At 39.1% G+C, this 140,432-nt stretch overlaps 13 protein-coding genes and 2 pseudogenes across 22 annotated transcripts; 10 read left to right on the top strand and 5 right to left on the bottom strand.

Annotated features, from left to right (window-relative positions):
- The first annotated feature begins 8,973 nt into the window (after positions 1–8,973).
- Positions 8,974–13,610, top strand: LOC137746657 (protein unc-13 homolog). Its single transcript, XM_068486659.2, has 5 exons — positions 8,974–9,784; positions 10,138–11,004; positions 11,195–11,647; positions 11,758–11,947; positions 12,039–13,610. Exons 1-5 carry the CDS (start codon positions 9,290–9,292, stop codon positions 12,968–12,970), a joined length of 2,937 nt encoding a protein of 978 aa, XP_068342760.2. The 5' UTR covers positions 8,974–9,289; the 3' UTR covers positions 12,971–13,610.
- Positions 13,611–13,727: 117 nt separating this feature from the next.
- On the bottom strand, positions 13,728–20,567 carry LOC137746658 (dolichyl-diphosphooligosaccharide--protein glycosyltransferase subunit STT3A). The gene is made up of 23 exons (XM_068486660.2): positions 20,317–20,567; positions 19,861–19,923; positions 19,551–19,606; positions 19,366–19,437; positions 19,082–19,187; positions 18,947–18,997; positions 18,758–18,853; positions 18,505–18,564; positions 18,300–18,413; positions 17,749–17,835; positions 17,179–17,282; positions 16,989–17,084; positions 16,336–16,456; positions 16,136–16,216; positions 15,913–16,044; positions 15,586–15,816; positions 15,215–15,358; positions 14,904–15,090; positions 14,728–14,825; positions 14,516–14,595; positions 14,315–14,402; positions 14,097–14,186; positions 13,728–14,000 (listed from the first exon to the last, which is right to left on the bottom strand). The coding sequence occupies exons 1-23, from the start codon at positions 20,431–20,433 to the stop codon at positions 13,941–13,943; spliced, it is 2,334 nt and encodes a 777-aa protein (XP_068342761.2). The 5' UTR covers positions 20,434–20,567; the 3' UTR covers positions 13,728–13,940.
- A 690-nt stretch (positions 20,568–21,257) lies between these two features.
- LOC137746591 (SNW/SKI-interacting protein pseudogene) lies at positions 21,258–22,691 on the top strand (annotated as a pseudogene).
- Positions 22,692–54,848: 32,157 nt separating this feature from the next.
- On the top strand, positions 54,849–61,370 carry LOC137746954 (SNW/SKI-interacting protein A pseudogene; annotated as a pseudogene).
- A 1,710-nt stretch (positions 61,371–63,080) lies between these two features.
- On the top strand, positions 63,081–65,546 carry LOC137747034 (SNW/SKI-interacting protein). 2 transcript variants are annotated; one of them, XM_068487030.2, is made up of 2 exons: positions 63,081–63,171; positions 63,478–65,546. In XM_068487030.2, the coding sequence occupies exon 2, from the start codon at positions 63,510–63,512 to the stop codon at positions 65,337–65,339; it is 1,830 nt and encodes a 609-aa protein (XP_068343131.2). In that variant the 5' UTR covers positions 63,081–63,171; positions 63,478–63,509; the 3' UTR covers positions 65,340–65,546. The 2 variants fall into 2 exon arrangements, with proteins under 2 accessions (XP_068343131.2, XP_068343132.2); XM_068487031.2 differs by having other exon boundaries at positions 63,108–63,246.
- A 355-nt stretch (positions 65,547–65,901) lies between these two features.
- On the bottom strand, positions 65,902–68,454 carry LOC137747035 (protein phosphatase 1 regulatory inhibitor subunit PPP1R7 homolog). 2 transcript variants are annotated; one of them, XM_068487033.2, is made up of 7 exons: positions 68,090–68,454; positions 67,687–67,917; positions 67,436–67,582; positions 67,198–67,340; positions 67,000–67,114; positions 66,262–66,411; positions 65,902–66,162 (listed from the first exon to the last, which is right to left on the bottom strand). In XM_068487033.2, exons 1-6 carry the CDS (start codon positions 68,390–68,392, stop codon positions 66,331–66,333), a joined length of 1,020 nt encoding a protein of 339 aa, XP_068343134.2. In that variant the 5' UTR covers positions 68,393–68,454; the 3' UTR covers positions 65,902–66,162; positions 66,262–66,330. The 2 variants fall into 2 exon arrangements, with proteins under 2 accessions (XP_068343134.2, XP_068343135.2); XM_068487034.2 differs by having other exon boundaries at positions 66,258–66,411; positions 68,090–68,440.
- Positions 68,455–69,120: 666 nt separating this feature from the next.
- On the top strand, positions 69,121–76,621 carry LOC137748373 (cell division cycle protein 27 homolog B). Its single transcript, XM_068488519.2, has 16 exons — positions 69,121–69,567; positions 70,137–70,209; positions 70,335–70,444; positions 70,692–70,738; positions 71,253–71,350; positions 71,631–71,935; positions 72,731–72,883; positions 73,246–73,459; positions 73,765–73,988; positions 74,082–74,147; positions 74,718–74,837; positions 75,020–75,096; positions 75,209–75,328; positions 75,453–75,672; positions 75,784–76,065; positions 76,198–76,621. Exons 1-16 carry the CDS (start codon positions 69,463–69,465, stop codon positions 76,243–76,245), a joined length of 2,262 nt encoding a protein of 753 aa, XP_068344620.2. The 5' UTR covers positions 69,121–69,462; the 3' UTR covers positions 76,246–76,621.
- A 165-nt stretch (positions 76,622–76,786) lies between these two features.
- Positions 76,787–77,503, bottom strand: LOC137748374 (lachrymatory-factor synthase). Its single transcript, XM_068488521.2, has one exon. The coding sequence runs from the start codon at positions 77,443–77,445 to the stop codon at positions 76,939–76,941; it is 507 nt and encodes a 168-aa protein (XP_068344622.2). The 5' UTR covers positions 77,446–77,503; the 3' UTR covers positions 76,787–76,938.
- Positions 77,504–82,095: 4,592 nt separating this feature from the next.
- On the top strand, positions 82,096–88,028 carry LOC148698825 (uncharacterized; the record flags this gene model as incomplete). The annotated part of the gene is made up of 7 exons (XM_088679121.1): positions 82,096–82,200; positions 82,335–82,402; positions 82,508–82,632; positions 83,176–83,257; positions 83,370–83,502; positions 83,629–83,781; positions 87,951–88,028. Coding segments are annotated over 7 exons (744 nt in total), but the record flags the coding sequence as incomplete, so codon positions are not given.
- A 1,212-nt stretch (positions 88,029–89,240) lies between these two features.
- Positions 89,241–89,806, bottom strand: LOC148698824 (uncharacterized). The gene has a single exon (XM_088679119.1). It carries the CDS (start codon positions 89,721–89,723, stop codon positions 89,241–89,243), a length of 483 nt encoding a protein of 160 aa, XP_088535245.1. The 5' UTR covers positions 89,724–89,806.
- Positions 89,807–93,982: 4,176 nt separating this feature from the next.
- On the top strand, positions 93,983–97,378 carry LOC137746955 (uncharacterized). The gene is made up of 8 exons (XM_088689628.1): positions 93,983–94,094; positions 94,207–94,620; positions 94,707–94,804; positions 94,930–95,432; positions 95,587–95,625; positions 96,074–96,491; positions 96,602–96,809; positions 96,944–97,378. Exons 2-4 carry the CDS (start codon positions 94,292–94,294, stop codon positions 94,980–94,982), a joined length of 480 nt encoding a protein of 159 aa, XP_088545754.1. The 5' UTR covers positions 93,983–94,094; positions 94,207–94,291; the 3' UTR covers positions 94,983–95,432; positions 95,587–95,625; positions 96,074–96,491; positions 96,602–96,809; positions 96,944–97,378.
- A 756-nt stretch (positions 97,379–98,134) lies between these two features.
- On the bottom strand, positions 98,135–100,416 carry LOC137748484 (uncharacterized). 2 transcript variants are annotated; one of them, XM_068488644.2, is made up of 2 exons: positions 100,127–100,416; positions 98,135–99,492 (listed from the first exon to the last, which is right to left on the bottom strand). In XM_068488644.2, exon 2 carries the CDS (start codon positions 99,475–99,477, stop codon positions 98,431–98,433), a length of 1,047 nt encoding a protein of 348 aa, XP_068344745.2. In that variant the 5' UTR covers positions 99,478–99,492; positions 100,127–100,416; the 3' UTR covers positions 98,135–98,430. The 2 variants fall into 2 exon arrangements, with proteins under 2 accessions (XP_068344745.2, XP_088545749.1); XM_088689623.1 differs by having other exon boundaries at positions 98,135–99,920; positions 100,127–100,260.
- Positions 100,417–117,672: 17,256 nt separating this feature from the next.
- On the top strand, positions 117,673–118,615 carry LOC137747474 (uncharacterized). The gene has a single exon (XM_068487587.2). It carries the CDS (start codon positions 117,765–117,767, stop codon positions 118,395–118,397), a length of 633 nt encoding a protein of 210 aa, XP_068343688.2. The 5' UTR covers positions 117,673–117,764; the 3' UTR covers positions 118,398–118,615.
- Positions 118,616–122,597: 3,982 nt separating this feature from the next.
- Positions 122,598–128,815, top strand: LOC137747241 (golgin candidate 1). 7 transcript variants are annotated; one of them, XR_015958659.1, is made up of 22 exons: positions 122,608–122,958; positions 123,657–123,734; positions 123,998–124,047; positions 124,139–124,783; positions 124,895–124,957; positions 125,143–125,220; positions 125,324–125,527; positions 125,733–125,789; positions 125,871–125,945; positions 126,034–126,105; positions 126,503–126,565; positions 126,670–126,768; positions 126,957–127,034; positions 127,156–127,224; positions 127,329–127,376; positions 127,457–127,552; positions 127,684–127,760; positions 127,892–127,937; positions 128,014–128,112; positions 128,199–128,243; positions 128,345–128,492; positions 128,647–128,815. XR_015958659.1 is itself a non-coding variant. In XM_068487311.2 (21 exons), exons 1-21 carry the CDS (start codon positions 122,931–122,933, stop codon positions 128,414–128,416), a joined length of 2,142 nt encoding a protein of 713 aa, XP_068343412.2. In that variant the 5' UTR covers positions 122,598–122,930; the 3' UTR covers positions 128,417–128,815. The 7 variants fall into 7 exon arrangements, 4 of the variants coding, with proteins under 4 accessions (XP_068343412.2, XP_068343413.2, XP_088545734.1 ...); XR_015958660.1 differs by having other exon boundaries at positions 122,629–122,958; positions 126,963–127,034; XR_015958658.1 differs by having other exon boundaries at positions 122,633–122,958; positions 124,139–124,802; positions 124,884–124,957; positions 126,963–127,034.
- Positions 128,816–131,209: 2,394 nt separating this feature from the next.
- On the top strand, positions 131,210–139,169 carry LOC137746956 (putative RNA-dependent RNA polymerase 5). The gene is made up of 20 exons (XM_068486959.2): positions 131,210–131,943; positions 132,767–132,886; positions 132,983–133,141; positions 133,254–133,344; positions 133,456–133,585; positions 133,824–133,898; positions 134,026–134,206; positions 134,556–134,754; positions 134,853–134,943; positions 135,068–135,205; positions 135,312–135,383; positions 135,578–135,684; positions 135,808–135,956; positions 136,108–136,333; positions 136,847–137,072; positions 137,212–137,360; positions 137,814–137,970; positions 138,243–138,381; positions 138,488–138,657; positions 138,746–139,169. Exons 1-20 carry the CDS (start codon positions 131,421–131,423, stop codon positions 138,977–138,979), a joined length of 3,336 nt encoding a protein of 1,111 aa, XP_068343060.2. The 5' UTR covers positions 131,210–131,420; the 3' UTR covers positions 138,980–139,169.
- Positions 139,170–140,432: the final 1,263 nt, after the last annotated feature.

Genomic DNA, 140,432 nt, shown 5'->3' with positions numbered 1-140,432 from the left:
CAACAATAACTATCACGGAGTGATCAAATGGTTGGATGAATTTCAAACCCGTATTTCATACGGCGTGTCTTAAGTTCGATTTTTAACACTGATGAATTGCATGATGGTGAGGCTGAAATATCTCTGTGAGTCTTTCTTACCTTCGAAAGGATGGAGTCAGTGGACTGTTGTGACAAAGACACCAGCTGATCCCTTAAAAAAAAAAAAAAAAAAAAAAAAAAAAAACCACACAACGACCCAAATCGATTGAAATTAAAAAGAAAAATAATTGAAAGCGGAATCCGGTGCTCCAACATTTTGATTCAAATTCACAAAAAATGATTATCTGTCATACACTGTTTTATTGGTTTCAAATACCATTACAATTTCGATGGGCAAGTTTCTCTTCTCTTGTGGACGCCAAAGCCTCCTGCCGGGCTCTCCTCTTAGGGCTACGAGTACGTGGATATGGGCTCTTGTGCAATCTTACTTTGGGCTTGTAAAGTTAGGACACTTCCTTTCTATGGATTGAGCTTAGATGGATCTATCCCCATAGGCTTCAGTAGAGGGCCTACCAAATGGGATATCCAAGCTGAATCCTTCAATTTCAAATGTTGGTTTTCATCAGCAGTTCTTGCGGGAGTAATTCCCATCATTAAAATCATGAAACCTTTTTGAATCTCTTAAGAGGAAAGCCCTTCCAGTAGCTTGAGACACAAGCTTCATAAACTCATCGCAATCGCTGCAAACACGAACGTTCCTTATAATCCTGAAGGGTATCCTTCCATTAGGTTTTTTTTGTTAAACCAAATTCAAGAGCAAGTTTCTCACTGTGATAACAGATGGACTCAAACTTCTCCTCCCCTACATTGTGAAGAACCACTTTCGTATTGGGAGTAAAACCGGAATCCTGCAGTTTTCTTATCAATTTGTTCAGCTCCTGATAAATTTGTTTGATTTCCAGCGTGAGCAAGTTACATCGACGACCAGAAATAAGACAAGGAAGGAGAATGTTTTCTTGTATCTTTAGATGTTCATACTAACAAGTGATGGTTTGTAACGCTTGTGAACAACGTCTTTCGATTGTTTTCGGATTTTGATTGTTCGTCACGAAAATACTGATGGAATCTAGCACGATTGTCATAGGATCAAACTCTAATGTTATTAGACTATTGATTACTATGTGGTAGTGCCAAGGGAGAAATAGCACATCAAAGAAAAGAAGAGAGAGTCTGTTTCACGTTTGATAATTTGTCTAGAGGAATGAATCCTCCTTTTATAGACTTCATCATACCCCTTCCATAGAGTTGTGAGACTTCTCTAAATGGTCTTATCCTTTCATGATAAGACACATCACTTATAGAAGGGTATAACTATTATGATAAGTCATACCCTTTATCACACCCCTTGGTTAGGTGTATATCAATACACCAATCTTATGGTGCACCTTCAAACATCAAATACACACATAGTAAAACCAACATCATCATGATCATATTCCAACAAAAACTGTAGATGTATATCTTCTTTTTTACATTTTGGATAAACAAGTATATGAATAACATTCACCAAAATGAAACGTAAAAATAATTTTTGAAACTCGGTTCGAGTTATTTTCTGTCGTCCAAGTAACATACACATAAACAATGCTTGTTCTCAATCACTCTCTCGCAGATAAGTGATTTTAGTAACCTCTTAATTAAGTTTATAACTCCACTCCAGATCGATGTTCGTATTCTGACTTCACAATTTGGTACATTGTGTTCAAGTTTTTTCCCTCAAAATATCTTCAAAACAGCTCACATTGTGGCTGCCTATGTTTCTAAAGAACATTGTGTTTTTGGGATAGGTTTGAGCAAGTGTGACTCTTAGATATCTTTGTTTTTTTGGTCAATAACTCTTTGATATCTTAGCTTCTCATAGATAATGATTTACCAAGCTTTTGTCAGGACAACAATTTTCTATTTAATTATAATTAAAAATTAAATTATACATCTCTAATCAAGTTTATGTGAAGCAATTCCATGTGTTGGCATCTCTTATTTGTACGTAGATGATCCGATTTCTTAACCGGTGACATGAACACACTCATTAAGTTAACACACGAAAAAATCAATATGCGTGTTTTCACCCATTAAAAATTATAATTACAGTAAACAAAAGTATATTTTACAAATAAAAAAAATTATATAAACTACGTTTTATCAAACAGGTGAAAAGTAATGTGTTGCTACGTTGGACCTGCATTTGAATCCCGTTCACACATACGCTAAAAATGATAAATATCACTGCAATTGGTGAATTATTCTTATGGTTAGAAATTTTATTTTTCAACCCATTACATCTTTAGTTCAAACCCTCCGCTCTCTTCTCTGGGCACGAAAATAATTAATTATGGATAGAAAGAGACCTAAAAAAAGATTAAAAATAAGTTCAACCCACCGGAAGCAAGACGGTTAAGTTCGTTAATGGTCTGGGAGTCTGAAAGCGAAAAGTTAGTTAATACTGTTAGCAAATAAAACTAACTAATTTCTCGGTACCTATAATCTCTATCTACTTTTAAGCAAATTTGGGCTCCATTTCTTGAAGAAAAATCTCACAAAATCCAAACCCCAAAAACAGTTCTCTTCCAGAATCGATGGCAAACAGAACAACAAGAAAACGGAGTGCCCGGCGGACCCCCAGCAGCTCAGGCACGGCCAATCAGCCCCAGAACCCACCTGAAGCAACTGAGGTCATTGAAGCTCTTCTAGGACTGACTTCCGGGCAGATCCCCAGCGGCTTAGGCACGGCCAATCAACCTCAGAACTCACCTCAAGGAATTCAGTGCGCTCAAATTCTTTATTCATTTAAGCAAGAAGCACTGCAAAACCAAGAAGGAGGAGGAGGAGGAGGAGAAGAAGAAGTAGAACAACGCTCGTTCTATGGAATTGGAAACTACGTCCCTAGTCGTCTGCCGCCGCTCCCGAACCACCTGCTGGGTTTGATTCAAGGACAACAATGCAGCAACCCTTTCGAGAAGCAGATGACAGAGACTGACGTGAACCACCTCTACCAGAGGCTCATCCTCTATAAAAATGATGTGAAAAGATACCTCTCGCCATTGCTCAATGAGAAGGAGGACCTTAAGGAAGGAGTTAACGTCACAGTTTACGACACCGACGGTGTAGATTACGAGATGGAGTTGAGCACTTGGAACAGTGGTACTCGTGTTCTTGCTGGGGAAGGATGGAAAAACTTTCGCAAGGCTCATGGTCTGATGGCGTACCGGGATTTTTTAACCCTTTGGATGTTTCGAAATGCCGATACGACTAAGCTTTGCATGTTCATCAGTTGCAGAAGGTTGCCAGTGGTTCAGACCATCCAAAGACAGGGAAGAAGGTAATCTTTGAATAGAGTTGATTAGCGATAAGATCCATTTTATTGATTTGAAGATTTGGGATGAAGCAAGAACATTAGGAGTATAATTGGCTGTAATTTATTCCTTGGATTGATTAATTCCTGGGTTTTGATCGATCGTTCTTGGGTTGATTAATTCTTGGGTTTTGATCGATCGATTAGGTTCATTTTCTTGATTAGGAGATTTGAGATTAATGCAGGATTGGGACTTAAAGGTTTAATTTCGGAAGAAAACTGAGCTTGTATATTTGGTTTTGGTTTTAGTTTCGTACTAAAGATCATTGCTTATTGCCTCTGAAAGGTTCAATCTTTTTATTGATTTTATTTTATATTTTCTGCTCTTGTCTTGTTTTTTCTAGCAATGCAATTATATCAATATCATATCTGGATGATTTTGCTCAGTTTGTGCCGGGAAGAGAAGGAAGGGGTTCAAATTGATTCTTAGTTTTTTTTTTTATTACACAAGGTGATTTACTACCCGCTTATTGGGGGCGGAGCATACCCTACTAACTTGAGAGCTTCGGGCATGCTTAATTTGACCTCAACATGAGGTGACAATGAATCACTCACCCACTTAACTCTTCCATCATACAGCCAATCATTTTAATGTCGTGCTTAGTTATAACTCCAAGCTACTAGACTTTAAATTTGGTGATAAAAGTTAATTTACTTGTTTAACCATATGACAATGAGTACTGTCACTGAGATGAATAATGTTTTAAAGTTAATTTTGGGTTTAATTTGTTTTGTTACAATCACACCATCACCAGGACATCGATTAATTGGCGAACCTTCATGCAATGTAAATATACCATTTGAAAATCATTTTTGAAAAAAAAAAAAAAAAAAAATCACTGAAAATCGAGATCCTTGAATCATCCATATATATAGAATAAATTAACGGTGATAAATCCCATTGGTCGCCAGAAAATATTCCGATTCCAACCCCACTGTTACTTGTTCATCAAGAAAACAGCATATATACCCTAATTTTCCATTTTTTGGCTCACGACAAGAAAAATATGAGATTATCAGTCTGTTATTAATGAAAAAAAAATTGGAAGGTAAACAGTGTGAATTCTAGGATGATACTGTGCTCGACTTTGCGTCAGGTCTTTTACTAGCTCCATGTATTCCATGTCTCTTCTTAGAGTATCTTTCTAAGTCTTCCTAAGTCTTCATCTACCGGTTTTGCCCTAAGCCTCTATCTCATAATCGCATCTTCTAACTGGGACATTTATTAGTCTTCATTTCACATGTCCAAACCATTAACCGATTTTCTCTCATATTATCTTTAATTGCGAGGCCTCCTTCCTGTCGAAGCAAAGTCCGTTGATTAAGGGTGGAGTAATCCAGAGAGTATGATCCTCCAAAGGGTTTTGGCATTGTGATATAGGATGTGATCTAATGGTTCCGTTCTCTAAGTTGAAGATATCAAGTTCATGCCTTCACGAATGATGTATGTTGAGTTTGGCTGACATCCGGAAAACTTTGAAGCCGAAACAGACATAGATGGATGACAACCCTCGAAATTATCTTCTTCGTCGTTGAACGCCAACTTGTTAACTATGAACTTCCCCTTTGATACACGTATAACCAATAGGTCTCTCTTGGTTGTTCCACTACACGTCGTATCTAATTATTCTCTTTTCCCAGAAGCGCCCCTTGTTTCAAAGAGAGGGGGACTGTGAGGAAGCGGCTGTTGCTCACCCGAAAAGATTGTACGAGGTCACAATTCACCTAACATGATAATCGGGGGAGAACAATAATGGGGATCGGGATGCAGGCCAAACTCCGGCCAATGGCTGAGTTGTTCAGTCGACTCCCTCCCCCATTGTAGGGTCCCTCTATAAAATATAACATCTCTAATAATCACTGTTTCGAAGTTGCGATTCGTCTTACAAGTTTAAAGAAATTAAACTTGTAAGATGAATTGCCAATGAAGAAGACCATAACTGCATAATTGTCTCCATTCATTGTGAGATTAGCGGACAAGATAACCTTCATCTTACAATGATTTTTTCCTCCATTTGTGGAGTAAGATATTCAAAGTATTATGTTTGTTACGAATTTGTACTCGATTTGAACACTTAAAATTATAATCATCATCATACCGCATTGAATGTCACATTTGTCCCTTAAATAATACATGTGGCGGGCCTATTAAGTGGTGTAGAAGTAACACAACTAGAAGGTCTACCAAATCACTTGCTTGGTTTAAATACGTTATTTGATGAGTCATTTATAGATCTTCATGGTGACCAAAATCTGGGATGGAGGCCCTCTTCTTCCGGGGGAGAAAATCTTGGTGAGCTCCAACACAGCTAATAGATTACATGGAACACACGATTGATATACAGCGACGGCAACGTCTTAGCTAATTACGAATTAATTATATATACAATCATACAAATACAAACAATGTGTGTGTGTGTGTAAATGAATCTTTTTGACGTGCAAAAATTTGCCAAATGGAAAATATTGCTCCTCCCAAATTCCCAATATTACTTACAATTTTATAACATTATGCCAAATGCAGGCCTGTGTTTCATCTAGTCCTGCCTGCCTAGTTTGATGGCATCCACTTTCAGAATCACATATGTGATGTCATTTGTGAGATCGGTGGTGTTATTCATAACCTCTTTCTACCTCCCACGTATTCTTCTTAATTTTTAACCGTCAGATCGAAGGAATTGAAGAAGATCAAGGGACATAAATCAACAGAGGATGTGTGAGAGGTACCAAAAAAAAAAAAAAAAAATTTGTGGATAACCCTACTCTTGTGATATTACTAATTTGGTTGGCATGTTTACTTATTTTGGAAAAAAGACGTGTTTACTTATTTTGAAACGAAAAAGTTACAAGTAGAAGAAAGACTGAGTGGATATGGATCAACTATTCATCTCTTTATTTAATCTAATTTATGGTTTTTAGGTTTTGAGTTACGGATTGTGATTTGTTTGTTGGGTAATACTATGGAGACCAAATTTTTAAACTAAAATTTGTACACCAAATGATGTGATGGTTAATGATTGAATTATTACTTAAGTGTTGATTAATATGCTTATTTACTATTAGTGATACATTATTTGGTTTTTCGCATTATCCTTGTTTGATTATGCAGGTATATATTAGTAACGCATGAAAAGTTTTTGGGTAATGTTACGGTGATCAAATTTTTTAAACCAAATTTGCAAACCAAATGATGTGGTTGTAGATGATTGGGTTATTAACTAAGTGTCGATTAACGTGTTTTTTTCTTATTTGTGACACATCATTTGATTACAAATTTGATCTCCTTAGCATTATCTAAAGTTTATTTTATTTTATGAAAACACATAAAAAGTTAAGAATTGCAATAGTTTTAACATACATATAACTATTCCATGTTAATAAAATATAATATAAAAAAATAAATAAATAAATAAACTTTAAGAACCATGAAATTCGGGTCCTTGGTTTCTTTGAAAAAGAGATTTAAGCTCTTGATTTGTGTGAGATGAGTTAGAAAAATAAGGTAATAGGGATCGTGAAATTCAATTTGAATAGTTTAAAATGTCTAATCTTTGAGCTATGGACAGTAAGATCTGAATAGAACCTATGTCGGTGGTTGTGATCATAGTAGCAGAGCAATTCATTTGGCTCGTGACTTCCCAACTAACAAAAGAATTTAAAAAGAAAACAGAATAAAGAGATGTAAATCAATAAGGTTGAAAGGTTGGAGAAGTAAATCGAAAATGGTCTGGTAGGTAATATTTTATTTTCTGTGCTATCATTCACAAGTGGGATTAATATACAAGTGGGTTGGAATTTGGTGTAAATGCACATGGAAGGTGACATTAAAGCGGTCACCTTTGTTGGCTGAACCAACCTAACTACGCAATCAAACATTCCCCTTTTTGCTTTACAATTCTGGCCTACAAGATATGAGAGTTGCTGGCTTCTTCGCCGGAAACTCTTACTCTTGCCATGCTAGAGGAGATAATGCACCCAACGCCAAACCTTCCTCTTCATCTTGCCTCGAATTGGCTAAAACTTAAATAGAAGAGCCGAACGAGGGTTAACGAGGCTTGGGTAAAGCTGAACTCTTGGCAAGAGCAAGAAAAATAGTATTTTGAAGCGTTTGTATCATGCTAGACTTAAAATGACGGATTATACCAAGAAATGACTTGTACATCTTTAAAACGGTGACGTTCAAAAATGTTTTATCATTACCACATAACATGTATTATTGGTTTGAAATGTTTAAATAATGCGTCAAATGCTACTAGTAAGACTTTGCAAGGACAAAAGCCTAATGCAAAACTACCTTAAAAGTTTGGAAGCTGTTAGATTTAGGACCAAAATCCAGGAAACAACATGGTACCACCCAGACCCAGAGGCATGTTCCCCCTGAATTCCATTGGTGGGCTCACCTTCAAATTTCAAGTACATAAAAAAATCTAGAAAATGTAAATGGTGGTCTTGACTCCCAACTAATTGCTATTATTTATTGTTTTGGCCTTTTTTTGGCTTGGATAAAGACCAAAATTTTTAACCTTACTCTTGGTGCGGCGAGAAAAATTTACTTATCGATAATGCTAATATTTTCATAAGTTAGTCTCACTTACTCTCGTCACGTGCCTTATCTTCTTCACAAAATAAGAATGATTATTTTGAGATACTACTACCATTATTCTTCAGTTAGAAAGAAAATAAAACTTATAAAATGAAAACAAAAAGACAAGAATGTTTAAAATGGATGATGACAAAGAGACCCATCATCATATTTTAATTTACTTTTTTATACTAAGATATAAAAGGTCATTTCTCATGCATCTCAGATTCTCCAAATAAAAACACACAAAAACAAAATCGAAACTACTAAATTCCAATTTCTATACGCGCCTTGACTCTGACTCAATTCTCTCTCTGTCTGTCTCTCTCTCTCTCTCTCTATATATATATATATGTATGTAACTCAGATCCTTTTATATCCTTATCCTTATTTTTTCATAAAAATAGGAAATAGTTGTGGGGTTCATTTAACCTTGAATTTTAATGATTCGAACATTTATTTTGTAAGTCTCGATTTATAAATTATCTTTACAAAAATTAATTCGATTCAAAACCATTTGCTTATAATTCAGATCCTTTTATATCCCTAGTTTTTTCGTAAAAGTAGGAAATAGTTGTGCACATTTAATCTTGAATTTCAACGATTTGAACGTTGATTTTATAAGTTTCGATTCATAAATCATCTTTACAAAAATTCAATTCAATCCAAAACTATTTGCCTATTTAATTATCACTTTAAAATTTTAATGTTCTTTAGAGAACAAAGTGTTCCATCATTAAAGTCAATTAGATGCTTCAAATATTTTCGATTTAACTAATATTTTACAAAAATGATCTATGAGATGCAACTTGAAAAATAAACGATTCGAATCGTTAAAATTCGATGTAATGTAAACCTCACAATTAATCTATATTTTAATAAAAAATAAAATAAAAATCTCTTTCCTTTGAAAACTTCCTATACATATAAATTTCCCTTAATAAACCACCAAATCTAAACTCCCCCTGCTAAATCTTTTTCTGTTTTCAGATAAACTCAATCCCTTTCTTCTTCCCCTTCCTTAAATCCAATCCCATCAAAACTCTCTCTCTCTCTCAAAATTTTCTGATCTGATTTCCTCATTCTGCACCATAAAAGCAAAAAACCCCACATCACTATCTGCAAAACATTCCCACTCTCTCTCTCTCTCCTCTCTCTCCTCTCTCTCCTCTCTCTCCTCTCTCTCTTTCCTTGAAATTCAGTACCTTTTTTAAATCACACTTTACCATCATGGCTTCCTTCAAAGTCAAGCAAGAATAACAGAAACCCCGAAAGCTTCTTCCTTTTTCCTTTTTTTCCTTTTTTCAAGCAAAAATGGCTCAGATTCTCAGAGACAGAGTATTCGGAAGCTCCAGACGACACTCCCAAAACTCCAATCCAATTCCAATCCAACCCGCCATGCCCTTTCACCCAGTTGAAGCCCTCCCCAACCCCTTTGGGGAACTGGGTCCGACACTCTCGGACTCGGAGCTCCGGGAAACTGTCTACGAGATCTTGGTCGGAGCCTGCCGGAGCTCCGGGCCCAAACCGCTCACCTACATCCCACAGTCCGAGAAGACGGACCGGAGTACTCTGACTTCGCTCCCGTCGTCGCTTCAGAGGTCGACGTCGTCGGCGGCGAGCCGGGTCAAGAAGGCGCTGGGTTTGAAGTCGTCGTCTGGCAGGAGACTCAGTGGCGGTGACTCAGTGAGCCAGGGGAGGAGTAAGCGGACCGGGACGGTTTGGGAGCTCGTGAGAGTACAGATGAAGGTTTCGGAGCAGACTGATTCGAGGGTCCGGAGAGCGCTTTTGAGGGTTGCTGCTGGTCAGGTATGTGAATTTTGATTTGAAAGACAATTTTTTTATTTTTTTATAATTGGGATTCTGGGTTGTGTTTGGTTGCCGAGAAAACGATAGAAAAGATAGGAAGATGAATAATGAATGATAGAAAAATCGACAATTGTGGGGAAGGAGAAATCAAAGCTTCAACCTTTTTGATGTCTAGTGCTCAAGGAATCAAAATTTGGTTTTAATTTTTGGCACTTTTGTTTTGATGCACATGGGAGCACATCCGCTCTAGCGAATGTGACGCAAGTGTCTGCAATTTTTTATACTATTTTTGGTTGTTTGTGTTATCTCTAATCCAGCTTAGTGAATTGTTTGTATTTGTTTATATGTTTTAGCTTGGACGGCGAGTAGAATGCATGGTATTGCCCCTTGAGCTATTACAGCAGTTCAAGTCTTCGGATTTTCCTAACCAACAAGAATATGAAGCTTGGCAGAGGAGAAACTTGAGGGTTCTCGAAGCCGGACTTCTTTTGTATCCTTATTTGCCTTTAGATAAGAGAGACACTGCTTCTCAACAACTCCGGAAGATTATTCATGGGGCCTTAGATAAACCCATAGAAACTGGAAAGCACACTGAGTCGATGCAAGTTCTTCGCAATGCTGTTATGTCTCTTGCTAACAGATCAGTTGACGGTTCTGTTTCCGAGACGTGCCACTGGGCAGATGGGTTTCCGTTGAACCTGAGGCTCTACCAAATGCTACTAGAATCGTGTTTTGACCCGAATGAAGAAACATCTGTTATTGAAGAGCTTGATGAGGTTTTCGACCTCATAAAGAAGACCTGGGTAGTTCTCGGAATAAATCAAATGCTGCATGATCTTTGTTTCTCATGGGTTTTATTTCATCGTTATGTTACAACTGGCCAAGTGGATAATGACCTGCTGCTTGCATCCAGTAACCTGTTGGCGGAAGTTGAACAAGATGCCTATGGCACAAAAGATCCATCTTATTCGAAGATCTTAAGTTCGACATTGAGTTCGATATTGGGTTGGGCTGAGAAAAGGCTCCTTGCTTACCGAGATACTTTCCACAGTGGAAATATTGAAGCGATGCAAAACATTCTCTCTCTGGGGTTATTATCAGCAAAAATACTGGTTCAAGATATATCTCATGAGTACCGTCGGAAGAGGAAAGAAACTAATGTGGGTTATGACAGGGTTGATGCTTACATAAGATCATCAATACGCACCGCTTTTGCACAGGCAAGTTCCGATATTATTTTTGGGCTTTGATTAGATAAAGAGGCCGTAAACAATGTATATTATGATAGGAAATATTCTTTTTATGCCTGTTTCTTGTCGATGATCAATTGGAAAATCAGGTTGATAAACTTTAACTATCTAAATTTTGGGTATAAACTGATCCAAGTTTTTGTATGTTGTCTTAAGGCAGAAACTGGAAAAGGTAGGTTCTCGCAAGCGCTACTCGAAGAGCCAAAACAATCTTCCTGCCCTTACCGTCCTCGCACAAGAAGTTAGTGAACTGGCTTTTAGTGAGAAGGGGATATTTGGTCCAGTATTGAAGAGATGGCACCCTCTTGCAACAGGCATTGCTATGGCTACGCTGCATTCTTGCTATGGAAATGAGCTGAAGCAATTTGTGGCGGGTCTCACTGAGTTGACACCGGACACTATACAAGTGCTGAGAGCAGCTGACAAATTGGAAAAAGATCTTGTGCAGATTGCCGTCGAAGATTCAGTGGATAGTGAGGATGGGGGGAAATCGATCATAAGGGAGATGCCCCCTTACGAGACTGAAGCTGTAATTGCCAATCTGGCAAAGACTTGGATAAGGACAAGAGTAGACAGGCTGAGGGAATGGGTTGACAGAAATCTGCATCAAGAGGTATGCATTTTCTGTTTCCACGCACCAAAAAAGTTGACAAACAAGAGATACAAGCCTCGGTGCTTGCTTCCTAACATAAAAGTATATTTTGCTGAAATTTCTTTGGACAGGTATGGAATCCAAAGGCAAACAAAGAGCGGCTTGCTCCTTCTGCTGTCGAAGTTTTACGCATTATAGATGAAACGTTGGAAGCATTCTTTACGTTGCAGATACCCATGCATTCTGTCTTGGTTCCAGAATTGATGACCAGTCTTGACAAATGTATTCAACATTATGTTTTGAAGGCCAAATCTGGATGTGGTATAAATATTTCTTAGCTTGCACTGGTACATTGAATTTTAAGTTTTTGATCTCCATAATGACTGCCAGTTCTCCTCTGTTACTTGTGCAGGGACCCGAAGCACTTCCGTACCTGCTTTACCGGCTTTGACCAGATGCTCAGCAGGATCAAAATATGCTGTGTTCAAGAAAAAGGAAAGGTTGCATATAAGCCAGAGAAGGAAATCTCAGGTTGAAAGTACAAATGGGGACAGCTCATTTGGGATTCCGCAACTTTGTGTGCGCATTAATACTTTGCAGCTTATTCGAATGGAATTGAGAGTTTTTGAGAAGAGGATAATTGCCCATCTTGGGAGCTCAGAAACCCGTCAAGGGGACAATATAGCAAACGGAGTGGGCAAAATGTTTCAGCTTTCCGCATCTGCTTGTGCTGAAGGAATCCAACAACTTTGTGAGGCAACAGCATACAAGGTCGTTTTCCATGACCTAAGTCATGTCCTCTGGGACGGCTTGTATATTTTGGGAGTTTCGTCGTCTAGGATTGAGCCATTTCTTCAGGAACTTGAGCAATACTTGGAGATTATTTCGTCAACTGTGCACGACAGAGTTAGAACACGAGTCATTACTGATGTAATGAGAGCTTCTTTTGATGGGTTCTTGTTGGTTTTGCTAGCTGGAGGACCTTCTCGCACTTTCACGCAGAAAGATTCTGGCTTAATCGAGGAGGATTTTAAGTTTCTGACTGATTTATTCTGGTCAAACGGGGATGGACTGCCGGCTGATTTGATTGATAAGTTATCGACCACTGTTAAAAGTATCCTCCCTCTGTACGGTATTGATACTGACAGCCTTGTTGAACAGTTCAAACGTGCAACTCTGGAGAACTATGGATCTTCAGCGAAATCCCGGCTTCCAATGCCTCCAACTACAGGCGAGTGGAATTCCAACGAGCCAAACACACTTCTACGTGTCTTGTGTTATCGGAATGACGAGACTGCAGCGAAGTTCCTTAAGAAGACTTATAACTTGCCTAAGAAGCTGTAACAACTTGAAAAGATTGATGAAGGGTAAATTCATCGGTTGAGTAAGGATCATTTTCGGCTTGGCTTATTCACGGCATCGCCCACCGAAAACTCTGTGTTCGCGTTTTAGTCGGAAGATCTGTTCCGTTTGGGTGCAGAATATAGAGATACATAGCATATTTATTGGTCCACGTTCTTGCTGTTTAGAGCTTCACCACCGTTGGTCCAGAACTTCAAGCAAGCAGTGGACTTGTTCTTAGTGCATAGGATTAACAAGGGTTTAGCAAATATTTATACTATTCGTTATTCTAATGTGTCGATTACTTTGCCGAATGCAGTGGGGGTGTATGCTTCAGCTTTCCTTCTCCGTCGCGTTGTTCCTACTACACCACCGGCATCACACGACAGAAAAACTGTACGATATGGGGAATGATAATCTGAAATCTAACCGGTTACGAGAATTCGGACACAGAGGCTTGAAGAAAACTGCAGATTTGAGTTGTAACTTTGGATGTGTGGGTAAATAAGTCATGGTCTGTAACATTTATTCTCTTCTTGGCTTGAAGTTCTCTATTTCAGAGTTGTGAACCTACATTTTCCCGATTGTTTTCGTCCTCGGCTTGTTATTCTTCGTGATGAAAATAACGGAATATCTTTCTGTTCGTTTTTACGTGTTGGATACAAAAGTATACGGAAAATGATTCACCGGACTGAACTGGAAAAACAATCCTGTTCGCTTCCAGTTATCGCCGGTGTGAGTAGTCCGATTTTGCCTGTGGTTTTTCGCCTAAACAATCTGTTAAAAACATTAAGCTGTAAAACGAGTATACAAGTCAAGATCCATATCACAAGTGGCTACAAAATCTTTTGATCGATTTGCGTTTTGTAAGAAATGATCAACTAAAACTATGCCTGATCTCAATCACTTTCTCCAGAGGCCCTCTCAGCGTTTCTGTATATATGTCATGAGATTACAGATACGTGACCACAGATTAGTGCCAAGGATTCCTTTTCATTCCGCTCTTCTTTGTGCTACTCGTTGAGCTCGATTTCTGCAAAGGAAACAGATTCAGTTCCTGTTGCATCGATAGAACTGGTAGCCATTACAAATCTACACTACTGAGGAAGAGCGATGATCTAATACATACCGATTTTGACTTCTTTGTCTTTCCTCGGATCCTGTTCTTTGGCGGTTTTAGTTTGTATAACCGAACCATCCAATGGTGTGTTGTGAACACCTACGTTGATTAAGATCCACAGCGTAATCAGAAACTGGCGTGTTTAAGTTTTGAATAATCAATTGAGGGTCACACTACTCAAATATATATTGTTGCAGACAAAAATTCATACTAAAAGATCGTCTGACCTCTTCAAAATGAGTAAGTTTGAAATGTTTCTTTCCGATTTCTGTTTGCCTCACCCTATCAAAGCCTTTACCGTCTGTGTCCACAAACCTAAAGTAAAAGAACAGAAGATGCACTGTATTACTCACAGCCGGAACAAAGAAACAAAGAATTTAAGAAGAAAAACTCTACAAATCAGCAAGCGATGTTGCGAAAATGCAGACCTGTAATAAGAGAGCTTGTACATGAGACAATTTAGCATAGTGGGGGTCGCCTGATTGTCAATGCGATACTGGCCATCCCTCTTTAGAAACGAAGACAATACACGACATGGTTAATGACTCAACAATAACATCACTAATATGTAATATCTCAACGTCTCAAATCATAACCAGTTGGAAAATAAAAAAGAAGATGAAAGAAATGAGGGACTCACTAAGTAATCAGGTTCCTTGATATGAGGGAATACGCCCCCTCCAATTCGGACCATCCACAAGAACTTGTTAATATCATCACTGGGGTAGCCAACAAGACCTGATAGGTAAAGTTTATCTATCAGAATAAGGTTTTACTTTCTTTTTATACTATCACATCATGCCAAAAGGAACAAACCTCCAAAAACAACGAGGACATATTTTACATCCAACGAGTTGAAAATTTCCCAAGCTGCCTTTTCTGGTGAAGACATGGCAATACCCACGGTTGCAATATGCGTGTTGTTCCATGTATTATTGTCAACAATTACCGTGCGATTAGCCATGGCAGTAGTTTGGTACCCATAATCCCACCAAGAGGCAACCTGCAACAAGTTTATAGAAAAAACGAATATTAGTTAATATCTTCATTTGACAAACAGCACAATTTGTCTGTCAAATTAAACTGAGTTGATACAGGGGATAAAAAGAATATGGCGAAGAACTCACTTTATCATCCACCTCAGTGTTGTGGCTTAGCCACGCATAAGCCTCTCTAAAATCATCAAAAACATGAAGACCATCATGTGAATGAGAAGTTAGAACAATAGACGGGGCTGAATAAGCTTCTGCTGCTGCCCAGACACAATGAACCTACAAAATGAATGATGGCTCAACTTCAGAGGAGTCGCATGTCTTTTTCAACTCACTGTTAAGTTGATAAGGAAGATATATTTCCCCCGGAAATTGTCTCAGGTTTGAAGAATGTATAACTTTGAGTGCCATAACATACTACAGCGTACAGTATGCATATGCATCGGAACCAGAACTGATACGTGATTTAAATCACACAAAATGGAGAACGAAGAAAATTTATTTACCACATAGAAGGCTCCAAGCAACACAAGTAGAAATATAGCAAGAATAGATCCCTCAAATGGTAAAACCTGAAGCCTCTTTTCAATTTGAGATTTAATGGAAGGCTTTTCAACTGCTTCCTTTTCCTTCTTCCTGTTCTTTCTCGAGGGTCTCTCCTTTAATGTGTCTGCACTTTTATCTGCTTTCGGCACTTCATTCTGGGATACAGTGTTCTCGGAACTGGTTTCCCCTGCCTTGAAAGTCAAAAAGACAAAATCAATGCTATCCTTGAATAACTTATAAAAACGGCTTGGTGAAGGAACACCAGCAGTGGAAAGCAAGAAGCTTACATCAACTTGGGAAGGCACTAGAAGACCAGGTAACTGAAACTTGATTGATCGTGTGAAAACGTCAAAAGCTTCAGACAGAGCAATCCCAGACATGATGCACGCTGCTGGAGCAAGTACTAGCATAAGTCGCACCTGTAATATTAGTGAACAACAATATTAATATGAAATATCATGAAAATGGGAAGAAAAATTGAACTTAACCATGCCAATAATAATTCCTTACCATGACTCCAGAGAAATATACTGATGTTACAATATAGAGGATCACAAAAGAGCTGGCATCTGATAAGGGTGAAAAGCATGCCTACCAACAGATATAAACCGTAAAAACAGTGGTAAGGAACATGAATATATGAATAAAAATCAAAATATAGTGACTTGAGAAACTAAAAGAAAAGTATGGTTTTCAGATTCGATTCTTACAATAATTCCAGCTGGAACCAAGAAGGCCAACACATTAATGTCCATAAAGTAAGAGGGCCAAGTAGGAGGCTGGTGCTCGCTAACACTAGCAATAATTGGTATGTACTTGCTCGCATAAGTTCTGAAGTGAAAAAAATAAAATACAAACATATAAAAGTTACTTTGTCTCTCAGTTAGGCAGCACAAGTATTCATGACAAGTTATATAATACAAACAGGTCAAATGGTGACTAACATCTCAAGTTGGGACGCCGCTGGCCTCGAGGGACCAGAAGCGGGGTGAATTCTAAAAGGGTCATACTTTAGACACCAAAAAGAATCCAAATTATCCTAGTGATCCACTTACTTTTTCCTGTGAACCCCATTATGTTAGCAAATACGATATTACCAAGTCATTTACTTTGGAATTCCAAATTTGAGATGTATTTTGGTGCTTGCCGTATTATGCATTCTAAAAGAAATAGCTTGCTGCCGCATCAGGCCCTCTGAATAATATATCAGACAATAGCCAGATGTTTGGAAAATTTCGGAACCAGTTACTCCATATTAAATTACGCCCCCAATTGAAATTTCTGCTTCAGTCAAGTCAGTTCGTCCATTAAACCAAAGGCTAACAAACAAAGAACACACATAACTAGCAAATTATGTACTTACGGATCAAGTAGACTTAGACTTCGTCCACTCCATCCCTTTGTTGGGCTGGAAGCTACCAGAGCTACGAGTACTGCTACCACAGCTAAACATACTAGCCTGGAAAAAGTAACGTGAGAGGCATAGAGATCAATTTTGTGTTCAATGTTTGAGAACCTTAACAAATTTTGAGGACAGAACAAGTGAAGCATACAGGCCAATGGATACTACAAGCGTGACAGCCACTTTGAACATTTTCGGAGAGAGAATCCCTTTGATATAGTAGACAAGAGCGACCACATGTAAAATAATAAAAACCTGCAGAAGAAAATATAGCAACAAGAAAACATATTGTCAATAAATACAACTAACATGAAAGGCAGTGATACAAAGTACAAGAAATCTAGTTTATGGACAAAATGAAGAAAACATGTGGATCACACCATATCGTTGACATGTTCATCTCAACTCTTATCTATATTTAACTTCTAATCAGTTCCTTATTAATACAACCTTTTCTTTAACTTCTACTCATTCAAAGCTTGAAACCCTTCAATTGGTATTATCAAATATCAAAGTCCATAAAAGCACAACCTATATTTTACAACTGCTTTATGAAAGTCAAACTTTTATAAGTGGATCAGTCCAAGACAACATACACTCTTATGAGTTCCAAGGTTTATAAAAAAAAGTAGAATAATGGTCATTACAATGCAAATCTAGAAACAGGCAAGCAAGCATAAAATGAGAAGTCAATGAGAAAAGAAAGTTGGGAAATGCTCACCAAGAAGGAAGCAAAATGTTCTGATGTCATGACAGCATTGAATCCAACCACCGGCACCAAAGCCGCTAACAACGTTCCCAAAACAACCTGCATTGAGAAAGCTATAATTAGGAACCAAAAGTGTCATTTTGAAGTAGATAGAACTGACCTAATGTCACGTCCTTAACAATTATCCCAGTGTTTCAAAATTCAGAGACAGGTGTCAGAAAGTTCAAAGGGAAATCAACTATGTACTAAGCTTTTCTCACATCCTAGTAAATGATGACATATTAAAGGAGAGAAAAACATGGCAAATTCTTTTCAAAAAGTTTAAAAAAAAAAAAAAAATTCAACATAGTAAATGAATCTTGACCGAAGTATTTTACAATCAGACAGTATGAATTTAATAATTTTCCTATTAACCATATGAATTTAATATTCACCCTTCTTTTCCATCTAGTATTTCTAGCTCCAAACTGTTGAGAATGTTCATACGCTTCAATTTTAGTGCCAAATGCATGTTCCTCTTGTTTTCAATCATAGTTAGCTTCATTAGTATTGCGGATACTTACAAGAGGAGCGTATGCAATGTATAGACGAGAGGAGTAGCGGCCAGTTGCAATGCAAAGAAGCACATGCATTGGAATAAGGTTAATAATAAATGTGTAGCCTCCCCAAGAGCAAACCTGAAACAAAGAAACAAAATGCAATCAAAATAAATATCAGAGGAATTCATAAAACGACAAAACCAAAAACAACACTAGTACATATACTTACCATGTAAAAGTACGCTATGGCATTAAGAGTTGCATAGAAGAGGGATCCTGTATTCAGAGTCTGCATATGATGTATAAAGTAGTGAGAAAATATTCAAGCATTATTTTTGAAGCACATTATATTATTCCTGTAAAATATGCCAATGATACAAACTCAACAGTTAACAAAATCCGATCATTATTCATAAACCACCACCGTATTTTGATACATTAATAGAACATGAATGAATTAAGTAATCATTTCGAAATCTAACCTTTATATAAAGATAGAAAGTGAAGATCAAAGCAAAAATAGCCACAGCTTCATTGTCATAGCTTCCAGCAACTGACCGAGAAATATATGACGGGACCTGCATACAAAAACATAAAACAAGCACAGCTCAGCATTTGATTTTACCCGTTCCAAATGTTGTAGAGTTAAAATTACCCGCTATGTAATTTACCATGGCTATAAGAGCAGCAGCTGTTAGTCCAGCACCAGCACCCTTAACTTCCTGAAGAAAGAGGCAATTGAAATCATCATAATATTGGAGGACAGTAACCAAAATCTACAAAATAACTAAGGCTTGAATACAAACCCGAGTCAGCAGGTACGTTGCCCACGATGTGAAAGCAGAGAATATAGGGGCAGTAAATACACAGATAGTTTCCACGGAAAGAGGAATGTTCAATGAATTCAAAAACCTGATAGAGAATAAGAGGGCAATGAATCATAAATATTGGCTAAAACAAGAATCACTGTAAAGTAGGTCCTTTCTCTCTTCTCCTTCTTCTCCTTTTGGGTTGTGGGGAACACATACTCAGTAGTTAAGATCCGAATGAAAATAAACTTTTTTTTTCTAGCATTTCTAGTCATGCTCACCACCATAGGGATCCTGCTGTCAAGGTCAATCCAGGGTACACAGTTCCACCAATCACACGACCAAGAGGATACCTAGAATGTAATTTTAAGAAAGTTTAAATTCATATTGCTGAATTACGTAATCTAAGAAATCAAAACAAGAACCCTGCCATGAGGTTTGACAAGCCAGAAAAATTCGAAATTACCAGGTTCGGTCATCAAACCAGTTCCAAAAATCGTATATACCATTCTTCGTCAGAAACTGAAACCAACAAAGAAAGCTGTCATCTTTTATATAGCCTCCCGTCACTACATTATAATAAGATGAATCGACGCATGCACTCATAATAAATTTCAAAACTTTCAAGTACATATAATCCACTAGAAATGCCATCTTATTCAGCTAGAATTATATGTCCAAGTGCAAGACAGGTTAAACTGTATTTAAGCAAAAAAAAAATTAAAAATCGGTATACTTGACGGTAAACCAATCTTAAATCAGATAAAGAACCAAACCTGAGTGACTCTGTAATTGAAGTACGGATCAAACTCGTGAATTACACTCTCGTACTTTATAACCTGTAGATCAATTCACGCCGAAACACGAACATGAGGACCATATGAATACATAGTTACACACTTACACTCCTTTTGATTACTGAGAAATGTAAATGTGAATGACAAATCAAAAGATTCAAAACTACAACAATTAGAACTCAATAATTTACAGATAACACATGTCAAACTAATTTCGAAGCACCACTCGGTTCGGTAATTCACAAGAGTAAATAATCAAGTGCAAAGTGGTATAATTTGTACAATTTAACCATATACATATGTACATCAATAGATATACAATTTCAACATTGATGCATTTTCCTGCATTTTCTTGGCTGTCAAACGAGCAACGCTGGATTTTGATATCTGTAAACGATTAGATCCAGATAATAATATAATGATCGAAGAGCTCACAGAGAAGAGCCGGATCGAAAATGCGAGGACGCCGATCAGGATGAGGATGAAGAAGGAGAGGACATTTCCAAAAGCGTGCCTCAAGGTCGTTCCGTTGGGGGTCTCCGAGGCCGCCATTGACGGCCAAATCAAGCTCTGAGCTTTTGGAATAGCGATGGAGGAGAAGACTGAGGTCTGAGGAGGAGGAATGGTTTTTGCGGGCAGCGACCAAAACAAGTGGGGGAGAAGACTTTGTAACACTATGCAGAGCGAGGGGAGAGAAGGGAGAGGACTAAACTGCCCCTGGTTATTTTGACAGAAGTGTCCTTGTGCACGTGGCTTTTTGTTATAGTCATTGCAAGGAGTAAAAGCTCGTGATTGGTTTCGCGCTACGCAATATGTCATGTGGCGTGATATGATAAGTGGAGTAGGTTGTAATAGTAAGAGATTTTTTTGTGTGGCGAAAATGCAATTTGGTGGACTAAATGTCATAACATAATTGTTTGAAAACTTTAGAAAAAAATATTACAACTAATTTTATTATAACACTTAATGTATCAGATCATATTTTTGACATAATAAGTTTCTCTTTGATGGTAGCGGTGCAATTCATTCCTTACAACGGCTTTGGGCCCAAATTCATCGCGGGTGGTTCGGTTTTATTTGGTTCCATTTTTAAGCTAAAATTGAAAATCAAATTAAATTATTATTTGGTTGGGTTTTTCAATTTTGGATTTTTTTTCCTCTGTTTTTTGTTCGATTTAAAGTTCGGAGAAATTTTTGCTTGTGATCGGAACAATGATATATCATGTGTTTTTATATAAATAGTATACCACTCAATGTTCCGGTTACAATGAAAAATCTCTTTAAAGTTGGGGTTTCATACTTTTGGTCTGCCTAGGATTTTTCAAGTCACGTCCGTTTGCTTTTTGCGATTTAGGGTTTGAAGTAGCTTTATCACCATGTCGGCTTTGACACTGCGTCGGAACATAGACTTCGGCAATGGCGGTGCTTTTCCGGAGATTCACATGCCTCAGAACCCTCTCGGCATGGGGAGGGATAAGATCTCAAAACCCGGGACGAAGATTCTTCCGGCTACGGTTGATGCGAATGGGGACATTGCGTATGACGTTCTTGTAAAGCAGTTCGAGAATTCGAAAAAAATTGTCTACTCCCAACACAAGGATCTCGTGCCAAAAATTTTGAAGGATGAGAAGATGGATGAGGATGAGAAGAATGAGGAGTTGCAAAAGGTGACTAGAGCGGAAACGAATGTGGCAATCGAGAAAACGCTGAACGTAATATTGAGCGCTGCGCAGCCGATTAATGTGCCCAAGCAATCGTCGGAGAAGTCAGCAACGTTTAATTCCAGCGCCAAGGAGAGGATGATAAAGATGGTGGAGAAGCCTGTGGATCCACTTGAGCTGCCAAAGTTCAAGCAAAAGCGTGTTCCTAGGCCTTCTGGTTCCCCGCCCGTGCCAGTCATGCATTCACCTCCCAGGCCTGTGAGTTCGAAGGACCAGGAGGAATGGACCAGGATTCCGCCATGTATTTCAAACTGGAAGAACCCAAAAGGGTATACAATTCCGTTGGACAAACGTCTTGTGGCTGATGGGAGAGGCCTTCATGATGTTCAGATTAATGATAATTTTGCAAAGCTCGCCGAGTCTTTGCATGTAACGGAGGAGAGAGGAAATTGAAGCAATAAATCAAGTTAAGCTAGAACTCAATAAAAAGGAGAAGGAAAAGAAAGAGAGGGAGTTGAGGGAATTAGCTCGGAAAGCTCGTTCTGAAAGAGCTGGAATGGATGCGGATGTGCCAAAGGAGACGACAGAGGAACGACAAGGGAGGTTGGAACGGAATAAGATTAGCGAGGAGAAGGATGGAGAGAGGAAAACGAAGAGAAGGTGGAGGCAAAAGATGGAGCAATGGGGAAGAAAAGTAAAACTACTAGAGATAAAGATCGAGATATTTGCGAGAAAGTTACCCTAAGCATGCCTAATGTTGGAGGAGCGGACGGTGGAGGAGGAGAGGTTATATATGATCATAGACTGTTCAACCAGGAAAAAGGAATGGATTCAGGGTTTGCCACAGATGATCAGTACAATGTTTACGACAAGGGCTTGGTTACGTCTCAGCATACAATTTCAACCCTATACAGGCCTATGAAAGATGCTGATAGCAAAATGTATAGCGGGGCTGATGAGCAGTTGGATAAGATTAGGAAGACGAAACGCTTCAAACCTGACAGAGGGTTTGGAGGAACTGAAGAGAGGGCAGCAGGACGAAGAGATGGACTGTTTGAGTTTGAGAGGGATGTTGCTGAAGACGCCGATCTATTTGGTCTGGACCAATTAATAACAAAGATGAAGAAGGGCAAGAAAGGCACAGACTAGGATGGAACATGAGGGACAATGAGAACAAGTGTTGGTGGGTTGTGGATGCGAAATATTGATCAAACGGGGCTCCAGCAGAAGAAGTCGTATCGGCTTTGAAGTGGGTGGCTAATTAGCTGTTCCGAATCTCTTTATTAATTGTCGTTGTTTTCATGGGCGTTTTTTTTTTCAGTAGGTCTTATCTAACTGCTATATATCTCAACCATGATTGTTTATCAACTAAAACCTTCTTATAACATATTTTGTCTATTTCAGATGGTGGATTCGTGATGCGAGAATTATACGCGCATAAATTAAACCCTCGTTTGACAATTGTAGTAGAATGGATAAGTGAGGGATCGTTCTAGACCGGGGATTAGGAGGGCTTACTAAAACCTTCTAAATTGACTTAAAAACATAAAAACTAAATTAAAACAGATTTAAGACACTTGGGAACAAGGAAAAATAAAAAAGGGGGTTTTAGTTTTGACGAAGTTGAAATAAACAAACAAAATGCAAAAATGGACAGATTGTAAACAAGTGTTGTGAAACAAGATGGTTGGTGAATTAGCTAGAGGTTCTTTCTCCACACATGATATTTATGCATATGAATCAATTTCCAGTTATTCCTTCATTGAATTATGAACGACAATGCCCCAAATTAACCGTGACATCACTAGTTAACCCTCAGATTTTCCTTATATTATTGGATTGGATGGCATCATTCGACAACCCAAAACATTCTCAAAAGTTCCCTACATGTCATCATAATAGAGATACAATCGAAGATCATTAAGAATAATGAAAACCATAAGCATTGACAAAGCATTTGCAACTATGACATCATGTTACTCATGCTAAGAATTAACTTAACGCGATCGTGACAAGCGACCTTCACTACTTTCAAGTATAAGTTAGTAACGATTATGTGAAACCTTCTTAAACTTTAGCCACATATTCATGCATGCTAATTAAGTGTCGACCCTCAATCAACAAACACAAATAAGTTAATCATCAAATAGTTAAGCCAATTGCATTCACAAATCAAGAGTTCATAACCGGAATTCATCAATTCATATCACATAAATAATCATGGTATTGAAATTACCCCTAGCCAAAAAGGGTTTAGTTCCTCATAACTTTGAAATCAAAGAAACACCTAAACATTCCAACAACTCAAACTTGAATTGTATGAACGTTTAGGCACTCTTCTCTTCCATTCCTCATATTACAAAACAAAGAGAATTGAATTTAAACATTGAAATCAAAGAAAACGCGTAAACATTCCAACAACTCAAACGTGAATTGTATGAACGTTTAGGCCCTCTTCTCTTCGTCTTCGTTGTAGCACAAGGACTAAGGGATGTTGTTGGTGTGTTGAATGGATTGGGGGATTATGGAAATGGAAGAAATGGAGGAGAAAGGGAAGGAAATGGTGCAGAAAATGGAGAGACTCACGGCTAGGGAGAAGATGGAAGTGTTTGTGGTATGTTGTGTATGAAAATGAGATGTCTTGAATGAATGAATGCAAGGGTTTTTATAGGGAGAGAAAGGGGTGAATGTGCATGTGAGTGAGATGTGTAGGTGCTGAAAATGCATGTGAATGCATGCTGGAAATGGGAATGAAGGCCACGACAAAGTAGGAATGTTGTGGTGCAATGATGATGTTTTGTAATGAATTGGTGGTGGAATTATGATGGGAATGCTAGATTGGAAAGCATGTGTTTGCTGAAATTGGATTAAAGAATGGGAATGCTAGGTTGGAGAAATGATTATGGATGCATTTGTTGAATGATTTGTGGTGCAATGATGAAGAGAAATTGCTAAAAATCTAAGGGGAAGGCACGGCAATGGTGGGGATTTATTTGGTGATGAGTGCATAGGCCACGGCATGGGTGAAGTTGTTGATGGTTTTTGCATGTGAATTAGAGGGGGAAGGTATGTGCAATGAGTGGTGTTTTGTGATGCATGTGAATATGCTAATAAATAATACATGTAGGGTTAGGAAATAAAATCATAACTTAAAGGGGAATGATTAAAGGGTGTTGAAAGGTTTGAAATGCATGTGTAATGGCTGAAATTGTAAGAGGAATGCATGTGGAAATGTTGGAATGTGAAGGAGTAATGCACGGCTTTGATGTGTTTTGGGTGTGTGTGTGTGAATGTGTGGCTTAATGATTAAGTGAATGAGTATGTGGATGCATGTGGATTAAAGGGGTGTGAGTGGTGATGTAATGATGAAATGAAATGGCTAGAAAGTGGCAAGGGAAATGCACGGCAAAGAAGAATGTTTGCTTGAAATGCATGTGAATGCATGTGAGTGCATATGTGTGTAAATGGGTGAAAATGTGGGTTAAAATGATGCATGGCTAGGAAATGTGAGTGAATGATGTGCATGTGTGTGAATGCATGTGGAATAAAGAAGAGTATGGAAGTGAATAAATCATAATATGGCTAGTTTAAAGGGCTAGGGTTTAAGTACATAGAATGGGCCTAAAATAGGTTGGTTTGCATGGCATAGAATGTTTGATTTGGGCTAGAGGTTTTCCATGGCTCAAAGGATTTGTTTGATTGGGCTAGGCCCTTTGTTTTATGTCCCCAAAGAGCATACAAGGCTTCAATTTCGTCCATCCTCTTTGCTCCATGATTAAGCTATCCAATCCAAGCCCAAAAGTGCCCCAAATAGCCTCAAAATGCACTTTCTTGCTCCCTAAGCCCTTAGAACCTGAAAACACACAAAAGAAGCATAAAGGACTAAAATAACTAAAGAAACATAACGTAAATGCACGAGAACAAGCCATTTAAGTCGCATGAATATGCTCCTATCAAATACCCCCATACTTAGCTTTTGCTAGTCCTCGAGCAAAACAGAAAAACAAAACAAAACAACAAAAGAACACGAAACTAGACAAAACGAACAAAACACCACCTACACCTTCCAACAATCGTCTCACGGATTTCCAATGCACATGACAAGTTAAAAATCATTATTCCCACAGATTTTTAGCCATCTTTACACTTAAGTACATTCTTACTCATAGTCACCACATATTATTTCACAATTAAGCATTTAAAACCATGTTTTGAATGTAGTAACATGCCTTAGAAAATTTGCTCAAATCCTTACAAGATATGCACTCGTTTTTCACACAGATTTTCTGACTACACTCCCTACACTAGGTATATGTGAGAAGATTGATGTAAACATGTAGACGAACACTCACATATGTTATAACAAGGAAAGCATTTTCTGGAATTATTAACATGTATATGATCTCATGAATGGAATGCTACTACTTAGAATGAGAACCAGTGATTCCATAAGCTCATATCAATTCCAAACTCCACATATTGAATATATAACATCAAGATAGAAGTTGAGGGTTGTAACGGGGCTAAGGGTAATGGTTTAACAAAGAAAGGTAAAGTGAAACAAAGGTAATAGAAAGCGAAGTAATGAAATTGACACTTAAACTCACTTTTAATGGCAGAAATCAACTTTTAAACACAAGGGAAGATTCATGCAACAACTAGGGTCAAATTCACTCTTTTGGACCCTAGTTTCAATAACCAATGCTTGTGAGATCATTCTCACTTATTTTTCAACTCTTTTTTTTTTTTTTTTTTTTTTTTTTCTCAACAATTTTTTCTTTATTTCATTCTTTGGCCGTGCCCTATTATCTTCCCCCACACTTATTTTCTGCAGTATATTGATCAAAAGGAGTTCATTCTAAGTCATACTTCACTATCCTTTAAGAACAAGGGGTTAACAAAGAAAATAAACTTGAAAAGGCTCAAAAGGGGTAATCCTACAATACATGTGAAAAGGGATAGGCTTTTTGGCTTTGGCTTGACTAACAACTTCATCTTATTGTATGTTATGCAATCAATATCATGCTTTGAATGAAACGGATATAAGTTCTAGCATTTAGTTCTATCATGATACAATTGCATTCTAAGTAGTAACCAAGCAAGGAATAATGAGATCATGCAACGACTTTAGAAAACAAGAAATCACAGATTATACTCTCCAAAGAACGTTATAGGTTCAAGTCTCTCAGGGTTGTAGCGTTTGTTTGAGTTCCTTCCTTCAAGCATGTTACAAAAACGAATTTTTCTTTTATGATTGCATGTGAAGTCATACATTATAACCATAACCAAGCATATACCAAGAGTAAATCAAACTTTCATCCATGTTTATAACTCTTTTTAACAGTCATGCAATTACAAACCAAATCCTCGTTATTGTGTTGGAAGGTACCCTAAGACACAAACACACAAAAACGACTCAAAACACTCTTTTTAGGCTTTTCAAAACAATTTTTTCAAATTTTTATGGTATTTTCGGAGTTATAAAAACAAAACATACTAAAACACTCTAAAACAACTTAAAAACACCTTAAAACAGTAAGGAACAACATTTGAAGTTATGGGCGATAAAATCCCACGAATTTGCATAAAATCCCACGAATTTGCATTAACAACATTAGTTACCCCCCCCACACTTAAATCAAACATTGTCCTCAATGTTTTAAGCTTAAAATCATACAAAGCATAAGTAAACACACAAAAAGTATTTAAACATACTAAACATGGCAGAATGTAAATAACAAAGAGAAGAGTTTAGAGACGCAAATCTGGTTGTGGAATGTAAATTCCATCTTCTCCTTGTTGATTTCATTGAGGCTTGATGTTGTTGATTCCACAGGGGTTCTCTTGAACTGGTTTCTACCCATCGTTGATTTTCCTTTGTGCTACTTCTTGAACTGGGCAGCAGGATGGTTCTTTTGGTCTCCCCCGGAGGTCTGAGCTTTCCCCTTTTATCTGTTTCTTTGTTCAATCTTTGCAAGAGTGGTCCCTTCTCTGGAAGTGTATCAACCGTTGAAGATGACTACTCGAGAGCAACGCTAGGTAAGCAATCAAGAATAAATTCCAGGCAGTCGGATCCAGATCGGAAGACTGACTCCAAGTGCCGGCTGATTGCTTCTTTCACTTTGCCATGCGAGTAAGAACAAGGACAAAGAAAAAGACAGGGAAAGAGCATGATATGAGATACTTTTGCTTTTGACCTTGATGATATGAGATACCTTTGCTTTTGAAGAAGCGGTGAATGAATCAGCACACTTCAATCCGCCATTTCCTCCTGGGTCATCTGTACTCCAGGCATCTGGTATCATCTTTGGGGAAGAAGAAAGAATTGAGTATTTTGAAAGGCTTTGCTGGGAGTGCACCCTCAGAGGTGAGGGAGAGTTGGGCATTTTCTTCAGGTTTTACCTTGCCAAAAACAAAATGAAGGTCGACATATATAGAGATAATAGCAAGTGGTGGTACTTTTTACCCTTGTCGACAAACGTTTTGATCCCGCAAATCCGTCTTTTTGAAATAGTGGCGCCTCTTCGATCTTTGAATACGTCTCTTCGATTTCTGAATGACACGTGGTAGTTGATGCGAGAATTACTTGACACTCAAATTAAACCCTCGTTTGACAATTGTAGTAGAATGGATAAGTGAGGGATCGTTCTAGACCGGGGATTAGGAGGGCTTGCTAAAACCTTCTAAATTGACTTAAAAACATAAAAACTAATTTAAAATACTCTTAACAAGACTACTATGACTCAGAATGGCTTTGAAAAACTCAAATTGTCTAAAACAATCAAATTGACTCAAATGGAAGCTAGAACTTGATTTAGATGAATTTGCATTTATTTATGACTCCAAAAGCTTAAAGATACAAAAATAAAACATAAACGAATGATTAAGACTTAACAAAATAGGGGGGGGAATTGTGGTTGGACGATATTAAATTAAAAAGACAGAATATAATTAAAGGCAAAATGTAAATATGAATAAAAATATGGATGATGGAATAGCCAAGGGGTTTTTCTCCACACATGTTACACTTGCATACAAAATTGATTCTCAGTTGGTCTTTCGATAAGTTGTGAAACTCAATGCTCCAAGTTAATTAGGTCCGCTTAAATTAACTTCCAGATTTCCCTAGATTCGTTGGATTGAATGGAATACGCATTACAACCAAATTATTCTTAATCAAAGTCCCTAACTATGGAATACGCATGATAGAGACATTCAACAAAGATCATTAAGTTCAACGGAAATCATAAACATTGACGAGGCATTCGTTACTATGGAATACGCATGAAACTTATGCCAAGAATTCGTTTAACGCGATTGTTTATAAGCAACCTCCACTACTTGTGAATATAAGTTCATAACGATTAGATGAAATTCACTTATATTCTAGCGTCATATTCATGCATGAAAATTAAGCGCGCATTCTTAATAAACATTCATAAATAAATTATCAATCAAACGGTTAAACAAATTGAATCCACAACTTATGAAATTCCAACGAAAGTTAATCAATTCATATTGCAAATATAAACATAGTTTTGAATCACCCCCTAGCTAAAGGGGGTTTAGTTCCTCATAAGTTTGAAATCAAAGAAACCCCTAAACATTCCAACAACTCAAACTTGAATTGTATGAACGTTTAGGCACTCTTCTCTTCCACTCTCATACGTACAAAACAAAGAGAATTAAATTTAAACTTTGAAATCAAAGAAACACCTAAACATTCCAACAACTCTAACTTGAATTGTATGAACGTTTAGGCACTCTTCTCTTCCTCGTTGTTGTAGCACAAGGTCTAAGGTGAGCTTTGGGGATTATGTGAAGTGTTTTGGAGGGATGGGAAGTGGTTGGAGATGGAAGAAAAGATGCAAAATGGAAAGAAACTCACGGCTAGGGAAGGAATGGAAGTGTTTGTGGTGTGTTGTGTATGAAATGAGATGCTAATTGAATGGGGAGTGAATGAATGAATGCTAGGGTATTTATAGGGGTGGTGGAGGGAACATATGGCTGTTTGTTTAAGCATTTGTGTGGAGGAATGATGGAAAAACAGCTAGGACACATGTGAAAACTGGAATTGCACAAGGGGAGCAAAGGGAACCCACGGCATGGATGGATTTGCATGTGTTTGGGAAGCTTCTTGCTCATTTTCTGGATGCAATGATGAAGAGTTTAATAATTAATGCATGTAGGTGGTTGAAATGATGAAGAATGAGTGGTGGATGTGTGAATGATTGAATGTGCATGTGGGTGAATGTGAAGGGAATGCATGTGAGGATGCTGGAAATGCAATGGAACTCACGGCACAAAGGTTCTTTGGTGATGAATGTGGTTGATTTAATGGAGGAACAAGTGCATGTGTTGAATTAGTGGTGCATGTGATTAAAGATGGAGAAGGTGGTGTAATGATGAAGTGGAATGGCTGAAAATGCAAGGGGGAGTGAAGGCCACGGCAAAGGTGTTTTGGTGCATGTGTTGGCTGTTTTGTTTGTTGGTTAAAGCTTGTGTTTGCATGTGAATGTTGTTTGTGTTTTAAAGAATGAATGGTGGTGTAATAATGAAGTGTGATGAGTGATAAGTGTATGATATGTTGAGTGATAAGATAAGTGGTTATTGATATGTGGTTATTGATATGTAGATGAATGAATGATATGATAAGTAATAAATATATGATATGTGGTGAGTGATAAGTGAATGGTTTGATAAGTGATAAATGAACTAGTTTAAAGGGCTAGGGTTTAAGTACATAGAATGGGCCTAAAATAGGTTGGTTTGTATGGCATAATGTGTTGTGTCTTCAAGTGCATACAAGGCCTTCAAATTCGTCCATCCTCTTGGCTCCATGGATAAGCTATCCAATCCATGCCCAAAAATGCTCCAAATGGCCTCAAAATGCACTTTCTTGCTCCCTAGGAGCTTAGAACCTGAAAACACACAAAAGAAGCATAAAGGACAAAAATAACGAGAGAAACATAACGTAAATGAACGAGAACAAGCCATTTAAGTCGCATGAATATGCTCCTATCAAATACCCCCACACTTAGCTTTTGCTAGTCCTCGAGCAAAACAGAATAAAAACAAATAAACAAAACGACACTAAACACGTAAAACACAACCTAAACCTTCCAACAACCGTCTTAGGGATTTCCAATGCACATGACAAGTTAAAAATCATCATTCTCACAGATTTTAGTCATCTTCACACTTAAGTACATTCTTAATCATAGTCACCACATACTATTTCACAATTAAGCATTTAAAACCATGTTTTGAATGTAGTAACATGCCTTAGAGAATTTGCTCAAATCCTTACAAGATATGCACTCGATTTTCACTCAGAATTTCTAACTACACACCCTAATCTAGTCATATGTGAGAAGATTGATGTAACATGAAAACGAACATTCACATATAAGTATTACAAAGAACGCAAATTCTGGAGTTAATAATCAAGTTTAGATATGAACTCATGAATGGAATGCTACTACTTAGACGCGAGAACCAGTGACACCATAAGCTCATACCAAGTTCAAACTCCACAAATTGAAATACACAACACTCAAGATAGAAGTCAAGGGTTGTAACGGGGCTTGGGGTATGTGGATAACAAAGAAGGGATATGGAAAACAAAGGTTCTTAAAGAAATAGTGAGCAAAGCATTTGAATCAACTTAGAATTCACTTTTGAATGAAAACTCAACTTTTGAACAAAAAGGGAGAATTTAGACAATTTACGCCCAGAATTGGTGTTTTGGAACCTTTCTTCAATCACTTATTCTTTTCTCCTTTTTTTTTTTTTTTTTTTTTTTTTTTTTTTTTTTTTTTTTTTTTTTGAATCTCAAAACAAAAACACTTAAACATTCTCTCCCCCACACTTATTTTCTTTCATAATGTAACTCAAAAGGAATTCAATTAAGTCATGCTCACTATCTTTTAAGAACAAGGGTAAGGACGGTCATATTCTAGGTTAGGTGAAGATAAAGTGGGTTAACAAAGAACATGGGTTAACATGGCTCAACGGGGGTAAAACTTACAACATATACGAAATATGGGAAGCGAGGCTATTTGGCTATGGTGGCAACTACACAACTTCATCTTGATATATGTTATGCAAATCAATAACATGCTTTGAATGAAATGGGCATGAGTTCTAGCATTTGGAACTATATGATGAAACGCCTTCTAAGCAGTAACCAAGCAAAGAATAATGAGATCATGCAACGATTTTAGAAAACAAGAAATCACAGATTATACTCTCCAAAGAACGTTATAGGCTCAAGTCTCTCAGGGTTGTAGCATTTGTTTGAGTTCCTTCCTTCAGGCATGTTACAAAAACTAAATTTTCTTTTATGATTGCATGTGAAGTCATACATTATAACCATAACCAAGCATATACCAAGAGTAAATCAAACTTTTCTCTATGTTTATAACTCTTTTTAACAGTCATGCAATTACAAACCAAATCCTTATCATTGTGTTGGAAGGTATCCTAAGACACAAACACACACACAAAAACAACTCTTTTTGGGTTTTTCAAAACAATTTTTCAAATTTTTATGGGATTTTCGAATTTTTAAGACAAAACACACTAAAACAGTTTTTAAAACAGTGAGAAACAACATGTGAAGTGATAGGTGATAAAATCCAACGAATTTGTATCAAATATACTTAGTTACCCCCCCACACTTAAATCAAACATTGTCCTCAATGTTTTAAGCATAGATTCACACAAAGCATAAGTAAATACACAAAAAGCACTTAAACATACTAAACATGGCATAATATAATTAACAAAGAGAAGAGTTTAGGGACGCAAATCTGGTTATGGAGTGTAAATTCCATCTTCTCTTTGTTGATTGCAATGAGGCTTGATCTTGATGATTCCACAGGTTTACTCTCGAACTGGTTTCCGCCCATCGTTGATTTTCCTTTGTGCTACTTCTTGAACTGGGCAGCATGATGGTTCTTTTGGTCTTCCCCGAAGGTCTGAGCTTTCCCCCTTTATCTGTTTCTTTGTTCAATCTTTGCAGGAGTGGTCCCTTCTCTGGAAGTGTATCAACCGTTGAAGATGACTACTCGAGAGCAACGCTAGGTAAGCAATCAGGAATAGGTTCCAGGCAGTTGGCTCCAGATCGGAAGACTGACTCCAAGTGCCGGCTGATTGCTTCTTTCACTTTGCCATGCGAGTAAGAACAAGGACAAAGAAAAAGACAGGGAAAGAGCATGATATGAGATACTTTTGCTTTTGACCTTTATGATATGAGATACCTTTGCTTTTGAAGAAGCGGTGCATGAATCAGCACATGCATTTCCTCCTGGGTCATCTTTACTCCAGGCGTCTGGTATCATCTTTGGGGAAGAAGAAAATTTTGAGTAATTCAAAAGGCTTTGCTGGGAGTGCGCCCTCAGAGGTGAGAGAGAGTTGGTGGGCATTTTCTTCAAGTCTGCCTTGCCATAAGAGATGAAGGTCGACAAATATAGGGATTTTCTGAATAGAAAGTGGTGGTACTGCTCTTTTACCCTTTGTCGACAGACGTCTCTTCGATTTCTGAACGAACGGCTCTTCGATTTCTGCATGGCAAAAGTAGTCACGGGTGCGGCTCTTTTGACAAAGCTGCACGCGTTTTCTGAAAAGCAGAGAAAGCGTCGCCGAACTTTGCGCTTGTCGGCTAAAGACGTGTAATTGAGATGATGGCCTCCACGTGTTATCAGCTTTGTCAGATATCTTTTGACAAAGCTGAGCGCGTTTTCTGAAAAGCCGCGAATGCGTCGTCGAAATTTGCGGAGGAAAATCCGGATCTCTGAATCGGTGGACGCGTCGCCATGGCTTTTTATGGAGCTATCGATCACCCCAACAAATACACTCTGAAGAAATCCCATTTTTGAAAAATCGACTCCGGCCCTTTGAGAATTAATTCCATCCACCCCTTGAACACTTTTGAAAAATGGCAAACTCATCGAACCTTAGCTTGGAATTGAGCCTTAGCAGTGATACGGGCGCGCCGCGTCAAGGTAACGTATGGCGCCCTTCTTTCTTTTCTTCTAACGGTCCTCTCACAGGTGAAGACTCCGTGATGCAGGACGCCACAACAGCTACAATAGTAGCTAAGAACCTCCTCACTCCAAAAGATAGTAGGCTGCTGTCAGGACGGTCCGATGAGTTGGTCGTTCAAGAGTCCCTCGCACTTAGTGTTCAGTGTGCGAGCTCTGTGTCCAATATGGGCCAACGCCTGCTTGCCCGCTCCCGTCAGGTGGAATCATTGATGGCAGAGGTGGAAAGTCTCAAGCAAGAGATCAAGCAGCTGAAGTATGAGAATAGAAGTTTGCATGTGCTTGCAAACAACTATTCAACGGGCATGAAGAGGAAGCTTGATGAGCTGCAAGAATCCAATGTTCGAATGCAAAGTGACCGTCAAAGTGACCGTCAAAGGCTTTCGGCTTACTTCCAGAGGCACATTTTTCCTGGCTCGTCCAGCGTTTGGCCAAGTATTGGGGCCTGGAATGCTCCCGCTCCGATGCCTTCCGCTCCGATGCCTTCTGCTCCGATGTCTTCTGCTCCGATGCCTCCTGCTCCGAGAGTTTTGCCCAGTAGTGGGGCTTCAAGTAAACGCCCTTTGTGAAGGCTCCATCTTTCTTTGTTTAGCAGTGCCTATCAATAAACAAAACATTTTCTTAATGTTACAATCATAGACTCACAGAATTAATAAACAAACAAACAATAACAACTAGGGATTTATTTATTTTTTTTTTTAAAATTTTCGGAGTTTTATACCAAGACACTATAAAACACACTAAAACACTCTAAAAATGCTTAAAACAGCAAGAAACAACATTCTAAGTGATAGGTGAATAAATCCCACGAAATTCATGCAAATACAAATTGTTTACCCCCCCACACTTAAATCAAACTTTGTCCTCAATGTTTTAAGCAGAAAGTCACAACAGAGCAAGCAAATAAACAAATACGAGAAAGAAAGCAAAGTAAAGGCCGTAAAGAAAAAGAAAGGAATAAAAATAAGTCTCTTAAAGGGGTTTCCAAGTTCTTCTCTATTCGGATGCATGGGTTGCCTCCCACTAAGCGCTTTCTTTTACGTCTTGCAGCCGGACGGTACCTCCGTTTAAGCTTGACTAGGTTCCACGGCATGGAGGGGTACCTCCTCCACAACATGCTCCTCAAATGTCTCGTAATAGGGCTTCAATCGATGCCCATTCACTTTGAATTCTTGCTGCGTCCTTGAACTTTTGATTTGCACTGCACCATGAGGGAAAACATTAGTAACAACAAACGGGCCAATCCATTTGGAACGCAACTTACCAGGAAACAAACGTAGGCGAGAGTTAAAAAGTAACACTTTCTGCCCAACTGTGAAGGTCTTGGTTCGAATCATTTTATCATGGAATGCTTTGGTCTTGGCTTTGTACATCCGGGCATTCTCATAGGCTTCATTCCGAATCTCCTCAAGTTCATTCAATTGGAGCTTCCTATGAACTCCCGCTGCATCTATGTCCATGTTGAAAATCTTCACGGCCCAATGTGCCTTGTGCTCTAACTCTACAGGCAAATGACATGGCTTACCATAGACGAGCCGAAAAGGTGACATCCCAATGGGTGTTTTGTATGCCGTACGATATGCCCACAGTGCATCATCTAAACGTAAGCTCCAATCCCTCCTTGTTGGTCCAACGGTCTTCTCCAAAATTTGTTTGATTTCTCGGTTAGACACCTCGGCTTGGCCATTTGTTTGAGGATGGTAAGGTGTGGAGACCTTATGGTTGACATGGTACTTTCTTAGCAACGCCTCAATGGTCCGATTGCAAAAGTGAGACCCTCCATCGCTTATGATTACTCTCGGCATTCCAAACCTAGCAAAAATGTTAGTTTTTACGAAATCTGCAACCACCTTAGAATCGTTAGTACGGGTGGCTTTTGCTTCCACCCATTTAGAAACATAATCAACGGCTAACAAGATATAAGTGAAACCATAAGATGGAGGGAAAGGGCCCATGAAATCAATGCCCCAAACATCAAAAATTTCAACATTAAAGACAGGGGTTTGCGGCATTTGGTCCTTGGTACCTATGTTACCCATTCGTTGGCAACGATCACAAGACATACAAAAGGTTCTAGCATCCCTAAATATAGTCGGCCAATAAAAACCACACTCTAGAACCTTAAGGGCAGTGCGTTGTGTGCCAAAATGACCACCACATGCATATGTGTGACAAAAGCTTAGAATTGAGTGAAATTCAGAATCATGCACACATCTACGTACAATTTGATCTGAGCAATACTTCCACAAATAAGGGTCATCCCAAACATAGAAACGTGCATCATTTTTAAGCTTATCACGTTGGTGCTTGTTTAGTTCATTGGGAATTTGTTTAGCCACCAAGTAATTCACTAAATCTGCATACCATGGTTCACTTACCTCAATGGATAGCAGCTGCTCATCGGGAAAAGTTTCAGGGATAGGTACGGCATGTTCATGCTCCTCGTGGATCATTCGGCTTAAATGGTCAGCCACTACATTCTCACTTCCTTTCTTATCCCGGATTTCAATATCAAATTCTTGAAGAAGAAGAATCCAACGGATAAGCCTCGGCTTTGCTTCCTTTTTCGTGAGCAAGTACCTCAAAGCTGCATGATCAGAATAAACGATTACTTTAGTACCAATTAAATATGAACGGAATTTATCTAAAGCAAAAACCACAGCTAGAAGTTCTTTTTCCGTCGTGGAGTAGTTCAATTGGGCATCATTGAGAGTCCGAGAGGCATAGTATATGACATGCGGCCGCTTGTCTCTTCTTTGTCCTAGAACAGCTCCTAATGCATAGTCGGATGCATCGCACATGAGCTCGAACGGAAGGCTCCAATCTGGAGGTACAATAATGGGGGCCGAGACTAGCTTCTCCTTGAGTTGGTTAAATGCCGAATTACACTCTTCATCAAACTTGAATGGCACATCTTTTTGAAGCAATCGGCAAAGAGGGTTGGACATCTTGGAGAAGTCCTTGATAAAACGCCTATAGAACCCTGCATGGCCAAGAAACGAACGTACCTCTCTAACCGAAGTAGGAGAGGGTAAGTGACGTACAAGGTCTATTTTCGATTTATCTACTTCAATTCCTTTTTCTGAAACAATATGTCCTAAAACTATACCTTGTTTCACCATAAAGTGACATTTCTCCCAATTCAAGACAAGGCTAGTTTCGACACATCGTTTCAAAATTAAGGTTAGATTATCCAAGCAATTATCAAATGAACTCCCAAACACACTGAAATCATCCATGAAAACCTCAATGATCTTTTCAACAAAATCGGAAAATATACTTACCATACACCTTTGGAAAGTGGCCGGTGCGTTGCATAAGCCAAATGGCATGCGACGATAAGCAAATGTTCCAAAGGGACATGTGAATGTGGTATTCTCTTGATCATCCGGGGCTATCACAATTTGGTTATATCCAGAGTATCCATCAAGAAAACAGTAAAAGGCATGACCGGCTAACCTTTCGAGCATCTGGTCGATGAATGGCAAAGGAAAGTGATCTTTCCTAGTCATGGCATTTAGCTTCCGGTAATCGATACATACTCGCCATCCAGTCTGAATGCGTGTAGGCACGAGCTCATTCTCATCATTCTTGATAACAGTTACTCCGGACTTCTTGGGAACGACTTGAACTGGAGAGACCCAACGGCTATCGGAGATAGGGTAGATCACTCCGCAATCCAAAAGCTTGATTATTTCCTTCTTCACCACTTCCATCATCAGAGGGTTGAGACGGCGTTGAGCCTCTCGGGATGGCTTAGTCCCCTCCTCAAGAAGTATACGGTGCATGCATGTGGTAGGGCTTATTCCTTTAATGTCGGCCAAAGTCCACCCTATGGCCGTTTTGTGCTCTCGCAGCACCCTCACAAGCTTCTCCTCCTCCATTGCCGTGAGACTTGATGAAATGATGACGGGCAATGTTTCGCCTTCTCCCAAAAACACATACTTCAAATGGTCCGGCAACGGCTTAAGTTCAAGCGATGGTGCCTGAACAACAGAAGGTAGCATCTTAGTGGAAACCGAATTTGAAAGTGAGAGTGGAACCTTACCATATTGTTGTGGCAATGACTCAAGGGCTGCCACAACCTCAATTATTTCTTCACTAGAACCCATGGCAAAGAATTCCTCCTTCTTGTCGTGGCCTTGCATTGGCCCAAATCCTTCATTTTTGCGCTCTATGGCCTTAGTGATGGTTGTTTCCAGGGCGTCCTCGTTCAATTCTTCAAGGTATACCTGCGCCAAAGAATCGATAACATCAATGGAAAAACAAGAATGGTCATCAACGGGATATCTCATAGTTTCAGAAATATTAAAATCAATCACTTCCCCATCGAATTCCATTGTCAAGGTGCCTTTGTATACATCAATCTTCATTCGGGCCGTCTTCATGAATGGCCTACCAAGGAGAATCGGCAAAGATGTAGAATGGGCTGAATCCTCCATGTCTAGGACGTAGAAATCAGCCGGAAAAATTAAATGGTTCACCTGCACAAGCACATCTTCCAAAACTCCTTTTGGATACGCGTTAGAACGATCGGCCAATTGTATAATTACACCATCTTGTTTTAATTCACCCAAATTCATAGATGCATAAATAGAATAAGGCATGACATTTATGGATGCACCTAAATCAAGCATGGCATGTTCAAAACGATTATGTCCAATCACACAAGGAATTGTGAAACTACTGGGGTCTTTGCACTTGGTAGGCAGTTTACGTTGCAAAACAGCGGACACATTCTCGCTTACCTTCACTACCTCTTTGTTTGCCCTTCTTCTCTTTGTATTGCATAGGTCCTTGAGGAATTTAGCATACTTTGGAACCTGTTTGATTGCATCGAGAAGCGGTATGTTCACTTGCACCTTCCGGAACGTTTCAAGAATGTCCTTCTCGCTTTCTTCCTTTTTTTCTTGCATGAACCTGTGAGGAAAAGGTACATTGGGCAGATTAGGACGTGAAGTACATGAATTTGAACTTAAATTACCTGATTTGGCCGAGTTAGGGTGATCTGCCTCAGGTTGTGTCATCTCTTCATCTACTTTCTGGGTAGATTTGGGATTGTTTGGCTCGGTCCCAACTTCTTTTCCACCCCTTAGGGTGATGGCCTTGGCGGATTCGAATCCTCCCTTTGGATTGACTGTGGTTGAGCTAGGAAGCTTTCCTTGTTCTCTAATCTGTCCAAGGAACTCAGAAATCTGCCCTATTTGTTTCTTCATATCCATCATCTCCTTCTCGTTATTTTCTATCCGGTTGTTTTGATTTTGCAACCCCTGTGAAATAGAGGTTAGTAATTGCATAGCTTGATTACTTTCCAAAGACGTACCTGAATGAGATGATGCCGAAGGTTGTTGGGATTGTTGGGGTGCATACGGCTTGGAATAAAAACCAGGGGGGTTTGGCCTAAATCCTCCTTGTTGGGCAGTTTGTTGTGGCTCCCTCCATTTGAAGTTTGGATGGTCCCTCCATCCGGCATTGTAAGTGTTCGAGTATGGGTTGTTTTGATTTTGTCCTTGGAAACCAATTGCATTGGCAGATTCCCACCCACCATTCTCGATTAATTGAGGGCACTTGTCGGATGGATGCCCTTGAATTGAGCATACGCCACAAACTTGGTGTTCTTGTGCTTTTGGACCAATCACAACCTGAGAAACAAGAGAAGTAAGATTAGCAAGCTGTGATTGAATTTCAGAAATAACACTCACCTCATTTACACTTTGTTGCCGTGGGGCTTCCCTTTGGCCCACTCCTTCATATTGTTGAGCGTTGAGCGCTCGGTTGGCTATGAGCATCTTGGCATCCCTTGGTGTTTTGTCCACCAATGCTCCTCCCGCTGATGCATCAAGCATTTGACGTTCGATAGGAAGAAGGCCCTCATAGAAGTATTGAAGGAGAAGTTCCTCCTTCATTTGATGTTGAGGACATGAAGCTACAAGGCCTTTGAAGCGCTCATAATAAGCCGGGAATGTCTCACCATGGTTCTGTTGAATACCACTAATTTTCTTCCGTAGGAGAATCACTCTCGAAGTAGGGAAGAATTTTTCCAAGAAAGCACGCTTCATACTCTCCCACGAAGTCACAGTTCCCGGGGCTAGTTCATAGAGCCAATCTTTGGCCTTGTCCATAAGTGAAAATGGAAAGGCCTTCATCTTCAGTATACTCCCATCCACATTGACGGGGGTCATGCTCGAACAAACCACCTCGAACTCCTTCAAGTGTTTGTTGGGGTCTTCCATAGACAAGCCATGGAATTTCGGAATATGGTGTAACAAACTGGATTTGAGTTCAAATTCGTCAGTCTTCCCCTCTGCAGCCGTGGGGTATTGGATACAAAGAGGCAATGCATTATCCAAACCCGAGGCCGAAAGCTCCTTGATGGTTCTATTATCTGCTGCCATGGCTTGTTCTTCTTCAAAAATCTGATCCGTGGGCTTTTCTTCTACACCGACTTCGTCTTCTTCAAGCCTAGGTTGTGGTGGATCTTGTTGACTCCTCGTTCTCCTCAAAGTGCGTTCAAAATCACCGTCAAAGTCGGAGATGTTCTCTATAATAGGCCGAGAGCGACGAGTCATACACAGTACCTAAAAAAAACAAGGAAACAAACAAACTAAGAATCTGAAATAAGAATGCACGAAAAACTAAAAAAAAAAAAAAAAAAAAAAAATATATATATATATATATATATATATAAAAATAAAGACAAAGGATTAGCAAAGTTGCTAATCCCCGGCAACGGCGCCAAAATTTGATGCGAGAATTACTTGACACTCAAATTAAACCCTCGTTTGACAATTGTAGTAGAATGGATAAGTGAGGGATCGTTCTAGACCGGGGATTAGGAGGGCTTGCTAAAACCTTCTAAATTGACTTAAAAACATAAAAACTAATTTAAAATACTCTTAACAAGACTACTATGACTCAGAATGGCTTTGAAAAACTCAAATTGTCTAAAACAATCAAATTGACTCAAATGGAAGCTAGAACTTGATTTAGATGAATTTGCATTTATTTATGACTCCAAAAGCTTAAAGATACAAAAATAAAACATAAACGAATGATTAAGACTTAACAAAATAGGGGGGGGAATTGTGGTTGGACGATATTAAATTAAAAAGACAGAATATAATTAAAGGCAAAATGTAAATATGAATAAAAATATGGATGATGGAATAGCCAAGGGGTTCTTCTCCACACATGTTACACTTGCATACAAAATTGATTCTCAGTTGGTCTTTCGATAAGTTGTGAAACTCAATGCTCCAAGTTAATTAGGTCCGCTTAAATTAACTTCCAGATTTCCCTAGATTCGTTGGATTGAATGGAATACGCATTACAACCAAATTATTCTTAATCAAAGTCCCTAACTATGGAATACGCATGATAGAGACATTCAACAAAGATCATTAAGTTCAACGGAAATCATAAACATTGACGAGGCATTCGTTACTATGGAATACGCATGAAACTTATGCCAAGAATTCGTTTAACGCGATTGTTTATAAGCAACCTCCACTACTTGTGAATATAAGTTCATAACGATTAGATGAAATTCACTTATATTCTAGCGTCATATTCATGCATGAAAATTAAGCGCGCATTCTTAATAAACATTCATAAATAAATTATCAATCAAACGGTTAAACAAATTGAATCCACAACTTATGAAATTCCAACGAAAGTTAATCAATTCATATTGCAAATATAAACATAGTTTTGAATCACCCCCTAGCTAAAGGGGGTTTAGTTTCATGCATGAATATGACGCTAGAATATAAGTGAATTTCATCTAATCGTTATGAACTTATATTCACAAGTAGTGGAGGTTGCTTATAAACAATCGCGTTAAACGAATTCTTGGCATAAGTTTCATGCGTATTCCATAGTAACGAATGCCTCGTCAATGTTTATGATTTCCGTTGAACTTAATGATCTTTGTTGAATGTCTCTATCATGCGTATTCCATAGTTAGGGACTTTGATTAAGAATAATTTGGTTGTAATGCGTATTCCATTCAATCCAACGAATCTAGGGAAATCTGGAAGTTAATTTAAGCGGACCTAATTAACTTGGAGCATTGAGTTTCACAACTTATCGAAAGACCAACTGAGAATCAATTTTGTATGCAAGTGTAACATGTGTGGAGAAGAACCCCTTGGCTATTCCATCATCCATATTTTTATTCATATTTACATTTTGCCTTTAATTATATTCTGTCTTTTTAATTTAATATCGTCCAACCACAATTCCCCCCCCTATTTTGTTAAGTCTTAATCATTCGTTTACTTGACACTCAAATTAAACCCTCGTTTGACAATTGTAGTAGAATGGATAAGTGAGGGATCGTTCTAGACCGGGGATTAGGAGGGCTTGCTAAAACCTTCTAAATTGACTTAAAAACATAAAAACTAATTTAAAATACTCTTAACAAGACTACTATGACTCAGAATGGCTTTGAAAAACTCAAATTGTCTAAAACAATCAAATTGACTCAAATGGAAGCTAGAACTTGATTTAGATGAATTTGCATTTATTTATGACTCCAAAAGCTTAAAGATACAAAAATAAAACATAAACGAATGATTAAGACTTAACAAAATAGGGGGGGGAATTGTGGTTGGACGATATTAAATTAAAAAGACAGAATATAATTAAAGGCAAAATGTAAATATGAATAAAAATATGGATGATGGAATAGCCAAGGGGTTCTTCTCCACACATGTTACACTTGCATACAAAATTGATTCTCAGTTGGTCTTTCGATAAGTTGTGAAACTCAATGCTCCAAGTTAATTAGGTCCGCTTAAATTAACTTCCAGATTTCCCTAGATTCGTTGGATTGAATGGAATACGCATTACAACCAAATTATTCTTAATCAAAGTCCCTAACTATGGAATACGCATGATAGAGACATTCAACAAAGATCATTAAGTTCAACGGAAATCATAAACATTGACGAGGCATTCGTTACTATGGAATACGCATGAAACTTATGCCAAGAATTCGTTTAACGCGATTGTTTATAAGCAACCTCCACTACTTGTGAATATAAGTTCATAACGATTAGATGAAATTCACTTATATTCTAGCGTCATATTCATGCATGAAAATTAAGCGCGCATTCTTAATAAACATTCATAAATAAATTATCAATCAAACGGTTAAACAAATTGAATCCACAACTTATGAAATTCCAACGAAAGTTAATCAATTCATATTGCAAATATAAACATAGTTTTGAATCACCCCCTAGCTAAAGGGGGTTTAGTTCCTCATAAGTTTGAAATCAAAGAAACCCCTAAACATTCCAACAACTCAAACTTGAATTGTATGAACGTTTAGGCACTCTTCTCTTCCACTCTCATACGTACAAAACAAAGAGAATTAAATTTAAACTTTGAAATCAAAGAAACACCTAAACATTCCAACAACTCTAACTTGAATTGTATGAACGTTTAGGCACTCTTCTCTTCCTCGTTGTTGTAGCACAAGGTCTAAGGTGAGCTTTGGGGATTATGTGAAGTGTTTTGGAGGGATGGGAAGTGGTTGGAGATGGAAGAAAAGATGCAAAATGGAAAGAAACTCACGGCTAGGGAAGGAATGGAAGTGTTTGTGGTGTGTTGTGTATGAAATGAGATGCTAATTGAATGGGGAGTGAATGAATGAATGCTAGGGTATTTATAGGGGTGGTGGAGGGAACATATGGCTGTTTGTTTAAGCATTTGTGTGGAGGAATGATGGAAAAACAGCTAGGACACATGTGAAAACTGGAATTGCACAAGGGGAGCAAAGGGAACCCACGGCATGGATGGATTTGCATGTGTTTGGGAAGCTTCTTGCTCATTTTCTGGATGCAATGATGAAGAGTTTAATAATTAATGCATGTAGGTGGTTGAAATGATGAAGAATGAGTGGTGGATGTGTGAATGATTGAATGTGCATGTGGGTGAATGTGAAGGGAATGCATGTGAGGATGCTGGAAATGCAATGGAACTCACGGCACAAAGGTTCTTTGGTGATGAATGTGGTTGATTTAATGGAGGAACAAGTGCATGTGTTGAATTAGTGGTGCATGTGATTAAAGATGGAGAAGGTGGTGTAATGATGAAGTGGAATGGCTGAAAATGCAAGGGGGAGTGAAGGCCACGGCAAAGGTGTTTTGGTGCATGTGTTGGCTGTTTTGTTTGTTGGTTAAAGCTTGTGTTTGCATGTGAATGTTGTTTGTGTTTTAAAGAATGAATGGTGGTGTAATAATGAAGTGTGATGAGTGATAAGTGTATGATATGTTGAGTGATAAGATAAGTGGTTATTGATATGTGGTTATTGATATGTAGATGAATGAATGATATGATAAGTAATAAATATATGATATGTGGTGAGTGATAAGTGAATGGTTTGATAAGTGATAAATGAACTAGTTTAAAGGGCTAGGGTTTAAGTACATAGAATGGGCCTAAAATAGGTTGGTTTGTATGGCATAATGTGTTGTGTCTTCAAGTGTATACAAGGCCTTCAAATTCGTCCATCCTCTTGGCTCCATGGATAAGCTATCCAATCCATGCCCAAAAATGCTCCAAATGGCCTCAAAATGCACTTTCTTGCTCCCTAGGAGCTTAGAACCTGAAAACACACAAAAGAAGCATAAAGGACAAAAATAACGAGAGAAACATAACGTAAATGAACGAGAACAAGCCATTTAAGTCGCATGAATATGCTCCTATCAGTAGTGCAGATGCGGCTCCTTTTGACAAAGCTGCACGCGTTTTCTGAAAAGCAGAGAAAGCGTCGCCGGACTTTGCGCTTGTCGTCTAAAGATGTGTAGTTGCGATGATGGCCTCCACGTGTTGTCTGAAAAGAAGAAATCTTTTGACAAAGTTGAACACGTCTTCTGAAAAGCCGAGAACGCGTCGCCTAAATTACGCCGGAAATTCCGGCTTTTTGAATCGGTGGACGCGTCGCCTTGGCTTCTTATTGAGGTATCGATCACCGCCACAAACACACTCTGAAGATTTCCCATTCTTGAAAATCGTCTCCGGCCCTTCGAAATTTAACTCCATCCACCCATTCTCTGTGAACACTTTTGAAAAAAAATGGCAAACTCATCGAACCTTAGCTTAGATTTGAGTCTCAGCAGCGATCCGGTTGCGCCCCGTCAAGGTAATGTATGGCGCCCTTCTTTTTTTTCTTCTAACGGTCCTCTTTCAGGTGAAGACTCTGTGATGCAGGACGCCACAACAGCTACAATAGTAGCTAGGAACCTCCTCACACCAAAAGATAGTAGGCTGCTGTCAGGACGGTCCGATGAGTTGGCCGTTCAAGAGTCCCTCGCACTTAGTGTTCAGTGTGCGAGTTCTGTGTCCAACATGGGCCAACGCCTGCTTGCCCGCTCCCGTCAGGTGGAATCATTGATGGCAGAGGTGGAAAGTCTCAAGCAGGAGATCAAACTGCTTAAGTACGAGAATAGAAGTTTGCACGTGCTTGCCAACAACTATTCGACGGGTATGAAGAGGAAGCTTGATGAGCTACAAGAATCCAATGGTCGGATGCAAAGTGACCGTCAAACTGACCGTCAAAGGCTTTCGGCTTACTTCCAGAGGCATATTTTTCCTGGCTCGTCCAGCGGTTGGCCAAGTATTGGGGCCTGGAATGCTCTAGCTCTGATGCCTCCTGCTCCGATGCCTCCCGCTTCTATGCCTCCCGCATCTATGCCTTCCGCTTCTAGAATTTTGCCCAGTAGTGGGGCTTCAAGTAAACGCCCTTCGTGAAGGCTCCATCTTTCCTTGTTTAGCAGTGCCTATCAATAAACCAAACATTTTCTCAATGTTACAATCATAGACTCACACAATTAATAAACAAACAAACAATAACAACTAAACAACCTAATAAGGCAGAAACGAAATAGCAACAAAGAGAAGAGTTTTTAGGAATCTGGAATTGGAGTGCTTTCTAAGTCTTCCTTTGTTGAATGCATGGGTTGCCTCCTAAGTAGCGCTAAGACACAAACAAACACCAAAATGACTCAAATGACTCTAAAAACACATATTTTTGGGTTTTTCAAAAGAAATTTTTTTTTTTTATTTTTATTTTTTATTTTTATCAAATTTTCGGAGTTTTATACCAAGACACTATAAAACACACTTAAAACACTCTAAAAACGCTTAAAACAACAAGAAACAACATTCTAAGTGATAGGTGAATAAATCCCACGAAATTCATGCAAATACAAATTGTTTACCCCCCCACACTTAAATCAAACATTGTCTTCAATGTTTTAAGCAGAAAGTCACAATAGAGCAAGCAAATAAACAAATACGAGAAAGAAAGCAAAGTAAAGGCAGTAAAGAAAAAGAAAGGAATAAAAATAAGTCTCTTAAAAGGGTTTCCAAGTTCTTCTCTATTCGGATGCATGGGTTGCCTCCCACGAAGCACTTTCTTTTACGTCTTTCAGCCAGACGAGTACCCTCTTTTAATCTTCATTTGAGCCCACGGAATGGAAAGGAATGTCTTCCACCACTTGCCCCACACCATGCTCGTAATATGGCTTCAACCGATGCCCGTTCACCTTGAATTCTACGCCATTCCTTAAGCTTTTTATGTGGACTGCACCATAAGGTAAAACGTTAGTAACAACAAACGGGCCAATCCATTTAGAACGCATCTTACCAGGAAACAAACGTAGGCGAGAGTTGAAAAGTAACACTTTCTGCCCAACTGTGAAGGTCTTGGTTCGAATCATTTTATCATGGAATGCTTTGGTCTTGGCTTTGTACATCCGGGCATTCTCATAGGCTTCATTCCGAATCTCCTCAAGTTCATTCAATTGGAGCTTCCTATGAACTCCCGCTGCATCTATGTCCATGTTGAAAGTCTTCACGGCCCAATGTGCCTTGTGCTCTAACTCTACGGGCAAATGACATGGCTTACCATAGACGAGCCGAAAAGGTGACATCCCAATGGGTGTTTTGTACGCCGTACGATATGCCCACAGTGCATCATCTAAACGTAAGCTCCAATCCCTCCTTGTTGGTCCAACGGTCTTCTCCAAAATTTGTTTGATTTCTCGGTTAGACACCTCGGCTTGGCCATTTGTTTGAGGATGGTAAGGTGTGGAGACCTTATGGTTGACATGGTACTTTCTTAGCAACGCCTCAATGGTCCGATTGCAAAAGTGAGACCCTCCATCACTTATGATTACTCTCGGCATCCCAAACCTAGCAAAAATGTTAGTTTTCACGAAATCTGCAACCACCTTAGAATCGTTAGTACGGGTGGCTTTTGCTTCCACCCATTTAGAAACATAATCAACGGCTAGCAAGATATAAGTGAAACCATAAGATGGAGGGAAAGGGCCCATGAAATCAATGCCCCAAACATCAAAAATTTCAACATTAAAGACAGGGGTTTGCGGCATTTGGTCCTTGGTACCTATGTTACCCATTCGTTGGCAACGATCACAAGACATACAAAAGGTTCTAGCATCCCTAAATATAGTCGGCCAATAAAAACCACACTCTAGAACCTTGAGGGCAGTGCGTTGTGTGCCAAAATGACCACCACATGCATATGTGTGACAAAAGCTTAGAATTGAGTGAAATTCAGAATCATGCACACATCTACGTACAATTTGATCTGAGCAATACTTCCACAAATAAGGGTCATCCCAAACATAGAAACGTGCATCATTTTTAAGCTTATCACGTTGGTGCTTGTTTAGTTCATTTGGAAATTGTTTAGCCACCAAGTAATTCACTAAATCTGCATACCATGGTTCACTTACCTCAATGGATAGTAGCTGCTCATCGGGAAAAGTTTCAGGGATAGGTACGGCATGTTCATGCTCCTCGTGGATCATTCGGCTTAAATGGTCAGCCACTACATTCTCGCTTCCTTTCTTATCCCGGATTTCAATATCAAATTCTTGAAGAAGAAGAATCCAACGGATAAGCCTCGGCTTTGCTTCCTTTTTCGTGATCAAGTACCTCAAAGCTGCATGATCAGAATAAACGATTACTTTAGTACCAATTAAATATGAACGGAATTTATCTAAAGCAAAAACCACAGCTAGAAGTTCTTTTTCCGTCGTGGAGTAATTCAATTGGGCATCATTGAGAGTCCGAGAGGCATAATATATGACATGCGGCCGCTTGTCTCTTCTTTGTCCTAGAACAGCTCCTAATGCATAGTCGGATGCATCGCACATGAGCTCGAACGGAAGGCTCCAATCTGGAGGTACAATAATGGGGGCCGAGACTAGCTTCTCCTTGAGTTGGTTAAATGCCGAATTACACTCTTCATCAAACTTGAATGGCACATCTTTTTGAAGCAATCGGCAAAGAGGGTTGGACATCTTGGAGAAGTCCTTGATAAAACGCCTATAGAACCCTGCATGGCCAAGAAACGAACGTACCTCTCTAACCGAAGTAGGAGAGGGTAAGTGACGTACAAGGTCTATTTTCGATTTATCTACTTCAATTCCTTTTTCTGAAACAATATGTCCTAAAACTATACCTTGTTTCACCATAAAGTGACATTTCTCCCAATTCAAGACAAGGTTAGTTTCAACACATCGTTTCAAAATTAAGGTTAGATTATCCAAGCAATTATCAAATGAACTCCCAAACACACTGAAATCATCCATGAAAACCTCAATGATCTTTTCAACAAAATCGGAAAATATACTTACCATACACCTTTGGAAAGTGGCCGGTGCGTTGCATAAGCCAAATGGCATGCGACGATAAGCAAATGTTCCAAAGGGACATGTGAATGTGGTCTTCTCTTGATCATCCGGGGCTATCACAATTTGGTTATATCCAGAGTGTCCATCAAGAAAACAGTAAAAGGCATGACCGGCTAACCTTTCGAGCATCTGGTCGATGAATGGCAAAGGAAAGTGATCTTTCCTAGTCATGGCATTTAGCTTCCGGTAATCGATACATACTCGCCATCCAGTCTGAATGCGTGTAGGTACGAGCTCATTCTCATCATTCTTGATAACAGTTACTCCGGACTTCTTGGGAACGACTTGAACTGGAGAGACCCAACGGCTATCGGAGATAGGGTAGATCACTCCGCAATCCAAAAGCTTGATTATTTCCTTCTTCACCACTTCCATCATTGGCGGGTTGAGACGGCGTTGAGCCTCTCGGGATGGCTTAGTCCCCTCCTCAAGAAGTATACGGTGCATGCATGTGGTAGGGCTTATTCCTTTAATGTCGGCCAAAGTCCACCCTATGGCCGTTTTGTGTTCTCGCAACACCCTCACAAGCTTCTCCTCCTCCATTGCCGTGAGACTTGATGAAATGATGACGGGCAATGTTTTGCCTTCTCCCAAAAACACATACTTCAAATGGTCCGGCAACGGCTTAAGTTCAAGCGATGGTGCCTGAACAACAGAAGGTAGCATCTTAGTGGAAACTGAATTTGAAAGTGAGAGTGGAACCTTACCATATTGTTGTGGCAATGACTCAAGGGCTGCCACAACCTTAATTATTTCTTCACTAGAACCCATGGCAAAGGATTCCTCCTCCTTGTCGTGGCCTTGCATTGGCCAAAATCCTTCATTTTTGCACTCTATGGCCTTAGTGATGGTTGTTTCCAGGGCGTCCTCGTTCAATTCTTCAAGGTATACCTGCGCCAAAGAATCGATAACATCAATGGAAAAACAAGAATGGTCATCAACGGGATATCTCATAGTTTCAGAAATATTAAAATCAATCACTTCCCCATCGAATTCCATTGTCAAGGTGCCTTTGTATACATCAATCTTCGTTCGGGCCGTCTTCATGAATGGCCTACCAAGGAGAATCGGCAAAGATGTAGAATGGGCTGAATCCTCCATGTCTAAGACGTAGAAATCAGCCGGAAAAATTAAATGGTTCACCTGCACAAGCACATCTTCCAAAACTCCTTTTGGATACGCGTTAGAACGATCGGCCAATTGTATAATTACACCATCTTGCTTTAATTCACCCAAATTCATAGATGCATAAATAGAATAAGGCATGACATTTATGGATGCACCTAAATCAAGCATGGCATGTTCAAAACGATTATGTCCAATCATACAAGGAATCGTGAAACTACCGGGGTCTTTGCACTTGGTAGGCAGTTTACGTTGCAAAACAGCGGACACATTCTCGCTTACCTTCACTACCTCTTTGTTTGCCCTTCTTCTCTTTGTATTGCATAGGTCCTTGAGGAATTTAGCATACTTTGGAACCTGTTTGATTGCATCGAGAAGCGGTATGTTCACTTGCACCTTCCGGAACGTTTCAAGAATGTCCTTCTCGCTTTCTTCCTTTTTTTCTTGCATGAACCTGCGAGGAAAAGGTACATTGGGCAGATTAGGACGTGAAGTACATGAATTTGAACTTAAATTACCTGATTTGGCCGAGTTAGGGTGATTGGGGGCTTGCGGCATTGGGTTTTTCACCCTTACCGTGGGTGAGCTAGACACTTCCTCAGGTTGTGTCGTCTCTTCATCTACTTTCTGGGCAGATTTGGGATTGTTTGGCTCGGTCCCAACTTCTTTTCCACCCCTTAGGGTGATGGCCTTGGCGGATTCGAATCCTCCCTTTGGATTGACTGTGGTTGAGCTAGGAAGCTTTCCTTGCTCTCTAATCTGTCCAAGGAACTCAGAAATCTGCCCTATTTGTTTCTTCATATCCATCATCTCCTTCTCGTTATTTTCTATCCGGTTGTTTTGATTTTGCAACCCCTGCGAAATAGAGGTTAGTAATTGCATAGCTTGATTACTTTCCAAAGACGTACCTGAATGAGATGATGCCGAAGGTTGTTGGGATTGTTGGGGTGCATACGGCTTGGAATAAAAACCAGGGGGGTTTGGCCTAAATCCTCCTTATTGGGCAGCTTGTTGTGGCTCCCTCCATTTGAAGTTTGGATGGTCCCTCCATCCGGCATTGTAAGTGTTCGAGTATGGGTTGTTTTGATTTTGTCCTTGGAAACCAATTGCATTGGCAGATTCCCACCCACCATTCTCGATTAGTTGAGGGCACTTGTCGGATGGATGCCCTTGAATTGAGCACACGCCACAAACTTGGTGTTCTTGTGCTTTTGGACCAATCACAACCTGAGAAACAAGAGAAGTAAGATTAGCAAGTTGTGATTGAATTTCAAAAATAGCACTCACCTCATTTACACTTTGTTGCCGTGGGGCTTCCCTTTGGCCCACTCCTTCATATTGTTGAGCGTTGAGCGCTCGGTTGGCTATGAGAACCTTGGCATCCCTTGGTGTTTTGTCCACCAATGCTCCTCCCGCTGATGCATCAAGCATTTGACGTTCGATAGGAAGGAGGCCCTCATAGAAATATTGAAGGAAAAGTTCCTCCTTCATTTGATGTTGAGGACATGAAGCTACAAGGCCCTTGAAGCGCTCATAATAAGCCGAGAATGTCTCACCATGATTCTGTTGAATACCACTAATTTTCTTCTGTAGGAGAATCACTCTCGAAGTAGGGAAGAATTTCTCCAAGAAAGCACGCTTCATACTCTCCCACGAAGTCACAGTTCCCGGGGCTAGTTCGTATAGCCAATCTTTGGCCTTGTCCATAAGTGAAAATGGAAAGGCCTTCATCTTCAATATACTCCCTCCCATCCACATTGACGGGGGTCATGCTCGAACAAACCACCTCGAACTCCTTCAAGTGTTTGTTGGGGTCTTCCATAGACAATCCATGGAACTTCGGAATATGGTGTAACAAACTGGATTTGAGTTCAAATTCATCGGTCTTGCCTTGGGCAGCCGTGGGGTATTGGATACAAAGAGGCAATGCATTATCCAAACCCGAGGCCGAAAGCTCCTTGATGGTTCTATTATCTGCTGCCATGGCTTGTTCTTCTTCAAAAATCTGATCCGTGGGCTTTTCTTCTACACCTACTTCGTCTTCTTCAAGCCCAGGTTGTGGTGGAGGTTGTGGTGGCTCTTGTTGACTCCTCGTTCTCCTCAAAGTGCGTTCAAAATCACCGTCAAAGTCGGAGATGTTCTCTATAATAGGCCGAGAGCTACGAGTCATACACAGTACCTAAAAAACAAGGAAACAAACAAACTAAGAATCTAAAATAAGAATGCACGAAAAACAAAAAAAAAAATAAAAATAAAGACAAAGGATTAGCAAAGTTGCTAATCCCCGGCAACGGCGCCAAAATTTGATGCGAGAATTATACGCGCATAAATTAAACCCTCGTTTGACAATTGTAGTAGAATGGATAAGTGAGGGATCGTTCTAGACCGGGGATTAGGAGGGCTTACTAAAACCTTCTAAATTGACTTAAAAACATAAAAACTAAATTAAAACAGATTTAAGACACTTGGGAACAAGGAAAAATAAAAAAAGGGGTTTTAGTTTTGACGAAGTTGAAATAAACAAACAAAATGCAAAAATGGACAGATTGTAAACAAGTGTTGTGAAACAAGATGGTTGGTGAATTAGCTAGAGGTTCTTTCTCCACACATGATATTTATGCATATGAATCAATTTCCAGTTATTCCTTCATTGAATTATGAACGACAATGCCCCAAATTAACCGTGACATCACTAGTTAACCCTCAGATTTTCCTTATATTATTGGATTGGATGGCATCATTCGACAACCCAAAACATTCTCAAAAGTTCCCTACATGTCATCATAATAGAGATACAATCGAAGATCATTAAGAATAATGAAAACCATAAGCATTGACAAAGCATTTGCAACTATGACATCATGTTACTCATGCTAAGAATTAACTTAACGCGATCGTGACAAGCGACCTTCACTACTTTCAAGTATAAGTTAGTAACGATTATGTGAAACCTTCTTAAACTTTAGCCACATATTCATGCATGCTAATTAAGTGTCGACCCTCAATCAACAAACACAAATAAGTTAATCATCAAATAGTTAAGCCAATTGCATTCACAAATCAAGAGTTCATAACCGGAATTCATCAATTCATATCACATAAATAATCATGGTATTGAAATTACCCCTAGCCAAAAAGGGTTTAGTTCCTCATAACTTTGAAATCAAAGAAACACCTAAACATTCCAACAACTCAAACTTGAATTGTATGAACGTTTAGGCATTCTTCTCTTCCATTCCTCATATTACAAAACAAAGAGAATTGAATTTAAACATTGAAATCAAAGAAAACGCGTAAACATTCCAACAACTCAAACGTGAATTGTATGAACGTTTAGGCCCTCTTCTCTTCGTCTTCGTTGTAGCACAAGGACTAAGGGATGTTGTTGGTGTGTTGAATGGATTGGGGGATTATGGAAATGGAAGAAATGGAGGAGAAAGGGAAGGAAATGGTGCAGAAAATGGAGAGACTCACGGCTAGGGAGAAGATGGAAGTGTTTGTGGTATGTTGTGTATGAAAATGAGATGTCTTGAATGAATGAATGCAAGGGTTTTTATAGGGAGAGAAAGGGGTGAATGTGCATGTGAGTGAGATGTGTAGGTGCTGAAAATGCATGTGAATGCATGCTGGAAATGGGAATGAAGGCCACGGCAAAGTAGGAATGTTGTGGTGCAATGATGATGTTTTGTGATGAATTGGTGGTGGAATTATGATGGGAATGCTAGATTGGAAAGCATGTGTTTGCTGAAATTGGATTAAAGAATGGGAATGCTAGGTTGGAGAAATGATTATGGATGCATTTGTTGAATGATTTGTGGTGCAATGATGAAGAGAAATTGCTAAAAATCTAAGGGGAAGGCACGGCAATGGTGGGGATTTATTTGGTGATGAGTGCATAGGCCACGGCATGGGTGAAGTTGTTGATGGTTTTTGCATGTGAATTAGAGGGGGAAGGTATGTGCAATGAGTGGTGTTTTGTGATGCATGTGAATATGCTAATAAATAATACATGTAGGGTTAGGAAATAAAATCATAACTTAAAGGGGAATGATTAAAGGGTGTTGAAAGGTTTGAAATGCATGTGTAATGGCTGAAATTGTAAGAGGAATGCATGTGGAAATGTTGGAATGTGAAGGAGTAATGCACGGCTTTGATGTGTTTTGGGTGTGTGTGTGTGAATGTGTGGCTTAATGATTAAGTGAATGAGTATGTGGATGCATGTGGATTAAAGGGGTGTGAGTGGTGATGTAATGATGAAATGAAATGGCTAGAAAGTGGCAAGGGAAATGCACGGCAAAGAAGAATGTTTGCTTGAAATGCATGTGAATGCATGTGAGTGCATGTGTGTGTAAATGGGTGAAAATGTGGGTTAAAGTGATGCATGGCTAGGAAATGTGAGTGAATGATGTGCATGTGTGTGAATGCATGTGGAATAAAGAAGAGTATGGAAGTGAATAAATCATAATATGGCTAGTTTAAAGGGCTAGGGTTTAAGTACATAGAATGGGCCTAAAATAGGTTGGTTTGCATGGCATAGAATGTTTGATTTGGGCTAGAGGTTTTCCATGGCTCAAAGGATTTGTTTGATTGGGCTAGGCCCTTTGTTTTATGTCCCCAAAGAGCATACAAGGCTTCAATTTCGTCCATCCTCTTTGCTCCATGATTAAGCTATCCAATCCAAGCCCAAAAGTGCCCCAAATAGCCTCAAAATGCACTTTCTTGCTCCCTAAGCCCTTAGAACCTGAAAACACACAAAAGAAGCATAAAGGACTAAAATAACTAAAGAAACATAACGTAAATGCACGAGAACAAGCCATTTAAGTCGCATGAATATGCTCCTATCAATTCGTATATCGTTTGTGTTGGCTTTTAGTTTATCTCAATATTTATGTGGATTTGTTGGCAAATTAGCTCTAGGTTAACAGTTTTTTTGTACCAGTATTTGGGGTTTGGGTTTGTGAGTGATAAGCTTTTGTAATCTCCATGTGATATTAGTGGAATTTTCTCGCCGCTTTCGATCTGGACGTTTTTATCATATTTTGCCTGTTAAATTAGTGGCCTCATATCTGAAGTTTGGTGATTTACAACTACATCTACGCATATTAAAATGCAAAAGGTGGTTTAGTTGTCCGTTTAATTAGATTCCGGCGGTCAATGTGAGTATTTTTCCAAGTTGTATACGGAATCCTTTTTCTTCGTTGGATACAAGCTGTATGCGGAATCCTAATCCCAGAATGATAAGGAAATTAAACTCGTACATCTATCTATATAAACGTACATACATGCTGTATGTGGAATCATAATTTTCGTTCATAGAAGTCGTCTTCTGATTTTCGTTTTGGTTTTCTTGTTTCTTTTGTAGTCTGGTTTAGGTTGTGACTTTAGTAATTAAGACCGTGATGGCTCTGAAACAGCTTCTTCCGCGTCCGGCTGCGATCGCAGCGACTTTCTACGATCACCCGAATGATCCGTGGGTCAAGCAAAGCTATGGCGGTTCTGTTGTGGCGGCAGAAAGACCTGCTGCTGCTGTCGTCAAACATAACCCTATACTGTTGAGAATCAATGTTAGGTAGAATCAATGTTAAGTATGGTTGAGTGGAAAAAATTAGGTGCAATTAATGAGTTTTGTGTGGTAGCAAATAATCTTAGTTTAATTAAGTGTGTGGTGTAGCTCTCATTTGGTTTGCTATAAATACCCAAGTCCCCAAGCATTGTACATCATCCAAGGAAAAACAAAGCCTAGAGCTAAATAAGAAAAGCTTTGCTAATTAGTTTGTTTTGTGAGCTTTCTTTAAGAGTGTGCTCTATTTTTCTTCTTCTTGGGATCATTAGAGTTATCTTGGATACTTTTCTTATTCAACAATTGGTATCAGAGCCAAGTCGGTCAGGGATCGTTCTTGGTAGAGCATTGGTTGTAAAGTCTCTTGAAATTCCGAATATGCTCTGTGGTTGCAGTTTTGACTGATCTTCCACATCAGAAAAGATTTCTTGAGATTATTGCTGGGGTTATCACAAACCTTGAGAGGGAGCTTCTTTGTGTCGAGAGTAGTGTATTACTCTACACGGTAGTCACTCAAGCTTGTTCGGTGTAGTCAAAGTCTTGCCGATACGATGAGTGATCTTCAAGTTGTTGGAGGAATCAAGAAGCTCAACAACCAAAACTATAACACGTGGGCAACGTGTATAGAGTCTTACCTTCAAGGTCAAGACTTGTGGGAGGTTGTCGGTGGTAGTGAAGTTACACAACCGGCAGCGGAAGATGCTAACGGCGTCTTGCGGAAGTGGAAAATTAAAGCAGACAAATCAATGTTTGCCTTAAAGACCACAATAGAAGAAGAAATGTTGGAGCACATTCGAGATGCTAAAACGCCAAAGGAAGCATGAAACACTTTTGTTACACTCTTTTCGAAGAGGAACGATACAAAATTGCAACTTCTCGAGAATGAGCTGCTATCGATGGTACAACGCGACATGACGATTGCCCAGTACTTTCACAAGGTGAAGTCGATATGCCGCGAAATTTCAGAATTAGATCCAACAGCTCCTATTGGGGAAACCAGGATGAAGAGAATAATTATCCATGGTTTGAGACCCGAATATCTAGGGTTCATTGCCGCTATACAAGGATGGCCGACATAACCATCGCTTGTTGAGTTTGAAAATTTGCTTGCAGGTCAAGAAGCTATGGCCAAGCAAATGGGAGGAGTCTCACTGAAGAGTGAAGAGGAAGCGCTCTACACCAACAAAAGCAAAGGCACCTTCAAGCGGTACACTGGTAGTGGATCTAAAAAAGATGGAGAAAAGGTGCAAAGTCACCAAGGAAATGGAGGCTCTCGTTCTGGGGGAGCTTGGAAGAATCGCGGTAATAGTAAAAAGTTTAGTGGCAAGTGTTACAACTGCGGGAAGATGGGCCACATGGCGAAAGATTGTTAGACCAAGAAAGAGCCTGTTGAAAGTAATACTGCTACTTCTAGTTCGAAGGAGAATAGTGAAGATGGCTGGAATGCTGAAGCATTATTCACTACGGAGGAAGAAGAAGAATTAGCCCTCACGGTAACAACACCAGAACGCATTGACTACAAAAATGATTGGATCGTAGATTCGGGCTGCTCAAATCATATGACGGGTGATAAACAGAAGCTGCAAAATCTATCTGAATACAAGGGAGGTCGTGTGGTGGTGACAGCCGACAACTCAAGGTTACCGATAGCTCACATCGGCCACCATGTCTTGTTCGGTCCACGAGACGTGAAGGTGTATCGTGACCTCAAAATCTCAGAAACACCAACAATGGAGGGGCGACGATTGGAGTCAGTCTACGTAATGTCAGCAGAATCTGCATATGTAGACAGGACAAGGAAAAATGAGACATCAGATCTATGGCACATGCGGTTAGGTCACGTTAGCTATTCCAAGCTAAGTGTGATGGTGAAAAAGTCGATGCTTAAGGGGCTTCCTCAACTGGACGTGCGAACAGACACAGTATGTGCAGGATGCCAGTATGGTAAAGCACACCAATTACCATATGAGGAATCGAAGTTTAAAACAAAAGAACCATTAAAGTTAGTTCACTCTGATGTGTTCGGACCAGTTAAGCAACCGTCTGTTGGTGGTATGCGGTACATGGTAACATTCATTGATGACTTCTCAAGGTATGTGTGGGTCTTCTTTATGAAAGAAAAATCTGACACATTCTCAAAGTTTAAAGAGTTCAGAGAGTCAGCCGAAGGAAAAGTGGGAAAGAAGATCCGTTGCCTGCGCACAGATAACGGGGGAGAATATAGCTCAAGTGAGTTCTCTCAATACCTAAGGGAATGTCGAATACGTCATCAGTACACTTGTGCCAACACACCACAACAAAATGGTGTAGCTGAGAGAAAGAACCGGCATCTTGCAGAAGTCTGTCGAAGTATGCTACATGCAAAGAACGTACCGGGAAGGTTTTGGGCTGAACCAATAAGGACTGCAGCCTTTGTGATCAACAGACTTCCTCAACTAAGCCAGAGAAAGGGGTGGAAATGTTGTGATCCAACAAGTGGAAGGTGCTACACTTCACGAGATGTGGTGTTTGATGAAGCGTCTTCTTGGTGGTCATCAGATAAGAAAGTGTTACCAGACTCTAGAGAATTTAGAGAAAAGCTGCAACAGAAAATGGGGGAGCATACTATCCAACTCCAATCAAGTTCAGATGAATCAGGAGATTCAAATGACGATGATGTCGAACAGAGAGTGACTCAGAATCCTTGGCAAACTGGCATGTATCAACAACCAGACAAAGAAGGTGGGCCTAGTGTACCGGAAGAATCAACTCCACAATCTCAACTCCGAAGGTCAACAAGAGCACGGAGACCAAATCCCAAATACGCCAATGCAGCCATAATTGAAGAAGCAACAGAACCTGTGATGTTCGAAGAAGCATCACAAAGTTCTGAGTGGATGACAGTTATGAAAGAAGAGCTTGATGCACTTGAGCAAAATCAAACTTGGGATCTGGTACCAAAGCCAAGAGATGTCTAACCCATATCCTGTAAGTGGGTTTACAAGATAAAGCGTCGTCCAGATGGGTCAATCGAGAGGTACAAGGCACGACTAGTAGCTCATGGTTTTTCTCAACAGTACGGACTAGACTATGATGATACGTTTAGTCCAGAGGCAAAACTTACAACAGTACGAGTCCTACTTGCACTTGCAGCTAACAAAGATTGGAATCTATACCAAATGGATGTGAAGAATGCTTTCTTGCATGGAGAGTTAGATCGGGAGATCTACATGATGCAGCCAATGGGCTTTAAAAGCGAAGCTCATCCTGAGTACGTGTGCAAGTTAAGGAAAACACTCTACGGTTTGAAACAAGCACCAAGAGCGTGGTACGGTAAGATTGCAGAGTTTTTAACACAAAGTGGTTATTCAGTAACACCTGCAAATTCCAGCTTATTTGTCAAAACCAATGAAGGAAAGCTAGCTATCGTGCTAGTGTATGTGGATGACTTGATCATAACCGGTGATGATGAGGCAGAAATTCTTCGGACGAAGGAGAATTTATCAGTCCGTTTCCAGATGAAGGAACTTGGCCAACTCAAGCACTTCCTTGGTCTAGAGATTGATCGCACACAAGAAGGAATATTTATCTGTCAGCAAAAATATTCCAAAGATTTATTGAAGAAGTTTGGAATGCTCGAATGCAAGCCAATTTTGACACTGATGGAACCAAACGCCAAAATGTGTGCACATGAAGGAAAAGATTTGGAAGATGCGACAATGTATCGACAATTGGTAGGTAGTCTGATCTACTTAACCTTGACTCGACCTGACATTTCTTATGCAGTTGGTGTGATGAGTCGGTACATGCAAAATCCAAAGAAGCCTCATTTGGAAGCGGTTCGACAAATACTGAGATATGTGAAGAGTACAATTAACTATGGTCTTTTGTACAAGAAAGGTGAAGACTGCAAGTTAGTTGGTTACTGTGATGCTGACTATGCGGGAGATCATGACACCAGGATATCAACAACTGGGTATGTGTTTAAGCTTGGTTATGGAACCATCTCTTGGTGTAGCAAGAGACAGCCAACGGTATCTTTGTCAACCACAGAAGCAGAGTATAGAGCAGCAGCAATGGCAGCTCAAGAGAATGCATGGCTGGTACAGTTGATGAGTGATCTACATCAACCAGTAGATTATCCAGTACCATTGTACTGTGATAACCAATCGGTCATTCGCTTGGCGGAAAATCCAATCTTTCATGCAAGAACTAAACATGTGGAAGTGCACTACCACTTTATCAGAGAAAAGGTTCTACAAGAAGAGATTGAGATGAGACAGGTCAAGACGAATGATCAAGTTGCGGACTTGTTCACAAAAAGTTTAAGTACAGGCAAGCTCGAAAATTTTCGCTGTCTGCTCAGCACAGTGCAAAGAATGAGAGCTAACATTGAGGGGGAGTGTTGAGAATCAATGTTAGGTAGAATTAATGTTAGGTATGGTTGAGTGGAAAAAATTAGGTGCAATTAATGGGTTTTGTGTGGTAGCAAATAATCTTAGTTTAATTAAGTGTGTGGTGTAGCTTTCATTTGGTTTGCTATAAATACCCAAGTCCCCAAGCATTGTACATCATCTAAGGAAAAACAAAGCCTAGAGCTAAATAAGAAAAGCTTTGCTAATTAGTTTGTTTTGTGAGCTTTCTTTAAGAGTGTGCTCTATTTTTCTTCTTATTGGGATCATTAGAGTTATCTTGGATACTCTTCTTATTCAACATGTACCTCAATACCTGAAGCGTAAAGGGTTTGTTCCTAGGAAGATAGAGGACTTTGGCGACGGCGGTGCGTTCTCGGAGGTTCACATAGCTCAGTACCCTCTCGGCATGGGCAGGGACATGTCGAAATCTGGAACGAGTATTCTTCCAGTTTCAGTTGATGCCGACGGGAAAATTGTGTATGATGCCATTGTTAAGCAGAACGAGAACTCGAAAAAAAATTGTCTACTCCCAATACAAGGATCTCGTGCCGAAAATTTTGAAGAATGAGGATGAGGAGATGGTCGAGAAAGATGAGGACGAGGAGTTGCAGAAGGAGGTTGAAGAAACTACAGCGGAAACGAGAGCGGCCCTGGAGAAGATTGTGAATGCGAAATTGGGCGCTGCACAACCGAACAATATGGCAAAGCAGTCGACAGACTCGAAACTGATCAAGTACAGGTCGTCGCAGAAATCAGCGGCATTTAATTCTGGCGCCAAGGAGAGGATGATAAAGATGGTAGAGATGCCAGTCGACCCACTAGAGCCTCCGAAGTTTAAGCACAAGCGTGTTCCTAGGCCTTCCGATTCCCCACCCGTGCCGGTCATGCATTCGCCTCCTCGACCGGTGAGTGAGAAGGACAAAAAGGGCTGGAAGATTCCTCCGTGTATTTTGAACTGGAAGAACCCAAAAGGGTATACAATTCCGTTGGACAAACGTCTTGCGGCTGATGGGAGAGGGCTTGAAGATGTTCAGGTGAATTACGATAAGTTTGACAAGTTTTCGGAGGCTTTGTATGTAGCGGAGAAGAAGGCTATAGAGGCAGTGACTATGAGGTCTAAAGTTCTCGAAGAAATTATTATCAAGGAGAAGGAAAGGAAGGAGCAGGAGTTTAGGGAATTAGCTCAGAAGGCTCGTTTTGAAAGAGTTGGCGGCGTATCGGTATCCATTGACCCATCTGGCGAAGCAGGAATGGAGACCGATATGCCAAAGGAGACAAGGGAGGAAAGAGAAGGGAGGTTGGAGCGGAACAAGATTCGCAAGGAGATGCATGTAGAGAGGGAAAGGAAGAGAAGGTTGGAGGCAAAAGATGGCGCAACGGGGAAGAAGAGTAGGGTTACAAGAGATAGAGATCGGGATGTTAGCGAGAAAGTTGCCCTAGGCATGGCTAATGCTGGAGGTGCAGGCGGCGGAGGGGGATAAGTTATGTATGATAAGAGGCTGTTCAACCAAGAGAAAGGAATGGACTCCGGTTTTGCCACAGATGACCAGTACAATATATATGACGAGGGCTTGTTTGCTGCTCAGCCGATGCTCTTAACTTTGTACAGGCCGAAAAAAGATGTTGATAGCGAAATGTATGGTGGCGCTGATGAGCAGTTGGATAAGATTATGAAGACTGATCGCTTCAAACCGGACAAAGGGTTTGAAGGAACTGCTGAGAGGGCGTCAGAGAGAAGAGATGGACCTGTCGAGTCTGAAGCCCCTGTCAAGTCTGAAACCCCTGTCGAGTCTGAAGCCGATATATTTGGTCTAGACCGGTTAATGACAAAGATGAAGAACAAGGGCAAGAAAGCCACGGACAAGGTTAAAACAGGAGGGACAATGAGAGCAAGTGCTAGCGGGTCTTCGATGCAAGATGGTTATCAAACGGGCTCCAAAAGAAGAACTCGTATCAAGCTTTTCTGAATGTGATCCACCTGATTGGGTTGTGAAGGTTAATTGCCCGTACTTCTTATTTGGAGGATGTTTGTTTTTGCATTTTTGTTTGTTTGGAATTGTTTTCAGTTTTTATTTAACAGATTTTTTTTTATATATGTTTTCATCCTATTATTTCTTATTCTTCTTGCTCTTCATCAGTGCAGGATTGCAGAAAGTGCATCTCCACTTTTCGTGTAAGCTGATTCCAAACACTAATAACCTAACTTTTATTTTAATTTTTAGTTATATTCGAGGGAATTCAATCCTAAAATTAACCTAAACTTTCATGAAAAATCTAAGTTATAGGTAATTTCAAGTGCTTGGAAGACTACTTTGTTGATATTGTTGTTGACAGGACTTGGTCAGGTCTACTGCAGGAGTCATGGCCATGTGGTGTTTTAGATACAGCCGTTCAAGTGAGCTTTTCTCGAACATGCGAAGACTTAAACTAAGCGATGGAGCTAGAACCCGTGACATGGATCGTTGCCATGAAAGTCCTTCTCGTTAACGCACCATACTGGAACGTATACCATCAAATCAACAATGGCATGCATAGCAAGGAGCTATATATTGAAATATCAAACTTGTTAATCCAAGGCACTTCTCAGCATCCAAAACTGATATATACAACATACCAAGGACAAGGATTAAACAACGTTACCTCATAAAAACTGAAGTAAAAAGGAAAATAACAACAGTAAGTACTATTAACACAATTTAGAAAATCTTAAACGAAGTGCAACCGAGTGAGTGAGCTTCAATCTTGAACAAATTGCAACTGAGAGAGAGCGAGCTTCTCTCTTGAACGAATCACAACTGAGAGGGCGAGCTTCTCTCTTGAACAAATCGCAACTGAGATATATATGGCTCCATTGCAGTTCCTATATATCTAAAGCAACACATTCGGCAACGGAAGAAGTTATCTGGAGGAGTAAACTTATAGCTTGAGCTTCAAGTAAATGATTTGACAAGTGCAACAGAGAAAAAATTGTCTTGGTTCCACCCCAAATCGAATATGGATTGGATCAAATCAAACAAATGCTTCTTTTTGACTTTTTGGCATAGGTGAAGCGGAACGAACTAAGATATATACGAACCATGTCCCCAAATTAAAAGGATATCACACTAATAATCTTTGTAGTTTATCTCAATTTTCACGTTCATCGATGTAATTTCATTTTTCTTTAACATAAACTAAAACTTTTCCAACTCATATCTCAAAGGGGGTATAGGAGTGAAGGAGAAATCGAAAATGAAATCAAAACTAATAAACTGTGAATAAGGATGAACGCTCTTATTAAATTGAGATACAGGTTCCTTGCATCCAAACTAGGTTTTTCAAAATGGACAGGGATCATCTTCGGATTTCTTCCACCAAATCTACCAATACAGGCTCTTAAAATTTAATCCACCGGCTAAAAACAGGGGCCATTTAAAAGTTATAATAACTTTAACCGTTAGATCAAATTTCAATGGTTCAGATTGGTGGATTTGATAGAAGGAATCCGAGGATTCGTTTTCCTTTCAAAATAATGTTGACGTGGACAAGAATGAAAATATCAACTCATTTAAAATGCAAACAAAACTAAACTCCAAGGGAAAAACAATAATAAAAAAAGTTATAGGGACAAAAATGAAATCCAAATAATTACAGGGACTATTAGTGCAAATTGACCTTTTATATCAACTCAGTCATCCATTAAACCACCGCCCAAGCTCATCTCAGAAACGTTTTCCAAAAAACAAAAAAAAAAAATCTCATCTCAGAAACCCTAACGCTGCCAATCAGGTTCGCATTCGATTCTTTCCCTCCGCTATTTTATTTTTCCAATTCAATTTGTTCTTATTTTTCGCCCGATCGAAGGTTAGGGTTTTTCATAATTCGTGTTCTAATCGCGTTCTTAGGGTAAATTAATCGTAAATTATTGCTTTTTTGATTAATATTTGATTGTTAATTTGAATATTTTGAGTTCAATCTGATTGGGTATCGACTCGAATCTATGAACTCGATTTATTTGTTTAGTTTTAAATTTTTGTTATTCGAAAGTTTTGAATTTTTTTTTATTTATTTTGGTACCCTGTGAAATTGGAACAGTTTGGGGTTGGAGGAGGAGGAGATTATCGACCATGACGTCTCTGAAGGAGCTGATTCCGCCGCCGGCGGCAACCACAACGACTTATTACGACCACTCGAACGATCCGTGGTTCAAGCAGCGGTTCAGTTCGGCCGAGGCAGAAAGATCTGCAGCTGTCGTTAAACCTAATCCTGTGCCTCAGTACTTGAAGCGTCAAGGCTTTGTTCCTAGGAAGGTGGAGGATTTCGGGGAAGGCGGGGCTTTCCCAGAGATTCACATTGCTCAGTACCCTCTTGGCATGGGCAGGGACAAGTTGTCGAAACCTGGGACGAAGATTCTTCCAGTTTCGGTTGATGCGAATGGGGAGATTGCGTATGATGCTATTGTTAAGCAGAATGAGAACTCGAGAAAGATTGTGTATTCTCAGCATAAGGATATTGTGCCGAAAATTTTGAAGGATGCGGAAGAGGAGATGGAAGAGGATGAGGATGAGGAGGAGCAGAAGGCGATTGAAGAAACGACGGCAGAAACAAAAGCTGCGCTTGAGAAGATTGTGAATGTGAGATTGAGCGCTGCACAGCCGAAAAATGTGGCCAAGCAGTCGTCAGAATCGCAATATATCAAGTATAAACCGTCACAGAAATCGGAGGCATTTAATTCTGGTGCCAAGGAGAGGATTATCATGATGAACGAGATGCCTGTGGACCCACTTGAGCCTCCAAAGTTCAAGCATAAGCGTGTTCCAAGGGCTTCTGGATCCCCACCTGTCCCGGTCATGCATTCCCCTCCTCGGCCGGTGACTGTGAAAGACCAGCAGGATTGGAAGATTCCACCTTGTATTTCAAACTGGAAGAACCCGAAAGGGTATACAATTCCATTGGACAAACGTCTTGCAGCTGATGGGAGAGGCCTTCAAGATGTTCAGATTAATGATAATTTTGCAAAGCTCTCTGAGTCTTTGTATGTTGCGGAGCAGAAGGCTAGAGAGGCAGTTGCTATGAGATCTAAGGTTCAGAAGGAAATGTTGATGAAGGAGAAGGAAAAGAAAGAGCAGGAGTTGAGGGCATTAGCTCAGAAAGCTCGTTCTGAGAGAACAGGTGCTGCGCCCCCTGCGGCTGTTCCAATGGCTTCTGACAGAACAGCCATGGATACTGATATGAGAGGGGATTATGAGCGTCCAACAAGGGAAAAGGAAATGGATTATCCAAAGGAGACAAGAGAAAAAGAAGAAGAGAGGATCGGGCGGGACAAGATCCGCGAAGAGCGGCGCAAAGAGAGAGAAAGGGAGAGAAGGTTGGAGGCCAAAGATGTAGCAGTGGGGAAGAAGAGTAAAATTACGAGAGATAGAGATCGTGATATTAGCGAGAAAGTTGCTCTTGGCATGGCTTCAGCGGGAGCAGGCAAAGGGGGAGAGGTTATGTACGATCAGAGGCTATTCAACCAGGAGAAAGGAATGGACTCCGGGTTTGCCACTGATGACCAGTACAATGTTTACGACAAAGGCTTGTTTACTGCTCAGCCGACACTCTCAACTCTATACAGGCCTAAAAAGGATGCTGATAGTGAAATGTATGGCGGCGCTGATGAGCAGTTGGATAAGATTATGAAGACTGATCGCTTCAAACCCGACAGAGGATTTGGAGGAGCTGCTGAGAGGGCAGGTCCAAGGGATAGACCAGTCGAGTTTGAGAAGGATGCTGTGGAAGAAGCTGATCCATTTGGTCTTGACCAGTTCTTGACAGAGGTGAAGAAGGGCGGCAAGAAAGCGCTTGATAAGGTTGGAACAGGAGGAACAATGAGAGCAAGTGGCGGCGCTTCCATGCGAGATGACTATGAAGGCGGCTCCAGCAGAACTCGTATTGGCTTTGAAAGGGGTCGCTAAGCTGTTCGGAACTGCCTTTTTCAAAGTTGATCTGTATTAACTCTTTAAATTTACGTATCTATTTTGGTCGCGTGGAAAGTTATGAATGTGGCTCTTTAGTTCTTGACAGCAATTGGCTGCCTAAGTTTGTGGAGATAAACGTTCATACTTCTATTTGTAAGATGTTTTTACAATTTTCTTTGATGCAGTTTTTGGTTACCATCCCTACTTTATGTGACTTATGCAAAATTTGCGTTCGATCTCTTTGGAATATGTCATAGGTATTGCATAATCTCGGAGTTTTGATTCCGAAAAAGCCATCATGCACTCTTCGTGTTGCTTTATAAGGTAAAGAATGTCTGATCGAACGTTGCGAATACACAACGCGCAACCTACGAGTGTGCACGGATAACAGATCAACAATGAAATGGCAATGCGAAGAGACTTTCGGTGTGCCGGCGACACTTGTTGTATCGGATCGTGATGTCGATACACTACAAAATTTCTTGGCGATGTGGAGGTTGATGGAGAAGTAAATCTAATTACATCAGTAAGTTTAAAGCACCTTCTCGGCATCCAGAAATGATGCAATCAAAAAGTCATGCACTAAGGATTGATAAATAATAGATTCAAAATTACACACATAAATTAGAAGGATTGAAAGGAAAAGAAGTAAGAGGAGGGTGGTTTAAATAACTTCAGAAAACAACACGGAAAATTTAATCAATTTTCGAGTGAGTTCTTGAGCCATCCATGATATCTAAATCTATCACTATTTTGCGGAGTCTCTTTTCAAATTCGGCACTCTGGCACTCCGGAAGCAGCCTCCCGAGCAACAGTTTACCTGCAAACAACATCCATGAAAACTCGAACATTACAAATAAGTTCATTTTGAGGAGGCAATGCCATAACCACTGGGACATAGTCGAGAAAGAATACCTACATTGTAATTTTGTATTTCTGGTGGTGCTCCATGAAAATTATGTTGAGAGAGCTGAAGCCATGAAAACTTTTATGCAAACATATGAGAATCAATTTGCTCGATATTTGGGAAGATTTGTCTCAGGGTAGTAGCATAGTTTGGAGACTTTGCCTGCAATACGAGATGCATGACCAAATATAAATAATTTTAAAGCATATGAAACACATTTATCAACAAACCAAACAAAGCATATCAACACAGAAAGGAATACAGAACCAATCATATATTTATGCACGTTGTCGTTATCTGTTTAACAGTCTTCTACTCTTCTTCGTTACTTAAAATTAATAATTCTTCTCAATCATTTACCATACGCCAGTTCATAGACACAAAGTATGGTTTGCCTTCATGCTAACCCTAAAGGATGTAAACATTTATATATATATATATATATATATATATATATATATCAGCTGATCCACACCTACGAAATCTCACAACCACTATTCTTCCTTTTTATCTAACGGACTCTGCACTTTCAACAGACATGTATACATATCAGAATATTGCTGCAGCTGGTAGTACGTTTCGCCCCTATACTTATTTGACCAAAGCATTAGACTTGCATGAACTCTCGCACCACTTGGCATTTATGAACACACTAATTTTAAACTTCCTTAAACGGAATCTAAGCATGTTAAATGAATACAACAGTAAAACTTAAAATGTAGTACGTTTGCAGGTTACAGATAAACATACACATGGGTTTTTTTCGAGATAGATGGTAGTGAGCTTCTCTCTTGAACCAGCAAGAACCTCGGCAAAGCCTTCAAGTGACTCTATGCTGTTGTCATTAAGCCATAGATCTTCTAACCTATAACACAAGATTCCCATAAGAAGGTAGAAACGACAAGACCAACATCAAACCCAATAGCGACAAAGAGGTCTAATACATACATTGTTAGGCTTTCTATACCCTCCACCGATGTTAGCTTATTATTCGATACATCCAGGACACGTAGGTTGACTAACGTTGAGAGGCCTTCCATTTTCGAAATGCCATTATGGCTCAAGTACAACTCCTCTAGAGCAACGCACTCCTGCAAAAGGTGGAGCGATATAAATTTTCAATATTTATACAACAAATGCATTTGAGATTTCCATCTCACACAAATGGTGGTGGCAAATCACTTACCTCAAATCCCGCCATCGAAGTTAACCGATTGCTTTGCAAGCTCAGCTTCTTGATGCATTTCAACCCACACAAATTCACTACCTTAATCCGATTCCGCCCCAGCCACAGCTCCTGCAACTTTGTCAAGTTCTGCAAATTCTCCATCACCTGATTTGCATTTCATCATGCAATCAGAACAGGCCGGATGCTAGTTTTGCTACATTATCAATAATTTTCCATGTACATAATCTCAAACGCTCAATAGAACTAACCCGCAATCGATTCGAACCGAGCTCGAGAATCAGAAGCTCGTGGAGGTGCTCAATTTCTTCAATCTTGGTGACTTCATTTTTCGACACGTACAGCTCCTTGAGGGTACTGGTGACCTTGGACAATCCATGTAACGACGTAATCTCGTTGAACGAAACGTCGAAAACCAGAAGCTTCGTGAATATGCTGACATCAGGTATTTTTCCGAGCTTATTATCCCTCAGCACCAACTCCTGCATCCCTCAAAACTGTTAATTTTCCCGGGAACCAAACAGACAGCCAAGAAAATCACATTCAATCTTATTTTCCCGGGAACCAAACAAATCACCGACAAAATCACATTTAATTTATTTTCCCGGGAACCAGACAAACCGCCGAGAAAAACACTTAACTTTTTTTATTTACCTCGAGACCGGAGAGGGCGTCCCAGCCGGAGATCGGTTCGACGGCGGCGTCTTCGATGAGGTTCTGGCGGAGAGAGAGCTTTTTGAGGTTCGAGAGGGTCGCAATCCGAGGGTCCAAACCGGTGAGGCGGTTCGCCGTCAGGTCTAACTCTGTTAGACTCGGTGATAACTCGACCGAGTCGAGGTCGTGGAGCTGGAAGCTGGTGAGATCGAGGACCGTCGAGGACGGATCGTCGTCCGCCGTCTGATCATCGTGATCTGCGGGATTCTGACCCGGCGGTGGCGTTTCAGTCTGGTCGGCCATTGAGGTGAACGGTATACGCTCTAACGCTAGCACTCGTGTTGCGTTTTTTGGTTGGTTTTTATTTCCCAGATATTTTTATTTTATTTTATTTTTGTCGCTTCTGCTTCGCAGCCGGAAAGTTTTGGGCCCCTCATATGGGCCGGCCCAATCGTAAATTGTTGAGTCATGTTTAACTAATAAATCCATCACTTGATTCCTTGATGACTTTAGAATTTATCTTCTTGAAATTTAATGGTATAATTATTAGAATTAATCTAATTATGGTATTATCTTGTGTTTGCTAGCTCATGAAACTGTATTAATTTTAAACTTCTTTTATCTTTATTAACTTGTTCAAAATAAGTGGTAAATCGAATTGGTGGTTGAGGTCTTTTTTTTTTAACCCATTGGTTCAGGTCTAAACTATTTTCTCGTTTTAGTATGGAAAATCGTGTATGCTATAACAAAAAAAGGAATATGATTCTCTATGGATCGATTTTATTCGGATCTTCCGAATATTTTATTATGTCAGTTCAATTGAAAATTAAACGATCACAAAAACGTTCAAACGACCTTGACGCCATCAGAATGAGAAGAAGTTGCGATGATAGCAAAAGCTTTGGGATCCTTTTCCTTGAGATCAGCGACAATGATGTTAACGGTAGGAGGGTTGAGAGGGGCGCATACATCAGAGAAAACGACGACATCGCTGGGATTGTAGATGAGATTGATGGTGCCTTGTTCAAGAAATGAGAAGAAGTTGTGATGGCTTCGCGGCCTTGTTCCAAGCAAGGCATTCAAGCAATCTTGAATGATTTGGATGAAAAGGATCCGAAGATGATTATTTTCCTGAAAAGAGCTATAAAATTATTTAACCGTTACAAGATTATCTCCCTTTTTCATTATTTATTTTTTGGGACGTATTTTGAAATCAAGAAAAAAGAGAAGGAAAAATAAAATAAAAAGGAAAACAATGTCGCCTGACGCGTGATTTGAAATGAGGAGATCACACGTGCCGCCCTGATTTGAACCCAAAACCAAAACCCCCCTCTCCTTCTCTCTCTCTCCCCTCCCAATCAGAGCAAGCAGCTATGGAAACGATACTTCGAGACTGTGTCCAGCACAGTCTCCGTGATTTCATGCACCGGAACGCCATTTTCGTATGCGAACGCCTCTGCGCCGAGTTCCCTTCCGAGGTACCTCTTATCCACCTACTCTCTCACTCTCTCTTTCGTTCATCGCCTGCTTGTTTGGTTGCCGAGAAAATCCCAGGAAAGAAAGACAAAACGAGGGATATGACGTATTCGGAATGAAATTTCTTCTTTTTCTGGTGTTTGGGGGAACATTACCGCTTCTATTATCTTGATCGACTCTTCGTGTTTAATTTACTAGTAATTTGTGAAAATTTTACTTATGCCTGAGTAATCTTAGTGTTCTGTAATTTGAGAACTAGGGTTTTGTTGCTTTAGAATCTTTAAGGGTATTTGTATTTACCCACAGTTCACATTTTTCTTTTCTGGAATAAAGTGCTTTCTTTTAAGGTTAATTAGTTACTTTCGGTTTTTTTATGAGCTTTGAATTATTGGAGCTCTGGACTGCAAATTGTTTATGGTAGCTCTTTTGGAATGAAGCATAAAGGTGTGGCCTTTTAGATAATGGGATTTCTAAATGGGGTTTACTTACTACATTGGTGCTATTTTTGTTAGCATTAATCGGATCAGTTATGGGATTTTCAGAAGTTAACATGAAATTTGTTATATGGCAGACGAATTTACAGTTGTTAGCTGGATGTTACTTGCAAAGCAACCAAGCTTATGCTGCATATCATATTTTAAAGGGTAAGCAAGTCATATTAAGTACTCCCCTTTTTTTCATTGTGGGTTTTCGTGGCTAATTTATTATTTCCGTCATAGTATTTCTCATCCACATGGACCTCTTTTCTTTTTTCTGATGTTTTATGAAGGAACACAAGTGGCTCAATCCCGCTACTTGTTTGCACTATCATGCTTTCAGATGGATCTTCTAAGTGAAGCAGAAGCAGCGTTATGTCCTGCTAATGAGCCTGGTGCAGAGGTATTGAACTCTATTTTATTTGGAGCATGATTCTAAAGTAATACTTACATAGTTGCTTTTTCAAGTCTTGCTTCCTAAAACATTTTTCATTGTTTTCTACATAATAGGGGTTGAAATAAATGGCATTAACCCTTTAGACATTATGTAATTTCTGCTTAGTGTTCCAAATGTTGATATTGGTATTCAGTTTTCAGCCTGTTCATGTGGTTTCTAACAGCAGATGACTTGCTCATTATTCCTTTGGCAGGTTCCAAATGGCGCAGCTGGTCATTACCTTTTAGGGCTTATATACAGGTTTGTCTCCCGTCTTCTGGAGCTTCTGTGTATGCATTACCTTTGTTACAGGGATACTTTTTAAGTTTCTTGAAAAGGATTTGTTTGTGATGATGGTTAAATTGATGTAATCAATCTATTTTATGAGGCTGAACCAAAAAACATGCGCACATGTAAGATGTGAATTCTAGTAGCAATGTTGTTGTTCCTCCAAGAAATATCTTTTGCGTCTCTAGGTTTGAATCTTCTTCCTTCTAGTAGTGTTAGGTGAACTATTGATGGTGCTTCTGAAATTCTTCTGATTGGCAAAGTATGCTCTTCTAAACTGATCCCTCTGTCTCTCCGCTTGCATGTTTCTTGGGATAGAGGACTTTGTTGTGTTATAATAAGTTAGGTATGCTACCTTTAGTTGAATTTGTAGCATCTTGCAACTATTTAAGTATCTCTTTCCGTACTTTACAGTAATTGTATGCTGGATTGTATGATTTTATTGTACCTCTCATGATTTTATTGTTTATAATTGGTATTGTTCTAGGTATACTGACAGAAGGAAAAGTGCCATCCATCACTTTAAGCAGGCTTTGACTATTGATCCTTGTATGTGGACTGCTTACGAAGAGCTGTGCGTATTAGGTCTGTACAGTGTTACACACATGAAAATAATAGTGTAGGCAGATTAGAGCCTTTTGTTCTATACGAATGTACTTTTAGAGTGGCCCCCATGTCCACAATTTTACTTTTGGACGTTTTTTATTGATATAATTTTGGCATCTTGTGAAAATAATACAGTTTTTTTTGCAACTGGTTAATTAATGGTTTTACTAAATCAAAAATTCTGTGTTGATTATTTATGGCGATTTGTTGCCTTCGGATGCATATTTAAGTTGAGGCTTTGTATTTTCCGTTGTTTCAGGCGCTGCTGAAGAAGCAGCTGTAGTTTTCGGTGAAGCTGCCGTTCTTTCCATACAAAAACAGTATCTACATCATGGATTAGCTTCTCAAAATTTACTTACCCTGAATGAGGACTGCAGTTTAGTTTCTGGCAGGAATTTTAGCTCTGAAGATGTTGGCCAGAGACAATTGAAACATGTTCAAGGAAATAATATAAGAGATTTGTCTGGAAATTCTCATGTTAGTTTGGGCGGAGTGTCTGGTCATCCTGTAAATGGCACTTCTGGTTCATCTTTCTTTAACACTCCTTCCCCAATGCCCATGCAGGTATATATAAGTTGTCCCCTCCAATTTTTCTCTAGCAGCCCTGCATTTATTGCTGTATATCTGTCCTTTCTACCACTGCTTACTCTTATCTTACTATTGGTATCAAATGATATTAGGTCTGTTATGGCTTTGTAACTATGTGTCTGGACCACTTCAGTTAGGTTTTGTCTTGAAGGAAGTATTTGGTTTCTTTACTGATGTGTTTGGTCTCTTTGTAATTAGACCAATTAATGTAGGATAAGTGCAAATATTGCCTACAATTGGATATGCCAGGCTTTAGGATTTGGAAAGTTGTGATCAAAAGACATAAGGCTGTAGGAGAAGAGGTTTATGATTTGTAAATCAAAGTATGGTTTGAATATGGGTCAAAAGGAGGGAAGGAGGGGCTGATTTGAGGAAACCTGGTTGCTGAAATTTCGCACAGCAGCCAGCTAAGGTTCCCAATCAAGACACCTACCCAATAAGCACATTGCTAACCAAGATTCATAAAAAAATCATTTTACTCCTTTAAAATCTCTGAAAACCTTAAAGCAAAGATAATTTGAAGAATATAAACTTATGGGAATCTGGTCCTGCAGGCTACTGTTATGTATAATCACCCACGTCTCTAAAATTAAGGACCAAATCTAAAACAAATTCAATGCTAGAGTCTTTAGGACATAATCACTCAATATATACGATTTAGTTGTCATTTCATGTTGCTTGTGGGTACCTGAAATGAAACATTGAAACTTATATTTGTCAAAATAAAAATATGAAATTCTTGTATCATCACTGATCTGTCCCTGTTTGCAGTTGTCAGGTGTTGCTCCACCAGCTCTCTGTAGAATTGGCCAGCCAAATGGCCCAAACCTGAGCACAGGTACTGATAGCTCTCTGAAGTCAAATGTGAACTCTACAATTCAAGCCCCCAGAAGAAAGTTTGTTGATGAAGGAAAACTCCGCAAGGTACAGGCTCCACTTATTTATAATTCAAATAATTTTTTTTTCCATTGATACAATTCTTAATGTCACTGATTTCGTACTTTTCCTTGCTATACCTTAACTATTTGAGTACATGTAATGTAGTTCGGTATTGTTTGAATTTCATGTGCGTCATCATGTGAGTCTATGCTTTCTTGTTTTTGTGGTTTAATGTAGACTTACAACGAGATTATTTATTTGGTGGTGATGTTGCCTTTGGCACCTTATTTGAGTAATTAGTTATAATGGGTTTTCTTGTCTCTGTATATTACCTGGTGACATTTTCATGTTGTTTCTGGAATGTTGAGGTCAATGACTTCTTACGATTATTTGTCTTCCCTTTGCAGATTTCAAGCAGGTTGTCTTTTGATTCTGGCAACCGGCGGAGCAATAGACTTGCTGCTGAAGCAGGGGCCAACACTAATGTCAGTGCCTCAGTGACAGCCGGAAATGGAACTACCAATTCATCTAAATATCTTGGAAGTTCCAAGCTGAGCTCTGTTGCACGTTCCTTGGCAAATCGCAAGGGGCAGCCATGGCCCAATGAAAATGTTGATGAAGGTGATGCATCTTCTCATTTCTCAGTCATTTGGTGAACTATACTACCATATAGAGATTAGCAGGCAAAGAAGCCATTTTATCACCAATATACTTAATTTCTTCTCTTCTATTAATAGAGAAACAACAAATTGCGTTATAGTGATTCAAGTCTTTTCACTTCCTTTGTTCATATAAGTTTAATAGCGTTTCCTGGATAATATAATTACAAACTTTCCGCTCAAGGATACTCTTGATTTTTCTACGCTTGTTATGTCCAATGGATTTTTTGCTAATAGTTGTGAATTCCAAACTTGGGTCCTATTTAGGAATGCGCAATGAGACATATGATGATTCCCGTTCAACAACTGCGACAGTAGCTTCTGGTTTTACTCCTAGTGATACTAGATATCTTGAACAAGAAGGAGCAACCTTGTCAAGTACTGGTGGTATTATCAACGTTTCAAGAGTTGCCACTGGTGCTTCAGAAATATTGAGTCTTTTGAGAACCCTCGGGGAAGGCTATAGACTTTCCTGCATGTACAGATGCCAGGTACTACTTGGTTACCGTGGAATAAAATGAATTAATATTTTTTTCCTAGGTTGAGGTTGTATTTTGTTATCTAATATTGACTGTGTTGCGCAGGATGCACTCGATGTCTATCTCAAACTTCCATACAAGCATTACAATACAGGATGGGTGCTTTCCCAGGTAGTTTTTTTTTTATAGAAAACTTGGCTGTATTTCTATAGTCTCCTGCTGTGATGACCTTGTACACAGCACTGGATTCTTAGTACAGGATTCCATTCACCGATTTTCTGCTGTTGGTGGATGTCTGTATAAGTTAGTAAGCTGGTTTCAAAAACTAAAAGGAAAATAATATCTTTCTTATCAGATTTGAAAAACACGGGATTTTCTGCTATTTGTTTGATTTCCCACTGTCATCAGAACTTAATTAATTTGTCTTGTCATGCGTTTATCTCATCTTTAGACTTATTTCATTCACACACTTCATATAGTCTACCATGATTTTTTGATACCAGATGAGTGGTACGATTTGTCATAGTCTTCATTGCTTTATTTGTAATTAGTTCATTCTCTCTTTTGTTACACTTCAGATAGTCTTCCATGATTTTTCTATACCTAAGCCTATGTTTTTCAATAATTTCATGTTCACCACACCAACTCAAATCCCTTGCAGCTGCTCCTTTGAATGATTTTTGCCCTTACATATTCTAATACTTGCATATAGTTGACTATTTTGGCATTCTTCAATTGCAGGTTGGAAAAGCTTATTGTGAATTGATAGACTATTCAGAAGCTGATCGGGCCTTCAGTCTTGCCCGTCAGGCATCACCTTACAGTTTAGAAGGGATGGACATGTATTCTACAGTTCTTTATGTGAGTCCCCAAATTGATGTAGCTCAAAATACATTAGATGGTCAGTTGGGTTGCTCTCCTGTCCAGCTAATCCTTCTGAAATCAAGCTAGGCACTAATTTTTCGTTGTTGTGTGGCTAAGCTTTTCTCTGTACTTTACTGTTAATAATTGCTGTGCACTGAGAGTATTCTTACTCTTTGCAGCATTTGAAGGAAGATATGAAGTTAAGTTACCTGGCTCAAGAACTGATATCAACGGACCGCTTAGCTCCTCAGCCTTGGTAGCTATATCATAATTTTGCGAAATAATACATCATTCAAACCTCAATTTTCTTTTTAGTATCTCTTGTCAGTCATAAAGACTTATTTCTTTCTTATCGAATGGTAATGCAGGGTTGCAATGGGAAATTGCTATAGCTTGCAGAAAGACCATGAAACTGCTCTGAAAAATTTCCAGCGAGCTGTTCAACTTAATCCAAGATTCACATATGCGCATACCCTTTGTGGTCATGAGTATGGACAAGACTTTTCCTTCCCTTCAACCTTTAATTCATGAAATTGATGTTCCTCGTAATTTGATGGTTAGTTCCGACCTTGTATCAGATAGTTACGTTGTCGTGGAATTATCTATCTGCAGATGTGTTGCTCTAGAGGATTTTGAGAATGGAATAAAGAGTTATCAGACCGCACTTCGTGTTGATGCAAGGCATTATAACGCCTGGTATGGCCTTGGAATGGTTTATCATCGCCAAGAGAAGTTTGAGTTCTCGGAGCATCACTTCCGGACAGCTTTCCAAATCAATTCACGTTCTTCTGTTATTATGACTTATCTTGCCTCAGCATTGCACGCTTTAAGGGTTAACATTCACAGATCCATTCTAACTTTACGGCCTAGAAATCTTTTTATTTATGAAATGGTTTTTATTTTTTTATTCAATTGTCTGAAATGTGTTTGTATCATATGACAGAGAAGCGAAGAAGCTCTAGTGATGATGGAGAAGGCTATTAGGGCTGACAAGAAGAATCCACTTCCAATGTATCATAAGGCTAGTATACTAATGAGCTTAGAAAAGTTCGATGAAGCTTTAGCGGTCTTAGAGGAGGTTAAAGAATACTCTCCTCGTGAAAGTAGTGTCTACGCTTTGATGGGTAAGATCTATAAGCGGCGTAACATGCATGAGAAAGCAATGCTTCATTTCGGTTATGCATTGGATTTGAAACCATCCGCAACTGATGTAGCTACCATTAAGGTGATTTGAGCATATTTCTTACTCTTTATTAACACCCCATATCAACAACTTTCCATATGTGCTTTGATCACAACACAAGCGTAGCTTTCATTTGCATCTTACTCCAAGGCTCATCTCTTGATTTTCCAACAGGCTGACATTGAGAAGTTACATGTACCTGATGAACTAGACGATGAGTAGATCCATCATGTCGGAATTCAGTTAAAGAGAACATCGTGCAAGTTATCTGGCTGAAAAAGACTCTGCCCGGATTAGCAGTCTGCTTGTGCTTTCGAAGGTGTATGAATGGCCTAGTTCGTGAGGCTCGCCTGCTCATTCGGGCACTCGCATCCGGTCTGCATACTGTAGAACCTGACCTCAGTTTTGTAGGTGATTCACGTACTGGTAGAGAACAAGATGTGACGCAAGTAATTATAGCTGCTGTATTGTACGGATAGTTGTATCATGATGTTGAAAAACAACTTGTATCATCATCTTTAACCCTAATGTTTATGATTGTAATCTGCCTTGCTCGTTCGCCAAAATTGTAAAAATCCATACATGATCTTCCCGTCAACGAGTCTGAATCGTAGAATTTACCTAGATTCAAAGCTAGGGTTCTTTTGTTTATTTCAAGGACACCTTGTAGTGCTCACTCTGTAACTTTTTTCAACGATCAAAACCGTTTATATTTAGTTCATAATTCATAGATCATCTCTCCAAAAAATTAGGTAAATCCAAATTCACCTTGAAACATGGGTAATTACTCTTAACGACTGGAGCTACAAGTCTGACAACTTATCAACCTTACAAGATTTTATTGCCGGTTTTATTGCAGGGTAATAGAATACACACCTCAACAGAGAGACTAATAAATCACTTTTGTGTTTCCAATTATTCAACTTGGAGCTGGAGAGAGGCTTCCATTCTGCTAGCCATGACTTGCAAGCCAGTGCCAATAAACAGGTCCAGATCCTCCAGCCTCCATCCCTCCACTGGTTCAACTTCATACTTCCACACAATCGTACACCCGGCGTCCTTCGGCACCACTTGAACGGTCGAAATGTACGAGTTAAACCCAACATTCCCATCTATGATAGAGTAACTAAATGTCATATTTGCTGGGTCTATACTCAGCAGCTTCTGCTTAGTCCAGTTCACCTTCTCTTGGTCTTGGTTCTGGTCACTTTTAGGATCAACCGGAGTCTTGAACCCAGCACAGAACCGCACGCACCCGGCTACCCCCGATGTGCCTTCAACACCAAGGCAAGTTGTGAGAGTTGGGAACCACTTGTGAAGGCCAAAGAAGTCCTCCAAAAGAGGCCAAATTTGCTCTGCTTTGGGGCCTTTTAGCTCTGCACTTGCCTTGCCTTCCCATTTCGATTGTTTCTCAAGTGCCATTTGGTTTGCAGGACAAGAAAGCTAATAACAAATGGATGCTTTGAAGAATGTTTCTCTCAATAGGCTTTATATAGAGGCTTCATCTGTATAGGAGCTGTTACCCGCACATCACGATGCACCCATTCCTTCTAATAAAAACACTTGGAAGAATCACGTGTGAACAATTGTAGAATAACTTTCTTGAAGTGTCAATCACCGCTCTCTATATGCATATAATTTCTAGAATATGAACTTATGGTCATGAGATCTTGGTGAGATAAAGTAGAGTTCAATAAGACGAGAGATACTCTTTTGTCACCAATTCACCATAAGCGTTTATTGGACGGGTGATGTCACTAAAAAAAAAAAAAAAAAGAAGAAAAAAGAGAGAATTTGTCCAATGAGGTGAAGCACTCGTGTACCAGAAATTTGGCGAAGATAAGGACTGCTCAACAACTTTGATCAGCACCACACGTCAGAGATATTGAGTTAGATTTCCTCAAATTTATGTGGTGGAATTTGAAGATTCTCCCTCCTTTCCGAGGTATACAGGAAACTAGAAAAGGATGCCAAACATCACTATTAATCCATATTTAACAGCCCTGCAATAATGTTGGGATGCAACTGCAGTTGTATTTCAGGCCAATCATAGTCACGTATACATAAATGGCTTGGGATGCTTCCGCAATAGCATCTCGTTATAGGCAAGTTTTTATCCTCTTAGTGATCCCCAGTAAGTAGTGATTGATAGTAGGCTTCATCTTGATGATGAGATCACTGAATCAGAAGAACAGTAATTGCAGAAGCAAAGGACCAGCTTGAATGGTAATATTAACTGAAACTGAAACTTTGTTTCTGTAATAGCACCGAGAAAGTAAACATTTTAGTACGTATATATGACTATTTGACGTCAAACTATCACCTGTTCTCGGATCTAAGGCCAAGAAAATGTCCAACGACTTGTAAGAAAACTTGAAATTAGACTGTACAATGTCACTCGAGAAGAAATGCTACTAATTCAACTCACTTTCTACCTCTAGTTTCTTCTGCTTGTGCAGATACTTGTAATGTTAATGACATTTTGTTTCGGCTATGAATCTGAAACGGAACTGCCTCCCTGTGTAGCCTCGTCGACGGTATCAATCCTTGAGGTGTCTGAATTTGTTTCCACCTTCGCTTTAATGTCAATGTTCGATTCTTGTACTGAAATTTTGCCGTTCCTTCTTTAGACCCAACTTCCTCATTTACCGTGTTTTCGCTGATTTCACTTTGATTCTTAGAACTCGAATTCATTTCCTGATGTCCGGTAATTGCGTGATCACCGCCTGTTCCAGTCACTATGGATTCTACGAGATCATGGCCATCTACTGGCACGCCATTCACATCGTCAAAGCCATGGACCAATGTGTCTGCCACTGAATTTTGGCCCTCAAGAGAGTCATTCTTACTTTGATCACATGAAATGTCCTTGTCAGTGGTACTAGATTCCTCCGATCTCTTTGTCTCCTTAGCTGGGCCCCTTCCATTTTCTTGCTCGTCGTGCTTATCTTGTGGTATTTGCTCCTTGTCCTCTCCTACTTCATCATGATTCACATGTTTCGCACCATCTTGATCAGCGAAAATTGCCTGCGTACCTTCATGCCCCTCTTGGTAATTTTCTTCACGCGAACGAGTCTTGTCGAGCCCCACCAATTCATCATTTCCTTTAACTTTACCATCAGAATTTCTATATATACTAAAGCTCAGCGGATTGGCACTGTTCATTAACAGTGCCCACCCGGTTTTGTCCCTCGCTTGCTGAGCAATTTTTTGCCCTTTTTTGGAATTGTGCAGTGAGTTAGCCATTTTGCCCTTTCCCCTTTCTGGTGCCGTTGCAATGTGCTTTTTTCCATTTCGCACAGTGATTCATCGGGTTTGCCCATTCTATCCACCTGTCCATCATTTGTGGGTCTTTGTAATTTTTATATTTTTTTGGTGCCACAAACCATGTGCCGGGTTTAACTCCTGACAATTTTACTGTGTATTAACAGTAATATGTTAGATAATAAATGAGATAATAAATGAGAAGACCCATTCTTGAAAAGACAGAGGACAGGATACCGTAAAAGATAGATGCCACAGTTATGTAAAATGATAAAGATATCGGTTAGAGAGAGAAAAAAAATTGATTAAAAAATATGAAAAACTGGTTTGGTGTGTTTGGCTTTTGTTTTCTAATATTTTTTTTAGCATACCAAGAAAATTGATGGACAACCGTTCCTTTCCATTTAAGAAAAAGACAGAAATCAGGGATGCTATTGCAGTTGTGTGGTGGTAGTAACGAAGGCTCATTCCTCGAAAAAGGGCTAATAAATGCAAAGTCGCAGAAATATATATATATATATGAAAGAAAAGATAGTCTAAAAGTGTGAGGCTAATAAATGCAAAGTTGCATAAATATATATATATATATATATACATATATATATATATACATATATATATATATATATATATATATAAGAAAAGATAGTCTAATCTGAAAGTGTGAGGTCATGTGAAGTGAAAGGAAAAAAAAAAAAAATATATATATATATACACTTCACGTGCAGACACGTGTTGATCATCTCTTGCATTTGGCTTTTCAGCTCTTCTTTTCTAATTTTTTTTTCTTTCCCGCACGTTTGCTCTCTCATTTGTCCTTGCTGCCAGCGCATATCTCATTCCTCCGTCTCTGGTCTTTTTTTTTTTTTTTTTTTTTTTGGGGTTTTGTTCTGCTTTTTCAGTAGATGCTATCCACGTGTTGATCATCAGCAGTATTTCTGTTCAGAGGATTTTTACTCTTTTTGTTTCGTTTTCACTCCTTTCTTTGTTTACTTTTTCCTTTCGTTTTTCTGCTTCTCTCTCGCCTCTTTTTGTTTCGTTTTCAGTTTTCTGTCTTCATCTTTTTATCCTTGCTCCAGCGCTTCGCACACCGCCTTCTTGGCGTTTCAAGTCTTGCTGTTTTCTGGTTAGTTGTGTCTTTTTTGTTGCCTTATTTTTTTTGTTAATTTTGTATTTAGAGTTATGTCTTTTGTTTAAATTTGGGTTTAGTTGATTTTGAAGGTTTCCAATTGGTTGCCCTTTTTTGTTTTTAATTTTGTTTTTAGAGTTAGGTCTTTTGTTTGAATTTGGGTTTACCGATTTTGAAGGTTTAGAGCTAACTATTTCCTTTCGATTTTTTATGGGGGTGAGACTTATAGAATAGTAGGGTTTTTCTTTTTGTGTTGGGATTCTAAGTATGACTCTGTCGTTTTCTGTGTTGACATTCTAAGTATGACTGTGTCGTTTGATTCTCATTTTATTTTTAGCAAACACAAAATGGCAAGCTCTTGAAGCCAATGAAACCTCTATTCACCCTTCGTGCAGATACATTTGACTTAGAAGCATGCAGCTTCCCTCTCAAAATCTTTATACATATTATGCACAATCACGTTATACGTACTGATACATACGAGTAAATCAGGTTGCACCAACAATTAGTTTCATAGTATTACATGACAAGATTATTAAAATTAATTCCCACCAACCATATGTATGCAGAAGGAATTCTTTGAATTTATAAGGTCATCATTTGCAAACTGATGCACTCAACCAGTGTCGAACTGTCTTTCCTGTGTGCTGGGAAGATTGTCCGGACATAAATGACTAGATTAAAACCAATTCTTGACTGATTGGTCTTAGGAATATGTTCAGGTGTAGGTTTTAGATCTTTTTTTTTTCAATTGATTTCTAACTTTATAGGTTCTCTATTCTAATTGTTATTACTTTTGGTTATTAATTAAGCTGTTAAATTTTTCCTCCCAAACATGGATGGACAAATAACAAATGATTTCAGTTTTCTTTTCAGTGTTTTTTTATGCTTTTGGATAAATTTGTGGCATATTATGTAAATTTCATTGTTGCAGGATAAATGGAAAACACACTGCCAATTCCTATTCATCAGTTAAAACCATACACGAAAGCAAAAAAAATCAAAATCCGGATATGCAGGATATGGAAATCGACAATCCCAGGCACTATTCAAAAATATACAGCTTTGAAATGTATATTAGTTGATGAAATTGTGAGATTATTGATTCATTATTTTAATCAAAGACGGTAATACTAATAATTAACTAGCCAGAAAATATTTTTCTACCCCTATTTTTTAGATGTTGGGGAATAAAATTTAAGTATGCCGTGTTACACAAAATGAACAGATCAGTGTTTTCTTATCTTTTTTTTATGAATTTTTTATTTTCTTACCTTTTTTTCATGGTGTTACATTTTTTTTCTTAAATTTTTTTGGCATTCATACATTTCTTTTCAAGTGTTGATTAAAATAATTTAACTATTTTCAATAATTCTTTTTCCTCATGCTAACAATTTGATAAGTGTGGTGTTCTTTGTGTTATTGATAGTATAATCTATATTTTTATTTATTTATTAATTACTTTTGTAACTTTTTTTCCTTCTCTGTCTTGGCATGACAAATTGTGAAGCAAGATGCCGTTGAGGCGACCACATTAAATGTTGAGTATGATGTTATGGTTGCGAAGATTGAAGTTGGTGGATGCTATGAAATCATTGATTTCCGTACCAGTAAAATCAGGGGACAATACAAAGTAGTCCCGCATGAAACTCAAGTTTTGTTTAATGCGGTAACAAAATTTAAAAAATTGGCCAGTGTGTTTCCACCCATCCCTCGCCATCGGTTCTTTCTACAAGATTACAACACACTTTACCCTCGCTTGGACAGGGTTGACATCCTTACAGGTACTGTTAACATGTCTATGCATATAAATCCATTCAAACGAGTTGGTATTTATTTTCTAAAGTAGTATTTAACAATGTTCTTATATTTATGTTTTAAATTATAAGATGTTATCGGTTATATAAGAGTCGTACAGTCCTTGGAAGAAAAACAGATTAATCAGAGGGTTGCATACAAATGTGATGTGCACATTCAGAATATAAGGTCATTTTTCACCTTTTATTGTTATTAGCCTAAATTGTCTTCAGCCCTTGTTCCTTTGTTGTTGTAAAAATTTAAACTTTTACTTGCGAGTTTTTTGATCCACAGAAAAGAAGAACTCACGGTTACGTTATGGGCAGACATTGGTGAAGCTTTTTCTTCTTTGTCAACAGAGGCATTTTTGCTGCTAGTCGTGGTTGTTTTCACAAGTTTAAAAGTCAGACGCTACCTAGGTATTTCATTTAATTTAAAATTAATCTTTTGCATCCTTATTTTGCTCTCTGTCCATACTAAGTCATTTAAATTCTTTTGGTGTTTAACCATTGTTGGATTTTATTATATTTACTTGTTACAATTAATCATTCTACGTTGCCACCCTTTCTAACCAGTCAATTTGCAGCTATCTGATTATATTGGTGCTCAATGATTGTTGTTTGTCATACTTCTACTTATTTTCTGCTTTCTCCAGTTTTATATATTTAGTTGATTAAGCTATTGATAGTCTCGACTGACAATTACAAAATAACTAAAACTATATTCTCAATCGAACACTCACTTAGGAATCCACTGCATGTCCCAATTAATTCTGTTACCAGTTTATTAAAATTTTCACAAAAATCATCATCTGTATGCCATGCGTACCCTTTTTTTTTTTTTTTTTTTTTTTTAAATTACTTTTTGTGATACAATGATGCAGCTATTAAAATAAATTTTAAACTGTATCCGTCATGATTTCTGTTTCATCACCTTTTTTCTGCCATGATTTCAATGCGCAGGCAAGATTGTCTTAAACAGTACCGGTTCATCACTTTTTTTCATTGATCCAGACATCCCGGAAGTGAATTCCTACAAGTCAGTGTAAGTATATTTCTAATTTTTGGAACAAAATAACGATATATCTATTATTCTTGAATGAAAACAGATGTTATTTCTATATTGTTCAAACAATGTGATCCTTTCAATCATGCAGGTTTTCCAACTGCAAAGAATTTCCAAAAATATTGCCTCCGTCTTCAGACCAGGCAAATGAAGCTAAACTTCTACAGACTGCGAAAAAAGTTACAATTGATGAATTGGCTTTCTTGGATCCAGATTTGTACAAGGTTTAAAACTTGATTATCCCTTTTAATGTTCCCTTAAAATTTTACAACTGTGATTTCACACATTCAATAAAAAGAATGCATATGATTGTTGTCAGTTTCACACATATATGACAAAATATATTACAGGATGAGACATTTCTATGTAAAGCAGTTGTGAAGCATTTTGACACACGTTACGATTGGTGGTATAGTGCCTGCCCCATTTGTGTAAAACAAATGCATAAGGACCCAACAACTGCACAACTAATTTGTCAAAAACACCCAAATCAAATTCCAACTGTGAACACGAAAAATTCCTGAAACAAGAAACAAGAATACGTGTACAAAATATATTTTTGTGTTTAATGATTTTGGGGTTACAATCTCTTTGTAATTTGATCCTCTGATTCTATCTTCGTAGGGTGAAGGCTTGTGGATGAGCTGTTGATCCAAAGGGCCGTCGGGGCTTGATCTAGGGATGAACAGTTGATGAACGGATCTTCTAGGGCTTTTGGGCTTGATCTTGAAGACTGGATGTATGGATTTCTTCAAGGGCTTTTGGGCTTGATCTTGAAGGTTGATGGATGAGCGGATCTTCAAGGGCTTTTGGGCTTAATCTTGAAGAACGATTGGATGTGTGAATTTGTTGAGGTTGTTGATCCAAAGGGCCGTTGGGGCTTGATTTTTAGGATGAACGGATGATGAACACTTTCTTCAAGGGCCGTCGGGGCTTGATCTTGAATTGGTGGAAGTTCTTCAAGGGCCGTCGGGGCTTGACCTTGAAGGAGGATTTGACGAAGAACGAAGAGTGTTTTCTTGATCCTTCGGGATTTGCTTGAGAGCTTTAGAGTTTCGAGGCTTCAAGGTTTTGGTGTGATGTAAATTCCCTTCCTTCTTTCTTTTCTTTCCTTTCTCCTCCTTCTTCCTCTTCCTTTCTTTTTTTTCCTCCTTTCGAAATGAATGCCTTGGCCTCCTATTTATAGAATTCCAAAACTTGATTTTTGGATTTAAATAATCAGATGAAATAAATCATTTCTGCCAGATATTGACACGTGTCCTATTTGATGACCTTTCCAATTTATTTCGATTTTTCGTTGAGTCACACGCTACATGTAAAATTTATGTGACACGTAAGCGTTGAAATTTTAATTATTGGTTAACATTCATTTCACCGAAATTTCGATGTCTACAAATGCCCCCACTTCAAGGCGCGTCGTTGACATGTGCTTGTCACGTGTATGAGATGCGTTTTGAAGTTCCTTAATGTAGATGTCGATCCAAGGGCCGTCGGGGCTTGATCTTGAATTAGGCTGGAAATTTCTTCAAGGGCCATCGAGGCTTGATCTTGAGTTCGACTGGAAGATTTTCTGGTTTCCTCCAATCGTTGATTTTCCTTTGTGCTACTCTTGAACTGGGCTGGAGGATTCTTTTGGTCTCCTCCGAAGGTCTGAACTTGCTCCTTTTATATGGAGTTGAATTTGATTCAAGGGTGGTGAACACTTGATTTTGAATCGGACTTGTGATTTCTTCAAGGGCCATTGAGGCTTGATCTTGAACTGGGCTGGAGGATTCTTCTGGTCTCCTCCGCTCGTTGATTTTCCTTTGTGCTACTCTTGAACTGGGCAGCAGGATTCTTTTGGTCTCCCCCCGAAGGTCTACGAGCGGTTTCAGGATATGGCAGGCAAGTACAAGGTGGAGGTGCTGACCTGTTTCTTTGTTCAATCTTTCCAATTCGTATTGAAGAGGGTTGGAAAGATTGAAGTTTCCTTGTCCCTTCTCTGGCAGTGTATCAACCGTTGAAGATGACTACTCGAGAGCAATACTAGGTAGGCAATCAGGAATAGATTCCAGGTAGTCGGTTCCAGATCGGAAGACTGACTCCAAGTGCCGCTGACTGCTCTCTTTCACTTTGCCATGCGAGTAATAACAAAGACAAAGGAAAAGACAGGGAAAAAGCATGATATGAGATACCTTTGCTTTCGAAGAAGCAGCAAATGAATCAGCACATATATTTGTTATGCTTGTCTCCACATGCTTCGATGTATCATTTTCACTTGCCTTACTTGCTCCCCTTTGCAGAAGTGGTATTTCCTTATGCAGGTTTAGCATCTTTTCTTGTAGTATTTGTCCTCCGATGCAGGAGTTGAATGCAACCTTTGCATTTAAATGGTGCTTCACTCCTTGGTGGCAACTGGTTTGAGTGGAGGTTCCGACATATTGCTTTCTTTGTCCTTGTCTTGGCAGGTGAGAACAAGGGCAAAGGAAAAGATAGGGAAAAAGCATGATATGAGATACCTTTGCTTTCGCCCTTGATGATATGAGATACCTTTGCTTTTGAAGAAGCGGTGAATGAATCAGCACATGCTTCAATCTATCGTTTTCTCCTGGGTCATCTGTACTCGAGGCATCTGGTATCTTCAAAGGTTGAATAGGTTTTCTCAAAGGAAGAAGAAGAGTTGTGTATTTCGAGAGGCTTTGCTGGGAGTGCGCCCTCAGAGGTGAGGAAGAGTTGGGCATTTTCTTCAGGTCTGTCTTGCCATAAAAGATGAAGGTTGACGTATATAGGGATTTCCCAATAGCAAGTGGTGGTACTGTTCTTTTACCCTTGTCGACAAAAGTTTTGATCCAGCAAATCTGACTTTTTTTTTCTTTTTTTAAATTGAAATAGTGACGACTCTTCGATCTTTGAAAACGCCTCTTCGATTTCTGAGCAGACGCCTCTTTGATTTCTGAGCAGACGCCTCTTCGATCTCTGAGCTAGCGCCTCTTTGCTTTCTGAACGACACGCCTCTTTGATTTCTGAACGACACGTAGTAGTCACGGGTGCGGCTCTGTCACCACGCTTGTTGGCAAAGGCGCGTAGTTGCGATGATGGCCTCCACGTGTTCTCGACTTTGTCAGGTATCTTTTGACAAAGTTGAACGCGTTTTCTGAAAAGCCGTGAACGCGTCGCCGAACTTCACGCAGGAAAATCCGGATTTTTGAATCGGTGATCGTGTCGCTTGGCTTTTTACAGAGGCATCGATCACTCCAACATACACACTCTGAAAATTGTCCATTCTTGAAAAATTGTCTCCGACCCTTTAAATTTTTTTTTTATCCCTTCTCTTTGAACACCTTTGAAAAATGACTAACTCATCGAACCTTTGCTTAGATTTGAGTCTCAGCAGCGATCCGGTTGTGCCCCGTCAAGGTAATGTATGGCGCCCTTCTTTTTTATCTTCTAACGGTCCTCTTACAGGTGAAGACTCTGTGATGAAGGACGCAACAACAGCTACGATAGTAGCTAGGAACCTCCTCACTCCTGAAGATAGTCGGCTGCTTTCAGGACGGTCCGATGAGTTGGCCGTTCAAGAGTCCCTCGCTCTCAGTGTTCAGTGTGCAGGCTCTGTGTCCAACATGGGCCAACGCCTACTTGCTCGAACCCGCCAAGTTGAATCCTTGATGGCGGAGGTGGAAAGTCTTAAGCAAGAGATCAAACTGCTTAAGTACGAGAATAGAAGTTTGCATGTGCTTGCAAATAACTATTCGTCGGGCATGAAGAGGAAGCTTGATGAGCTGCAAGAATCCAATGGTCGAATGCAAAGTAACCGTCAAAGTGACCGTCAAAGGCTTGCGGCTTTCTTCCAGAGGCATATTTTTCCTGGCTCATCTAGCGTTCCACCAAGTATTGAGGCCTCTTCTTTGATGCCTCCCACTTCTGTAGTTTTTCCCAAGTAATGGGGTTTCACGTGAACAACCTTTGTGAAAGCTCCATCTTTTTTTTTTTTTTTTTTTTTTTTTTTTTTTTGTACACACTTGTAATTTCTCGGAGATCAATGGACATGCTTTATTTTATTTAGTGTATTGTGCTAAATACAGATAAAACATATACACCACCGTCCATCATCATTCCTTTTTATTTTAATTTATTATTTTTTTATTTTTTTATTCTTTTCTTTGCTTTCGGTGGCGCTGATCCACCATTCATTTATATATATATATATATATATATATATATATATATATATATATATATATATTTCAGATGGTGCCAGAAGCACCACCATTGTTTTTTTCTTTATTATATATATATATTTTTTTTTTTTTTTCTTTTTGCACATGGTTCCAGAAGCACCATCATTGTTTTTATTATATATTTTTTTTTTCTTTGCTTTCGGTGGTGCTGATCCACCAAGATAGATCCTCTTTTTTTTTTTTTTTTATAATATTTTTTTTTATATATATATTCCCCACATGCTGCAGGGAGGAAATGCAGAGGAGCTTGGAGTAGTAGGAGGTAAGAGACGGAGAAAGTCTTTGGGTGTGAGTTGCCAAACTTTGATTTTGTCAATCACATTCAAAGGCAGCAGCAGAGGCAAGCAGATGTGAGTTGACAAACTTTGTTTTTGTTAATCACATTCACAGGCAGCAGCAGAGGCAAGCAGATGTGAGTTGACAAACTTTGTTTTTGTTAATCACATTCACAGGCAGCAGTCATGGCGGAAGTGCAGAAGCAGCCAGAGCTTGAAGCAGAGTGTAAGGCGTCGAGTTTGAAGACCGGCTAGTCGTTTGACAGCGGTCAATGAAGCTCTTCGTTGATTTTGATCATGGTGGCCAGGGTGACGAGCTCGAGGTTTGTTGGCAGCGTGAGGAGACAAAGGGAAAAGCTCCACCATCACCATTGAGCACAAGCAAGGAGTACAGCCACTGAGCACGAGTACCGAGCACAACCACCAAGCACATCCACAGCAGTGAGTTCCCACTTCGTTTGCTCCATAATTTCATTTTGTTGCTGAATATCTTCTTCCCGTTTTTGGGCTCTCTTTGTCTTCTGCTCAACAAGAAAATCAACAGCACTAGATACATCTTGATTGCTCATCCGCAATGCCCTTTTAGAATCTCGTCTCCAGTCTGCAGTAAACAAGTAACACCGACATCCAACTGCGTGAGATTAACTAAAAGCATAACCAGCAACGGGCTAATGCTAGATCTGAATTTTGTGAAAGATTAACAAGAGCTTCCGCTGCAGGTTCCGCGACCTCCTTGTTTCCGGCTACGAGACGAGATAACGAAGGAAGCAGAATCTTCGAATAATTGCCCAAAGACTGCAGGCCGTCGTCGGAGCCGGTTAGCCCCCGAACGATATCAACAGCTGCCTTTGTCACTGCTGGAGATGGAGAGGATAGAAATCCCACTAGCTCTTCCAGTTCTGTCGCCATTGTTGTCGAAGAACAAGAAGAAGAGTTGGAAGATCCAATCTCATTTAGACCGTGCGATCGGAGCAGTGGCTTGGTGGTGCTGGTGTCCCTGTGGCTGCCGTTGGATGAGTTGACTTTGAAGCTGGACTCGGAGCTAGTGAAGGAGGGGGAGTCGGAGAGTTTGAAGCGAGAAGTAGCGGAGGAGAGAAAGCCCTGAAGCAGTAGAAGCGCCGTGATCAGGTTGAACAAGCACATCATTATGGTGGCGCTCCTGAACGAGAGCCTGGGCCGCCATGATTACTGTCCCTCCATCGTTTTCTTCTTCTTCTTGATTGCTGTATCTTTTGGTGATTAGATGCTAATTGAGCTGGTATAAATTAACAGCAGCGAGAGAGAGAGGAAGATCGACAAAGAGAGAGAGCGCCGTCCCCGGCATGATTTGCGACTCCAAAATTGTCCTCGTTTTCTTGCTGGGCCCTCCGGTGCTGGTTGAATTTCTCGGCGTTGGCGTTGTTCCATCGCGCGAATCGGACCTCCGTTGGCGGGCGGTGATGGCGCTTCTTCCGAGATTCCTTCTTCTCATCTTCTTGCTCCGAGGGCTTCTTTGCATCTACAGATTTGCGAAAGGGCTTCCTGCTCGCGCTGCTGGATCATAAGCAAAGGATCCGAGTGGAGCTTCCTCCAAGCATCGTTGGCAGATTGGGGCTTTTCTTCGAAGAGAGCTCCCGGCGCGGTTGGCTGCTGCTCCTTGGCGGGGGCGGCCGTAGAGGAGGAAGGCGGGTCTTCGGGCTTGGGTAAGTTAAAAGCATCGGAGCCGTCAGGGCGCCCAACGGACAATCCGGAATCGTACAAGAACTCTAATCGCTCTTGCTTTGGGACGAGGCCGGCTTGCACCTGGAGAAGGCGGAACTCGGAACGCTCGCGCTCCTCGACGATCTGTTTGCGGAGCTCGTCCAACTTCTTGTCTTCGGCGTCGCGCTTCTGCTCCGCCTTCCAGACGTTCTCGATGTTCCGAAGGCTGCCTGTGTGCCATCCCTTCTTGTTCAAGAATTTCAACGCCATTCTTCTTCTGCAGAGGAGGAGGAGGCGGCGGCTGATTCAATTTCTTTGAAATGATAAAATTTCGAACTCCCACACTCGCAATCAATTTCGTTGCCGTATGTGTTTGGGAGAAGATATAGATCTTTTCTAATACATAGTAACATATGTATATTTTTTTTCTTTTTTTTTTTTTCTTTTTTTTTTTTCTTTTTTTTTTTTTTTTGTTTTGTTTTGTTTTTTTTTTTTTTTTTTGTTTTTTTTTGTTTTTGTAGAGAATATATATATATTTTTCTAATACATAGTAACATATGTATTTTTTTTTTCTTTTCTTTTGTAATAAAATTGACTTTCTTTAATGAAATATTTATTTATTTATTTTGATGTGACTGTACTTGAAGTTTTGAAGTTTCAAGTTGCCTACGTACTCTTCCAAAGAAGAGATCAAGTCATAACGTAGTTCAAATGAGTGATGGTTTTTATGATGATTTTGGTGATGATTTTGCCATACACAGTTTATGCTCTTGCGGGCGAGGAGCGTTTGGTTGTCGCCTTTTAGGCTCGTGCGAACAAGGAGCTTTTTGAATTTGTCAAACGATCTTAGAGAGGCATTCCTTGCAATCTTCATAGCAAGGAGTCTTGACTGAGTGATTAAAGAAGTCTTTGGGGAAGAAATCGCGCATCGTGATGGCAACGGACGATCTTTGTGTCATAACTTCATCATCCTCAACACTTTCGTGTAGCTTTGAAGGTTGACGGTAGCTGCTTTGCCCCCTTTCCGATTGGTGAACTTGTGGAGGAGACCTATGTTTCTTGTGCATTTTCTTTGGAGTGACATAAGTCCATCCTTCAACTTCACTTGACTTGACTGACATGATTTTGGAGCATGCCCCCAGCGGTTGAGGTGAAGATTTTGAGTTCAAAGAGCCAGAAGTGATGGTGGTATAGTCTGACTTTACCACATCATTAAGATCTAGCTCGATGATCCCTTTCTGAGCCAACTTCATGATGAGATCTTTTAGCACAAAGCACTTTTCCGTCGGATGACTAATGAAGCGGTGGAATTTACAATACCTTGGACTGTCAGTACGGTTCATATCTTCCGGCCGTTTGCACTCAGGTAGGTCGATCACCTTTTTGTCAAGCAAGTCTTCTAACATGGCAACCACGTCAGAGTCAGGGAATGGATAAGTCTTCTCCTCAAGCTCCTTCAAAGTGCGTCTACGTATCTCTTGATCACGAAAAGCTTCGGTTTGAATCGCCTTGCCTCGTGTATGGATTTTGACTGGAGTTGTGTTGACCGTCATTGCTTCCTTGGTGGGTTTCCACGCAGCCTTATCCACCTTTGGCCCCAAAACTTTGTCATTCTTGTAGTCGGCGATCTGTTCTTTCTTCCCATGACGGGTGATGCTTAACTCCATATCATGGGCGCGGGTGGCTAACTCCTCAAATATTCGTGGTTTGATGCCTTGAAGGATGTAGTGTAGTCCCCACTGCATGCCTTGAACGCACATCTCAATGGCGGAGGTTTCAGAAAGTCGATCTTTGCAATCCAGACTTAAGGAGCGCTATCTATTTATGTAGTTGATGACAGGTTCATCTCTCCACTGTTTCGTACTGGTCAGCTCTAGCATGCTTACAGTACGACGAGTGCTGTAGAAACGGTTGAGGAATTCCCTTTCTAGCTGGTCCCAATTGTTGATAGACTCAGGTTCGAGGTCAGTGTACCAGTCAAAAGCGTTACTTTTCAGCGAACGCACGAACTGTTTGACGAGGTAGTCTCCCTCTGTCCCAGCATTGTTGCAAGTTTCAACGAAATGGGCGACATGTTGCTTCGGGTTGCCTTTTCCATCGAACTGCATGAATTTTGGGGGCTGATAACCCCTTGGCATCTTCAAAGCATCAATCTTCTTGGAGTAAGGCTTTGAGTACAGTACGGAGTCATGCGAGCTTCCTTCGTACTGTGTCTTGACAGTGCTTGCGATCATCTCCTGTAGCTGCTGGATAGAGAGAGATCCCATGAATGCCGTTGCTTGGTCTAGCTTCGGCTTCTCTTCAACTTTCTCCGTTGGTGGCTCCTCTTCTTCGTCGTCTTCTTTCTTTAATAGGCCAATATTTGGGTCGACTTTCACGTCGGGCAGCGCATCTAGTTGGTTGACGAGTGCGGCAATCTGCAAGTCCTTCTCTTCCACAGTCCGTGTGAGCTTTGCGATTGCTTCATTCATTCGAGCTAGCTGCTCCTCGATTGAAGTTGCTTCAGTGGTCATGACTTGTATGGTTGTACTGCCGCTCGAATCAGCGTCGGAGAGTAGGGACTCTGAGTATTTCCTTGGGCTTTCGTCTTCTTTACCTTCTTGAGCCGTGATGTAGAAAACATCTTGGATCTCCTCTTCAGTGCCGTTCTCTTGGGTTTGTTGGCATGAAGATTTTCCAGTGTGGACGATGATGCGCCTCCTTACCTTCAGTGGTCCTTTTGTGTCGACCTCTAGGATTGCTTGGCGCTTCATCCTTGAAGGAATCAAGCTTCGAGTGTCGTCTTTTTCTCCTGACCCATCGAGCTTTTCTTCCTTTGGTGTTGTCTTCTTCTTTCCAAAAGGCTTACCATCATCTTCAAATCTTTCTGAAGCTGATCGTCGCAGAGGAGAGATAGCTGTGTTGCTTTGTTTCTTAGGCTTTAATAACCTTTCAAAAACAGAGCTTTGGGATGTCGGCGCGTTAAGCCTCTTGAAGACAGAGGTTCGGTGTTGACCACCAATGCGATTAAGCACTGAAGTTCTGGAGTTTGAATGGCTCATCCTATCGAAGACCGACGTCCGAGGGGAGGGTTTAGGCTCTTCTTGGTCTTGTTCGATGCTCACGCTGATGTGTTGAGCGCTAGCTTTCTTCACTTTGCTTGAAATCTTCACGGGTGCATTTGGTGTGAAGCCAAGTCCAGCTTTGTTGTTGTCAACTCCATAATCATGCTCCTTCAACTTCTTTTGAGTCTCGGTGGGGTCGCGATCTTTGTCGTTGACAGTGTTTGAAACCTTCTTTCCAAGATTTGAAGAGGAAGCAAAGTCATGCCCAGCCTTTGACATGAGTTCGTAGGCATTTGGGTTGAAGCCTTCTTCGGTCCTCTTAGTTGGAAGAGAGCTTGGTTTCATTATGACACCATGTTGCGCCTCCAGACGGTTGATGAGTCCGGCGGTTTGCAAGTTTTTCTCCTCTGCAGTCTTTATCAGCCTTGCAATTGTTTCCTTCATCTGAACCAGCTGTTTTTCAATGGAGGTAGTGCCGATAGTCATGACTTGTTCTTTGTTTGAAGCCATGGACTGTGCTTGAATATCTTGAACGGAGACAGAGATGAGAGGTAGAGATTGTCCCACTGGGCGTGCCAAATTTGTGAACACGAAAAATTCCTGAAACAAGAAACAAGAATACGTGTACAAAATATATTTTTGTGTTTAATGATTTTGGGGTTACAATCTCTTTGTAATTTGATCCTCTGATTCTATCTTCGTAGGGTGAAGGCTTGTGGATGAGCTGTTGATCCAAAGGGCCGTCGGGGCTTGATCTAGGGATGAACAGTTGATGAACGGATCTTCTAGGGCTTTTGGGCTTGATCTTGAAGACTGGATGTATGGATTTCTTCAAGGGCTTTTGGGCTTGATCTTGAAGGTTGATGGATGAGCGGATCTTCAAGGGCTTTTGGGCTTAATCTTGAAGAACGATTGGATGTGTGAATTTGTTGAGGTTGTTGATCCAAAGGGCCGTTGGGGCTTGATTTTTAGGATGAACGGATGATGAACACTTTCTTCAAGGGCCGTCGGGGCTTGATCTTGAATTGGTGGAAGTTCTTCAAGGGCCGTCGGGGCTTGACCTTGAAGGAGGATTTGACGAAGAACGAAGAGTGTTTTCTTGATCCTTCGGGATTTGCTTGAGAGCTTTAGAGTTTCGAGGCTTCAAGGTTTTGGTGTGATGTAAATTCCCTTCCTTCTTTCTTTTCTTTCCTTTCTCCTCCTTCTTCCTCTTCCTTTCTTTTTTTTCCTCCTTTCGAAATGAATGCCTTGGCCTCCTATTTATAGAATTCCAAAACTTGATTTTTGGATTTAAATAATCAGATGAAATAAATCATTTCTGCCAGATATTGACACGTGTCCTATTTGATGACCTTTCCAATTTATTTCGATTTTTCGTTGAGTCACACGCTACATGTAAAATTTATGTGACACGTAAGCGTTGAAATTTTAATTATTGGTTAACATTCATTTCACCGAAATTTCGATGTCTACACCAACACCTTGGTAATATTTAACATGTTGTGCTGCAATTTTGTTACTATGTATAGCATGAGTTGAATTTTTTTTACTTTGCGCTTTTCAGTTTAGAATCAATTAATTTTTCGCTCCATCAATGGTATGTAATTTTTCAATCTCATTACTGATATTTTTTTACACACCTAAATTTCTCATGGTTGTTTTTGTTTTGGATATTTCATTGTAATCTTACATTAGGTTTTTAAATGTAGGTATAAGGTCAATCTAATACTCGAAGATGAAACCAATGAGATTGATGCTTTGATAATTGGAAAATGTGGTGAAAAACTTTTTGGCATGAGCTGCAAAGATTTGGTTCTGAATCAGACATTGGTGGACCATCAGCAATTACCAAATGAATTTCTTAGACTAATCGGGCAAAAGAAAATTTTCCATCTACGGTTTGGAAATAGAAGAAATAATTTCAATCCAAGCAATGTCCTCATTCAGAATGTAACCGACGATACAACCATGCAACCAGCAACTCCACTGCCTTTGCCAAGAGAAATCACAGGGTCTTCCACGACGGTTTCGTCTTCTACTTCAAGTGCTGAAACTACTGAACAATTGAATAAAAGGAAGAGGGAATCAATCAAGAGGACTCTTTTCACCAACAATGAGCAAAGGTTTGTTTCGTTACTTCCTTTCAAAACATAATTTTGAAATTATTTTTCATTCATTTTATTTAACACTGGTAGCCCATTTAAAACAGAGAAATGGAAGAAGTTTCAGAGGCGGATCCAAGGGAGTTTGATGAAGTTCCAATAAAGTTGCTCAAAAAGAAATCGTCACCAACTAGCGGAAAACTTGGTACCACTCCTGAAAAAACCAACTAGGTTGCTATATTTTAAACATGGCTTCTTTTTTCGCTCTACATTTATTTTGATATATATTTAATATCCATCTAACTGTATTATTTTCTTTCTTTTCCCTAGCTTGCTTGCTTAAGGATGAACGATGCAGTGCCAAAACTCATCTCCGATACTGAAACGCAGTAACCGTTTTTTGTTAATATGTATCAAACAATATTGATAATATTTGGCTGCCATGTAAATGTCTCTCTGGTCTGGACTTCATAATATTTTTTGCATGTACAATATTTGGCTGCCATGTAAATATCTCTCTGGTCTGGACTTGATAATATTTTTTGTATGTACATGCTGGTTCCACTTGAGAGGTAGATGCAAGTGGTAGAATCCAATCAATCACTTTTATGTTTTTTTTTTTTTTTTTTTTTCGTCTATCTGTAAAGAAATAGGTTTTAATCTTTTGTATCTGGATTGTACAAATTTAATATTGTATATATAAACCACTTCCAACATCTTTGTTTACGGTGATGTGAATATTCCGTGATCTACTTTTTACATGTCTTCAACACAGTGTTGCACAGAATTTCCACAACTACACTCATTCTGAACTCAATTTGGAGCAACATTCGGTAAGCCTTTCTTTTACAGTTAGTTTCATTTGTTTATATTTGAATCAACACCTTTTTAACAAATAATGATTCTTCCAACTGCTCATAAATTGATTCTTTTTTTTTTCTTGCAACTTCGACCGTTCATCTATTGAAAATACCATACGTCAATCAGCGATGTGGACTTTTCTCAACATATGACCATCAAATCTTGGTATGTCTTTCATCATATTTGCTCCTTTACAATTCATAGAACTGTTATGTTTCTTTATATCCAATCCTTGCCGATAAACTAATTCTTTGTTCAAAACTTGAACCATAAATGTAATAGGCTAAAATTGTTGTGACCATTTCTCTCTATACAATTCATAGAACTGTTATGTTTTTTTTTTCTGTGTTTCACCACTAAGATTCAAATTCATATATTTCGGTGAGAAACAAACTTTTATCTATTTCTTGAGTTAGACAGAGTTGTAAAAATAACTTTCTACATGTTTCCTGATTTTATCTGTTCAATTCTTTTTTCTGATTTTCTGTTTCCTTTTCAACTTCATTCGCGTCGTTTACATTCTGCAACGACTGTTCTTCATTTTTCTCTTCTGCATTTCCATCTTCTTTCTTTACACTTACTTCTCCTACATGTTTCGGATCTTCTGATGCAGACACAGCTCCACCTTTTGACCACCCTGCACACCCCTTACGCCCTAACCACGTTCTTCGCTGGCCTTGTCCCTTGAACCTTCACCATAGTCCTTGCCATGTGACTGCTTCATCTGGTATAGCAACGAGAAGCAAACAGCCAAAATCAATGCAATCTGAATTGCCTGTTTCCTCCTGACAATGTTCATCGATCTACTAACTAAACCAAAGTTAATAAACAGAAAACAGAAAAACCAAAATTACCCTCTGTTTGGTTTCCGAGAAAATACAGGAAAATGGACTAAAGTTTTAATCTTTGAGTCAACTGAGTCCAAATCCAATTCAAGTGCATAACTTTCAGGAAGCTTCCAATATTTCCAAATCAATTCACGTTCTTCTGTTATTATTACTTATGGTGCCTCAGCATTGCACGAATTAAAGGTTACATTCGCATATCCATTCTAACTTTACGGCCTAGAAATCTTTTGATTTACAAAATGATTCTCATTTTATTATTCAATCGTCTGAAATGTGTTTGTATCATATGACAGAGAAGCGAAGAAGCTCTAGTGATGATGGAGAAGGCTACTAGGGCGGATAAGAAGAATCCACTTCCAATGCATCATAAGGCTAGTATACTAATGAGTTACAGAAAAATTTGATGAAGTTTTAGCGGTCTTGGATGGCGTAACATGCATGAGAAAGCATTGCTTCGTTTCGGATTTGAAACCATCCGCAACTGATGTCGCTACCATTAAGGTGAGATTTTAGCATATTTCTTAGTCTTTATTGACACCCAATAAAGATAACTTTCCGTATGTGCTTTGATCGCAACACAAGTGTAGCTTTCAGTTGCATCTTACTTCGAGGCTCGTCTCTTGATTTTCCAACAGGCTGACATTGAGAAGTTACATGTACCTGATGAACTAGACGATGAGTAGATCCATCATGTCGGAAGTCAGTTAAAGAGAACATCGTGCAAGTTGTCCGGCTGAACAAGACTCTGCCCGGAGTAGCGGTCTGCTTGTGCTTTCGAAGGCGTATGAATGGCCTAGTTCGTGAGGCTCGCCTGCTCATTCGGGCACCCGCATCCGGTCTGCATACTGTAGAACCTGACCTCAGTTTTGTAGGTGATTCACGTACTGGTAGAGAACTAGAGGTGACACAAGTACTGATAAGTAATAGCTGCTGCACTTGTACGGATAGTTGTATCAGGATGTTGAAAAACTACTTGTATCATCGTCTTTAACCCTAATGTTTATGATTGTAATCTGCCTTGCTCTTTCAACAAAATTCTAAAAATCCATACGTGATCTTCCCGTCAACAAGTCTGAATCGTGGAATTTACCCGGATTCAAAACTAGGGTTCTTTTGTTTATTTCAGGGACACCTTGTGGTGTTCCCTCTGTAACTTTTTTCAACGAGTCTGAAGTGTCAACCACCGCTCTCTATATGCATATAATTGCTAAAATATGAGCTTATGATCATGAGATCTTGGTGAGATAAAGCAGAGTTCAATAAGACGAAAGATACTCTTTTGTCACTAATTTATCACGTAACAAGCGTTTATTAGACGGATGATGCCAGTAGAAAGAAAAAAAAAAAAAAAGTAAAAAAAGAGACAGAGAGAGAATTTGTCCAATGAGACAAAGCACTCGTGTACCATGAATATGGAGAAGATAAGGACAGCTCAACGCCCAACAAGTTTGATCAGCACCACACGTCAGAGATATTGAGTTAGATTTCCTCAAATCGATGTGATAGAATTTGAAGATTCTCCCTCCTTTCCGAGATATACAAGAAACTAGGAAAGGATACAAAACATCACTATCAATCCATATTTAACAGCCCTGCAATAATATTGGGATGCAACTGCGGTTGTATCTCAGGCCAATCATACATTGTCACTATACGTAAATGGTCTGGAATGCCGCCACAATAGCATCTCGTTATAGACAAGTTCTTATCCTCTTACTTATCTCTAGTAAGTAGTGATTGATAGTAGGCTTCATCTTGCTGATGAGATCACCGAATCAGAAGAATAGTAATTGCAGAAGTAAAGGACCAGCTTGAATGGTAATATCAACTGAAACCGAAACTTTATTTCTGTAATAGCACCGAGAAAGTAAACATTCTAGTACGTATGTATGACTATTCGACATCAAATTATCACCTGTTCTCGGATCTAAGGCCAAGAAAACGTCCAACGACTTGTAAGAAAACTCGAAATTAGACTGTACAATGTCACTCAAGAAGAAATGCTACTAATTCAACTCACTTTCTACCTCTAGTTTCTTCTGCTTTTGCAGATACTTGTAATGTTAATGACATTTTGTTTCTTCCATGAATCTGAAAAGGAACTGCCTCCCTGTGTAGTCTCTTAAACGCTATCGATCCTCGAGGTGTCTGAACTTGTTTCCACCTTCGATTTAATGTCAATGTTCGAGCCTCGTTCTGAGATTTTGCTTTTGGCTTCCAAATCAGCACCAGTTGTTCCTTCTTTAGACCCAACTTCTTCATTTACTGCGTTTTTGCTGATTTCACTTTGATTGTTAGAACTCGAATTCATTTCCTGATGTCCGGTAATTGCTTGATCACCGCCTGTTCCAGTCACTATGGATTCTATGAGATCATGGCCATCTACTGGCACGCCATTCACATCATCAAAGCCATGGACCACTCCGTCTACCACTGAATTTTGGCCCTCAAGAGAGTCATTCTTACTTTCACCGCGTCGTACTGAAATGTCCTCGTATGTAGTACTCTTTGGCTCCTTGTCAGTGGTACTAGATTCCTCCAATCTCTTTGGCTCCTTAGCTTGTCCCTTTCCATTTTCTTGCTCCTCGTGCTTATCTTGTGGTATTTGCTCCTTGTGCTCTCCTACTTCATCATGATTCACATGTTTCGCACCATCTTGATCAGCGAAAACTGCCTGCGTACCTTCATGCCCCTCTTGGTAATTTTCTTCATGCGAAGAACTCTTGTCGAGCCCCACCGACTCATCATTTCCTTTAACTTCACCTTCAGAATTATCATCTTTATTGTTCAATTCTTTTTTCTGAATTTCTGTTTCCTTTTCAACCTGATTCGCTTCATTTACATTCTGCAAAGATTCTTCTTCATTTTTCTCTTCAACATTTCCATCTTCTTTCTTTACACTTACTTCTCCTACATGTTTTGGATCTTCTGATGCAGACACAGCTCCAACTTTTGACCACCCTGCACTCCCCTTACGCCCTAAAATATCAGAACCGCGTTCTTCGCTAGCCTTGTCCTTTGAACTTTCACTATAGTCCTTGCCATGTGACTGCTTCATCTGGTATAGCAACCAGAAGCAAACAGCCAAAATCAATGCAATCTGAATTGCCTGTTTCACCTTCAACCCTTTGGCGGGTCTCTGGTTGCGCCCGGTAGACTGGTTATTCATCAAAACTCTGTACAACTGCTCAAAAGAGAAGCTCCTTATCAATTCCCGATTAATCATCAAAACGACAAGTAAGTCAAGGTTTCATTTATGAAAGATCCCCCAAAAAAAATTACCAAAACCAGCAATTAGGGTTTTGCTATCAACATCAAAAAAGGAAAAATCCCAAATTATTATCACCAATTAGGGTTTTGCAAATTTCCAATCAGAGAACTCCCCTCCCCATCAAATTCAGACCTTTATATCTTTCTTAATTAAATTTCATCCTGACAATGTTCAACGATCTAATAACTAAACCAAAGTTTATGAACAGAAACAGAAAAACCAGATAACCCTCTGTTTGGTTTCCGAGGAAATGCAGGAAAATGAACTAAAGTTTGAATCTTTGAGTCAACTAAGTCCAAATCCAAGTCAAGTCCATAAACTTCAGGAAGCTTCCAATATTTCTGGTAAACAAAAACATCGAACTGGAAAATTCAAAACTTGGATTTCTTTCTTTTCCACTGAATTTCAACAGCAATAAATTCACAACAGCGATCAGAAAGTTCAATTACTTGAGCAATAAACATACAGATTATTCAGAAATTTAGACATAAAAAAAAATCACAGAAAAATATAAAGATTTAAATTATTTAATGTGTTAAAATCTTACCTTCTAATCAGGAATGGAAATTCAAGAATCTGACTGCGACTGTAATTTTCTTCTTCTTCTTGTTCTTCTTGTGATTTATTTCAAAGTTTGTCCTTCTGGGGAGGAAGAAATGATCGAAAAAATACGAAATAGCGGATACTTTTTTTGTGAATCCGAAAATGCCCTTCCTGACTGGCAGACAAGAAGCTTTCACAATCGTGGTTTTTTCGCAAATATGTTGGAGTCTTAGGGTTTTTTGGGCACGGAATAAGAATGAGGGGTGCTTTCTTCAATGTTGTGCTTTCCTTGCCGCCTTCTGAAACGACTAACCTTTTTACTCCGCCGGTTACGGAAATAAAAGACGGCGATTTGGGCAAATGGCTCGTCGACACGTCTACACTCTGCTTTTTTACTCTCACCAGCATGGGAAGAGATCCCCTCGGATCTCCCCTCATAAAATCCTAGGGATCCGGAGATTCAGATCTTTAAAATTTGATCAAATGGTTATAATTATTATAACTTTTAGAAATACCTTCTGTTTATAGTCATTTGATCAAATTTTAAGGACCCGATCTTCAGATCCCTAGAATTTGGTGAGAGAGATTCGAAAGGGATCTCTTCCCCACCAGAATCATCGATTTTTCAATGTGACGGAGAATGGCTCGATATATAAAATGTCATAATACAAGTAGTTAGATACTAAAAAAACAATTAAAATTACTTGTAGTATGCCACTGAGCACACTAAAAATTTCTCATTACTAATAGAAATGTGGCCTAAGGATTAGTCTGTATGGTTATGTTTCTGAGCTTCAAAGAAGGATTTAAACATTTTGGATTTCTGGTAATAGTTGTAGAGAGAATATAGAAGATTATGATGTGTATATTGCATTGTTCTTTCATACGGAGGAGAATTCTCTACCCTCCTAATCTCTCTACATTTCTATACCCTCCTATTTGAACGGTCACGGTTAAGTAATGTCAACATCTTATATTGATTTTTTTATAGAGATAATAAGACAAAAAGCAATGTGTGAGAGGAGGGGATGGAAGGAGATGAGAATAGAATAGTCGAAAATCCTCCTCCCCTTCATACAAGAAGTGTGATATTACCATTAGAGGAGAGAGGAAGGGAGATCTTTCTCTCTTTTACATCAAAACAAATCTTAGCCATCTATTTTAGTCACCCTATAAGATGCTTACACTTGTTATAATATATCACTTAAAAGAAAGGTTAGCTAGAAAGGCCGTTTGAACTGTGATCCAACAACTTAGAGAGGCCGCTTGAACTATGATCCAACAACTTCCATACATCTCAAGAAAAGCATTATAAAATGAAATTCAAACATTTCTTTTAACACAAGAAATCGGCTGGAGGGTTATACACAAACATAAGGCCTTTCATCAGTTATGGGTTTTTCTTTAGCTCAAAACCCACGGATGAGCCACTAAACTCCATCTCATTGGAGTACAAGAGTGTGGCCGATCAATTTCGGTCACACTTTGCACAAGACTGTAGAGAGTGTGTGTGTGTGAGTGTGTGTGGTACAGATAACTACAATTGTGTACCTTTGACGTGTGTGCGAGTGTGTGGTATAGATAACTACAATTGTGTACCTTTGACATGTACTAAATATATAAATTTTTTGAGTGCGGTGTTGCGTCCTATAAGGCTATATACTGCTACTGTTTCCAGAAGTCTCGAAGATAAGGCTTGGCTCTGTAAATTAATGGCGGAGGTGGACGTTTCTTCAGGTCGCCAAACACCACCAAGGCATAAGCCACATGGCAGCTCTTAAGGCCGTTACATGCAACAGAGCCCACCATGAATATAACTAGTTGTTACTCGAAGCTCTCGTAGAGCTGGAAAATCGTATGGAACAGGTCGATAGAAAAGTCCCAAGAGCAGATGTTGAGTTGAAGCCACCATCAAATTAATCATTATCATGAATCTAAAAATCTAAAAATCTCATTTCACATAGAGAAATCGGTTAAGGTGATTTGAACAGGTGAACGAATACCTATGATTTCTCTGGTTAAAAATGCGGCTATAAGATGAAGGTTCATGGTAAAAAGAGTAGAGAAAGACGTTGGAAGACATAGAAAGAAATTTTAAGAAAAAACAGTGTACTTGCTAATGGAAAACTTAGCCAAAACGTACATACTAGCGTTCTAAAATTTATACCGCCAATCTCATAAAGATTTTTTTTAGCCAAAATGGTCTCTGAGATTTGCATAACACATCTCCTGAGATTGAAAATCAATAGAAATGATCTCTAAGATTGTCCACCATCCATTATTTTGGTCATTCCATTAAAAACTTCAGTGTGTCCCAGAGCTTTTAGCCGAAAGTTTGGGTAATTTTCAAAGTTCATAACTTAATCGTTTCTTAACCAAATTCGACCCATAATATATCAAAATGAAGATAGAAAAGTGTAGAATAAGATTATATGTATTTGGAAGCCCAATATTTGGCAGAGATGGCCGGAAAATAGTATGAAAGATGACTGATCCGTGGGAAAACAGGAAAACTCATTGGAAACTGGGTAAACTTTAAACGTTCATAACTTCTTCAATACTCAACGAAATCGAGTGATTTAAAAACGAAAATCATACGTCTCAACGAGAACAAGAGAATGTACCTTTCTCGACAGCTAAATAGCAGTGTTTTGGCCGGAAAACGGCTCGAAAATGGCTGTCTTGGTCTCGATTTAACCATTTTCAAGCCCTTTTTTTGCCAAATCACGGCGATTTAGCATCAAGAAAGGTACCATTTTATTCATCTCATCGAAAAATATGATTTTCGTTTTTGAATCACTCGAATTAGTTGAGTATTGAAGAAGTTATGAACGTTTAAAGTTTACCCAGTTTCCGGCGAGTTTTCCAGTTTTCGCACGGACCAATCACCTTTCAGGCTATTTTCTGGCCATCTTCGGCAACCATTGAGGTATAATCTTGTTCTGCACTTTCCTATTTTCATTTTAATATATTATGGGTCGAATTGGTTAAGAAACAATTGAGTTACAAAGCTTTGAAAATTGCCCAAACTTTTGGCCAACAGTTTGGGGACACTTAACGGAGTTTTTAACGGAATGACCAAAATAATGGATGGTGGACAATCTCAAAGACCATTTCTATTGATTTTCAATTTCATGGATTTCGGGACACTTAACGGAATTTTTAACAAAATGACCAAAATAATGGATGGTGGACAATCTCAAAGACCATTTATGTTGATTTTCAATTTCAGGAAGTAAAGTAATATGTTATGCAAATCTCAAAGATTATTTTGACTAAAAAGCTCCTCACAAAATTAGGTACCCTCTAAAGCTAAAAGCAATTCAAACCAATCCCAATTTGTAAAGTCCTCACATGAAGAAGAGATTTTTCAATGTGATCAGCACACAAGGTGGTATACCACGTATCATTATATAAATGATGGGATATAAAGTTAATAACTTAAATAATAAAATTTCTCACCATTTACATAAAAATAAGTAGTCTACCAATTGTATTCTCGTGACAACCAAAAAAATTTTCCCATGAAGTGCCTCGTTTGAATAAATTACGCACTATGTTCTGCATTTCCAGTCCCACTCGAAGGAAAGACAAAAAGTAGCCTAAATGATTTATAAAGAGAAGCGAAAAAACATGCAGTGCCCTACTGATGTTGATGGGTTTTGTAAATCAATTGTAAAAGCATAATGGATCCCAGCAAATTGAAATCAATTTAATGTGATTAACTTAAGCTTAATTAAGAAGTTTGAGCTAAATAATTAACTTAAATTAATATTTCTGTCACCTTTATTTTTTCCTTCCCGGAAAGGTTGCAACGTTACAAAAGCAAAATGAAAAACATACTTCTTCAATTACTCTTTACGAAAAGAGTAATGCGAGAGAGCTTAATTTGTAGATAAAATTCTGTAAAATCAATAATATAGAAGCTAATAATTGAATTATAACTTAAGCGTTGATAAACGTGTTTATTTCTATTGATGACATATTATTTAAATTGTAAATTTTACCTACAAATTTAGTTTTTCTTGCTTTACCCCATATACATTCGGAGACTCAGAGTTTTAATTACTATTAAGATTTTGACTTTTTTTTTTTACCAAAAGAAGGAAATAACTTTATGTAACATCCCGTCCCGGAATTATTAAAACGTACATGGAAATTACAATTTTACCCCTAGTTGTTATTTTTACGTGTAGTTTTGTGTTGTGTGGTGTGTAGGACCACACACACACACACACACTCCTACACCTCGTCTCACTCCCCCGGGATTCCCTCATTTCCTGTCTCTTCTCTGTCTCTTCCCTGTCTCTCTCACTCTCCCCGAGTTCTTCTTCTTCTTCCTTCTGCAAACACACAAACACAATCAAACCTTCACCAATCAAGAAACCAAGACCACCACCGTGCTCGTGAGGCTGAGAGCAGTCCAGTGGTGCCATTTTCAGGTAAGGATATCGTTGTTTTCACGTCGTTTCGACGAGGTCCGATTTGAACACTGTTCATGCAAGATTAATCTAGCTTGTTTTAGGAGATTCTAAGCTTGTAGTGGTGTTTGTGAGGTTCCTAGGAGCTTGGGAGTAGTTCGTTGGACGAGTTTGGACGTCGGGAAGGCTAGGTTCGAAAGTTGGCCGAGTTTTGACCTTGAAAACAGGTATGATCTAGCAATTTTTAGGCCTTGAAACTAGTCTATCGTGATTCTACTAGTCCTAAGCTTCATTTTGGCTTTTGAATCGTGAAAAATGGTTGAAAAACGAAGGAGAAAACAAAGTTTGAAATTTTTCCAGTTTTCCGGCGACGGCGCCGGCGACGGCGGCGGCGCCGGCGACGGCGACTGGCCGGAGAAGGAAGGGGAATATTCCGTTAAGTTTAACGGAATATTCCTAACGGCAGTGACGGCGTCAGTTAGGGAATATTCCGTCAGGTTAACGGAATATTCCTGACGGCGTCAGTTGACGCCGTCAGTGTGCAGTGCACGTGACTGCGCGTGGGGGCGCGTGGGTCCGTGCCTAGGACGGCGCGTGGGGGCGCGTGCGTGGTCCAAAAATTATTTTAAAAATATGGGTGTGATCCTGAGGTTGTGTAGATCACGTTGGTATATTCAATTGTCCATTTTGAGCAATGTATGAGAAGTTATTACGAGAAGTTGCTTAGGTGCTTTTAAATTAATGTTTTCGTAACTTTGTTGCGTATAGGTGATTCGTTTCCCGAGGACGAACGTACGCACTCGAGGCAGGGGGGCTACGACCCTTCTAATTATCAGTGAGTGGGCTTTTGTTTTCCGTATATACCTATATACAGTTATATTCCCAGAAATTAAATAGAAAATGTTATTTGTTTTATGCCATGCATTATATGAATGTTGTTTACGCATCATTGCATGTATTATTGGTGATATACATACATATATACATGTGTATTTGGTGCGGTGGATGCACAGGTAAGCGGTATTCAGGTGGTTATGCATTCCTGTTTATTATGCAATAGTAGTTTGAGATGTTTAGAGAGCTCATATCTGCACCCCCGGTGTTAGTGCTCCCGCCCAGAGAGGGGCAGAGTCCTTCACGTGTATGTTCACCAGCACCACACGCTCGCCTTGGATCCAAGTTAGGTGCAAGCCTTGTCGTGCAGACCACATTAGGTGGCTCCGACTCGTAGGTGACCCGCGATTATTCGCACAGTCTTCACGTGATCGTAGCACTAGAGCGTATATATTACACCCAGTCCTGTCGTACAGACCACGTTAGGTGGCTCCGACTTGTGTGCAGATTCAGATGTTGAGTTGAGCGTGGAGCTCTATCTACAGCCGTACAGGTCACGTTAGGTGACTCCCGGCTGCTAGATTATATGATATTGATGTGATTTACGTTTGAGCATTTATATTTGATTATGAGATTCTGTTGTGGCATATTCTCGAGCATAAATGGTATATGTGGAGCATGATTGACATACCTATACATACGTATATATGTTCATTTTCTGGGAAGTATACAGGTTTTACGGCGAGGGGTTAGAATGTATTTTGCTAAAGAGTTTTCAAAGAGCTTTGTTTTTGCCCACTCACGCTTTTGTTTTTGCGCCCCTCCAGGTTCTAGTGGTCTAGCAAGTTCGGTGGTTTATCCCAGAGAGCGTCCCGGCATTTCTGACAGACACTCACCATTGTAGGGTCACCTTCGGGTGTACATATGTCGTATCTTTTCCTTTTGGACTGTTGTAGACTTGCTCTGAATTGTGTCTCACATACACTAGTACTTTGTATGCTATTAGGTTTTTATTTATTCGTACTTTTATATTACCTTCTTAATAGCTTCCGCACGCGCACATGGTTACGTCACCTTCGGGTGACGGCCAGCACGCCCTGATCTCGGTCGGGGTGTGTCAGCTTGGTATCAGAGCCTAGGTTTGGCAGTCCTGTGTCTTTGTGAGTATTCTAATAGTTGGTGTCTTCTGTCAGAATCATGCCGCCTCGTCGGGAACCACGTCGCTCAGATGAGCCTAGTTTCCCTGATCTTACTCAGTTGGGGGAAGTGATTGCTACAGCCCTTCAAACAGTGATGCGCCCTCCCCAGAGGACTCCTCTGGAGACTATGTATAATTTGAATTTGGATAAGTTTAAAGGTAACGAGGGTCATGAAGGCGCAGAACGTTGGTTGGAACACATAGAGAAGACTTTCCGTGTGTTACATAACCAGGGGAACCTTCCTATGGAAAGGTGGGTTGAGACAACGTCATGGTTTCTGGAGATGGAGTCTGCAGCTTGGTGGGAGCAAGAACTTCGTATGTTGACTCCAGCTCAGAGGACCGATTGGAATGTTTTCAAGGACGTGTTTCAGAGGAGATTTGTACCCCCTGAGTATATCGACCGAAAGAAACAGGAATTCACTGAGTTGAAACAACGAAAGATGACAGCTAACGAGTATTATCGTAAGTTCACTGATTTGTCTCGTTACTATCCTGATGTCGCTGGTAATCCGGCGGAGATGCTTCGTCGTTTTCGCTTGGGCACTAAGAAGAAATGGCGTTCTATGGTGACTACTACTCACTGTGAGTCCTACCAGGAGTTCTATGAAATACTATTGAGGGTAGAGGACTCAGAGAATATGTCAAGTGATAGTGACGAAGAGAAAAACGGCAATCAGAAGAAAGACGACAAAGGAAAAGGTCAAACATCGCTTGGGCCTCGCCAAACTCAGAACTTTAAAAGGGGTGGTGCGAGTTCAAGTTCGTCTAGTGGTGGTTTCAGTGCCTCTGGACAAGGACGTGGAGGTAGGTTTTATGGAGGTGCTCGAGGCCAGAGACAAGGTGATGGTGGCCGAAACCGAGTTCCATTTTGCCATAGATGTAATAACCGACATTTCGGCGAGTGCAGACGTGGCAGCGGTGGTTGTTTCACGTGTGGACAGGTGGGACATCGAGCGGTGAATTGTCCCCAGGGTCAGCAGCAGAAGCCGCAGCAGACCTTTATGCCGCCACCTGCACCGATTCGGCAAATCCAAGGTCCGAGTAATTATGGTCAAGCAGGTAGAGGTGGTGCCTATCACTATCAGGGTGATGCTGTTCCCTATGCCCCGGGACCGTATCAATACCCCCAAGACCCGTATTCACAAGGTGGTTATCCCCCGTATCCCAGCAATTACATGCCGTATCCTCCAGCTCCGATTGGTGGTTCTCAGTGGTACCAAGGAGGACAATATCAGCAGAGTGAGAATGCCACTAGTAGTGCAGGGTCTTCGAGACAGATGGGTCAGCCCAGTCAGGGGCGTGGAGCTCAAGGTCGCGGTGTTCATGCGAGCAGAGGTCGTGGAGGACGACAGCAAGGCCAGGGGCGTATTCACAATATTTCCCTGCAGGATGCTCAGAACAACCCGGACTTGATAATGGGTACGTTAAATATTCTTGGTTATTTTGCTAGAGTCTTAATTGATTGTGGAGCTACACATTCCGTTATTTCTCATACATTTGCTCAATTGACGCAACCTCACCCCACACCTCTAGGGTACGATTTAGAATTCGCTATGCCTAGAGGAGAGAGATGTGTCGTAGATTGTATGTACCCAGGATGTCCAGTGATAGTAGAAGGTGTTGTTATGCCCGCTGATCTTATCCCGTTAGATATTGTCGATTTTGATGTGATTTTGGGCACAGATTGGTTGCACTTCTATCGTGCCAACATTGATTGTTACGGGAAGGTAGTTACGTTTCACCGTCCTGGATTACCTGAGGTTACTTTTGTGGGTGAGCAGAGTGGGGTAAGACACGGTGTTATTTCGGCTTTGCGAGCGAAAAAGATGTTGTCTAAAGGTTGTCAGGGGTATCTAGCTCATGTGGTGCTAGAGGAGACCGTTCCTAGCAGAATTGAGGATGTGAGAGTGGTTAGACACTTCCCTGATGTTTTTCCTGAGGATTTACCTGGTTTACCCCCAGATCGAGATGTGGAGTTCAATGTTGAGTTGCTTCCAGGTACCAATCCTATTTCTTTAACTCCTTATCGTATGGCTCCTGCTGAGTTAAGGGAATTGAAAGTTCAGTTACAGGAATTAGTGGATAAGGGATTCATTCAGCCTAGTACTTCACCTTGGGGAGCTCCAGTGTTGTTTGTGAGAAAGAAAGATGGGACTTTGAGGCTGTGTATCGACTACAGACAATTGAATCGGGTGACGATTAAAAACCGTTATCCATTGCCTCGTATCGACGATTTGTTTGATCAACTGAGAGGTGCTTGTGTATTTTCTAAGATAGACTTGAGGTCTGGGTACTATCAGCTGAAGATTAGTAGGGATGATGTTCCTAAGACGGCGTTCAGGACTCGTTACGGTCATTACGAGTTTCTGGTTATGCCATTTGGGTTGACGAATGCACCAGCAGCTTTTATGGATTTGATGAACCGGGTATTCCAGCCTTACCTGGATAGATTTGTTATTGTCTTCATTGACGATATTCTGGTGTATTCTAAGTCCAAAGCAGAGCATGTTAGACATCTTACTTTGGTGTTGAAGAGGTTGAGGGAACACCAATTGTATGCTAAGTTTAGCAAGTGCCAGTTCTGGTTAAATCAAGTCGCGTTTTTGGGGCACATCATTTCTGCTCAAGGTATTCTTGTTGATCCTCAAAAGGTTGCAGCTGTGGAAAGTTGGGAGCAACCACGAACCGTCACTGAGGTGAGAAGTTTCATTGGTTTGGCGGGATACTATCGGAGATTCGTTAAGGATTTTTCGGTGATTGCCTTGCCACTGACGAGGTTAACAAGGAAAGATGTTAAGTTTGAATGGAATGATAAGTGTGAGCAAAGTTTCCAGCAGTTGAAGCATTGTCTTACTAATGCACCTGTTTTGGCACTTCCGGACGATAGTGGTGATTTCGAGGTTTATAGTGATGCTTCCTTGAATGGTCTGGGATGTGTATTGATGCAGCATGGTAGGGTGATTGCTTATGCTTCGCGGCAGTTGAAAACCCATGAGACGAATTACCCTACACATGATTTGGAATTGGCTGCTATCATCTTTGCGTTGAAGTTGTGGAGACATTATCTTTACGGAGAGAAGTGTAGGATCTTCACAGATCACAAGAGTCTTCAGTATCTCTTCACCCAGAAGGAACTAAATCTTCGTCAACGGAGGTGGTTGGAGTTGCTCAGCGATTACGATTGCACGATTGATTATCACCCAGGTCGTGCGAACGTAGTAGCCGACGCACTTAGCAGGAAGTCACATGGCCGTATCAATGCATTGTACGCTAGTCGTATTCCTCTTTTGGTAGACTTGCGTGCTACGGGAGTAAGGTTAGAAGCAGAAGATCGAGATGTGGCATTACTTGCTAATTTTCAAGTTAGGCCAATCTTAGTTGATCGGGTGCTTGAAGCTCAAGTAGCTGATGAACAGACTCAAGAACTAATTCGAGCTCGAGATCAAGGAAGGAGGCGAGACCTCAGAGTTCGTGATTCTGATGGCATGTTGATGTTAGAAGGTAGAATGTTCGTGCCTAGTAATGCAGATTTGAAGAAGGAAATTCTCGATGAAGCACATATCTCGGCTTATGCCATGCACCCAGGAGCGACTAAAATGTATCATACCATTCGACCATTTTACTATTGGCCGGGTATAAAAAGGGAGATAGCTGAGTATGTGAGCAGTTGTGCTGTCTGTCAGCAGGTTAAAGCAGAAAGAAAGAAGCCGTTTGGATTGTTACAGCCGCTTCCCGTTCCAGAGTGGAAATGGGAAAATATCACTATGGATTTTGTGTACAAGTTACCGCGTACACATAATGGCTTTGATGGCATTTGGGTGATCGTTGATCGGCTCACTAAGTCGGCACATTTCATTCCAGTGAGAGAGAAGTATTCTTTGAGCCGGTTAGCAGAATTATTTATCTCAAGGGTTGTAAAATACCATGGTGTCCCTGTAAGTATTGTCTCGGATCGTGATCCACGATTCACATCGAAGTTTTGGGTAGCTTTTCAGGAAGCTTTGGGTACGAGACTACTTTACAGTACGGCATATCATCCACAGACGGACGGACAATCCGAGAGAACTATTCAGACCTTGGAAGATATGCTGCGAGCATCAGTGTTACAGTTCAGTGATGCTTGGCACCAGCGGTTGGATTTGATGGAATTTGCTTACAACAACAGTTTCCATTCGAGCATTGGCATGGCGCCATTTGAAGCCTTGTATGGTAGGTCTTGTCGCACTCCGTTATGTTGGTCAGAGGTTGGAGAAAGAGTCTTGGTAGGTCCGGAGATTGTCGAGGAGACTACTCAAAATGTTCAGGTAATTAGGTCTAACCTGAAGGCAGCTCAGGACAGACAGAAAAGTTTAGCAGATAGACATGCTACGGACAGAACGTATAAGGTCGGAGAATGGGTGTTTTTGAAGCTTTCACCGTGGAGAGGTGTTGTGCGGTTTGGAAAGAAGGGAAAGTTGAGTCCCAGGTACATCGGACCGTACATAGTCACAGAAAGAGTTGGTGAGGTAGCTTACAGGTTGGAGTTGCCTCCGGAGTTGGCTAAAGTGCATAACGTTTTTCACGTGTCTATGCTCCGACACTATGTTGCCGATCCGTTGCATGTGATACCTCCTCAACCGTTAGAGATAAATCCAGATTTGACGTATGACGAGGAACCGTTAACGATTTTGGATTGGAAAGAAAAGGTTCTGAGGAACAAGACGGTGAATTTAGTGAAAGTTTTGTGGAGGAATCACTCGGTTGAAAAAGCTACTTGGGAGACAGAAGAACGAATGAAGGATTTATATCCTAGATTGTTCTTTGACCGTTAGGGGTGTAATTAGTTGTTTTGAATTTCGGGACGAAATTCTATTAAGGTGGGTAGGTTGTAACATCCCGTCCCGGAATTATTAAAACGTACATGGAAATTACAATTTTACCCCTAGTTGTTATTTTTACGTGTAGTTTTGTGTTGTGTGGTGTGTAGGACCACACACACACACACACACTCCTACACCTCGTCTCACTCCCCCGGGATTCCCTCATTTCCTGTCTCTTCTCTGTCTCTTCCCTGTCTCTCTCACTCTCCCCGAGTTCTTCTTCTTCTTCCTTCTGCAAACACACAAACACAATCAAACCTTCACCAATCAAGAAACCAAGACCACCACCGTGCTCGTGAGGCTGAGAGCAGTCCAGTGGTGCCATTTTCAGGTAAGGATATCGTTGTTTTCACGTCGTTTCGACGAGGTCCGATTTGAACACTGTTCATGCAAGATTAATCTAGCTTGTTTTAGGAGATTCTAAGCTTGTAGTGGTGTTTGTGAGGTTCCTAGGAGCTTGGGAGTAGTTCGTTGGACGAGTTTGGACGTCGGGAAGGCTAGGTTCGAAAGTTGGCCGAGTTTTGACCTTGAAAACAGGTATGATCTAGCAATTTTTAGGCCTTGAAACTAGTCTATCGTGATTCTACTAGTCCTAAGCTTCATTTTGGCTTTTGAATCGTGAAAAATGGTTGAAAAACGAAGGAGAAAACAAAGTTTGAAATTTTTCCAGTTTTCCGGCGACGGCGCCGGCGACGGCGGCGGCGCCGGCGACGGCGACTGGCCGGAGAAGGAAGGGGAATATTCCGTTAAGTTTAACGGAATATTCCTAACGGCAGTGACGGCGTCAGTTAGGGAATATTCCGTCAGGTTAACGGAATATTCCTGACGGCGTCAGTTGACGCCGTCAGTGTGCAGTGCACGTGACTGCGCGTGGGGGCGCGTGGGTCCGTGCCTAGGACGGCGCGTGGGGGCGCGTGCGTGGTCCAAAAATTATTTTAAAAATATGGGTGTGATCCTGAGGTTGTGTAGATCACGTTGGTATATTCAATTGTCCATTTTGAGCAATGTATGAGAAGTTATTACGAGAAGTTGCTTAGGTGCTTTTAAATTAATGTTTTCGTAACTTTGTTGCGTATAGGTGATTCGTTTCCCGAGGACGAACGTACGCACTCGAGGCAGGGGGGCTACGACCCTTCTAATTATCAGTGAGTGGGCTTTTGTTTTCCGTATATACCTATATACAGTTATATTCCCAGAAATTAAATAGAAAATGTTATTTGTTTTATGCCATGCATTATATGAATGTTGTTTACGCATCATTGCATGTATTATTGGTGATATACATACATATATACATGTGTATTTGGTGCGGTGGATGCACAGGTAAGTGCCAGGTAAGCGGTATTCAGGTGGTTATGCATTCCTGTTTATTATGCAATAGTAGTTTGAGATGTTTAGAGAGCTCATATCTGCACCCCCGGTGTTAGTGCTCCCGCCCAGAGAGGGGCAGAGTCCTTCACGTGTATGTTCACCAGCACCACACGCTCGCCTTGGATCCAAGTTAGGTGCAAGCCTTGTCGTGCAGACCACATTAGGTGGCTCCGACTCGTAGGTGACCCGCGATTATTCGCACAGTCTTCACGTGATCGTAGCACTAGAGCGTATATATTACACCCAGTCCTGTCGTACAGACCACGTTAGGTGGCTCCGACTTGTGTGCAGATTCAGATGTTGAGTTGAGCGTGGAGCTCTATCTACAGCCGTACAGGTCACGTTAGGTGACTCCCGGCTGCTAGATTATATGATATTGATGTGATTTACGTTTGAGCATTTATATTTGATTATGAGATTCTGTTGTGGCATATTCTCGAGCATAAATGGTATATGTGGAGCATGATTGACATACCTATACATACGTATATATGTTCATTTTCTGGGAAGTATACAGGTTTTACGGCGAGGGGTTAGAATGTATTTTGCTAAAGAGTTTTCAAAGAGCTTTGTTTTTGCCCACTCACGCTTTTGTTTTTGCGCCCCTCCAGGTTCTAGTGGTCTAGCAAGTTCGGTGGTTTATCCCAGAGAGCGTCCCGGCATTTCTGACAGACACTCACCATTGTAGGGTCACCTTCGGGTGTACATATGTCGTATCTTTTCCTTTTGGACTGTTGTAGACTTGCTCTGAATTGTGTCTCACATACACTAGTACTTTGTATGCTATTAGGTTTTTATTTATTCGTACTTTTATATTACCTTCTTAATAGCTTCCGCACGCGCACATGGTTACGTCACCTTCGGGTGACGGCCAGCACGCCCTGATCTCGGTCGGGGTGTGTCATTTATCTTCTATTGTTTGTTGCATACCATACACTAAAAAAATGATAAAATTTTCACAAATATATACCATCAAAAGTAAATGAAAATGTATGTTTCGTAAAGTACATTATCCTTCAAACAATTAAAATATAAAGAAATTAATGGAAACTTAATTATACAAGTTACATCCATGACAATTTCCACTAAAATTATATAGGGCAAAAAGGAAATTTCGAACTTGAAAATTCACCATAATCGTGGAAAATATATTAAAGAGAGGGCAAATAGTTTGATAAAAAGGCATACCCCATGAATATGATATTGACCCCAAAACCCCACCAAAAAATATCAGAACAAAATACCGCATACATGAGCACAATGATCATAAGACAAAAATTCTAAATGAGTGTCTAGCATTCCAAATGTTTTAACTGCTAATTTTTTTTATATTTTTAAATAAAAATCTAACGATTACAATATTTAAAATATCAATTGCTCCAAAACATCAAAAAAAATATTAATCATAAAGTTATTTCCAATCAAAATGACTAAATATAATTCAATATAGCCCTTCTGATATTAGACACCCTCTAGGCAATAGTATGGTAGTTGACAGATGGCACTAGGTCTCCCAAGCTTAGGATTCCTTCGTGGCTACGGCTCATTGGTGTGATTTAAAGAAAAAAAAGGGTTTTGAATAGCATTTATGTTCGTGGGTCGTGGCCCAATCAGAAAAGAAATTTCACTGAATACCCTAAAAAGAAGATTAATTTTTCATTTAAATCCTTTTCCAGAGTCATATGCGGCCTTTTCTTCCTACTTTTTTATTTTGTTAAGCTGAGTGGGAGTAAGAAAGTGGATCAATCACCACCACAAATCACAATTGATTATGGATTATAGTTCTAGAAGTTGAATTTACATCCTCTCTAGATCTACGCGTTTGGAGTCAACAAATCTAAAAATTTGGACCATTTATTTAAAAATTTTGGTCTTTATTTCAGTGATCCATTTCACACAAATCTATAATTCAGTTTCTATTTTTCTCTCTTCAACGGTCTAGATTTTTAAGTATTTGGACTCCAGACACAAAGATCCAAAAAGAATCTCGACTCCTTAAAGCTAACTATTTATATTCTTTTTTTATTATTTTATGCAAGCGATAATGAAGAAGCAAAAATTCAAACTCGAGAGCATAAATTAATACATGAATATTCAATTGTGCTACAAACTGATGCATCGATATATCAATTTGAATCCATATTAATGAGTCACGTGCCTTCCATTTGCATGCATATGTAGAATTCGGCTCGGACCAATCATTTTCACAAATACAAATTTCTGAAAGAGAGAAATTGTATGATGAGAACCAATTGTAAAGGATGTTTATAGCTTTCGCTTCAAAGAACTTGGAAAAGTACACATGCCCAAATTGCATCCTAATTAGATAGGTATATGACTTAGTCACTAAACATAATTAACTTGCACACATGTTTAATCTGCATTAAAATGATAAGGGTTAATCTTAAAGATTCAACATATCCTCATGTGTTATACATGCAATTGATTCATATCGTTAATGAGTATGAGTTAATATCGTTAATGAGGATGAGTCAATCACACAATAATTCTCTTACACATATAGTTTAATAGTCCTTACAACTCATAAATGGTCAGAGTTGAACATTTATTTATGCAAATCTCACAACAAGTCTTGCACAAACCAACAACTCAAAGTCGTCCAACTTGGAAGCAAAACTTATTATGATCAATCATTAATGAGTATAAAATAATTCTCATACAAATCGATGTAGTTCTAAATCGTCCACATAGATATGAATAATTGTCAATTGCAATGTGTGTAGGTTTGACTACATAAACAACTTAGAATCGCTAATACCTTGACTCCTTATTTATGCAAATCTTGTAACGTATCTCCCACAGATCAATAACTCAAAGTCGTCCATCTTGGAAGCAAACCTCAAAACATGGTACATTAGCACGCAAAGCGAAGTAGTTTTGCAAAGTGCATTTCCTAGCATTTGGTTAGGTGGTGGTCGATCGTGAAAGGAAAAGCATAACGTTTGGAGTTGAAAAAAGGAAAAGCATTTCCTAGCAATATGGTGGCCGGCTACCATTTATGCTTTTCTTGATCAAGTTGAACAATGTGTGTTATTACTTATTAGCATGTATATTTTAATAGGTTAGCTAATTTATTGACCACATCAATCTCCTTGGAGGAGAAGGAAAAATAAACATAGAACAATAAAATTAAAATGTGATTAGGGTTTAGAGGTCCCCAGGGCCCAGGGTGTCTTGATTTAATTTCTTCATCTGAACGCCCAATTTTAGGGTACGCAAAAAGGTGGGTTTTCGTGTATGGGTGTACGGTGAAAGATTCATTTGCGGCCTCAAATCAGAGGGCCACGTGTTCAGAGTAGGTGCCTCTAATTCAATCCTGTCAACCTTTGTCAGGCTGGCTGGTTCCATCCAATCCCTCTCATGGTAGCTGTAGCAACGAAGATTATTTTCCACGCCATCGGCTAAATGTCTGCAGCTTGAAAGAGCAAAGTAAAAACACTCAGTTTTGAGCATCGTTAGAGGGATCCGACCGTTGTTAATTAATTGCATAAATAAGAATTGACATTAACAATTAATTACAACTAATCATAATTGAGTATAGATGTGACATGTATATGATATATATAACAATTAACAACTAATCAGGTAGTACTCTTAACTATCTCTAGAATTACTTTTATTCTTTAATAACAATGGTCTTTTTAGGACTTTGGATTGTAGGAGACTAAGCTTGACCGAGTTGAGAAGCTTTTTAGAAAAATATACACCGCTACACTGTATTATTGTCATAATCATGTTACTCATCATATTAAGCTTATCATTAAATGGTTCATATTAAGCATATGCTTTTGATAATATCAGAGTTGCTTTTGTTTAAAGATATATTTTTTCAAGTATCAGGTATTTAAGCGATACTCCTTATATCATAATATAAGTGAAGGAACTGATATTTTTTTTCTGTGTCCCTCCAAGCTTTAATGTTGAGCACTTAGAAAAATTATGTGTCTAAACATATTTTGTGCATGCAATAAAAACACACCCAAACAAACTAGCTATCATTTCTTTTAAATATCAATCTCTTTTTTCATATACTTTTATGTTCTAACTTCCATCAGTGTGTACATAATATGTATGATAGATCTTGCACACCGTCTAACGAAGTTTGATTTTTCTATCGGTCATTGTTTAGTCTAGTTTGAGAATCATGATAATGTTATATAGAATATATTCACTCAAGACTTTGTATTTGAATGTCATTTAATCAATAATATTGTTACTATTTCCTAACATATACACTAAAATTCTAATCCATGAACTTAATGCTTGAGCCTTAAACATTTCAAAGCACCAAAAAGAGTAGTTGAAGGATTAATTGAATTTCATAAGGAAACAAATGGAAAAAGTCAAATACCTTAACATGTAGGGCAAAGGCTGTGTGTATTTGACACTTGGGACCTTCCCAAGATATTTAATCATTGCATATGGGAGCATACTTAAGTAATTTGGTTCCTGTCATAGGGACCTTCTAGTAATTTTAAGAAGCCAATCATAGGAACTTACACACACACACACACACACATATACATACATACATATATATATATATATAAGCACTCACCAAAATATTAAATCAATCAAACAACAAATTTGGAAATGCAAATTCACTCACTCATCACACCGCGTGAAACAAACTCTCCTACTTATTTTGCATTTCTTGATCTTTCTCTTAAGATTGTAACACTCACTCGCCATAGAAGAGAATGATATAAATCTCTACCACTTCATAATTATCAACTTAATCTATTTATTTATTAAATAATAATTCCTAACCCCTTTTTTTTTTTTTTGGGTAAACATTTCCTAACCGCTTTATATACCTCCTTCCCCTTCCCCTCACAAGATCGAACTAACAAAAAAAAAAAAAAACAACCTTCTTAATCTCTCTCTCTCTCTCCTATCTCTCTCTCTCTCTCTCTCTCTCATCCAATTATACAAATGGAAGTAGAACCAAGCCCGCCGGTTGTGGCAAAGAAATTGTGGAACTTAGTACGCATAGCGTTCTTCATGTTGCGCAAAAGCTTATCGAAGAGCAAGCTTATTGTCGACCTCCATTTGATGCTCAAACGTGGCAAGCTAGCAGGCAAGGCAATAGCCAACAACCTCATGCTCCACCACACCTCCGCCTTCAGCTGCCGCTCAAACGAGGCCCTATCCTTCATCACTCCCCGAGAGTACGAGTTCAGCTGCAGCAACAGCCCCGCCGTTCACAACCTTTTTCATTTCAACAAGCGCAACAAACACCACCACCACTATTTTCCCAAAGCAACCAGTGCATACCAATACGACGACGTTAGCACACTGAGTGCGGTTCAGAAGGTGCTTGAGATGTTGAACAATGAGATTGCAGTGGAGGCCTCGCCGCTTGTGACATTACCAGGGTTTGGGAAGAGCCCTATGGTGAGGCAGCTGAGGATAACGGACTCGCCATTTCCGTTAAAGGACGAAGGTGATAGCCAGGTGGACAAGGAAGCTGAGGAGTTTATCAAGAGGTTTTACAAGGATCTCAAGTTGCAGAAACGATCGGCTGCCCTTGAATCGCCATCATACCATGCCATGCGTGGTCGATGAGATGAGAGAATGGACACAAAATTTAATTTCACTCGGTTAATTAATTTCCTTGAGTACTCCACGGTTAATTTGTTTCTGAGCTATTTTGTGATTTGCACATAAATGTATATTTCCACACACACAAAGGATTTTGTATGTGCCGGTTATATATGTAACATCACTCAATCTATGTACGTATAATCGGATTTGAATGCATAATATGAGAAAAAAGTTTTGTATATTACTGACACATACTATTATATATTTTTCACGCACGCTAAGTATTTACTTTTAATCCTTTTATTAAAAAAGTATAATGATTTGGAAATTGGGTGTTAGTTTAACGTGGATATCTACTAGTTGCTTTTAAACTCTTAGATTTAGATGAAACCAAGGCTCTCCCTTTGGAGAGCAATAATTTTGATTCTTGTATTTTCCTTCCCACCGTGTCTTTTAAAACTTTTTTGTTGTCTTCACTCGTGGGTCTTCATGAATGTCTTGAGTTGTAGTTCTCCTATTATTTTGGGATCAGGATCCTCTCCTAATCTAAGGATGAGGATCCTTATGATCAAAGGATGTGAATCGTTGGATGAAAATCCAACGATTATAATTATTATAACTTTAAAGGGACCTCCCTGTTTGTAGCCGTTAGATTTTCATCTAACAACTCACATCTCTTTGTCATGAGGATCCTCATCCTTAAATTAGGAGAGGATCCTGGTCCATTATTTTGGCCTTTTTACGTTGTGTTTATTTTGTTTACGTTGAAATTGTGTGTAATATTTGAGTGAGCCTAATATGCAAGGATTGTGAAACAGAGCTATATACTTCATCGACTTTTGAAATTATATAATTTGATTCCATCAATCTTTTCCTCGAAGTTTCACCTGTCACAACATTTGCACTGTTTCGAATTTGTACCGATATTTATCTTTTCTAAAAGAAAAAAAAAACATGTTTGCTGGTAAGAAAAGAGAAAAAGCGAAAGGGTGCATATATAAACATATATGTGTGTGAATCTCTCTCTTCTTTTTATAAAGCTATGGGGTTGTACCTACTGGGACTGTAGTTGCAACTTGCATGGTAAAGAAGACTTAAAGAGAGAGAGCGTTATGTTTGTCTTGGTCTCTCATCTGTGTGGTATTTTAATGTATTGCCTTTCCAGGTTGGTGAGTAGGAGCTTTGGATTTATTAGAGTTTAGGGTTTTTGTCTGTGTAGTCCACTCTTTGTGATGGTGATACATACTAGTGGTTGTCTGGTTCGAAATTTGATTACGTTGTTAGGGGAGCTACAATTCAATTTTGCCGATCCATGGTCCATGAACTGAAAAATAACGATAGCCACAAATTTTCAGATCTAGCTATACTACCATTTCGATGAGTTTGTCCAGATATTTGGTCATTTGCACTAAATTATATATTTCAGTTTCTTGTTCTTTTCGTTTTTAGGTTAGTGATTAATCAAATTATGGCTGTGATTTCAATAAGAAATGTTGAAGTTGACAGCAGCGTCTTTGTCGTCAATTAGCCTCGACTAACACTATGAGCTCTTGTGATAGATTTTCAGTCCACAAGTTGGGGCAGGTTATTCGTATAATTAAGACAAATGGGGCAATCAGTAGACATCTTCCTTCCTTTAACGGAAAAAATACAATAATTTTGAGAGAGAAAAGAACATTATTACAAATTTGATGGGAGGGAACGTTGTGAACATCGATTATTGTGTTATGTGTGTGTGTGTGTGTGTGTGTTTGGCGGCCGCGGGGGCGGGGGGAGTTGGCTTCATGACGCCCATTTTTTTACACAATTTTTTAGAAATATTTTTATGAGGCTTACTTTGTAATGTATTTTAATGATCTAATCCGTTTATCTTTTAAAAAATCATTCATAAATCATCTTTACAAAAAAATAAACAAATTCAAAATGGTTAAAACATTTATTTGTTGTGAAGGAAATAGGCGAATACGGTTCTACAAAGAAACCCTAAACCTTTAATCCAATTATCATATGATTTCAAATTTGCATAATTTTTTGTACACATGATATTTGAGAAGAAACTTAAAAGACAAACGGTTTGAATTATTGGGCTTTGGACTTCACACCTAAAATAACCTTGTCCTTGTACCATGAAAAAAAATTAGAATTTCACAGTAAAATCAACTGGTATCATTTTGTGCTTATCGGCTTCAGGGATCAACTCCGATCCTAACTTTTCTTTTACTTCCCATTTGTATATTCTTCTTTTTTCATTTCAGCTATATTTAATTTGTATGATAGCAGCTGAAGGGTCCATCTCATGTTTTCTTTATTTCCATATTTTCATCACTTCTCCAACGTAAAAATGATATGTGGGAGTGCAAATCTTACCAAAGAAAAATCTGAGAAAGTTATCTTTGTAATACATGGAGAACAGAGTAGTTTCTTGAAAAGAAACTAAAAAATAACTTGAGTCCGCTGAAGATAATTAGGTAACAACACATGCAACATACGAAGAGGAAATAAATTAATATTTATTACCCAGCATGCTACTATGATGGACTGATTAACCCACTGAATAACTTAACCGCTATTTATTTACTGTTCAATAAACTCGTCTATACATATTTTATTATTATTATTATTTTTGAAAAATCGAAATAACATTACAAAGAGAATCCTCGACGAATCTTAATTAAACCATACAAATCAAACTTTAACCTATGCAATGTTACATTTGGAAAGTTAATTATTAAACCAGATACAAGAATGATAGTAATTATAACCTAATTCAAGAAGCAAATCCATATGCTGTCGTATTAGCTTCTTGATAAATATGATTAAGGGTATACTTCAGAATTTGCTGAAGAAGTTGTCAGATATCTTGTATTGGTTAAAAAAAGGAGGTGAATGATTGTCAGAATTAGCTTTATAGATCTTGAGGAGTTAAAAAAAGGAAGAAACAAATGGTAAAATAAAAGAAGGGAAGAAAACGACTGTAATTACAAAGAGTAGGTGGGAGATTGCGATGTATAGTTGCATGATTGACGAATTCTCTCTCAAGCAGTAAAGAGCCTCCTATCTCTCTCTGTCTTGATTGATCGATGCTTTCATCCTGTGCTTACTAATATATACGAATCATCATCGTGTGTGTATATATATATATATATATGTGTGTGTGTGTGTGTGTGTGTGTGTGTGTATCGATACTTTCATCCTATGCTTACTAATATATACGAATAATCATCGTGTGTGTGTGTGTATTAATATCCATATCAATATCAATATCAATATTAATACATATCTATTTTTTATTTATTTTTTGTTTAATTGCTGAAATTCTGAGGAGCCAATGGCACAGCCGGCCTAGTAGACGCGTGCCATGCATGCATGCATGATTTATTTGATATGGACTTGTTTGATTTGGACACAATTAAATTCTTAAGCACTTTCTCTTCAAATCTTCATATTTGATTCAACCTTTATATAATTAATGCACGTGCACTACTATTGATCTTGATCAATCAGCAGAATTCTCAGAAGCGCTTTTATTTTAAGCAGCAGGAATATCACTGTACTCATAAGTGCTTTTTCTTGAAGTAGATTCCAAATTATTATTATTATGAAAAAAAATGTTTTCTAAAGCATTTGAAAATGCTTTTGAAGAGAGCGCTAAAAACGCTTTTACAATCTACAAGCTCTTTTAAGTGTTTCTTCCAAATATTGCTAAAAGCACTTGTGGAGCCAAACAATTGTTCGTCTCAATATACTTACCATTTTCGAACAAAATCAAGTGCCCATACTTTTTTTCGGTTACAAAATATTAAATTTAGGTTGAGGGGAGGCTACTTCATCAGGACCAAGACATACCACAAGTCTTTTTGAGAACTTATAAATGGGGTTTTAGCTCATGTTTTGGTTTTTACAGTTCGTCCACTAAAAGGGATTGCCGGCAGCTGCACTCAAACCTAGGCCTTGGTTTAATAAAGAAAACGATTTTTACCAACTCAACTAACTCTTATTGGCAAGTACCCAAAATTTGACCCAGAAAAAAAAAAAGACTTATCAAAATATTATAAGGCCCATATAGTTTTAGGCCTAAGTTTTGAACATCTAACAACATTTGATGGGCCAATAGTTTAAGCCGAGTGTTGCTTTATTTGGTCCAAAAGCCCAATGATGAATCCACCACACTAGTCAACGTCACGAAGTTGTCCTTACGCATTATCCACGTGGCAAAGAAACGTCCAAATACGGATACGGTGGTCGTGATCTCACCTGAACAAACTCGCCTCTGTTAACGCAAAACCTTCGTCCCAACTAACGAGTCACGACTGAGCCACAACTCACCCGAGTCACGACTGCCTTGACGCCTCCCCGAGCGAGTTGAGAGGAGGACGCATTTCACGCAGATCGCAGGAAGCTTTTACGCTTTCGAATTCGAGCATTTCGGTTTGGCAATCTCTCGAATTCGAGCTTTTCCGTTTGGCAATCTCTCCCATTTCTTCCATGGAAGCTGCTCCATTGGTCGGTCTCTAAGCCGCAGTTGTTGGTAGATCCGAATTCGGTTTCGTAACAATGTCTTCGTGGCTCAAGGCTGCCGAAGGTTCGGATCCTCTATGTTTGTTCCTATTAATTTTTTGTTTTTGTTAATTAATTTGGTTTGCATTTGGATTTTGAATGTGTTTTGGGTTTGATCTTATGCTTAATCACTAATTGTAATTATTTGAGGTGTTTTATGGATAATATGGTTGCGATAACCCGGTTAAGTTTGGATTTGCATGTTTGGTGATTCTGATGTCATTGGCATTGGGCATTCTTTATTGAATAGTGTTTAGAACTTCATTTCGAAATAGAAATTTCAATTTGGAGTCATCATAAACCGAAAAACGGCGATTAAATAGTAATATTGAATATATTGTATATGGTGGGGAATCCGCATTTCATGAATTCTGCGAATATGATATGAAAGTGAGCCAGAGAAATTTGGCTAGTTATTCATATTAACATGTGCGATCGATGTATAGCTGCAGATCTAGTGATGAATTATCAGCAGGGGAACGTGTTCTTCTTGGGTATCAAACCGGTATTGTCAGTTCGGTCTAGTCCATAGGATATGACTGATTAAGCAGTTAATAGTCATGATCCCTATTCTAGCACCTGCACCACCCATCTTATACCATCTACGATTGTTTACTACATAGATCATCCCTGTAGAAGCTCCACGTCAGAGTTCCTTGTATTACTGCGACATTTCTTGTGCCCATGATGTGTAAAGTTTGTAACTTTTTTCTTTGGCCTCAGATTTGTTTGAAGTGGTTGATCGACGGGCAAAGCTAGTTGTCAGTGAGTTGGATGATCAGTCGCCTTCCCAGTCACCAGGTATTATCTTCGAATTGTCCTGCATCTTTTTATTTTTGTTTTGGTTTGATGTCTGGACGCTGCCAAAAGACTTTACCGACTAATGAGCTGGTGCCTCCTCTTCGTTGTTTTTACATATGCTGTTAGGATGCAGTTCAGAGCCTTATTAATGGGTCCTAGAATATTCATCCATCAGCCCTTACTTCATCAAGTTACTGTCTTTTAGATAACTTGAAGACCACCTAATTGTTGCAAATTTTTATTTATGTTTTACTTTTCTGAAGCTTCTAATGGGCAAGGATCTCAAGCCAAGAGGAAGAAGTTGAAGACCAAGGTATTGCCAGATTACTCGTGAACGTACAGTGTGCTATATTTCACGCATGGGTATATATATAAAGTTTGTGGTCTACATTGGATATTTTCAGGCTCAAAAGAGACAGTCCACAAATGAATCTCAGAAAATGAGTGATTCTGCAAGTGAGCAGATTAGTACGTTGACCTCACAAACAGACGTGACACCTGAAAAAGACAGCGATGCTCATCTAAATGAAAATGGCGGGGCACCCTTTGCAGATCCTACAAGTCAAACCATCAATGAGCAGCAACAGAATCATGAGAAAGATCCCATAATGAGCATTCCCTTAACAGAGACACGGGCAATTGAAGTTGGTGAAAGTAATGCTGAACGAGCAGAAGCTTCAACAACTCTTACTGATAGGGAGGCTAATACATCAACTTCTAATGGTAAGCTTGTCAATGAGATTGACTCAGATGGTCATGAAGAACATCCTTTGCCGTCACCTGCCAAAGAAGTTGAGGTTGTGGATGAAAACCATCAGGTTGAATCAGTTGATGCTGGCCAAGATAGCAAATCTAGAAATTCAGATGTTCATCCAGAAATTGACCAAGGGAGAACAGAGTCTATAAATACTGATGCCGTCAGTAACAGAGAAACCCAACCGAAAGTCGCTGATGGCAATGAGGAACCAGTTGTTGAGAAAAAAAAGCTAATTGAGCATAAATCTGGTAGCTCTCCTGTGAAAGTACAGGAGCAGGATCAAATTGAGGAGGTAAATTATTTATTACGAGGTGATATCTCGTGTGCATCTATGCTTTTTGCTTTGAATCTAGTTAACCTGCCATCTGGCTATTATTGAATAGTTTCTTTAGTTGGTGTACAGGCTCAAGGATTGCTTAAAACTGCTGTTTCCACTGGTCAGTCTAAAGAAGCAAGGTTAGCGAGGGTAAGCTCTACTGATTTCTGTTTTTCTTTCTATCAGCCGATCTCTCGTAAAGGGTCACCATAAGTCGAATAAGCCTGTTTCACATTTGCTTTAAGAAGCTTTCTGCCCCCTTTAGAAATTTCTTATTGGTTTGAAGTTTTCTGTTTTAGGTCATTGTTAATCTTTTGGTTATTATTGATTATTAGGTTTGTGCTGGACTTTCATCCCGACTTCAAGAATACAAATTTGAAAATGCACAGCTAGAGGAGCTTCTCATGTCAGAGGTGAGATACATTCCTATTTTATATTTCAGGTTATGTGAAGTTTCAACCGTTGAGGCATATGATCTAATGCTATTGGTATCTCATGTTACTGCTACTTTGATAGAGAGAGCTGAGTAAGTCGTATGAGGCTCGCATAAAGCAACTACAAAAAGATTTGTCCACATCTAAAAGTGAAGTGACGAGAATAGAGTCAAATATGGTTGAGGCCTTGGCAGCAAAGAATTCGGAAATTGAGGCACTTGTCAGTTCCATGGATGGACTTAAGAAACAGGCTGCCTTATCTGAAGGGAATCTGGCATCACTGCAGGTTCATTACATGCACCACATTTAATTATTAATGCATGATATTCCTCTCTATTTCACTCTCTCTCTATGCCTGGTTTGTGTGAAGTACCTTGTTCGACTTTTTCATTATTCTATTCATGCAATTATGAATGTTCTTAACTTAGATTTTTGACCAGTTTGAGGCTTAAATAATAGCTTGATTATTATTATTATGATTTTCCAATCAGGCAAATATGGAGTCTATGATGAGAAATAGGGAGCTGACAGAAACAAGGATGATGCAGGTTAGAGTTTATGATTTTTCTTCTTTGCATGTATTTGGATCTTATCATTTGATCCTGAAATATTAGGAAAATATTCTTCAGGCTCTTCGAGAGGAGTTATCTACTGTAGAACGTAGAGCAGAAGAAGAACGTGCCGCACATAGTGCAACCAAAATGGTATGTACCTACAACATTAGTATTATCAGTAATTTCTGTACTTCTCGTTATTTCCTTGAACTGCGATAACCACTTTCTGGTAAAACAGGCTGCCATGGAAAGGGAAGTAGAACTGGAACACAGAGCCCTTGAGGCATCCACAGCTCTTGCAAGGATCCAGGTAAAGTGAGCGCTTCTCAAGTTTGTGACTCTTTGCTATGCACCATTACTTGATAAAAAAAAATTTATATACCATTATATTTATGAATTTTTTGTTCTCTTTCTTCTCTTTATAAGCTTATGATTACTGAGATTCTTAGTTCCTTTATACATGAACCATATAATAATGCTTGCATATTAGGTTTTTATTTTCTGATGAACTTGTTACAATATTTTGAAAGTTTTACAAATTTTGTTTTGTCAATGAGCTTTTTTCCAGGAGTTGTATCTATGATTCCATGTTCTGTCTCTGAACTCTGAAGACATTGCATTTTCATGCTTTTCTGGGATTTCAATGAATTATACATATGTGAGTTTGAGCATAATATACTGAACGTTCCAAGTGCTTCCCTATTCAGAGAATAGCAGATGAGAGGATTGCAAAGGCATCAGAGCTTGAGCAGAAGATGGCATTGCTTGAGGTAGAATAAACATTCTATATTATATTTGTACTAGTGTTTTTGTTCATGTCTGGAACATAATACCGTCTTAAGATCCTTGGATAATTAACATTATGTGCCATCAGGTTGAATGTGCCAATTTAAATCAAGAGCTGCAAGATATGGAAGCTAAAGTTCGGCGTGGGCAAAAGAAGTCGCCAGAAGAGGCAAATCAAACAATTCAGGTATTCTTTGTGATTTCCATTTTATTTCTGCATTTTATTATAGTCTAAACTTCAAGTGTGATTTCTATTACTTGGTAGTAAGTATCATCTCATTGTCACATGGGCGCCCAGCCCAGCCCAAATTAGTTGAGCATATTTAAAGCTTCCCCACAGTATTATTGTACTCACTCACAGTTGTGAATACTAAGGTGCAGGCATGGCAGGAAGAAGTGGAACGTGCACGCCAAGGTCAGAGGGATGCAGAGGGCAAGCTTTCTTCGTTGGAGGTGAGTCCTTTGTTTGTTGCCCAACAGTGTTGTTATTATCAGTTTATAGCTTTGTGCTCTGAAATTTTTGCCTTGTCGAACAACTTGTTTATATAACACTTCTTGAAATGCTTGATTTCAGGCCGAAGTACAAAAAATGAGAGTTGAAATGGCTTCTATGAAGAGGGATGCAGAGCATTACTCACGCCAGGTGATACTGCTGCCTCTCTTTTCATATATCTTCATCATACGAAGATTTTTACTAGGTTATCTCGAGCTCTATGTTATTTACAGGTTATATTTTGCATTTTGCAGGAACACATGGAGCTAGAGAAACGCTATCGTGAACTCACTGATCTACTGGTAATGTCACTCAAGAACACTTATTTAAATGGTCAGATGTCGCGTCTTTATTGACATGTCTTGTTCCATTTATTTTTCAGTACTACAAGCAAACACAATTAGAAACCATGGCTAGTGAAAAAGCCGCAGCAGAGTTTCACTTGGAAAAGGAAATTAAGCGTATCCAGGAAGCACAGGTCTGTTTCTAGGTGTTTTATGCTGCTTACATGATAGTTTTGGTATAGATTCAAGAGTCCATTTACTTTGAATTTTTTGGTCTCATATGTTCCCTGCTCTATATGAAATTATGAATCCATATTATATGCAGGTGGAGGCTGAAAGAAGTAGAGTTTCCCGTCGGGCATCAGCATCCTGGGAAGAAGACGCTGAAATGAAGGCACTTGAGTATGTTGACTCTTTTAAAAGGAATTTTTACGTGATTTCCCTTCATTCTTTTTGCATCTTGTTAAGTACCAAGTAATATGTTATAATTGTTCGTCTTTGGATGGAACTTAACGAAAATATAACATCTTCAGGACTCTTCCGTTGCATCATCGTCATATGGCTGGGGCAAGCATACAGGTAAATAAGTTTCTTACATCTATCACCATTCTTGTTCTCGGTTCCTCACTCTTATGTTTCACCTCATCTCATGCAGTTGCAGAAGGCAGCAAAAATGTTAGATTCAGGAGCAGTCAGGGCCACAAGATTTCTCTGGCGATATCCAACAGCTCGACTTATCTTACTATTCTACCTGGTAAAACAGTTAAACACGTGTTTAAAGGCAGACATACTATTTGAAGTGTATTGAATTACAAAATAACCGGAATAAATCATATGCAGGTATTTGTACATCTCTTTTTGATGTATTTGCTGCATAGCCTTCAGGTATGGATACTACTTCAGCATTACAATTTGTATGAGAAGCCGACATTCGGTCATGATCCAATATCGTATGTATATCTTCTAAATGTGGATTCTTTATGCAGGCTCAAGCAGACAATTTTTCCGCTAGAGAAGTCGCAGAGTCCATGGGACTTGGTAACACCAACTTACCGTGATTTGGTAGTTGCTTGCTCCATGCCAGAAGCTACTTCCGCAAAAATGACAATCATAGGATGCGTCGTTCGTATGAAGGTATACACGGTTGCTTTTATCTCCATTCTTTGTCGAGGATGCACGCGTGCGAAATGTTGATCATATATGTTCTGTCGAAGTTAACAGGCTCCATCGTAATAACATATGAGTCGCTGCTTTTCTTCATCTTACAAACTTTGCTTCTGCTCTGCAGATGTGAAGATTTTCTTACATATATATACTTGGCGACTTGTGATTCTTTCATTGTGTCCTCAATTTTTTGTGTGTTGTCAAGAAATATTTGTGACCTGATTGAATGAAGTTGTGAATGTGAATTACGCATGTATATTCATCATTGTTAATGGTTCAAAACTTGTTTCAAAGTATCACTGAGTCGATATTTTATTCTAAACTATTTTATCAGAGTCGTGGAATTTTGACTCGGGTCCAAAAGAATGTACTTGCTACTGTAATCAACCAGTCTAATTCGCATCGGTAACACATCACCTTAAATCTTCTTTTTGTTGTCAAACAAGACATAATGTAATAAAAGTGGCCCTAAATGTTTCAATGAATTCAAAAATAAAGAAAAATAAATAAAAGTGGCCTAAATTAATAATATTTGTTAAAAGACAGAAATTGATCGTAATTTTTGAAAAAAAAGATTTTCACACTTTTTTTTTTTTTTTTTTCTTCTACACATTCTTTTTCAACTTCTTCAATTATATTTTATTCCAATTACTTGAAAAGTCTTTCCTAGTCATAGTTCCATTTGCATTACGAAGAGAATCTCAAAAGCTCGATTTGACAAAAGCAGGACAGATGATAAATCTGAAGCTGCACATGTAGATACAGTAGGTCGGTAAAGTACATATAGCAGATTCTTCGTTACGAAAACTTCAAACTTAGCATCGAAGTCACTTCCTTTTTCGGCCAAATATAAAAGGCTTATTTTTAATTATTGGAATTCGACTTTAATTTTATTTTATTTTTTATAACTCAAACATGATTACTTTTCTTTTTAAAACTTAAAATGTTTCTATTTTTTTGTCAAATTCACTCTATTTTGATTTTATTTTATTCCCTAAAACTCGAAAGTCAAAATTCGATTGATTTTCTGACGTGTTTACCTACCATTACCATCTCTATCTCGCCGGCGAGAACCCTCATCCTCTCTTGCTAACTATCAACCTGGCCTCTTCCTCTCGTTGTTTCTCTAGATTGATTTGACATCCGTCGAATTGAATCAAACGTCATCAGTTGGGCATCATTTGAGTGCACTAGGTTAATCAAATTCTTTTTTAATTTTTTTAGATCTCTGCAACTCAAGCACATCATCCCAAAAAAATTCAAATCTTTAATTTCTTCATTTAAAATAAATATTTTCTAACTGTTGAATGTGGACACATAGTGGAGATTTATAATCAAATTCATCTCCACCATGCATTAACATTCAAACAATTCATAGTGGATTGAAGAAACCAAAATATGATAAAGTAGAACAAATTTTATATTTAAGAAAGTAAAGCGAACCTTTGAGTGAGTTACATCTAGTGATATCAAAATCGAGTTGATGCACAACCAAAAATAAGCCAATACAAAAAACTATTGGAAAATTTATTTAAACCCATGCAACATCTTTTTACACTCAACTTAAAATTTTAAATGTTAATTGTCTCTTTTATCCTATTGCATAATTACTATTAAGTACAAAATAAAATTAATAATAAAATTTAAATTTATCAATAAACCCAAACACTATAATTAAACCCTACGATCATTCTTTGTTTATCCTACGTTTATGAATTTTTTGTTCATTTGATTTCAATTTTTTAGAGTTTCGAAGATGAGTATTTTGGTTTTAATTTTTTTTTTTCAATCAATCCTGCATAGTTTGTTTATCTTTCTACAACAACAAATTGTTGCAATCGATATTCCACTGTCCATCTGCACCGCAAAAAACCAAAAAGACTTGCAGGTATTGCAAGGACCTTGGATTCTGTTTGCTTCTTCTGTTTATATATATATATATATATATATATATATATATTCTCTTCTTCTTCTTCTTCTATGTTGGTGTAGTCTGGCTACACCCCAAAATCATGGCATCAATGTAGCTATTGGTGCAAATAGTATTGCCTAAAAGTCCTAATACAAAATCTGCACCTAAAAAACCAAAAAGACTTGCAGATATTGCAAGGATTGCTTCTTATGTTTTTATATTATTATTTTTTTTCTTCTCTGTCGGTGTAGTCTGACTACACCCCAAAATCATGGCATCAATGTATGACCAATGCAGCAACATTTTCTGTGACTTAATCGAGGTTTGGAACATCAGAGACATGAACGACCTTGAGAGCCATTGATTTTTATCTTGCAAATTTGCAGACTTTGCAAAAATTCAAGCTATGGGAATTCAAGAAAAATGAGGACACTAAGAAAAATTGGCACTCGGTTTTGAAGAACACAGCTTGCTGCTGCAACTTCTGAATTAAAAATCGAATGGGCGTAAAAAGAAATTCACATATTGAATTGGATTTATGGGGTATATTAGGTATTAAATTTGGATTTAAAGAAGTATTAATAGTTTAGTTAAAAATCAAATAAGTGCAAAAGGTAAGTTAATTGGTAAAATAAGTTATATGAGTTTAAATAAAATTTCTCAAAACTATTTTGCCCAGAATGATTAATTAATAAAACTAAGAGCGGGCCAGTGTAACCCAGTAAGGGGCACGTCGTGTGAATTCAAAGCACAAGAAGAAATGGCATGAAGAAGTAACAATATAAAGTAGTAGCTCCTTTTAAACCACCATCTGCGAAACCAACTGGATTTTGTCAGCAAACTTCCCTCCCTGCCATTATATAATTTCACACACGCTCAACGCTGAACTCAAAAAGCTCCAGTCTTTTGAGACTTCTTCCTTCCTTTCTTCCTTCCTTCCTTGCTTGCATGCTTCCTTCCTTCCCAGTTGATTACAAAGTTAATCAATGAATCATCCGCCTAATTACGGTCCCAGCAACTCCAAATGCAGTTACGCAGAGATTGAGGGTGTTGATTTCGATGACCCCGTCTTCTCAAATCCCGACCTTTTCTCTCTCAGCTACTCTCACCGCCCCGCCACCGCCGCCATTGGCTTTTCCCCGCCACGCCCAGCAGCCGCGGCCACCCCCGGAGACGATTGCCCACAACCGCAACTGCACGTGCCTCTGCCTCCGCGGGTGCAGCAAAAACTGAACAGTATATGTGGGGAGAAACAGCAGCCGCAGCCGGACGCCGAGTTGAAAAGGAAGCTGGGTTTGCTGGGGGAGGAGAAGGCACTCGAACTCCTTGGTGACATTTACAACATCAGCACCCTCAGTGGATGCATTTGGTTCTTGCTCCACCATGACAAGTACCAGTGTACCCCTCATTCTCCTTCTCCTTCCCCTTCCCCTTCCAAGTCTGGCCCTGCTGCTTCTCCGCTTCTTCACAGCCCGTCTCCTGCTTCTCAAATCACTCCTGGTCGTCAAGGTCAGATTTTTACTTCATGGGTTGTTTTGTTTTGGTTGATCAGCGATGGGTTTTCTTTGCTGATTATTTTTAAATCCGATTTCTGCTATTTCTGTCGAAGAATGCGAGAATCCCACGTGGGAAAATTGCCGCTTGATAGAAGAAATTTGATATAGGTCTAATTTTTTTAGCCAAGTAAATTTTTTAAGTTTTATTATTTTATTATCAATAATTATCTCTTAAATAATAAGATTTATTATAAAAATTAAATTTCTTCATAATTATCTTTTTAATTAATTATTTTTTTGTTCTTTCTTGTTCTTTATCCCGTTTTAAACCCTATTTATGGATTTTATTTTTTATTTTTATAATCAACCTATATTACAGGTTAATTATATTTATTTACTTATATGATAGATTTTTTTTATAATCAAGTAAGATTCATGTGTCATATATTATGTTTTTTTCTACCAATTAAGTTTCATATCTTACTTATAGGTATGATATATATTCATATATTTGTTACTTGAGTTAGGGTAGAATGATTTGCAGATAGATTTATGTTAATATATTATTATTTTTGTTATAAGATATTAATTATTACATATAATTAGATAATTGGACTCATTCCTAAAAACCATATATGTTTTTGAACTTGGATCTAAAAGCCCCTAAAATGAATTACAATGTATAAAGAATGGTTTCACTGCTAATAATGCCGATGCCCCCTTGTGATAATTCTCTCGTTTGTTGGTTAGGACAATATCGGTGTGATTAGTAATTTAGCAGTGGACCGTTAGTCCGTCCCATTGAAATCTTGACAGTTACGTTATGCGAGTTGCAGGGAGTACTAGTGGAGGACAGATGCAATTGCATTCCTATTTCTTTCCATCTCCATCAAAATCTGTACGCGCATCTCTTTTTCAAGGCCCATCATCTGCTCCTATCACTCCTGTTCGTCAAGGTGAGGTTTTCGCGTTGAGTTTTTCTTTCATGGGTTGTGTCATTTCTGATTGTTTTTCTTTTAACCCATTTTTTGTCTCGATTACGTGAGTTACAGAGCAAGCTGCAGACCGTGGAGGAAGAGTGAGGCCATTCAATTCCTCCTATCCCTCGGATTCTCCTTCGAAAGCTGCCCGTACTTCTCTCTTTCAAGGCCCGTCTTCTGCTTCTCCTCCTGCTTCTAAGTCTTCTCTCGCTCCGGTTCGACTTTTTCAAGGTCAGATATTTTGCACTTTCTCTGTTTCATGGTTTTCATTCATCGTGATCAACTGTTTGTTTGTGATAACTATCTATTTTTGGAGCTCTCACTCATCAGTCCTTGGTTGTAGACCAACCAAGACACGATGGGCAGGCACAATTAGAAGCTCTAGGCGAACTTGAATTCAGGAGACAGTTTCTGATATTAAACTACGCCGGAGGGTATGCGAAAGTTGGACTGTGGCTTATTTGGTTCTGAATTTCCTCTTGATTAAACCGTTTACTTACCTGCTTTTGGGTTTCTTTACTTATGTTATGTATCTATTTTTTTAGAACGAAGTTAGAAGATGTCCCAACACCAAAGACTATTAGAAGTTGGAAAGATATGCCAATGCAGCGGTTTGAGAACACAGTTTGGGAAACTTTGGGTAGGAAATATGCTCGCAAGGAAAACCGACAATGGGTGAGTATCACTCTCAAAGCTGGTTTATGTTTAAATTAATGAATTACCATAATCTTTGCTGGTTGGTTTTCACTCTTGGCCTACTTTTTATTCAAGTTCCTGTAAAGAAAATTGGACTTTTAACGCTGTTCACTGCCACTGGCTTCTTTAGTACTGGCATCAGCCAATCTTTATCCATTACTTTTAGTCTATATGCCTAATGCCCTAATGTCCCTTTCATGTTTTCGGTGGGATGTAGACTTTGGATTTGGAGTCTGGAAAAGCATACGGCTACCATTGTGAAGTCGCTGTGGATGGGAGCTACAATTTTAAGGTTTTTACTCCTACCCCCAGTATAATTGTGATCGCCCACAAACATGTGTCTGCATGCTTGCATATGGGTAATCTGTTTGTAGTTCCTTTCTGACGTCGAATACCTGATATATATTGTTATTTTTCAGGGCCCCTATCTACACACCGCAAAAAGAACTCTCCTACAGAAAGTTTTAGGAGACGACAGCGTTTTAATGGTGAAATTTGCCGATGCGAAAGATCCCTGCAAGCAGAGGGACCTTTATGCTGACTATAGCAAGGTCGCTAGAGAAGGGATTCTTGTTGGTTTGCGCCGATATCGTTTCTTTGGTATGTCTTTAATGCCTTCTTATGTGAAATTTGAATTCACAATTTTGAAGATGTTTTACTTCCTTAACCACTTTGATCTTATTCTTTCCCGTGCTTTTCTTGATTGCTCAAAAGTATAGTTTATCATGTTACTTCACATACTGGAAGTAGGACGAGAGTGATGACATGGTTTAAACTTGGGATTCTATATTTTTGAAACTGATTTTTATGTTATTTAGACCATTTATCAGTGGTGAACTTTTAACGTATATTTGACAGTTGAACCTGTTGTGTTCATTTCATTCAGTTATTGAGAATTCTAGTACGATTGATCATTATTTCTGTCTTTCTTAATATGGTTATGAATCAGTGTTCAAAGATGGTGGCAATAAAGAAAAGACAAAAAGCTCGACTTCATCACCTGTGAAGTGTTACTTTATCCGTGTGGACTCTAGTGCCGCGATTGACAGGGGAGAAGATTATAAAATATCTAATAAAACGATTCATGAAGCAAGATGCATTTTCATGCATCCACATACTGTGTCCACTGTGAGCAACTACATGATTAGGTATGTCGCTGTCTATAACACACAAAGTTTCTTTTTTGATGTTGTATGGAAGCATTTTTCCTTAAGGTTCTAAGCTATCATCTTTCTCGGGGATTCAGGTTTTCACTTATTTTGTCTAGGACAGAGAGCTTAGAAGTAAAAGATTGGTCTCTTGTGAGGGTTGACGACATTGATGATGAGTATTGTCTGGTACGATCCTCAAACTATCTTTTCCGGTAAACTTGCCATTCCTAATTATATTTAGATATCCTTTTCTTTTGTTTAATCTTACCATGCAGTTTATTTTTTATTTTTTGTTTTCAATAAACTGCAGGATGCATACGGTAATCATATCTATAGAGACGGCAAGCCTCTTATACATTCAGATGGAACTGGATTCATATCAGAGGATTTGGCGTCCCTTTGTCCAAAAGAATTACTGAAAAAAGAGTTCAGCAATGAATACTTTGAGGTTTGTGATTCTATATTTTAGGTAAATTGGAGATTTTGAATTAAGTTCGCTCAATATATTCTCATTTCCTTTGTGCTTTTGTTTTCCACCTGCTTTCCCCCTGTAGCCTTTGCTCATGCAGTGCCGACTTTTCTACAAGGGCCGTGCTGTGAAGGGAACCTTTCTGGTCAATAAAAAGGTATGATTTCTTTCATTTACTTATGGAAATGCCCTCATCATTACTGAAGTAAATCGAAATAATACAACCCCAATTACAGGTTCATGCATTATAATGAAAACTTTAGAGAATAGTTCTGATTAACATTGTTTTCTTCATTATCTAAATTTCTGACGTCCTATACTATTTACAATCTTCTATGTCCAACGTTGTAGCTACCACAAAAAACGATCCAGATTCGACCATCAATGATTAAAGTTGAGACAGATCGAAAGATGCTGGATGGTCAAACTGTGAATTCGTTGGAGATAGTTGGAGTAAGGTACACCCATTATCTAGCATGTATCTTTGCCTAGTTTGTATTGCTCCCCCTACAGTTGAGAATTTCAGATGCAGAGCAAATTATTGAAGGCGTAGTTTTTAAGCTGACGTTTTCATCTTCCAGTACAAGGCCTAGGAATACAAAATTTTCGAGGAGTTTAATTTCCCTTCTATGCCATGGAGGGGTGCCGAAAGATTATTTCATGGAGTTACTGATGAAAGATCTGGAAAATACTCATGGTGTTTTCTGCAATAGGCGTGCAGCAGCCAAAAGTAAGCTGATATTTCTTTCTTTTCAAATGGCTGCCAAATTCTTGTTTTGATACATGTCCATGGATTAAATAACATTCTATCAAATTTATTTTTCCCTTCACTATTTCTAGTTCCTTGGTGGGTTTTGTTCCTTCATCTTCTGTATTTGCAGTTGCCTTGAGCTACGGCGGGATGGATTATGACTACAACACATTTAAGATGATCTCTTCTGATATTCCTCTAGAAGAATCATATTTGCAACATCGTTTATCATTCCTGATGAAAGAGGAAAATACCAGTCTTAAAAAAGGGAAAATTTCTAGTCCTCAGAGTTACATGTTGATGGGGACTACTGATCCAACAGGGATTCTGGAAAAGGATCAAGTTTGCGTTCTTCTGTATGTACAATTTCTGGCATTTTTTAATCCTCTCCTGTCACACAAAATTCATTAAATAATTTCATGAAATTAGCTATAAAATACAATCGCTTGATTACATGTTGTACGATAAAATCATAGAAGGAATGAATTAATCTGCAACGGCAATATTTGTAGTTTGGTAAAATGTTTATCCAAACAACTGAGACGTAAAATCTTTAATCTATGTTATAAGATGGTATTATCTAGTTATGCTGTACAAGTTTTCGTAGTTTCTTGCTTTAGGAGTTATAGTTGCACTAATGTATTATGTATATTATGTTTCTACGGATTATGAACTAAATTTTCCATGTAGAACTGTTTTTAGTATATGTTATAATATGGTTTTAGTTATTTGGATTGTTTTCTTGTTTCATGTGTTCTAAAGGTGTTACTCTGCATTGTTGCTTTGTCGATTCATGCGGATCTTAATGTCAATAGATATGGTTCACTTATCGTTTGAAGGTTTAATTTTCGGCCCAACGACATTTGCAGTGACAGCGGGCCAATTCAAGGAGAGGTCCTGGTGTACCGGCATCCAGGTTTACATTTTGGTGATGTTCATGTTTTGAAGGCCACCTACGTGGAGGAGTTGAAAGAATTTGTCGGAAATAGTGGCTTTGCTATATTCTTCTCTCGCAAAGGTTCGCGTTCAGTAGCTGATGAAATGGGTGGTGGAGATTTTGATGGCGATCTATATTGGGTCTCAAGAAACCCACGGGTTGGCATTTACCTAAAGCATGATCACTTTGTCATTATTTTGAAACTTCAACATGCACAGACCATCTAGAACTACTTAACCAGTTTATGCATGGAATGGAAATAATTTTGTTCATCATTAATTCTTGGAATTATTTCAGCTTTTAGAATGTTTCAAACAAGGTGAACCTTGGATCGATACTTCATCAACGCCCAAAGCTGCCACCACCTTACCACCAAGTGCGCTTTTGCCCGATCATATAGAGGATGTGCTCTTTAAACAATTCTTAACAACTAGGTTTGAACCGAGGTATGGTGAATCTGTATTTAGACCCATTACGGTTGAATTACATTGAAATTCTGGTTATATTTAGGTTCCAAATGTGTTGTAGTTACTATTTTCTCGATGGTTAATGCTCTTAGCTTTAGTAGAACCTTTTGATATCGTTTTGAATGCTTTAAGGTAGCATAGTTCAGTAATTCTACTGGCAAAAGGAAACTTTAAATTCCAATTTTCCTTATTAACGTTTAGTACGTTCTTGACCGTTACAAAGTGTCAAGTAATTGTTGAACCTCATTTTAATTTGGTTTCCATTTTTCTCGATATGATATCAGGTGGTGGATCTCCCTATTTGTTTAGACTGAGACGGCAGTCTCTGGCTATGGTTCATGCTTATTTGTATTAAATTTGTTTATAAATCAAACATTTCATCCACAGCATGTCTTATGTTTCTGGTGCTCAAAATAATTTCTGTTTTTTCAGTTATGCGATGAGTACGGCTTCTGACAACTGGTTGGCTTATATGGATGAATATTTGACCCTGGGAGATGGTCATGAGAAAACCCTTACGAAGGCAAAAATGCTGCGGTTGGTTGATTTATACTACGATGCTTTGGATGCTCCAAAAAAATGTCGAACGGTTAGTTCTGTTGTTTCGTGCTTCAGTCATGTTATTGGATGATATTAATATGACTTTATCTTACTTTCTCTCCTGGATGTTATACAAATGGAACTTTTGTCCGTCTTCGATTACCCTTTGATTCGATTGCATATGGTGCAAGAACATTCTCACCCTCTTGCTGTTTTAAGTTCATGCATTGGAATGGGAATTCAGTAGCCAGTGTTTGGTTATTTACTGTTTGTGTATGATCTCCGGTGATTTAAAACTTGGATTTCACTTCTGAGTAACAGGTCAAAATCCCCAATGATTTGAAACCGCGGTCATTCCCCCATTACATGGGTAAGCTCAACTCGTACAAATCAACTTCCATTTTGGGATCAATTTATGACGCGGTGGAGGAATATCAACCGGAAGACACTTCTGACGAAGGTGATGAAATGCTTTTCTAATATTAGCTAGTCGTATTACATACGTTGCTGTCCATAGAAAAGCAAGAGTTTTGACTTTGCTCTTGTGCCTCTATGCATTTGTGCAGTAGTGGAAAAACTTCCTTGTTTCGATGTTGAAGACCTCCCCGAGCAGTGTCTGAAGAAGTGGTACGAACTCTACGAGCAGTACAGGAGTGAAATGACCTCCGTCTTGCAATACGATGATAAAGAGGGCAAGAATAAGGCTGCCGATAACCTCATAAGACGGTATAAAGAGGTAAGATTAATGAACAAACATTTCAGGACCTGTTATGTGTTCCGGTGCCTGTTCTGCTCTCACTGGTTTTTCTCAAATATTTTTGCAGATTCTGTATGGTTGTGAGGACTTAGAGAAGAGCACAAGGCCATTGGATGAAATATTCAACGAGGCACTCGCCATATATCGTTTCGCGTATGACTACGCTTGGAAAGCAAACGATGTAAGGAAATGTGGGTTTGCATGGAAAGTTGCAGGTTCAGCTCTCTGTAAGTATTACAAGACCAAACACGAGGACCGCACGTTTGAAGTCTCGTTCTCTGTTCTCAAGGACATCCTCTAATGAAAGGGGTACGGGGGCTCAAGATCCTCGGCTGAAATATTCATCCGAGAACCGAGGCACCCCCGCTCTGTATCGTCTGTGTATAACTTGTGAAGTGCTTGGAGGCAAGACGTGTGCAAGTAAATGCTGTATTAATGCAATGTAACATTATTCATGACTATATATGAAAAAGCAAAAATCATTTCCCAAATATTTGATTATCAATCAGTTAAATTAATAACATAAGAGTCGAAATTGTGAAAAGACAATAAAATTCTGTTGGAACGAAGGAACAAAACTTTAAGAAAGTGATTTTTGCACTATTTTTACAAGTTATGAATTGTTCTGGTAATTAGGGCAGTTGAGAAAGAGACATTCAAAAATTGAAATTTCAATTTAAACACAATGACAATATGATAGTCATTCGAAAAATATTTATTGTATGTCATTGTCAAAGCAGAAAATATGCAAAAGTTTTGAGAAATATTTTTACTCGTCATCCTATTAATTGTCTTAAGATAAGTTTAATTTAATTTTTCTATTACACAATCTCAAAATCTAAAATAATTTAATGATAATTAATCGGGAGGTATGCCGTCACCAATGAACTCAAAGTGTTTGCCTTGTTTAGTAAGCTTCTGAAAAAATCTGGATTGTCTAACCCTCCTCATCTTATTCCCTCTTATTTCTGTGGTCACGATTAAACCACGTTAACATTTTATATTAACTTTTTTTATAGAAATAATAAGACAAAAAATAATGAGAATATAAAATATTAATGTGACTTAAACGTGATCATAAAAATAAAAAGGTATAAGATGAGGAGGGCATATAATCCAAGTCGAAAAAATCTACACTTGACTACAGTGGCCCTGACACTTAGCAAGGCAGCAGATCCCAATCCGAATATTATTTGGATTCTTCAATAGCAGACAACCCGACAAAGATATCAGAAATGCAATCTCAAAGTGGAATCTTTGTAAATTTTATATTTTAACGTTAATTTTTGTTAAATATTATAAATATTGTGTAAATGATAATATTATGAGATTAAATTTGTAGATAAAATTTTATAAAATAAATAGCATAAAAATTGATGATTGGATTATTACCTAAATATTGATGTACGTGCTCAATCTATTGGTAATATATTATTTAATTTGTAAATTTAGTCTCATCTAGTATTATCTGTATGTAAAAATTATAAGATGGTAAAGAATTTATAAAGAATCTCAGTTTGAAAGAATTTTGGTAACATTTCTCTTATTATATTATTTATTGGTGCTTGAAAAGTCTTTCTTATTCAAAATTCCACCTGCATCATTATACAGAATCTCAAGCCGCAGATGGAGATGGAGGTAAAGTCGTTCAACAATTTACATAAAGCAGATTTACTATTACGAATTAGGCATAAAATAATTTATACAAAATATTATATAATTAAACCGAACACAACAATGATGACCTCGCGATC

The sequence above is a fragment of the Pyrus communis genome, chromosome 2, assembly GCF_041283825.1.
Source record: "Pyrus communis isolate YQ-2024b chromosome 2, ASM4128382v1, whole genome shotgun sequence".
Lineage (NCBI taxonomy): Eukaryota > Viridiplantae > Streptophyta > Magnoliopsida > Rosales > Rosaceae > Pyrus > Pyrus communis.
The sequence above is the reverse complement of the archived record's forward strand: the minus strand, read 5'-3'. Positions and strand labels throughout refer to the sequence as shown.

What these genes read in the sequence shown, in the direction of transcription:
- LOC137746657 (XM_068486659.2), top strand. Translation starts at nt 9,290, where the DNA reads ATGGCTCAGATTCTCAGAGACAGAGTATTCGGAAGCTCCAGACGACAC. An exon ending in TGAGGGTTGCTGCTGGTCAG is followed by an intron (nt 9,785 to 10,137) that starts GTATGTGAATTT and finishes TATATGTTTTAG; the next exon opens with CTTGGACGGCGAGTAGAATG. An exon ending in TACGCACCGCTTTTGCACAG is followed by an intron (nt 11,005 to 11,194) that starts GCAAGTTCCGAT and finishes GTCTTAAGGCAG; the next exon opens with AAACTGGAAAAGGTAGGTTC.
- LOC137746658 (XM_068486660.2), bottom strand. Translation starts at nt 20,433, where the DNA reads ATGGCGGCCTCGGAGACCCCCAACGGAACGACCTTGAGGCACGCTTTT. An exon ending in CTGCTGCTCTTATAGCCATG is followed by an intron (nt 18,854 to 18,946) that starts GTAAATTACATA and finishes TTTTGTATGCAG; the next exon opens with GTCCCGTCATATATTTCTCG. An exon ending in AACTTACTCATTTTGAAGAG is followed by an intron (nt 14,187 to 14,314) that starts GTCAGACGATCT and finishes TAATCAACGTAG; the next exon opens with GTGTTCACAACACACCATTG.
- LOC137747034 (XM_068487030.2), top strand. Translation starts at nt 63,510, where the DNA reads ATGACGTCTCTGAAGGAGCTGATTCCGCCGCCGGCGGCAACCACAACG.
- LOC137747035 (XM_068487033.2), bottom strand. Translation starts at nt 68,392, where the DNA reads ATGGCCGACCAGACTGAAACGCCACCGCCGGGTCAGAATCCCGCAGAT. An exon ending in ACGCCCTCTCCGGTCTCGAG is followed by an intron (nt 67,918 to 68,089) that starts GTAAATAAAAAA and finishes TGAGGGATGCAG; the next exon opens with GAGTTGGTGCTGAGGGATAA. An exon ending in GGTATAGAAAGCCTAACAAT is followed by an intron (nt 67,115 to 67,197) that starts GTATGTATTAGA and finishes CTTGTGTTATAG; the next exon opens with GTTAGAAGATCTATGGCTTA.
- LOC137748373 (XM_068488519.2), top strand. Translation starts at nt 69,463, where the DNA reads ATGGAAACGATACTTCGAGACTGTGTCCAGCACAGTCTCCGTGATTTC. An exon ending in CTAATGAGCCTGGTGCAGAG is followed by an intron (nt 70,445 to 70,691) that starts GTATTGAACTCT and finishes TTCCTTTGGCAG; the next exon opens with GTTCCAAATGGCGCAGCTGG. An exon ending in CTTCCCCAATGCCCATGCAG is followed by an intron (nt 71,936 to 72,730) that starts GTATATATAAGT and finishes CCCTGTTTGCAG; the next exon opens with TTGTCAGGTGTTGCTCCACC.
- LOC137748374 (XM_068488521.2), bottom strand. Translation starts at nt 77,445, where the DNA reads ATGGCACTTGAGAAACAATCGAAATGGGAAGGCAAGGCAAGTGCAGAG.
- LOC148698824 (XM_088679119.1), bottom strand. Translation starts at nt 89,723, where the DNA reads ATGGCGTTGAAATTCTTGAACAAGAAGGGATGGCACACAGGCAGCCTT.
- LOC137746955 (XM_088689628.1), top strand. Translation starts at nt 94,292, where the DNA reads ATGAGCTGCAAAGATTTGGTTCTGAATCAGACATTGGTGGACCATCAG. An exon ending in TTCACCAACAATGAGCAAAG is followed by an intron (nt 94,621 to 94,706) that starts GTTTGTTTCGTT and finishes CATTTAAAACAG; the next exon opens with AGAAATGGAAGAAGTTTCAG. An exon ending in ACCAACTAGCGGAAAACTTG is followed by an intron (nt 94,805 to 94,929) that starts GTACCACTCCTG and finishes TCTTTTCCCTAG; the next exon opens with CTTGCTTGCTTAAGGATGAA.
- LOC137748484 (XM_088689623.1), bottom strand. Translation starts at nt 99,534, where the DNA reads ATGATTAATCGGGAATTGATAAGGAGCTTCTCTTTTGAGCAGTTGTAC.
- LOC137747474 (XM_068487587.2), top strand. Translation starts at nt 117,765, where the DNA reads ATGGAAGTAGAACCAAGCCCGCCGGTTGTGGCAAAGAAATTGTGGAAC.
- LOC137747241 (XM_088689606.1), top strand. Translation starts at nt 122,931, where the DNA reads ATGTCTTCGTGGCTCAAGGCTGCCGAAG. An exon ending in GGAATCTGGCATCACTGCAG is followed by an intron (nt 125,528 to 125,732) that starts GTTCATTACATG and finishes TTTTCCAATCAG; the next exon opens with GCAAATATGGAGTCTATGAT. An exon ending in TTATCTTACTATTCTACCTG is followed by an intron (nt 128,113 to 128,198) that starts GTAAAACAGTTA and finishes AATCATATGCAG; the next exon opens with GTATTTGTACATCTCTTTTT.
- LOC137746956 (XM_068486959.2), top strand. Translation starts at nt 131,421, where the DNA reads ATGAATCATCCGCCTAATTACGGTCCCAGCAACTCCAAATGCAGTTAC. An exon ending in TCCGGTTCGACTTTTTCAAG is followed by an intron (nt 133,142 to 133,253) that starts GTCAGATATTTT and finishes CCTTGGTTGTAG; the next exon opens with ACCAACCAAGACACGATGGG. An exon ending in GCAAGGAAAACCGACAATGG is followed by an intron (nt 133,586 to 133,823) that starts GTGAGTATCACT and finishes GGTGGGATGTAG; the next exon opens with ACTTTGGATTTGGAGTCTGG.